General features: G+C 38.7%; 1 protein-coding gene across 1 annotated transcript; it reads left to right on the top strand.

The window, feature by feature from the left end:
- Nucleotides 1-24,343: 24,343 nt before the first annotated feature.
- On the top strand, nucleotides 24,344-26,542 carry LOC128869498 (uncharacterized). The gene has a single exon (XM_054112067.1). The coding sequence runs from the start codon at nucleotides 24,697-24,699 to the stop codon at nucleotides 26,002-26,004; it is 1,308 nt and encodes a 435-aa protein (XP_053968042.1). The 5' UTR covers nucleotides 24,344-24,696; the 3' UTR covers nucleotides 26,005-26,542.
- The last annotated feature ends 117,637 nt before the right edge of the window (nucleotides 26,543-144,179 follow it).

Raw genomic sequence — 144,179 nt, 5'->3', positions numbered from 1 at the left:
CGGTTGTCGAGCATTTAGAACGACATATTTATATACATATATGGGTGCAAACAAATGTACGAGCCGCGACCATTCGACATGACAAAAATTCAAGATTTACCAATATTGATGATTGCTGCAGGGCGTATGCACATACAGTGAATGCCACTCAAAATGGCCCACATGTAAAAAGTTTACAAAACGTGGTATAATTCCAAAAACTTAGATTTTCTTCTTCAATTTTTTATTTTTCGTAAATTATAGATAATAGCCAACAAAAATACGTAAACATATTTCATTAATAAAATTAAGTTTTCAAAATTTACGAGAAAGGAACAAAACACATGAAAAATGCCGCGCCACTCAAAATAACCCTGTTATTTAAATTTAGTTATACACATACAAAAATCATAAATTTCCTTAAAACTAGTATTTTGTCGGATAACCCCTGTGATCTATTACCGATTTCAACCTATTAGGATGGATCCCACCAATTTTTTTGCAAAGTCTGGATATATTTTCTCCCACTCCTCCATTAGGGCCGCCTTGAGGTCGTTCATATTTGATATTGCTTGCTTCCGAATTTCAACTTCCAATTTTTCCCATAAATTCTCTATTATATTTAAATCGGGAGGCTGTCGAGGTATTTTCAAGACTTTAGGGCAATTATACAATAACCATTTTTTGACGATGGAGGCAGAATACTTTGGGTCGTTATCTTGATACAAGTGTAATGTATTCTCTGTTCCCAGCTTTTGTGCATTTTGTTTTAGATTTTCTCGCAAAATTTGAAATATTGTAATTCATCCATATTCCCCTGCACGAAGCACAAAATTTACCAGAGACCAACCGCCAGCTGGCCCAGTAGCGGTGGATACGTGCGTGGGATGCTGCGAAACGTGTCGAAAAAAATGTTTAACAGCTTATTTAATACCGGCTGATATTTTTTGTGTTTTGTTGACATTTAATATAGTAGAATAAAAAAAAATAGTCAGCTGCGCCTTAGAGGGGGCAAAATACGTCAGCTGAACAGGCGAACTTGTAAATTAAACGGTGTAAACGCTGACGGTCTTCACACCGCTATAAACGTACCTGACTATCATTATTATATTTTCACATGTGTCCAAAATTATAATGGTAATTGTGTACTGGGATAAGCTTTCATATGCGCCTTAATTTACCTGTAAATTTTAGGTACCGTTATCCACGCTTTGCTTTGTCTTTGATGCCAGCGAAATTTATGTCACAAAAGTTGGTATACAGCAAACGATTGTTCAGTTAGCATAGCATTTATTTTTACGCATTGATTAAAAAAGTTAAAGCTATTAAGAGGAAATAATTAAAATGAGCATAAAAGTTTATGGAAGTACGTTTGGTATTAATTTTTCCGACATTTTTAGTAATGGCACCAAGAGGAAAAGAGCTTTCTGATGATTTAAAAAAAACTGATTATAAAACATCACAAGGAACATAAATCATTGCGAGAAATCGGTCGTTTGATAGATAGGAGTTTTGCTACAGTTCAAAAGATTGTGAATAAATATAAAAGTGCGGGAAGCACCACTAATAAAGAGCGTTGTGGGCGTCCGCCGCTCTTAAGTCCCAGAGAAAAAAGCTTAGTCGTACGGAAAATCAGAACGAACCCCAAAATGAGTGCCCCCAAATTGAAATCTGAAGTTGAAAATGAGCCTGGGGTTTTGCATAGTGCTAGTTATCATGGGAGCAATGTTAGGAAAAAACCCTTCGTGAGTAGTGTTAATCGGTGTATACGGATTTCATTCGCCAAAGATCATGAAAAATATGACCAAACGTTTTGGAACCAAGTCATATTTTCTGATGAGTGTAAGTTAAGTATCTGTGGATCTGATGGCCGTGAAAAAGTTAACGCGGAATTGGAGCCAAACAATGTGACCGGCACTGTGAAGCATGTAAGAGCCCCCTGCGATAGATTGGGGATGTATGGCTGCAAACAGGGTTGGAAACTTGGTATTTATCGAAAATATTATGGGCCAACATGGTTATTTAAATACTTTGAAAAATAATTTAAAATGAAAGTGCTACGAAATTAGGCCTCGGAGGAACGTTTATCTTCCAGCAGGATAATGACCCGAAGCGCACATCCAACATTGTACGAGAGTAGCTGTTATACAATGTGCGAAAACAGCTGAAAACACCGCCACAGTCCCCGGCCACCAACCCAATCGAACTTACATGGGAACATTTAAAGCGGCAAATGCGTAAACATCCGATTAGAAATAAGGAACAACTGAAAAACGTCCTTCAAGAGGAATGGAATAAAATACCACCAGCTGTAAGTGAAAACTTGGTAAAATCAATGCCATCACGACTTAAAGCGATTGTAAAGTCTAATAGTTAACCTACCAAATACTAGGATTTGATTTTAATTATGATTTTGATTTAACAAATTAGTAATATGATGAGCTGTATACTTACTACTTTTGAGACAAACATTTTTATAAAGTTTAATATAAAAAGCTATAATTTTGTTGCTTTTTTAAATTTTGCCATTATTTGGATTAAATATGATTTTTGTATTTCATCCATGTAAATAAAACACAATTTTGAAAATTTTGTTTGAAGGAATCGATTGGGGGAAAATTAAAAACCTGTCCGGTGTATACTTACTCCTGTTACTAACTGTATGTACGCATTTCCACATGTACGTAAAATGTCTTCTAAATAGCGCGACAGAATGGCGATAGTCGTAGCGAATGGTGATTGTTTAGCTGCTGTGTGTCAAGTGCGCGCAGAATCATACACTAATGATGTAAAATAGCCGTCGTTAGCTTAAAACAAGTTTCTGTCTTCGACATTTCGTATTATAGAAAATTTCAAATGCATTCCTTTTTGTTCTCTATAGATAGATAAATACTTCATTAAGATATACATATGTATTTCGCATATGGAACTATCCAATTAGCAAAAACTGTACGAAATAAGTAATGTAGCCGTGAAGTTTACTTTGAATTGAGATTGCTGCTTTTTTCCCTGTAGTGTTTCTATGTTTACATTTATCTACATTTTGCCTGCTATTGCTTCCACGACATGCTCATTTTTGACACACGTACTTGCTTCGTGACGCACACACTTGTTGTCGGCCTTTGCATGATGAAAATAAAAATTTGTAGATATTAGCGTCATGCACCCGACACGCACACGTATAAGCTGCTGGACAGCAAATGCATGGGCGTGTTGCGGAAGCATATCGGCTGAGTCGCACAGTGTCTTTTCAGCGGGCATAAATACAATAAAAAATTTTGTTGTCCGAAATATAGACGTATTTTGATTGTTTGTTGTTGATTTAAATAAAAAAAGCATATTAACTCTCATTTTATACTTAATTTCATCGAAAATATAAAAGCTATGAAAAACCAAAAAAACAAAAGCGTGGTCTAGCCCACTAAAGGACAATTTTTTGTCAAAAATGCCCACTTTTTATATTGAGCGTTTACTCCTTGTGGTTACGAGCAAAGCTTTATTACTCGACACAATGATTTGCTTATGTTTATGTAAAGGAGTGGAAAAGTGACACCCCCCATACAAAATAATTTTTGTTCGAGATTGTGACTCTCCTTAACCATAACCAGTTGCATGGTGTTGCGTTGTGTTACGTTGTGTTGCATTGTGGTATACTTGTTGTTATGTTATGTGATAGTATATGTAAAGGTTCTGCTAAGCCACGCCCTGTTCGGCGCCTCGACCAAAAGTCCACCATAACTGCCTGCCCGGCGAAAATTTCGTCAGTGGAGGATGGCGAGCTGTACTTTCGTCCGAGCACATCCAAGGGTGTGGCCAAGAGATCCTATAGCGAGTAGGCTGCTGGCCCACGACCTAAGGCTGTGATCACTAAACTGGGTCTTGAACATCAACTGACGCATGCAGAAAGAAAATACTGCAAAAGTCGGCTGATGAGCCAGGTTGTTGCCTCCGGTCCTGAAGGCAACCCGAAGGGTTATGAGACAAAGGACGGCACCATAAGGGTGGCGTGTGCGTCTCTGTTCAACTCCGAGTGGATCAGGATCGCGGTCAATAACGTGCCACCCATGGGGACCACTCACTTCGCGGTCTACAGTGAAGAGAGCGCTCCCCACAGGAAGCCCGTCTACTGGATTCCGGATGTCCTGTCCTGCCTACGTGCCCAGAATCCGGGCATCAGTGCAAGGCGTTGGCAAGTCCTTTCGCACACCTAGCTACCGGGAAGGAAAGGAAGAGTTTGCTCTTGTGGTGTAAGTAGATGAAGCCAGTGCTGATATAATGGGCTCACTGTACAGGAACTGTCTGAGTCTCTTTTTTAGGACTGTTAGTTTCCACGTCTTGCCCATATAATTTGCTACGACAGTTCCTGTAGCTACCGTCACTTGACGGTGCCACAGGTTAACTTGCAGCATTCTAAACCCGCTATCGCCCATCTAAGTAGAGGGCTTACCCAGCTGCACACATTACCCCATATAACAACAGTGGAAGAGCCCTGGGTCTTTAGATGCCGCCTCTGTGGCTTTAGGGCGTTGAAAGGAGTCACGTTATTATATGACAGGAATTCAAGTAGATCTAGGACCGGTCTTATAATTTCAATCCATCTAACTGTGACGGGTCTTGAGCAATTCAGTTGCCAAGACCTGGTGGCGGCTGAGGTGTGTTGTAGGGGTAGATGCGGGTGGTTGAGGTTTGTGATTGCATCTGCTTATTTTCCGGACAATAATCTGGAAAAACCACCACCTGGGAAGGCCACAGTTCCGTGAGGTTCCATGAGCGGCACAATTTGAGCCTTGTTCCCTATTCCGATGCTAATGCCCAGCATACAATCTGGGGTAGCAACAAACGTTACTTGTTTGGTAACAGGCCCTTCGTTTATGAACATCTGTTGAAAAGTGCAGGAAACTCTGGATATGATTTAGACTTAGTACTGTGCGAATGGACAGCCTTCTGGCAGTGCAAGTGTCTTTAGAAAAACGTGGGGTCTTTCTCCGTAGTCTGGATGAGTAGACTCTCTCTCATGGGAGTCACGAGGACCTTATCGAGACTACAACGCACTGTGGCCATCTGTTGCACCGGAGCTTTTCCGACTACTTTGGTCATTAGATGCTCTGACTGGCTTACCACCACTTGATGCTTTCATCCAAGGAGCGGCCTTGAAGAACATCTGCAGGATAAAATACATTATTCAAGAAGCGATGAACTTTGTTGTTTAAAACAGATGGAGAGGCAGATCTATATGTGTCTGCAGCGACAGAAAAGCTGCGCTCATGGCCTGAGACAGCCATTCAACCATATCAAGAGTAGTTGAGTACTGTAAACCCTGGTTGAACTATGTCGGCAGACATAATATTCTGATGCTAAACTGAGTCCCGGGACACGTGGGTATCGCGGCTAACGATATCTCTGACTCTTTAGCTAGAATGGGCTCTGAGGCCAACCTTCTTGGCCCGAGCCCGTTCTGCCTCTCGCTTCTGCAGCTATCGAAGGCACGGTTAGCAAACGGGTTACTCTAATCCACAAACGAGCTTGGCAGGCTGAGAGACGCTGCAAATGGCCAAAACTGATGTTACCTGTCATGTCCGACTGACATACAAATCCTCCTGCCATTAAGCAGAAGGGACTGTAGGCAGCTGATTGGACTGACGACCGGCCACTTTCTATGGGCAAAGCACGTGGAAAAGGTAGGCATCTCAGACAGTGCACTCTGGTTATGGCAGCTACCTATGGTTATGGCACCAATAATCGATGACATAATATCGTTATGGTTAATACTATAGTTAAGGATGTGGCATTATTGTATGGCACCTCTACTTTGAGCTTTAGATTACCAAACGAAATGATCGAAAGAACGCGCAGGCTTTTAATAGGCAAAGGCAATACTGTTATAAAATATATTATCAAATTCAAATTTAGAAGTGGAAAAGAGACACTGCCAAATTAGGAGAAGCTTTAAATTCAATCTTTACAAGTAGAAGGTATTGCCATATAGAAATATATACATACATATGATAATAATTTACAATATAGCTTTAGAATATAAGTAGCTACAATTTATAATGTACTAAATAGTTTAATTATAATGAGTCAAAGAAAATGTAACATTTCTTATACTTTACAGAAAAAGAATATTAGATAATACTAACAATTTAGTTCAACAATTCATAAATCAAATTAAATTCGATAAAAGTTCTAGAAATAGGAGCATTGGAAGAATTATTAGTTCTAATAGTGCGCACACTGACCAACGTATCGTAGTCCCTTACCGCAGGCCGTGGAGAACGCTTAATTGAGCAAAACTTATCCGGTAGAAAACAAGTGCGTTCTTTCAGTTATATAGTTACACAACACATCGGTTTGTGTGGGTTTTTGTATGGTTGTATCGACACAATGTTGCCATTGATATTTTTGCTTACATAAGTACATTTTCACACACCGCGTTATCAGTTACAATTTTTCATTGTTTAATAAACCAAAGCCAAAAACCAACAAATGCAAATAGTTCATTTATCTATAATTAACATTATTCAACAGTATTTTTAAGCTATTTTAACAAAAATTATCATTTTTCTAAGTTTATTTTGTAAATAATTTCGAAATGTAATGCTTGGCAACACTGTGTGGTGAGAGAGCAATCAGCTGAGTCCGCATTACGGGATTTTTTTAACAATCGTGAAATAAAATCTATGGTATTACGATACGGAAGGAAGGACTTTTTCATTTACATGGGGATCTCATTAGTTTGATCGGAAGAGCTGAGTCGGGATTGCGTTTACGGTAATCACTGTTTTCAGCATAAGCCTATCTACTTCATTATCACTCATAACGCAATTCTGACATAGCAATACGACTATTTTCTTGATATGTCTCTCTCTGGTCATCAGTGCGGTTAGCACGTGAGGTAGCTCTTCGCACATTTGATTGACTGCGACGACCTAAGTCAGGTCGGCATCGTAAATTGGAAGTAATCAAAGTGAAGAAATGTTTCGCTCGCTTAGCAGTAAAGTGTCGCAATCACAAAATATCTATGAATATAAATAAAGTTCAAATTGACTCTAAATTTCTCACCTTTTAAACCTTCCCTAGATCTCCACGGACATTTCAAGACCAAGATAAGATAAATCCGTTCAGCCGCTCTCGAGCTTAAGCGATACTAACGAACAGCAATTGGTTTTGATACAGGGTGGGCCATGTAAAATTTGCTTTTTGAATCGGCTATAAAAAAAAACTAATCAATATTTTTTCAAACTTTTTTTTTAACTTTGAAGATTGAACATTACCATTTATGAATGAAAAATAATATCGGTCAAATGATTGCCACGACTGGCTTTACAGTAGGCCATTCAATCAACCCAATTTTTAAGCACGTTTTCCATTGTTTGGGCTCCAATTTCATGAATAGCAACTTCGATTTCGTGTTTTAAAGCATCAATCGTCTCTGGATGGTTCGCATAGCACTTGTCCTTAACGCCTCCCCGCAAAAAATAGTCCAACGGGCTTAAATCACAGCTCTGAGGCGGCAAATTGATATCGGAATTTCGGCTGATTAGTCGGTTTTCAAAAGCGGTAGCCAAAAGTTCGAGTGTAACTTTGGCAGTGTCAGAAGTTGCACCGTCCGGTTGAAACCAAATGTCGTCCATGTCATCCTCTTCATTTTTTGAAAACAACTCGTTGAGCATGTCACAGTAACGCTCGCCATTTACTGTAACCGCGGCTCTTCGCTCATTTTCGAAAAAAATGGCCCGATGATGCCGCCAGACCAAAATCCGCACCAAACAGTGACTCGTTGTGGATGCATTTGCTTCTCTACAGTAACGTGTGGATTTTCTGAGTCCCAAATCCGACAATTTTGCTTACTGACGTAGCCACCGATGTTAAAATCAGAAAAGAAGAAGAAGACTCACCACTTTGGAAATAGGTTTCCAATATTTCCCAATTTTGTTCAAACTTATAGCGTCCCATTTCGTAAATATCAGACCTTTAAGTAAATTATGAACACATTTGACATGTCATGTGTGTTACCATTCTCAAAAAAATAGGTGGTTCAAAAAGCAAGCGTTATATGGCCCACCCTGTATATTTATATAGATTTGAAAGTTTTATACTATCTAGAAAATGCATACATACATATATTAATCCCTGTACTAAAATGTAAATTGAATAAAATTTCGTTTGTTACAGTGAAAATAAAATAAATGCATATTTAACCCTTTCGCTCCGACTTTTGCAGGGGATTTGCTCAAACTTTATTTTTGAATTTTTGGATACCCATTGGTACTTTATGGGCATAGAAACTAGATGAAGCTTGTAACTTATGTAAATAACGGTATTTTGAGGTGGGACATATGTAATAACATATGATTTGTACTTTTATTTATTTTATGAATGTGATGAAGCGAAACATTGTATACAGAATGGCAAATTACAAGCCCGGCAAATAATTTTTATTTTTTTCTGAACTTTTCGATTGGCGCATGCTACGCACCGACGTCTTTTAGACTGCTCTATGAGTAAATGATCCCCCACATTTGTCATTGATTTATACCTATTCGATGATCTTCCAGACCGACGGGATCGTTTATATACGGTAGATTCCTTTCCTTTTTCAATTAGCGACTCAGCAATCTCGCCCAGCACTGGTAAGAAGGCAGGTTTCTTCCTATTCAGCTCCGAATATATAACCCAAGTGTTTACAGCAGCCATCATCATGCCACGATAAAATACTTTTTTCCACCATTTATCTGATTTTCTGTTTATATCATACAATCCCGACATTTGATCTGCCAAGTCCACACCGCCCATTATTGCGCGTCTTTACGATGTCAGGGCATGGAAACTCTGCCTCAGTTCCATCTTTCATTTTGCGTCTAACAGTGCTCATTTCAGAGTGTGGTAGTTACTGAGCAGCATTACCTCTTTGACGTCCTGCCACTTTACCGCTATGGTACCTGCAATCAAGAAAGTTACTTAAAAAATTAATTAAAGGGTTTTAGTTTGACTTCGTACCCGCCGAATTAACTTTGAAAATAGCTTCGCCTCGCTGCAATTTTTCTGGTATTTTCGGAACATTCTTCCGGTTGGACATGAATGTTCCTAAAGCTGGATATTGTATGTTGTTAATAAGATTAACAGTGGTGAAAAAACGATCAAAGCAAAGTGTCACGTCAGGGTTAGAAATCGTTGCTGCAAGATCATTCACAACTCGTTCGCCGAGTATCCTTTCAAGGACAGATTCCTCTTTTCCACAATAGATACTCGTGTCATAGGTGTCTCCAGTCAAAGAATCGCAGCGAAGCCACATTTTGATGCCCCGTTTCACTCGCTTGAGTGGCATATATTGCTTGGGCAATGTACAAAGATATGCTTCTTGGAAACAATTTGCGAAAAATTTCGTAGGGGGTTGAGTGGCGCCCACTATTTACTGCAATTTTGCATTCGCGGTGGTTACTAACCGATTTTCTTGAAACAAATGACTCATTCGGTGTGCTCCAAATAACCGTGCCTGAGGCTTCCTCACCTCGTGCAGGTTGATCGTCTATGCCACCATTCTCGTCACTCAATCCGGTCTCCTCTGAATCGCTGGAAGAATCGTCATTGCCAGTGGTTTTATCTAACTCAGGACTATAAATATCATCACTTTCGTCCCTAAAATCAGTTCCTGATTCCATGGATTCATCATCATCTTCTTAAAGTAATGCACTAATTTGATCGCGATTTAATTTCGACATTTTTGCTGTCTACGAAGTTGCAAAAATAAAAAAATTAGCTGTGTGATACATTATGTACAACGTACTGCTGAGACATATATGCCCCTATATAAAGCCCTGCTGGGACACATGCATCCCAAAATTAATTTTCGCTGAATATTTTTCACAAAACTCTTATTAAAATATATATTTGTACTTACCAGTAAAAGGGCAATGTTTTTCTTTAGAAAAATTAACACTTCTTATAAAAATACGTATTATTTCACCAAAATTACGCGTAAATTTGATGCAATATTAGCGACTGCTCACAAACAACTGATCAAAACTAAACACGATTGAAACAGTGTGGAATGCGGATAACGATAAATTGTAAGTATTGTTCGCAGCTACTGATTAGGACATTTTGGTTCAGTTTCCTATGAAATTTGCAAGTTTCAGGGTGAAGTGAAAATGCTGTGGGATATCAGTGTCCCAGCAGTAGCGAATGCCGTCGGCAATTTAATTTCATACCGAATATGTACTTATACAGAATTCACTGTAATCACCTCTGTTAAGAACTTCCCCGCTGTTGAGTTGAATGAGGTGAAAAAGTCTTCGCGGTTAGACTTCATTTTTGACAATTCACACGATTCGTAGCTCGGCAGATTTCTCTATATCATTAATCGTTCTCTGCGATGTCTTTGTTCGCATACACAAAACGGAAAGGGCACGAAAGATAGAGAACGTCAATAGAAAAGGCTCAATGACAGGAACGCATGGAATTTTGAATGGTATTCGTTTTGCGCACATGGTTCACCACAGACATATTTTTCAACAAAAATTATACTAAAAATTGAGACTAAAGTATGTAAATTTAACAGCAGTCGAGTAGAGTTCGTTTGTAATTAGAAACAAAGAATATTTATATGTATTTAAGTTTTTTCTAAAACAAGTTTGCTAAATTCAACTATATAAGTATGTATGTATATACAAAGTGAAGTCCAAAATAAACAAAACTGGCGTCATAAAATTTTTTTGATGGCACCATCTTTTTAAGGAGTAGTGCGTTGAAAGTTACATCTCTAGCTGACTTCCAGTGAAAGACACTCGGTTCAGTGGAAGCGAAGTTATTGCGTCTAAAGCAGTGTTTCCCAACGTGGGGCCCACGCCCCACAGGGGGGCAGTTTTAAAATGGACTCGACACGACTTTAACCCTTTCGCTTTGGGTTATTTAAATGCAATGCTAAATATCGGTGACAAATTTAACAAAAAAGGCAAATTCTTAAAAAAATGCTGTAAATAATTATTAGGTATAATTTCGTTTGACGTTACCAAAATATCAACTGGGTAATTAGAGTCGTCAAGTAAACTTCGTTGGGGATTCACCGTGGAGTGCGCCACCTGTCGCGGGGAACCCCGGACGTTTTAAAACTCGCTAAACAACGGCGTTGTTCGCACCTAATTGGCCCAACTCAACTTCTGCAGTGTTTCACATCATTCAGTTGGTATTAATTTGAAATAAGTATCCGTCAAGTAATCGTTGATTTAACAAATATATTTAGATATATTGTAGCAGTTACGCTTATGTCGTATTACTCACATGCATACATAACTCATGACTGCGCAATGCGCATCATAACACGATCAGTAATATAGTCGACATCGTTCGCTCAAGATACACAACCAGTTTTCAATATATAAAAGCATTTAAGTTGTTATATTCTAAATAAATTTATATAATTATTATTTACTTATTGTTATTTTAACACCCACCAACAACAATATTGTATAGATATAATTGGTAAGTATTTGATTTTATTTATATTTATTTTAATTTTAGAAGCACTTAACTTTCCAGAAATTTTTGTCAAGTGAAAAAAATATCGGTAATCGTATTATATATTGTACATTTAAATAAATATGTTTCTTTGCGTCATACGTTTACTCTGTCATATTGAATTAATTTTAACACATATTTTATTATATTGTTTTTTAATTGATTTTTTTTAGCCCATAATAAAATGAGTGGAACAAACAAGAAAAAAACTCGTCAATATTCGGAGGAATATTTAAAATTTGGGTTCATACCCGCTGTTCACGATGAGCGGATGCCGTTTTGTCTTTTATGCCAGCAATGCTTGACCAACGAATCAATGAAACGAGGTCGTCTTGAGGCGCATTTGAAGGCGAAACATAGTGCTCATATAAATTCAGATTTGAGTTACTTTAAAACTTTAAAAGAAAAGTTTGAAAAAATAACAACATTACAGTCTCTATTTACTGCTCGTTCTTTAACAAATAATCGTCTTTCTGAGGCTAGTTATCAAATTTCTTTATTAATCGCTAAAACTGGAAAAAATCACACTATAGGAGAGAATTTGATAAAACCGTCAATATCAGCATTTCTTAAAACGGTTCTGGAAAAAGATGACAAAGATGTAAAAGCTATGCCACTCAGTAACAATACTGTTAGCAGAAGAATAAACGAAATGAGTGAAGATATTGAAAAACAACTTGTTGAAAAGCTGAAAACAAGAAATTTCTCAGTACAAATGGATGAATCAACTTTGAGAGACAGTGAGGCAGTATTGATAACCTATGTAAGATATATTGATGAAGGGCATTTTACTGAAGAAATGTTGTTCTGTAAAAGATTAGAAAGCACCACTACCTCCAAAGATATATATAATAAGTTAAAAAACTACTTAGATGTCAAAGATATACCAATGAAAAATATAACATCTTGTGCTGCAGATGGCGCCCCTAATATGATGGGCAAGAAAAATGGCTGCTTAAAATTGATGAAAGATGCGAATCCAGAAATGATTATTGTACATTGTGTTATTCATAAGGAAAACTTGGTAGCTAAAAATATCTCGCCTGTTCTAAATGAAGTACTACATACAGTAATAAAGTGTGTTAATGCTATTAAAGCTAGTGCCAAATGTGAACGTCTTTTCAAGTTATTTTGTGAACAACAAAATGAAGACCATGTTAGACTTTTACTTCATACTGAAGTAAGATGGCTATCCAAAAGCAACTGCTTGAAAAGATTTATGCAACTGACACTCTTAATGATTTTTTAAGCGACAAACCTGAAATGAAGTATCTGTTAACAATCGATGGTAAAGCATTTGTAAGTTATTTAGCCGATATCTTTGAAAAACTAAGTATATTAAATAAGCAACTTCAAGGACCAAATAAAACACTTGTCGATGCAAAAACAAAGATATTTGGTTTCATTACCAATATAGAGTTATATCAGAAACACAATAACAACAAAAACTTTGAACAATTTCATTGGCTCCAAAAATGTGAAGTAACTGATACCGCATTACTTGTTATTGTCAATCATTTGAATATTCTATCCGCTGATTTAAAAGAAAGATTTTCTGATTTAAAACAAATTGATTTCCCAACATGGATGATGCAGCCAATATTAGTGGATTTGTCTGATATATCAAATATGCAGTATCAAGAAGAACTCGCAGAATTGCAAAATGATGAATCCGTAAAAACTTTATGTAATATAAAAGGAGCGATGGCATGGCTTTGTGAAGAAACTGAAACTAAATACCCAAATTCAACCAAATGTGCAAGAAAACTTTTACTACCGTTTCCATCTTCATATTTAGCTGAATGTGGATTTAGTGCTGTAAATGATTTACTGATAAAAAAAAGAAATCGACTTGATATAACACAACGTGGAGACTTGAGATTAAAGCTAAGTAAATTGGAACCTAATATAAAATTTCTGTGCAGCAAGCATCAAGCGCAAGGATCGCACTAAATGAATACAAAAAAATCAATATTAAAATTATTTTGAATTTCAGTTTTTCATTATATGTTTTGAAATTTTACTTACGATGTTTTGATAACAATTTCATAGTGATTCCTTCCTAAAACTTATCATTTATATTTTTTAAGGGAACAAAACAATTTTTAAAGGTTAAAAATTATGTATGGGGGCATACAAATTTTAGAAATGTTAAGGTGGAGCATGGCCTAAAAAAGGTTGGGAAACACTGGTCTAAAGTGTCCGTATGTTTGGGTAAGCGGTACAAAAATGAGTTTCAAACGAAGAGCTAATGCAATTTTCGATCTTGGCGTTTTGAAGAGTTTGGTGCATCGCATTCGTCGAATTCGACCTGAATACTGCGAAGGCGGAAGCTGGCGCTTATTGTACGATAATGCACCATCCTATCGATCCACTCTTGTTACTCGTTTTTTGACTAAAAATCACATTTTAAACCTGAATCACTTAACTTATTCGCCAGATATAGCTTGCTGGGACGTTTACCTATTCAGAAAATTGCATTTGGCCATGAAAGCAAAAAGTTTGGCGTCCGTAGAGGTCATTCAAAATGCTGAAGAACATTCCTGAACATCCTGAAGAACATTCCGGTCAATGACCTGAAACACTCTTTCGAAAAGCTCTTAGATCGAATTTGATTATTTTCAATAAATAAGCTCAAAGTTATCAGAACAAAGCTCCAAGTTCTATTTTAGCTCAGTCTTGTTTGTTTCTGACTTCACTTTGTATACATATTTCTGTTAAATTTCCTTCAAACAAATCAACAATCCAAGATCGCTTCATTACCAGGCACACAGGAAGATGGCATATGCAAATTCAAATATGAGTTTTGGCATAGGAACTAAATTAAATTTTTGGACTTGAATAGCAAACAATAGCACTCTTTATTTATCCTTGTCTTCATTTTTGACCTGCTTCATATTTCTTCACAGCGTTTAAAGGAAATTAATAAAAAAAACTTCAAATGCTTTGAAAAAACAACAAAAGCAAAAACAAACAACTAACACTGGCAGGAAAAATTTTGCTTTTTCAATTTCTTTATAATGTGTTGTGCAATTAACTTCGATTTACCGTTATCTTTGCTTGCGATGATCACTCTGATGCTTTCGTTTAACAATTCAGTGAAAATTTGTTTACTTTATTCGTACTTAAAATTTAAATATTGTGTCTCTAAAATGCCTGGCAAAAGCATACCTTTTGATATTACGCAATTATTTATTTATAATTATCACATGAGGAAAAGTGGAAAGTTCAATTCCTCAATGTTTTCGGTAACACGTCATTTGTTTATAGCGTTATAAATCGAGTGGAAAAAGACGGTAGATTCGAGCAAAAGCGTGCAGGCCTAAACCGAAAACTACTGGACGTGCAGAACGTTTGATGATCCGAAAATTTGATCAAATCCCGAGAATTTCCTTCAAAACAGTTGCAAAGGAGCTTTACGAGGAGTGTTGTACTGTTGTCTCTCATAAAGCGTCAAGCCATACTGCACCACAAATAATCATCGAGATCACGCAAGAAACCATTGCTATCTGCATAAAATGTAGGAAATCGCCTGTCTTTTGCTTTGCATCACATTTCCGAACCAGGAGATTTTTGGGACGACGTTATATTTTGCGCCGAGACAGATGCAATGTTGTATTACAACGATGGACCGACTAGAGTATGGCGTAAGCCCTTGACAACTTTACAAATTCGAAATATGTAATTGCCACGGTTAAACATGGAAAAAATTCCGTTATGGTTGGAGTGGTGCATTTCAAGTAAAGGAATAGGAGACTTGGTGTTTATTGATGGCAAAATGAACGCCAAACTATACTTAAATACATTGAAAACAAAAAAAACTTTGTCGGCAGTGCTGAACAATTTGGGATTATCAGTGAGATTAAACCAAATTTTAAGTTTTACCAAGATAACGATCCAAAGCATAAGGAGCATAATGTGCTGATGTGGCTTCTTATAAATACATCAGCCCAGAGTCCCGACATAAACGTGATTGAAAATTTGTGGGTCTTTTTTAAGAAAAGAGTCGCTGAAAGGCATCCAAGGAATGCAGCAGCATTAAAAACTGTAAAAAAAAAATGCTGAATGGCAGAATATACCGAAGGTGAACGACGTAAACAGATGTTACTGAAGCTAACAGTTATCATACCAAATATTAAATTAATCAAAAAATTACGCATTCACATTATGTACATATGTAAATATATAAAATAAAAAAGCCTGTATTAAAGTTTGTAAAACCAGTTTCAAACATACTATATTGGTTTTTGTTGCTTTAGTTGTTCTTTTTCCAAAGAACTTGAATTTTTTTATTAATTAATTAATTTTAATTCCCTTTAAATACTGAGAATTAATATGAATCCGTACAAAAAATAATTCAAAGATAAATAAAGAGTGTTATAATTTTCTATTGAAATCGAAAAATTGAATTTATTTTCAAAACTCATATTCTTAAAACTCTTATATTTCAAAACTCATTCTTGATATACTGTATTTGGATGCGCGCACTTCCCACAGCACAAATATTACCATTAAGAATTATGCTTAAACAATTTTTAGGTCTTTATTATGAAGTGGTACAGAAATAAAAAGCGCATTTTGACTGAAAAAGTTTAGTTTAACGTTTTGCGGCTTCGGTCCCTGTTGTTATGAAAACCAGAGAACGTAAATTCATAGAGAAGGCGCAGTCCCGGCCCGTTCCTCATTTTGGGTTTCATTTTGAAAATTGCGCGTAATTGTATGTATGCATGTTTATATATTATACATATATTAGCAAAGGACATATGTATATTAGGTTTACATATATTACATATATGAAAATTGCGCCAAATATTGGAAAAAATGTATGATTGCATTAGATTTGATTTTGATATGCATGCATGAAATAGAAAGCAGAGAAGGGATTTATTTATTTAGAATGCGCACTTTCTCATTATTTTATTTACATATTTATAAAAGACTTTTGAATTTAAAAGATCGGTTTTAGGATAATGCCGTATGGGCAATTTCAGGCCAAGTATAATGATTTATTTAATGAAACTTGGTTGAGATGTTAGGGAGTGGCTCATGAACAACTTTTATAACTTTCAATATTTACACGGATTATAATACAATACACTTATTAATTGGCACAATATAATACATACATATGTATATGTTATTTGTTCTAAATTTCACTTCAATTCATAAAATATATGGTCACAAACGTATTTTTACTGGTTTTTATACTTGTATTCAAAACAATATTTAACAATAAATTACTTGAAAACTATAAATCCCCGGAGGGTGCGGGTTCTAGTTTTATATATGTATATGATTATACTGAATAAAATAAAACTGTAAAAATAAAAATAAAAATTTTAATTAGGCTATGATGATGTTCCACCGAACCAGTGGACCGAAAAAAAGAAAAAAAGGAGCTGCTGTATCGATAGCTGCGTGCCTAAGGATAAAGCTATACTTTTTGCGTTTCCTAGGGACGAAGAGACCCGTAAGAATTGGGCCTTGGCTTGCAACGTGCAAGTGTCAAGCACTGACAGGATTTTTATTTGCCAACGCCATTTTGAACCCACATTGGTTACATAATATAAATTCTTGAAAGGGGCTTTTCCTTGCTTCAATTTAGAGCCAGTAAATAGAAGTCGCTCGCCTAGTGCTGGCTCTGATTGGGTTTGCCCGTCCGTCACTGCAACTTATAGTAGGGTAGTTAAGCAAGTAGAAGAAGACTTAACTCTGGAAGAGTTTGAGAAATATTCGATATTAGAGGAAAACAGGCAGGCTAGTTATAGTAATCAGATCTGCGTGGACTTAGAAACCACAACCACTCTCGAACGGTTCGCTCAGTCTGCTCGCTATTATCAGAGCAATGCGGTCAAATTAAATAAACGTATTGAGGAGCTTGAAAAAGAAAATAATGACCTAAAAAATAAATATTCAGCTTTTTGCAAAATATGCTCACGTAGGTAATATTCGCAATGTAATGTTGCCAGTTATAAAACAAAAAACCCGAAGAAGTATTTCCCCATTGGCTCGCAATATCTGGCGAATGTCAAGATCATCGCATCAAGCTACTCGATTTTTTGATATATGTATGTACTTCTATTCAAAAATGCGAAATAGCTTTTACGGCAAGAAAATACCCAAGTTAGGTGTCAGAAGCACAACGATAAACTAAAAAAGTTGTCGTACGTTGTAGGTCAGGGTTCAACAAGGTGAGTTGCGCAGGTCCTGAGGGTAATTAAAACCAGCGTTTATTTATTGTTTACTCTAATATGTAAGTTAACACCACAGTTAACTCGCTCACCTGCAGCAGAAGCACACCCGTGTATTGAAATATGCTGACAGTGCGTCTGCTTAATGCAACGTGATCCACACGCGCATCCGGCAGACAGCAACTTCACCCGAAATACACAACATCGTGGGAACCGCTGTGTCAGCAGAGTTAGGGTAGGAATAAGGCTAGTTTTAGTATAAAAGGTTCTGAGTGTGCCGCCGCGCGGGCAGTCTTGAACCAGTGGGCTTTAAACGGTAATCTTCAACCAGCTAATAATCAGGAATACAATAAAGTAAACTGTAAAACGCATAGAACGGACAATTAATTCCAGGATCCCGAAAGTAAGTATAACTTAACGGGCCAAGTTGTTGGCCCGCAACTTTAATTTTTTAAACGATGTCCTGCGGGACACGTTAACTGGCGCCCGAGCAGGGACCCCTCTTTTTTTTCAAAGATGGGGTACCTAATAAGGATCTCCGCAAGGGAGTCCTTATGGTGTAGTGGAAAGGAAAAAAAAGTGAAAATAAAAAAAAAAAAAAATTAATTGTAAAATGAATATGAATCTCGAAGTAAATTGCTCAGCGATTCACCACCTACGGGGGGACCCTCCTGGCAATTTACTCACGAGGATGAAAGGAAATTTGTGAACTAAATAAACTGCACTACTGCAATAAATAAATATAAAACTCGGAGTATATTGCTCAGCGATTCACTACCTACGGGGGGACCCTCCTGGCAATTTACTCACGAGGATGAAAAAATTTTCTAAAATTTGTAAATTAAATAAAACATTACTTATAACTGCACTACTGCGATAAATAAATATAAAACTCGGAGGATATTGCTCAGCGATTCACTACCTACGGGGGGACCCTCCTGGCAATTTACTCACGAGGATAAAAGAAGATGTATTAAAATCCCTGACAAATTGGTGGGCACTGTGAAACATTCATAGTGCAAGGTTCGACTCCTCGTCAGAAGGAAAGAATATAAAAAGAATAAAAAAGAATACAAAAAGATGCTTGAGAAAAATTACATATTTTAAATCTGTGGCGAATTGGTGGGTGCCATTGGCACAAGGTTCGACTCCTTGCCCGGATTCGCAAATATCAAAAAAAAAAAAAAAAAAAAAAAAAAAAAAGAGGAAAAATGTTAATTGGCTAGTGTAATTACAGCCATGTTTATAAGTAAATTGGGTAACGTCAACGATCTCGGCATGATAAAGCAGCTGCAGCCAGTGGACTGGATACGCCCTATCTGGGTGCACGTTGTCGTTCACATGGGAACACGCCAACTATTTCTGGCCTCTGGCAGCTAAATTAAAAGTTGTTTAGGCTTCCGAGAATCGTGTGAAGGAAGCGTCCTAAGTAGGTTGCCTACAATCTGATTGTAGGACGACTAAAAAGGGTTCCCGCGTCCCTTCCGTGACCTTAACCAATAAAATAAATAAAAAATAAAAAAATATTTTACAAAATACTAATACTTTCGCATTTCTAGCTCAACATTTTGGATATCTCGATGCAATCAATCAGCCTGTGAGTTGAATTAAGCAAAACAACAAGTGTGATAAAAATAAGCAGAAGAGAATAAAGTGACAGAAGCAGCGAAGGAAGAGGAAAAGGTTTGAAAAGGAGTAGAAATAAAAGTCGGTGAGTCAATTTACTTAATTATGGATTCCTTAACCCAATCTGTTACTGAATTAAATGGCTCTGTGGGCGCGCTCATGGCTGAGCTGAAAAAAGCCGAATATCGCATTCGCCAGCTTGAGGCAGCGTCCGTGGGGGGACCCGTGGCAGCACCAATTGAAATTCCTCTACAGGGGCCGGTGAATGAGGACGACTTAAGGGAGATTGGTAGATTACCGGATTCAGTTAGGGATCTTCAGGTGTTCGAGGGAAACCCTTCCCAATACGTGTCCTGGGTGACATCAGTGGAGGGAATCCTTGATGATTATAAAATCATCAAGGCAAGACCTCTATATAGGGCCATCCTTAAAAGTATTAGGGGGAAAGTTAGGGGAAATGCTGACTCCGCTCTAATTTCACACAATATTTCCGAGGTCGACTGGCCAGGGATTAAAAACTGCCTGTCGCTACATTATGCAGATAAAAGGGACATACGCACCTTGGAGCACCAGTTGGGCCAGTTGACGCAAGGTGGTCTCAGGTTAGACGAATTTTATGCACGCGTAAACCATCAGTTTTCTCTAATAATTAACAAATTAAAAACCGAGAATTACTCTGCCGAAACTGTGGGTGCTTTAATGGAAACGTACCGGAATCGAGCGCTGGATGTCTTCATAAGAGGGTTAAATGGCGACCTTTCTCGTATGATAATAGTCCAAAAACCGCGATCGCTGCCTGAAGCGTACACGGCTTGTTTGGACATACAAAATTTGAATTTCAGGAATCAACCTGTGCTTGGAGCGGTAATTAGAAATACGGTGACTGTTCCCATGAATACCATGAGTGGGAATTCTAAGCCTCACCCATCTGTTTCGAAGTTTAGCGGTAACTTTCGACCCACAGGAAATAGTAATAAGTTCGGATTTAGGCCGCAGAGTGGTTCCTTCCAGAACCGCACATTTACCCGAAAACCGGAAATATATCGACCAGTGGAAAAAATGGAAGTGGATCCTTCTGCACAAACTCGTCGGAGTTTCCCGAATAAACCTCAGCAAGAATTCTCGTTAAAAAGGAAATTCGGCTCAGATAATTACCCCCAGAAACAGCAGAGGATGTTCCATATGGAGGCAATTGATGAAGAGTATGCTCAAGTAGCAGAGGATAATGTGGAAGACCAGGTGAATTTTATGACAGGAGCCTATCCAGCTTACCTTACATAGAGTATGTGAGTAACGACGGTACTCCCTTGAAATTTCTTGTAGACACTGGCGCAAATAAAAATTTCATTAATTCAACCCTTTCCCTAAACAGTAAGACACTTAGGAAGCCTTTTTTCGTATGTTCAGCCGGAGGGCGCATAAAAATCACTGAGGAAGTTAGTGGCAGATTTTTCCAACGCTCGGGAAACGATACCTTTATAACATTTTACGTACTGCCGGGTCTCGTTTCCTTTGATGGTATTATTGGCGATGATACCCTAAAGGAACTGGAGGCTATAATAGACCGCAAGGAAAATGTGCTAATTTTGAAACCTAATATTAGAATTCCACTTTTAGAAAAACCTTCCGGGCAAATTAACCAAATTTCCGATAACAACATTTCAACTTGGGCGCAGGAAAAACTGCAACAGATCATTAAAAATCACGAAAAACTTTTTGATCCAATAAGTGACAGGGAAATTGTGGATACTACAGTGAGGGCGGAGATTAGAACGACAACGGCAGAGGCAATTTACACCAAGAGTTACCCATATCCTGCCTGCATGAGAGAGGAGGTTGAAAGGCAGGTCGAGGAATTGCTTGAGGAAGGGATTATTCGTCCTTCGAAAAGTCCATACAATTCCCCAATCTGGATTGTCCCCAAAAAACCAAAACCTTCGGGAGAAAGGCAATATAGAATGGTGGTTGACTTCAAGCGCCTAAACGCCGTAACAATTGCCGACACATACCCCATACCGGATATAAATGCAACTCTTGCCAGCTTAGGTGCTGCAAAATACTTTACAACGATTGATCTAACTTCCGGGTTCCACCAGGTTCCGATGAAAGAGTGTGACGTACCAAAAACTGCGTTCTCAACGATGAATGGAAAATTTGAATTTCTTAGGCTTCCATTCGGACTAAAGAACGCCCCTGCCATTTTTTAACGCATGATAGACGATGTTCTCAAAGAATATATTGGGAAGATCTGCTACGTGTATATTGACGACATCATAGTTTTTGGAAAAAGTGAAGAAGAGCACCTAGAAAATGTTAGCACGATCTTTGCAAGGCTGCTGAGTGCAAACCTAAAAGTTAATCTGGAAAAAACCCATTTCATGAAGACTAGCGTAGAATTCCTTGGTTATGTCTTCACTCCTGACGGGATTAAGCCCGATGCAAAAAAAGTAAGAGCCATTCAGGAATTGGATCCTCCCGAAACGCTTAAGGATCTAAAGCGTTTCCTAGGAATGACGTCGTACTACCGAAAATTCATTCGGGACTATGCAAAGGTGGCTAAGCCATTGACAAGTCTAACCCGAGGAGAAAACGCCCAAATAAAGGCTAACCAGTCGAGAAAGGTAAAAATCAAGCTCGAATCCGCTGCGTTGAAGGCGTTTGCTGATCTAAAGGAGCTACTCGTTTCGGCTGATATTTTGGTTTTCCCGGACTTTCAGAAACCTTTTAATTTGACTACGGATGCTTCTAACTTTGCAATAGGCGCTGTCTTGTCCCAAGGTGAGGTTGGAAAGGACAGGCCAATCGCGTACATCTCTCGCTCGCTAAGCAAGACAGAAGAAAACTATGCTACAAATGAGAAGGAAATGCTGGCCATTGTATGGGCATTGGACAACCTGCGTTCCTACTTATATGGCGCAAAAAACATTAAAATTTATACCGATCATCAGCCGCTGACCTTCGCTCTAGGAAACCGAAACCATAACGCGAAGTTAAAAAGATGGAAGGCCCGGGTAGAGGAATACAACCACGAGTTAATTTACACACCCGGTAAATCAAACTATGTGGCAGATGCCCTATCCAGGATCAAAGGTCGGAAACAGGACACAACAGGACTTCACGTGTTGGCTAGTGGCTCCGATACAGAAACGGCTAGTGAAGGAGCAACAGATACATCCAGAACAATGACCGCCGCTAGGGGCTCTACCACCGCAACCGCAAGTGAAATAGAAACTGTCCACAGCGCTGAACAAGACGCCTCCGATCTAATAATTCACGTCGAGGCACCCTTGAATGTTTTTAAGAATCAGCTCGTGATAAGAGAGGGACGGGAACTCCTTAGTGTTGAGAACCCACACGAGGGTTACACTCGCCATTATGTGACTCTAGCCGATATTAATCGGGACACTTTAGTAAGGATATTGAAAGAAAGGCTACGTCCAAATATAATCAACGGTGTCAAAATTCCCGAGAACCGGCTACAGCTTCTCCAAGATGTGTACCTCGAACACTTCCTTTATTACAAGATTAGGGTAACGCAAAGATTGGTAGAAGATGTGGCGAATGAAGAAAGAATTTGTAAAATAATAGAGGAAGAGCACAGGCGGGCTCATAGAAACCCGGTGGAAAATAAAGGACAAATTCTGGAAAGGTACTACTTCCCCAAAATGGCGAGCCTGATAAGAAACTTCACTAAAGCTTGCGAAATATGCCGGGTAAATAAATATGACAGACATCCTTTCGTCCCAAAATTAAAAGATACACCCATACCCAAACATCCGTGCGATATCCTGCACATTGATATTTTCGAAATTAGCGGGGAGAAATTTTTAAGTTGTCTAGATAAATTCTCCAAATTTGCGAAGTTTTTCCACATTAAGGACAGGTCGGCCGTACTTTTGCGAAAAAAATTTGCAAAAGTAATTCACTATTTTACGGTCCCGCGGATGATAGTTACAGACAACGAACGAGGATTCGTCACCCCTCTAGTATCCAATTATGTAAGAAGTTTGGGAATCAGGCTCTACCAGACCCCCATTCAAAAAAGTGAAGTAAATGGGCAGGTCGAGAGGCTTCATTCCACTATTATTGAAATATACCGCTGTTTGCAAAAGGAACTACCCAACACCAGCCCCAAGGAGTTACTATACATAGCCGCTGATCGGTACAACAATTCAATTCATTCCATTACAAAGCATAAACCGAGCGACATATTTTTTAACAGGGTACAAAGAATAAACTACCAGGGGATAAGAAATTTTCAGGAAAAGGTTTTCAATGAGGTAAGGGGTCAAATAAAGAAAAATCAGGAATCAAGAAATTCGCGAATTAATAGAAAAAGGGACCACCCTAGGGAATATTCGCAGGGCGACGTGGTGTACGTAAGGAATAAGCAAATAAAAGCAAAACAACGGCCACTGTACAAAAAGGAAGTCGTAGGAAAAGATAATAGGGTCACGGTAACAACGAACAATGGGAAAAGGATCCATAAGACTCAGGTAAAAAATATATGAAACCGATCTTTCCTTTCCTTTTTTGACGGATTTTTTCCTTCGCTGGCTCGTACAAAAATGGGGTGATAATTAAAACCCTTTAAAAAAAAAAAAAAGAAGAAAAACAAATATTTTTATATGAAACAATTTTTTATATTTAAGAAAAAAGAGAGAAAGAAACTGTTAATCAAAAAAAGGAAAAAAATACGCCAAATATATTCAAATAATCTAAGGCGTTGTAAATTGTACAAAAAACAAAAATATTTTTTTGCCAATATTCAAATAATGTAAGGCATTGTAAATTGTAAAAAAAACAAAAAAAAAAAAAAAAAATATTTTTTTGCCAATATTCAAATAATGTAAGGCATTGTAAATTGTAAAAAACAAAAAAAAAAAAACAAAAAAAAAATATTTTTTTGCCAATATTCAAATAATGTAAAGCGTTGTAAATTGTAAAAAAAAAAAAAAAAAATATTTGTTTGCCATATATGTAACGCTCCTCTTTTCCTAAAAGCCACTTGTTTTAATATAAACGATGAAATGCTTTTTCTCCCTTTTCCTTTCAAAGGATATTCTGATTAGGAACAGGTTGCTTTCAAGAAAAGAACACGCAATATTAGCTTAAGGCTGAAACAAGAAGTTACCGATTTTTGTTATGTTATTTTATTGCCACACTAAGAAAATTTGTAAATTTTTATTGAAAATTTTATCAAGCTAGATTACTCGTAATCCCCTGCGTTTGCGGATTCAACATCTTCGGCTACGATGCCCCATTGGTAGCGATAAATCAAGGTCAAGGCTGGATAGTAAATGGCCATTTTAAATTGATACATAAGATTGATTTGAATCTCTTCAGTGAAGCATTGGAGAAATTCGAAACGGCTGCAAAGGGCATGAGGAATGATGTCGCAAAATCCTTTGCGGCATACAACTTGAACCACATTAGCCAACGCCTCGCCGAACTTCGGGCCACTAAACCCCGTAAAATCCGGTCAATCAATTGGCTTGGATCGGCCTGGAAATGGGTTGCCGGCTCGCCTGACGCAACAGACTGGGACACAATCCTCAGAAGTCAGAATGATGTAATCGCAAACAGCAACCACCAATTTAAAATAAATGAGGAACTCTTCAATGCCACTCGGGAATCTATGAACCAGATCAATCAGATGACACGTTACGTGAACACCATTGGGAAAGAGGTTGGCACTACGGCTGCTGAAACCGTACTGCTTAACCGCATACAGATCCTCAAGGAAGAAATAAGTGAGGTAGTACGCGCATGTCAAATGGCAAAGTCGGGCATAGTCAACACCAACCTCTTAAACCCGGTTGAGTTACATCAGCTAATTTCTGAAGAAGAGGCTTTACCCTACCAAAATGCCATTGAGGCAATTGAATATGCGAAGCCCTCCTTATTTTCAAACGGCTCTCTGCTGCTTTATGTACTCGCAATCCCTAAGGTCAGAACAGATGAATTCCGCTTTCTGATGACAAGAGCTGCGGTTCATGCAGGTATGAGGGTAGTGGCAAACTACACGAAAATGTTGGTCAGCAAGGAAGAAACGTACGGCATAATAAGTGAATGTCCTTCGATCAAAAATTCAACGATCTGCGAGATGAGCCATCTGCAAAGATTACCCGAAGATGGATGCCTGGCACGTCTAATTAAGGGGGGTGATGCTGAATGCCACTTCGAACCTGAAAATGGAGAAACTATCGAATTAATTAGTGAAGGTACATTATTTCTAACCAACTTTCAGGGGACTGTTCGTAATGATAATCGCAAGAGCGTCCTTAACGGCACGTTCCTCATCCAGTTTAGCAATGAGACAATTTGGGTGAAGAACGAAACCTTTTCTAACAGAGCATCGCAGAGCTCGCAGGTATTGCCAGCAGCGGTTACCAACGTGAAAAGCCAAGGATTTAAACCAAGTCTAGAATACGTTCACGAGTTGAGCATGACGAATATCAACCATCTGGGCAAACTGGGCCAGAGATTCCATGTCTCTTTGGCTGTTGACGCTTTTTTTATTTGCATATTGGCCGTGGTCTCCTACTGGATTTGGAGAAAGATAACAGCAAGCCTTGACCTCCCTCCGATACGCCAACCTACCATTCCGATGCCTGTTGCTACCTACGCAAAGGAGACACCCGACGATTCCCGGAATACGCATGTCAATCTGCGGGACGCAGATATTTAGAGGGGGGGCAGTTAACACCACAGTTAACTCGCTCACCTGCAGCAGAAGCACACCCGTGTATTGAAATATGCTGACAGTGCGTCTGCTTAATGCAACGTGATCCACACGCGCATCCGGCAGACAGCAACTTCACCCGAAATACACAACATCGTGGGAACCGCTGTGTCAGCAGAGTTAGGGTAGGAATAAGGCTAGTTTTAGTATAAAAGGTTCTGAGTGTGCCGCCGCGCGGGCAGTCTTGAACCAGTGGGCTTTAAACGGTAATCTTCAACCAGCTAATAATCAGGAATACAATAAAGTAAACTGTAAAACGCATAGAACGGACAATTAATTCCAGGATCCCGAAAGTAAGTATAACTTAACGGGCCAAGTTGTTGGCCCGCAACTTTAATTTTTTAAACGATGTCCTGCGGGACACGTTAACTTGTATTTATTTATATTTATTTTTCCTATTTTCCAGATTTTTTATTTTTAGGGTTTTCTCCATCTTTCAGATTTTTCTCTATCTTTCAGGTTTTCCTTTTATCTTCTTTTTCAGGTAGCACCTGAGCCTAGATTTTTAAACCAGTACCATTTTCACTTAATCACGATGGATTGAGATTAGTGTTTTAAAAATCAGGTAAATCGCAATGACTTAATCGATGTCAATATCGAAGTCGTGTGAGAAATTGTTAAAGTATGAGAACAATTTCGTAATTCGTGCTTTCACAATTTTATATATTTATTTTTTTTCATTTCAGGAAATGTAAATACCTATTATTTATAGATTGTAATATACATATATACATATACATATAAGAGTACTTAAATTACTTGTGAATAAAAATAAAAAATTAAAATTAAAAAAACTAGTATTTCATTTTCTTAAGGATAATAATATTTATTTGGTAAGAAGAACTTAAATGAACATATACCAATAATTTAATTCGACAGGATTTCCTTACAAAATCAATATATTCAGCTAAATCAAATGAATATCTGCATATGAAAAATCGTTCATATGGAAAAAGCAAACACGCATACACATAAATACATGCCTACAAACTTCCATAGACATACATACATATGAGGCTGCGAGCACTTGCGACAGAAAAAATATTTCGATTTGCTATTGCTGCCGAGAATTGAGAACACATATTTACATACATATATTGATGCATACATATGCACGGAGCCGCGGCCACTCGACTTGACAAAAATTCAAGATTTACCAAATATTGGCAAATAATTCAACGCGAAAGCAATATTGACTATTTTCGAATGGCTCGTTTTATGAATGAAAGTACTTTGCCGGGTAAATAATCATGGCCGCAACAGCTACGCCTAGGAATGCATTTTGTTCTTGTAGTCGCTAGGCTTAGAATTTTAGTTTTGGAAGCATACACGTGTAGAGGCATAAAGTAAGTATGTGCGGTTATATGTATATACGAATATTCATTGTTTTGCTTAGAATAGAAACATTTACGTACATATGTATGTACATTGTCCCAACATATGTATTCATATATGCATATATACATACATATGGATATGTACGCGAATACCGTTTAGATGAGTTTTTTTGCATATGTTAGGAATATGTTTGCATACTAGGGGTGGGACTATTCGAATAAAAATTATTCGAATAATAAAATCTTTTATTCGAGAGGTATTCGTAATTCGAATAATATTTATTCGAATTTTTTATTCGTTTATTCGAATAATGCTATTCAAATACCTCACTATTCGAATACCTCACTATTCGAATACCTTACTATTCGAATACCTTACTATTCGAATACCTTACTATTCGAATACCTTACTATTCGAATACCACCTCACTATTCAAATACCTTACTATTTGAATACTTCACTATTCGAATATTTTTGGTAAATATTTACTTAGATTAGCGGACTACTAATCGGATTCTGTACAAGTGCATGTACCTATGTATGCAAATTCAAAAACCACGCAAAGGCTTATATTAACACGTTCGCTGTCGCAATACAAAAATGCAAAATTTACCGACAAGTCCAACAGGGGTTTTTGAATAATTTGTTTTTTTGTAGTCATAGGATAGCTTTAGTAATAATAATAATTTAAAAAAAAAAACGGAATTAGGGTATTTCTACCTGAAACACATATGGTACATGAGCGTAGAGGGACATTTTTCCTTCTGCACGTTCATGAAACACATGTGGTTCATATACCCCCTGACGCACATATGGCTCAGGAACGTATTAGTGCTTATCAGGCGCACGTTTACTGAACCATATGTGGCTCAGCGGACAGGGAACGTGTTAAATGACAATACTACCTACTTTTTATTGTGTCGGCGCTTTGTTTTTGTTTCATAGTTTGGTAAATATTTACTTAGATTAGCGGACTACTCTTGCTTGAGGCATGAAATTATTTTCTTTTAGGTTTTTTTGCTTTTCGCAGAACTATTATATGCACATACATATACTCTACCTGCTACTGACTGACCTTAGCCCGATAAACGAGTGCAGACAGTCCTACGACCATGCATACGCTTAGGTAACTGGCGATGAGAATTATATAGATGGACATTTGAGGCAAACTTTTCTTTGGGTTGAGTTAGATCACTCATTAAAATCAAGAACCTCAAGCAAGAACGTTCAGCCAATCTAATCATCAATCAAGACAAATAAAAATAATAGTAATAATGCCCAGAAGCAAAGTTTGGCAACATTTTACAATCGTGGAAAATACCGGTGAGGCCTCCTGCAATTATTGTGGTGATATGCTGAAACGTATGGGATCCACCACTTGTTTATGGAACCATTATAACTTTAAGCATAAACTCAGTTATGGAGTTGATAATCAACCGGAACCTTCGAGCAGCCGTGCTACAGGTGATTCAGAAGAAATTTTGCCTCCAAACCGGAAGCGGCAGTCACGGCTTAGTACTTCAACCAGCATTTCCACAAGTATTACCCAAGACCGCCAAGAACTAATTACCCAGGCGTTAACGAAAATGTTAACAATGGATATGCTGCCGACATCCTTTGTTGAAAATGAAGGATTTAGATCGTTAATGAGTGTTTTCTACATGTACATAAATAAGTATATAGTAATTCCATCCTATTATTGGCCTTGAATAACTTCTAAATCTGTAGATTAAGCAAAAGAAGATTTTAAGGCTCCATATTTATCGTTTGAGAGAAAACCATTATTTCGATCCGTTACCGAGAATGTTAAAACCGATGCGGACATAGAAAATGTGAAATCATATTTCTCCATACAATTTATATGGGAAATTGAAAAGTGCGGTGCGGGCCACCCTAATATTAATATTAAGGCGTCTAAACACAAGAATTGTTACGAGGGAAAACCAAATATTTTTTTAGAAACGCTCTGATGTTTTTATGCACATTTAGTTATGCACATACATATAAGTATGTATACCTGTCGATGTTTTATCAAGAACAATACCAAAGAAATCTTATCATATTAGCTAATTGAAACATGAAGCGGTCAAATCAAAAAATTACAATGTTCAAAAACCGAGAAAAACTGATTAGTACCATGAGAAGGGCCAATGTAATTTTTATATTTTTAAAAGCATTTTCTCCCGGATATAAATGAATATATAGTGAGGTATTCGAATAGTAAGGTATTCGAATAGTGAGGTATTCGAATAGTAAGGTATTTGAATAGTAAAGTATTCGAATAGTGCGGTATTCGAATAGTAAGGTATTCGAATAGTGAGGTATTCGAATAGTACGGTATTCGAATAATGAACTATTCGAATTATTTGAAACGAATAGTATTATTCGTTTTATTCGAATAATGTTTATTCGAATATTATTCGAAAATAGTCCCACTCCTATTGCATACGTTTGTCTATTTGCTTTTGAATTTTTTATATGTAGATACATATGAGCTGTGTTTTGAGGCAGGTCAAGATTTTTTTCTGCCCACATGAATATGGATGGTAGATGTTATATCTATTTAGTATATGAATATACATACATATGGATATAAAAATTTAAAAAGGACACATATTGTTGAATAATAACCGTTGATGCAAATGAATGGTTTACAAAGCCAATTTTTTATGTGAATATTTTGAAATTATTTTGATAATGCACTTAATATCAATACAATTTAGTTAATTAGATACTTAAAATTTCACATTCATGCATGCATATACTTAGAATTCATTTATTCATCTCACAAGAAATAATCCATTTGCGCATGCAAAATGCCTACGGGAAATAAGCATGAAAGAGAAATGTGATTTTTGCATACATACATACATATGTATATTTGAAATATGTTTGCATACGTTTGTCTATTTACTTTGAATTCTTTATATGTAGATGTGTATGAGAGGTGTATGAGCTGGGTTTTGAGGCAAGTCATGTTTTTTTCTGCCCACATGAATATGGATGGTAGATGTTATATTAATTCAACACTTTGCTGAGTAATAAACCTTGATGTAAATGAATGGTTTACAAAGTTATTTTTTGTGTTATGATATTTGAATAATTATGATAATAGACCTAAATTCAATACAATTTAGTCAATTAGATACTTAAAATTTCATATTCATGCATGCGTATACCTAGAATTATAATTATTATTATTTATTAGAGAAATATGAAATATAACACTAATTGATAGAGCACACTAGCTACTTAGGCCTACGGTGCTATTGCGTTACTTAGAATTAATTTATTAATCTCACAAGAAATAATCCATTTGCGCATGCAAAATGCCGACGGCAAATAAGCATGAAAGAAAAATGTACAAGTCTTCTGTTATTTTCTTTTCCCTTACACCAAATCATGGCATTTTACATTTCAATGCAAACGCTATATTTATTTCTGTTGACTACGCTCCGCTATGTTAACTCTCTTCTGTTAACTTCCTACCCTCGTTTTGATGTGTTTTGACATTTAACCTGCCCATTCGTTCCTGAACCTTCTCTATGAATTTACGTTCTCTGATGAAAACCGCTGCACAGCTCACAGAAGCTTTAATATTAAATATATTTTGCACTTTGGCTTCACCCGAAGGCTGATTGTATATACAGTAACCTCCAAGTAAGCCGCACCCTAATTTCAGAATAAGTTTTTAACTTTGCAAGTATACTTACATATGTTTTTGTGCACTTTTTATCAATTGGAGAACATAATACGCTAATGAATATATTAATTTAACTATTAACTACTATCACAGAACATAAAATAATTGCTTTGAAATTTTATTCTAGTATCGAAATGTCGGGAGCAAAACTTTTTTATAAGCTACTTCTTGCTATTTTCTGCATCTTACTGTATGCTCCTGGGCGCACTAGACGCATAGCAACTGTGGGTGTCGAGCATTAAAAAGACATATTTACATACATATGTGGGTGCAAGCATATATTCGGAGCCGCGATAATTCGACATGACAAAAATTCATGATTCACCAAATATATATTTATAAATATTTCTGTGAGAAATATATCAGTATTGACTATTTTGATTTGATTTCTGTAATCTTATATGTAAAAAAATAAGATCGATAGGCTTATGCTGAAAACACTCACCGACGTATCGTAGTCCCTTACCGCAGCCCCTAGAGAGCACCAAATTGAATAAAACTCATCCCGTAGAGAACAACAGTGATTTTTTAGTTACATATTTTCACAATACATCGGTTGTGTGCATATGTGGTTGGTTGTATCTGCATAATGTTGTTGATCGTAACAGCTGACAGGGGACTGCGTTTACGTCGGTGACTGTTTTCAGCATCATGCTGCAAACAGTGACCGACGTATCGTAGTCCCTTACTGCAGCCCCTAGAGAACACAAAATTGAGCAAAACACATCCCGTAGAGAACAACTGCGTTCTCTTAGTTACATATTTACACAATACATCGGCTTGTATGTGTATGTGTTTGGTTGTATCTACACGATGTTGCCATTGATATTTTTGCTTTCACGCTTTTTCAAACATCCGCGCTATCAGTTACAATTTTTCATTGTTTAATAAACCAAAGCCAAAAACCAACAAATGCAAATGTTCATTTATCTATAATTAACATTATTCAACATTGTTTTTAAGTTATTTTAACAAAAATTAAAAAGTTTCCAAATTAATATTGTAAATAATTTCGAAATGTACTGTTTGGTAACACTGTGTATGAGAGAGCAATCAGCTGACACGGTTCTACAGGACTTTTCAAAAATCCTGCGATAAAATCTACGATACGGAAGGGAAGTAATGTTTCATTTACTGGGGACGTAAACGCATTTAGAGGAATAAAGTGAGTGGCCTGTGTGTGCGGTTATAAAGGGTGTTTTTTTTAGAGGTTAGGTTTTCAAGTTGGCACTACTTTCTTCGTAGATGGTCTTTTTGACAGCTGTCACTTGATTTATGCTCAGTTTGGTTTGCCATTTCATAATGAATAGACTAACACCTGAACAACGTTTGCAAATCGTGCAAATTTATTACGAAAATAATGGTTCGGTTCGCGCGACGCATCGCGCGCTGCGTCCAATATTCGGTCGACATAATCGTCCATCAGAGTCACTAATTCGATTAACCATGGATCGGTTTCGCACCACGTTTGCTCTAGTGGATAATACGCATCCTCAGAGACGTCGTATAGTGCGCACCGAAGACGCTATTGCTGCTGTGGAGCAGAGTATCGAAGAAGACCCGAATGAGTCCATCCGCCATCGTGCGCAGCAATTGGAGATGTGCCCATCCACTTTATGGAAGATTTTGCGGAAGGATCTTGGTTTGCGGGCTTACAAAATCCAACTCGTGCAAGAATTGAAGCCGAACGACCATCAAGCGCGTCGCACGTTCGGTGAATGGGCCCAAAACGAGATGGCCACCGATCCCGATTTTCACAAGAAAATTTTGTTCAGCGATGAAGCTCACTTTTGGTTGAATGGGTATATCAATAAGCAAAATTGTCGCATTTGGAGTGAACATAATCCACAAGCCATTGCTGGGACGCCGTTACATCCTCAAAAAGTCACTGTTTGGTGTGCTCTATGGGCAGAGGGAATCATTGGTCCATATTTCTTTAAAAATGAAGCCGGCCATAATGTTACAGTCAATGGAGAGCGCTATAGAGCCATGATTAATGACTTTTTCGTGCCTGAATTAGACGATGTTGATGTGGACGACCTTTGGTTCCAACAAGACGACGCTACATGCCATACAGCCAACGCAACAATCGATTTATTGAAGGAAACTTTTGGTGAGCGCATTATCTCGCGCCGTGGGCCTGTGGCGTGGCCTCCAAGATCGTGCGATATAACACCGCTGGACTATTTCTTGTGGGGCTATGTGAAGTCGCTTGTCTACGCAGATAAGCCCGAGACGATTGACGTCTTGGAAGAGAATATTCGGCGCGTTATTGCTGACATACGGCCCCAATTGCTGCAAAAAGTGGTCGAAAATTGGGCCTCTCGGCTGGAATTTATTCGAGCCAGCCGCGGCGGCCACTTGCCCGAAATCATTTTTAAAACATAATGGCAAACCCTTACCTTTATAATAAAGCTAAATTCTTGGCCATAACACTAAATTATATACGTTTTATTTCATCTTGAAAACCTAACCTCTAAAAAGAACACCCTTTATATATCAGATCAGTCCATAAGTTCGTGCGTATTTTACCCATAATTTGACTTTTGTACGATTTTTGCATACAAAAAATTACTCGCATAACGGAACTATTTGTATTTTCTTTGATATATTGTATATTTGTATTTCTTTTATAAAAGTGGTTAAACTGCAACAACTGCTGCTGCAGAAATAAACACTGTTCACGGAGAGGATACCGTGAGTGTAAGGACTGCACAAAAGTGGTTTTCAAAATTCTGAAGTGGTGACTGCGGCGTGGAGGATGCCCTGCGCGCTGGCTGTCCTGAAGTCTTTAGCTCCGACGCCTTGCTCGAACTCGCGGAAGCGGAGCCAAATTTGACAGTTGATATGATAGCTCAGAGGTTAAATTCATCGCATGGAACAGGTCACAGGCACCTGGTTCAGCTGGGAAAGGTTTCAAAGCTGGGAAAATGGGTTCCACATAGATTTTCCGTCACCAACCTTCAGCAGAGAGCGAATGCGTGCTCTCAGCTGCTGCAATGGATTGAAAATGAAAGTTTTTTGAACCGTATCGCTACTGGTGATGAAAAATGGGTCCCTTACAATAATCCTGTTCGCAAACGCCAATGGTTAGGTAAAGATGAAACACCAGAACCGACCCTTAGAGATGGCCTTCACCCCAAGAAGATTCTCCTGTCTATTTGGTGGGATATGACCGGTATTGTTTATTATGAACTTCTGGAACCAAGCCAGACGATAATTGCTGATTATTATTCCCATCAGCTATCAAACCTGAATGAGGCACTTAACAAAAATCGACCGTCTTTAGTGAATAGACGCAAAGTTTTGTTTCACCACGACAACGCAAGACCTCATACCGCAAGGCAAGCTGAACGAGCTCGGATGGGCGCTAATGCCGCATCCACCATACTCTCCGGATATTGCACCTCTTCCGTGGACTTCAATCCCATATGAGTACCAAGAACTACTCCTCAAAATAAGCTATAAACAGGGTTATCGAAGTGTATTTTGGCTCCAAGGACAAACAATTTTTTGAGCAGGGAATTAAAAAGGTGCCTAAACGTTGGGAAGACATTGTAAATAATGAAGGAAAATATATTATTGATTAATAAATACTTGTTTACGAACATATTTTTTATTAATTTCAAAACCGCCTTTAAAAAACGCACGAACTTATGAACTGACCTGATACATGCGTATGTGTATACTAATTAGCATTGGTTTGCTAGGAGTTCAGAACACAAAAGTGTACGTACATAGGCTAGGGCATGAAGTGTGCATACGCACATACAAATATGTACATGCATATGCAGAAATGGTATATTATTTAGTAGATGTTAGGCAGGAATTCGATCATTCGGGGTATTTACTGCCTAATTATTGCGTGTAGATATGATAAAGGGATGCCTCGAGGGCTAGGTCAAGGTTACTTAAGTACATACATACATATGTAAGTGTGTGACACTATACGAATTAAAGATGCAATTGAACTTCTGCTTAGTTTTCCTATAAAATTTTTTTTGATTCTATAAATAATAAATAACTGGCATATCTTTTTACTAAACTTTATAGATAAATACAATTATGTATGTCCATGTAGGTACATGTATGTGCATATACATATATAACGCTTGTTATCATAGTAGAGTCACACGCCGCAAGCCCTACATTTCAGATATTAACAGAAAGAGGAGATTGGAGTTTACCAAACGTTATACAGGGTGGGCCATAGAGCATTTGCTTTTTGAACCACCTATTTTTTTGAAAATGGTAACACAAATGACATGTCAAATGTGTTCATAATTTACTTAAAGGTTTGACAATTACGAAATGGGACGCTATACGCTTGAACAAAATTGGGAAATATTGAAAACCTATTTCCAAAGTGGGAAGTCTTCTTCTTCTTTTCTGATTATAACATCGGTGGCTACGTCAGTAAGCAAAATTGTCGGATTTGGGACTCAGAAAATCCACACGTTACTGTAGAGAACCAAATGCACCCACAACGAGTCACTGTTTGGTGCGTTTTTTGGTCTGGCGGCATCATCGGGCCATTTTTTTCGAAAATGAGCGAGGAGCCGCGGTTACAGTAAATGGCGAGCGTTACTGTGACATGTTCAACGAGTTGTTTTCAAAAAATGAAGAGGATGACATGGACGACATTTGGTTTCAACCGGACGGTGCAACTTCTGACACTGCCAAAGTTACACTCGAACTTTTGGCTACCGCTTTTGAAAACCGAATAATCAGCCGAAATTCCGATATCAATTGGCTGCCTCGGAGCTGTGATTTAAGCCCGTTGGACTATTTTTTGCGGGGAGGCGTTAAGGACAAGTGCTATGCGAACCATCCAGAGACGATTGATGCTTTAAAACACGAAATCGAAGTTGCCATTCATGAAATTGGAGCCTAAACAATCGAAAATGTGCTTTAAAATTTGGCTGATCGAATGGCCTACTGTAAAGCCAGTCGTGGCAGCCATTTTAACGATATTATTTTTCATTCATAAATGACAATGTTCAATCTTTAAAATAAAAATAAAAAGTTTGAAAAAGCAAATTTTACATGGCCCACCCTATATATGCTAAATGAGTCGGATTCTTTTAAGAACACGTCATATTCAGTGATGATTCGTTAAAGAAGTTTTGCTTAGTTGTCTTATATATGCATATAAATTTCTTTAAATTTTTATATTATGTATTTTAAATTTAAAAGTTTTATACAATCAAATGGATATATTATTCCCTGTAATAAAATGTAAATTGAATAAAATTTCGTTTGCCAAAGAAACACACAGAAATGCATTTTCAAATGCTTTGAAAAATGCCGTCGGCGCTGTGATTTTATACAGAAGAAAAAATACAATGCACTTACACAGAATTCACTGTAATCAGCACTCTTAAGAACTTCCCCGCTGTCGGGCTCGGCGAGGTGAAATATCTTCGCGGTTAGACTTTATTTTTTACTTTTGTCGAGAGACTTCCCGATATCATTAACGTTCTCTGACATCCTGTTCATCATGTCGACACCGTCCTTGCTGTTTATATAATAGATAATTAACATTTTTGAGCATAGTTGACAGAAGAACCACGGCTATATTTTTAGCAGTTACAGAAGAGATCACTGTAACTTTTTCACTAAATCCGAATTATGGTGAGCGGTCGTTACTGCTTAAATTCTTGGTTTTTTTACGTACACACAACATATACTTTCTAATTCCTCAAAATATATAATATAATTTCTACAATTTCATATCTTTTGAGTAACAGATAATAACAAGAAACTGATAAATTGTCATGAAACATAAGTTGGTCACCCGACTGAATATTGGAAACTTCGTACAGAAAAATCTGTGGTTATCCTAAGATTAAAAGGCCTAAGTTAAAAAAAATTGAAACCGAAAATTAATGCGTTGCGGTGCAGGCGAAATGGTTTTTGTACCCCTTGTTCCAAATAATATTATTTTTGAATTTAAAGGCAACGGTTTCCTGTATACGTTTCCTTTGCTACGACTATCAGTACAGTGCAGAATCAGTCGCTCAATGCAGTTGGGGTCGACGTAAGGACGGACTTAAATCTTTCAAATGACTACTGACCAAAGAGAAAGCATTTGGAAATCAACGAGAAATTCAAATTCAAAATTGGATGAAACCCAAGCGGTATTTATGAATTACCAAGAAACTTCGCACCAAGCGGTTGGAATTTACGAGGAAAGGAAGAAGGAAAAAGCTTTATGCTGAAAAATTCTTTAACTAGTAAAGTACAGCAGAATATGAGCTCCTTTCCATTGAAATTTCTACAAGCAATGGATTTTTAGTTTTTCTGATTGCACGTACGAAATGAGCACAAAAGCCAAACGCTGCGACTGTATTGAAAGTTACTGTAACTGTGTTGAAAGTTACTTTTGGACGTAATTGATATATATTTGTGTGTTATTTGAATTAATTTTTCCGTTTCTTAGGATGCTAGTTCGGTTGCAACATTTTACTCATCTAATAATACTACATACATATGTATGTACATATGTAAATACAGCTATCCCTTGTATAACGCGGTCTTATACAACGCGGTTTCGATATAACGCGATTTGGAAAAATTAGGTTTCAGTACAACGCGAAATTTAGGCTTATATACCGCGAAGGGGAAAATACCTAATTATAAAATCTGGTAACACTAATTTGCGTACTACATATATATAATATGTAGTGTATTTTTAATGTAAACCGGGAATTACCCTTTTTGCCTTCACAACATGTGTGCGTATACCAGAAAAGGAGCTTAAAAAAACCACCCACCAAAAACTGATAACAGATTTTGCAATTATAAAACCAGTAGAAGAACCACAAGGTCCCACAACTAGTTTCTTATCCAATAGCGGAAACTATGTTGAAGAAATATCTTCTGATGAAGCTATTGCTCCCCCAAAACGGCCACGTGCAAAGATTTTTGAAGACAGTGATTAGATTAATTACCATAAGAAGTTTGAAGAATAACAATAAAGTTTTTAATAAACCTTTAATTTGTTTTAGTTTGTTTTTAAATTTTTTAATGTGCACATAATTATTTAAATTTTGTTTTTTGAATTTTGAAATATGTATGTACATATGTATTATTATTCATATCTTGTGTTTTTAATTGTATAAGAAAGTCTGAACTTTAGTATTGAGTTGAAATATATGTGCATCTGTTATTTTGTATGTATTTTATTTAAAAAAAACCTATTGGAACATAACCCCCAAATTTATATGAAAACTATGTTTTAGATAACGCGGAATTATATAACGCGCAATTCTTCTGGAACGTAACTATCGCGTTATACGAGGGATACCTGTATATTGCGATCAACGAGAAAACGGCTAGGGTTAGATTGGTACAGCAATGTTGAACCGCGGGTAGATAAAAGTAATAAATTCGCATAAATTATAAACGCAATGAAGTAGAAATTAGATTCCAGACACAATGTCAACGACAGACAAGACTGGAGGTGGCTTCACTATTCTGCCCTTTGTGGCATTCATAAGTATGTGTGTTTTCATGTATGATTATGTACATATGTTTTTGTATGGCCATATCATCTATGTTGGACTGCAGATTCTGAATTGTCAATGCAATAAATTACTTTAATTAATGAAGGGCGAGTACATCATTCGGGTACACCATAATGATATCTGACGTTTGACGAAAGCTACCACTATACTATATTGGCAATAATTTGTAAGTGGTGAGGACCATACATATTTATATATAGTATATACATACATATATATACATATATATGTATATGCCTGCACACACATTTCTATAGGTATAACTGCAGCCCCAGTAAAATCCTTTGCGAAATTTAGATATTCACTTAAAAAAATACTACAACTTGTACTTTCATTGCTTAAATTACAATTTTGTTGATGTCATCTCTTTTGAACTCCCCTAACCATTGAGTTACTCCAAGTATCAGAAACAGTTTACTCTATGTCATACTTTGGCATCTCATTCCATTTTCGTTTGTCGGTCTTTTTTCAATAACAAAAGAAGTAGAAAAAATACAACATTTTTAACACAGATGATCAAATATGGGAAAAAATAAACAAACACACAATTACAAGCAGAAAACAAATAATGGGACAAATATTCGAAACTATCTACATTTAAAGGAATTAACAAGTAGTTAATTTGCTGACCATTTATTTTATGCTATAAAAGCCAATTGGGTAGTAAACAATGTCGATTCCTACAACTCTATTACTTTACGTTTTTGAAATTTAATCACGAAACTCCATGATTTATATTAAATTAATATAAAAACTCGCAAATAAAGGTAACTGGTTTTAATTTCACATAGTATTCACAGTTTTTATAAAATTTCATGATATTATATTCATTAGTTCGTGAGTTATTGTGCTAAGAGTGACGCTACTTTTGTTATTTTCAAAACAACAATGTTTATTACTGTTTTGAAATGTTGTACAAACATAATAATATATCTGTTGTTGACTTCCTTCCTATTAAAGTATATGATTGAGAATTATTTCTGCAATTAAATGGTTTGGGTGCGATTGGAGTCTTATATTGTGTGAAGCTTCTTTATTTCTTGAGATATTGTGGGAAATTTTAAATCACGATGTATTTGGAAATTTGTGATGCAATTTGGTGCGTTCTAAGTGTTTTCGATTGAAATCTATGGAGTATTTCGTTGTTAGTATCGGTATAGTGCTCCAGAGCTGTATGCCATAGGTCCATATCGGTTTTAATATGGATGTATTAGCAAACATATCTTTGTTTATAACTAGCTGTACCCGGCGCGTGTTGCTACCCCAACAACTAAAATAGCTTTAAGGAAAATAACTTTAAAGAGAAATCAGTACACAAATATTCAATTCATTCTAAACCCAATTTATTGATTCGGTTTATTTCGAAAAAATTGTGACATTACAAAGTTTAGTTTCAATTCGATGTTTATTGAAGTGCTGTGGGATACACAATATTTCTTGTTTTTCCATCTGGTGCCTAGACGAATAAATCAGAAGATTTTCCGACGCGTGAGCAAGCTACATAGAGCTGTCCATGTGAGAAGCATGGACTCTCCAAATTTATTCGTCTCCACCAAATTTATTATTCTCCACTTGTAACGATTATCCTTGCTTTGTTAATAGTTTTTGCGAAAGCGAGTCGCACCGGGAACTGTAAACGTTTGAATTCGAATGGCAAAGTTGTTAGAATCATTAAGATATGTGACAACAGTACGTTTTCACCTTTGAATTTTCCAGTCAAAATTGTTGCCTCGATAACATTATTCATCATCTCCTTGACTGAGAGTCTGGTTCTGTTGCAAAGTCATGGAGGATTTATATTTCGAAGAAAAATGATGGGTACGTAAATTTTCAATGTAAGAACGTGCGGTGGCATGACTGGCAAATCAAACGAACTCAAAAATTCAGTTGGATAGTTGACAACCTCGTATTGATTCTCCACAGTATCGATGGACTTATTTGTTGTCGTTTCACTGGGTATTCCATGCTGAATGGTCAAGTTGATGGTATTGACATCGATGTTTTTGGCTGCTAATATAGCACGCGTACTGAGCCGTTGATGGTTTTTGTAGTTTTGTGCAATGCTTGGGAAAACTTATTGCACCAATTCGTCGATGCTTTCTGTGATCTTACAAAAGTTTGCTGGCAGGGTGATACATTGGTAGATTCATCAATTTTTCCAGCCGATGCATCCCGTTGTAGTTGTACACGCTCGTTAGTTTTCAATTTCTGTAAATGACGCCATAGAACTGATGATTTAAGACATGCATTAAGTTCATCAGCGAGTGTTGAACATGGTATAATGGGCAGTGTTTGTCCAAAATCACCAGATAATAAAATGAGTGCGCGACCGAAGATCCGTCTGTTTCCTCTCAAATCTCGCAGTGTAGGATCAATGCAGACGCTTCCAATGCTTTCTTGTGAGACATTCTACATTCGTCCCATATGATAATTTGACACGTTTGGAGTACCTTTCCCATTCTGATGTTCCATGTTGGTGCCTCAGTGGTTTGTAAATTCAATGGCAGTTTCAGAGCTGAATGCGCTGTTCGGCCACCATCCAAAAGAGTTGCCGCAATTCCAGATGATGCAATAGCCAGTGCAATATTATTTTGTGATCGCATGGTTGCCAAAATTAGTGAAAGAAGAAAAGTCTTGGCTGTACCACCGGGCGCATCTATGAAAAACAGTCCCCCGCTTCGTCCTTGCACGCATAATTCTGTCAAACGCAATGCGTTGTTCTGGAATCAACTGCGGAAGATTTGTTCTAACGAATGTCCCCACTTCGTCAGAATCTTAGTGTGTTTCTCGTTGCAAATCACGATCGTTAGATTCCCAGTTGCACCAGTACCTTATTAGCGATTGTTATACATATGTCTTCAATCATCTATGATCATGTCATATTCCTTTTCTCTGTGTAAAAATACATGGTCATACTAATTTGTATGACAATCGGTTGAACGGGGCAGAAGTTGCTACTCTGCAGCGCCACCTGGTGGCGAGTGGCATCAATGAGCATATTCTACAAACCTTCTCCGTAGAAAAATACATGTACATACCAATTTTTATAATAATCGGTCTAGTAGTTTTTGAGTTCATCGATTAGATACAGATAAACATTCATTTTTATATATAAAGATATTGCATTTGAATAATTTCAATAATTTATACAATAATTCCTTTAAATATATAAAAACATAAACAAGTAATTATACAACTGTAAAAAAAAAGTACAATTGTAAAGGGTTTTCCAATAACAGATGTTAAAGATGAATGGATCGTATTGATCTGGACAACGTTTATTTACAACAAGACGGCGTTACGTGCCACACAAGCAACGAAACCATTAATCTTTTACGGGAAAAGTTTCCGAACCGTGTTATCTCTCGAAAAGGTGATCACGATTCGCCACCGAGATCTTATGATTTAACACCTTGACTTTTTTCCTTGAGGCCACGTGAAAGAGAAGGTTTACGCCAATAGCCCAGGGGCTATTCAAGACCTCAAAGATGGAATTCGTGAGACTATCGAGGACATAAGGCAGCCACTTTGCAATTTGGTTATGGAAATTTTCATGAAACGGATATTGTCCTCTAAGCGTTGTCGTGGTGGTCATTTGCTTGATGTTATTTTCCACTATTAACGGCATACCTTCCTCTTTATAATGAAATAAACATCCGATCATTTGTATTGAAAAAGAAATATTTTTCTTTGAATATCATTGGGGAAGTCAGGACTTTCGGCAAGAAACACCACACATACGAGCGGTGTGAAGCCTGCGGCTAAGCCAGGGCCTAGCTCTCACTCCGTCCCTTCAGGGATGGCCCCTACGGCAGCGAAGCCTATTCGTCTGGCAGGTGTTCTTCTTGTGGTTGTTCGGAATATAGATCTTCTTGACATTTGATATTGAAATAAATGAACTGAAATCAAATAAAATTTATGTTAACGTGATTTATGTAACGTGTGGGTGTTTCCAAATTATAATGTAAATTTGCAGGTATTACTTGTACGTTGTTGTAAATTTCTTTTGGAAACTGCATACGTTTTAAAATATTTAGAGTCACAAAAAATTTAGACACACTTTAAATTGAACTATGTCTTTTTCACTCGAGATCACTTTCGCAAATGAACGTACAGTAAAAGCCTGTTACATTTGCTAGTGCCGTCTGCCCCTTCCAGCTTTGCTTAGCGGATCGGTGGCGCCCGGCATTTCGGCGTTGTCGCTTAACGAACAACAACAATGCACACACACTTTGCAAATGCGGCGTCGGTATAAACTCGGTGTCGCCAGAATTCGTCGGCTCTGCTGCGCCGTTAGCGAGAACAGAGTGACAAAAACAATATGTATGTATATCCCAAATGTATGTACTTTGCAGTTTTGACGTTTTGCAGTATTTTAACGATTCCGTCGAATTGTTAAATTCAAAAACGATTATTTTTTTGTATTATTTTTTTTTCTCTTTTTTTTGTTGTATGCGGCGATTATCAACGTATGATTTCGCCCTACAACATTACTAAAATCATTTTGGTTTGCACTAAGATTGCCCTACAGTTATCAGCAATTGATTCGGTAGGCTGTACCAAAACCAATCTGTGTATGTATAGTATATGCATGCAAGTATGTTTATGTACACTTCTCACAAAAATTAAATTTCTTAGTGATTTTTGAAAAGTTGTATCTCGGTGAAAAATGGTCGCACGGAGTTCTGACAAAAAGCAATTTGAAGCTTTAAATTTCTAGTTTTAAGATCTTTCAGCAAAACTTTTTTTACTTAACGCTTATTTTGAAATCGTCAGTTAAAGGGCGACACAAAAATTTTCGAAATTTTTTTGCTTTTTGTTTTTGATTGCACGGGCTTGGCAAAATTTTTCCGACTAAAACTAGCCATACAGTCAACTAGCCTGATTATTTATCATCAATTTGCTTTTTCTGAATTCTCGCTACGATCATTTCTCTTTGAGATATCTGCATTTTACGAAAAAAAAACATCTTATCTTTGATCATTAATATCTCAGCAACTTATAACCCCACAATAAATGCGACAATGGTTTTGGAGAGTAGAATAAATTTCCTAGAAGATCCTAATTTACCCTTTTTCCCCTAACGTTGGTTCGAAGTTAACCCAAAGAAACGCCTTTTTAAGGGTTTTTCAGAAAATCTATCGCTCACCAACAAATATTAATGTGGGGACCCATGTTTTCAGGGATTTTTACAATTTAATATTCCACTAATAACTCTGTACATTTTTCAATCGATCCATCAAGCCGTTTTTCCGGACCGATTGATAAAAATTTTGCAAAAGAATTAAAGGAACAAGTGCATTGGTTTTAAAGATTGGCTAAACATTATTACGTAGAATTGAAAAAACGTTTTTTTTGCAACTTTTTTCGCATTTTCGCATTAGTATCTTATGAAATTAAAAAAATTAAATTTGAAATTATTTTTATTTTTTTTTTTTTTTTTTTTAATTTACAAAAGAATTTTGTTCAGTAACAATACTGAGCACTGATTGAAGCAATTATGATTTTTTATAGTCAACCGCCGGCATTAGCGTTATGGAGGTTGCACGGCCGGATTTCATTTATCGAAAGAATTGAGACCCCGCGTTTCGTCAATTCCGCAGTATTTAAAGACTCCAAGCTCATTCTTTGAAGTGGGCGTGTTTTTTTTCATGGGTGTTGTGGTAGCGCGCTACCCTCAAGTGGCCCTTTGAAACCAGGACAAGCCTGTTGTTTCGTCGAAACTTCGCACCCCACGGGAAAACCGCCAAGTATTACATTGTGGGGGGAAGGGCGAATTAGGCGTCGGTCCTTCGCCGTAGTCTTTCGAGGGTCCTTAGTTTTTTCATGGTCTCTGCTATGACATCGCATGCTGCCATCCATTTTTCCCTGCATTGTAGCATGGATTGCACGAATGTATCTGGGTCGTAGTTTCCTCCAAATATGCGCTGAAGCTTCGATCTAGAGCCATAAAAACGCTTACATTCGAAGAATACGTGGTGAACGTCTTCTATCGCTTTTACCCCACAGTAATCGCAAGTGGGATCCGATTCATGTCTGATCCGATGGAGGTATGCTTTGAATCATCCATGCCCGGTTAAAAATTGCGTTAGATAAAAATCCGCTTCTCCGTGGTTTCTTTCAATCCAGCTTCGCACGTCTGGAATGCAGCGATGCGTCCAGCGACCCTTCGTTGTATTGTCCCATTTTTGCTGAGAAGTTTGGGTACTAGTTTCCCATGCTACGATGCGTTGCGTTTCACTGTCAACCAATACTGCAGCTTCGTTTGCCAGTATCTCTAATGGATACATTTCAGCGATAACCAGCGTTGCTTCTTCTGAAACCGTTTTAAAGGCGGAACAGACTCGAAGCGCACATAAGCGATACGCTGCCTTTATACCGCGGAAGTAGATAGGATGTTGCGTAGCCATGTGCCAAGCAGGAGCACCATATAATAGTTGGTTCTTCACCTGCTAGAAGTTGGCGTCGCCGTTGTTTTGGGCCGCTGGCGGTTAGCATTATTCGCGATAAGGCTGCTACAGTTACTGATGCTTTTTTCGTCTCATACTCAAGGTGATTTTTATCTACAATCTCGTGTCTATCACTATTCCCAGATATTTAACTTCCGGTACTGTCGTGATGCTGTGATTGCCAACTTGTATAGTTACCACTTCTACTTTTTTCCGGCTCGATATGAGAACGGACTCCGTTTTTTGCTCGGCGAGTTGAAGACCGTTTCGCACCAGCCATGAATTAATGGACGCTATTGTCCGATTTGCTTTTTCGCAGATGTCGCGCACTCTCTTCGCCGCAATAACTACTGCGATATATTCCGCAAATCCGATAATGTGGGCACCATTGTGTATATTGAGGCGCAAAACACCATCGTACATGATGTTCCAGAGCAGTGGTCCAAGGACTGAACCTTGAGGGACCCCGCCTTATAGCTCTTTCTGGCTACTGCTGTGTCGTAATACAGTACGCGGTCTTCGAAGTAGCTTCGTATCATTGCTCACAAGTAGGGGGATACTCCGATCTCGTCCAGTGAGTCCAGTATTTTGGCCCAGTTTGCGGTGTTGAAAGCATTTCTTACATCCACGGTTACTATTAAGCAGTACTCTTTGTCACCTTCGACCCATCGGGTACCACTTATTGCCTGTTGAGCAATTTTTTTGGCGGTATTCACAGCGTCAATGGTGGACCTTCCTTTTCTGAAACCAAACTGGTTGTCCGATGTTCCTCTGGCAGAATCGATTTCGTTCTCGAGGCAGTTGTAGATTATTCTCTCCAGTACTTTACCTGCCGAGTCGAGCAGGCAAATCGGTCTGAAGGAAGACGGTTCCATGGGAGGTTTGCCGGGTTTGGGCAGTAGAACCAGGCTTTGTCGCTTCCATATCGATGGGAACGTTCCCTCCGCGAGGCATGTATTGAATAGGCGTACGAAATTCGATGTTGCCTGGGCAAAGGCCAGTTTTAGTACTTGGTTAGGCACCCCGTCTGGGACAGGAGACTTATTATTTTCGATCCTATTCACTGCTTGAAGAACCTCGTCGGCTGAGATTCTTGGAAACTGATGTGCGATTGGCTTCGAGTTTTAAGAAACTAACTTCCTTTGTTTGGGAAAAAGTGTGTTTACCACTTCATTCAGGAAAGTCGGGCATGTTGGTATGGATTCCTTAGCAGACTTCAGCTTGTTGCTCACCACCTTGTATGCTGTCCCCTAAGAATTATTTTCAGCATCATCGCAGAGCTCAAGGAAGCTTTTTCGGTTGCTTTCCTTTATTGCTGTCTTGAGTTCACGTCGCGCAGCTTTATACGTTTCTCTGGCTTCTAGAAAGTTAGGACTACCTCTGGCCCGTTGGAAGCTTCTTCTAGCCTTAATGCATTCTTTCCTGAAAGAACGAATACTCTCGTTCAACCAGTAGACAGGAACGTGTTTATTTGCTGTCGTCTTGCGAGACATTGACGATCCGCAGGCTCTACGAATATCACCTATAATTTTGGATGCCATGTCGTTCGCGCATCCCGTATATTCGCTTGCTGGCAACATCTCTTTAAATATACCAGAATCTAAGGTGCCGGTTTTCCATCCTGGATACTTCAAACTTAATGCTGTTTTTGAAGTTTGCATTCGTTTAAGTCAATGTCAGATATTATTGCTGAGTGATCACTTTGAGCATAGCACTCACTAAGCTTCCATTTAGACCCTCTGTAGATGTTAGCGTTGACGAACGTGATGCCTATTATTGAACCAAAGCCATTTCTGAAGAAGGTATGTTCCCCGCCGGTGTTCACTAAAACAATATCCAGGCATGCAAATGCTTCAAGAAGTGCTCTGCCCTTTGGTGTAGTCAGCTGTGAGCCCCACTCCATAGCCCATGCATTGAAATCGCTTGCAAAAATATATCGCTGTCTTAACATTGTCTTACTGGCCACTATTCCAACCCTGTCTCAAGATATTTCAGCGAACCCCCCTCCTCTCAATTAAACTCTCGGGAAGCAAGGGCTGCCCTATTAAAAGACAAACTGAGCTTGCTGTCTCCGGCACTCCAGGTGACACGGGAGTTCCGGAAACTACCTAACGCTGTCGGCGGCAACATGACAGTCTAAGGTTCTTGGTGTTGGCACTTCTAACACAATCACTGCTGCGGGTAGTACCCACATCCGGAATCATATTAGTGCTTCAGAAAAGTACTATCGTACTTAGTGATCAGCCTTCAGAATCCTGGAGAGACTGAACGCCATTAAATAAGGGGATCTGACGCAGGAACAGTCAGACTCCATAAAATGGATTCTGTGCAATGAAAGCGCAAAAGATGGATCGAAAGAAAATCGGCAGAAGCCAAAAGAACGAAGGTGTCCGCCACTCCGACGAAATCAACGGTTTCTAAGCACTGACACTCCATGTCTACAAACAGGATGTAGCTAGTAAGAGTACCTCCGCACAAAATACGACCTTGCCTGCCGAGGAGACCACGGTTAGAGAACCCCCTGGACGACGAAGTGGCATCCAAATCTGGTGTGGTAGGCGAACTCTTTCGAAGAGTTAGCTTAGTGGACACGGTGGAGGAATGCTCCGAGTTGGGAATGAGAAGTATATCCCCTTAATTCCAACTAGACGAACGCTGACCAAACCGTGGTTGGCTGTCTTCCAACAACGTATACCAGCGATGGTAGGGGTTGTACAGATTAATCTCCACCACAGTCAGCCGGACTCATTCTCCGTCCCGCTGAAAGAGAAGATGATATCGCGCTCATTCAAGAATCACAGTTCATAAAAATCGATTCGCGGGTTAAGCAACAAGGAATACAAAACTGGTCTATGTCACCAACAAAGGTAAGCCCAGGTCATGCATACTAGTGAAAATATATATTAATGTGTACTTATTGACACAATTTGGCGATGTGGATAACTTCGACATATCAGGAGAGTCCTGTGGAAGGACAATATGGTTTTCCTCGTCCTACACATCCCATGTCGCGGAGTAACCACCTCGGTTTTTACTCATAACAGGTGCAGTCGAGGAAGTCTCGAGACATGGTATTCCATTTGGGCTGTGAGCAGATGCTATTCCAAACCTGCCTTAACGAAGGCACTTTTCCAAAAAGGTGGCAGAAGCAAACACTTGTGCTTTAACCCAAAGGGCAACAAAAAGCCTGGCGAGCCTCAGTCTCACCGACCAATATGTTTACTAGATACAACGGAAAAAATTCTCGAAAGAATTATCAGTGACAGGTTGTCATCTTTCGCTGAAGATAAAGGTATTCTATCCACATACTAGTTAGGATTCAGGAAATCCCACTCAGCAAGTGGATGCTATAAAATGCGTGGTAGATTTAGCTATAGAAGCCAATGAAGGCAAAAGATGCCGCTGCGGAAAAAAAAAATACTGCGCTGTGGTAAATCTGGACGTTGGAAATGCTTTTAACACAACTAGCTGGCAGCGTATACCAGAAACCTTCACAAAAAATAAATATTATGAAAATAGTTCAGAGCTATTTCACGGACCGTAAGCTGAGGTTTAGAAGCGACAAAGGTGTTGAGGAGTATATCGTGACAGCAGGGGTTCCTCAAGGATCAGTTCTGGGTCCACTGCAATGGAACTTATTGTACGACGATGTTCCAAAACTGGATATGCCCCCTAACTAAAGTCATTGCATTCGCGGATGACATCGTGGTGGTAATGGTGGCAAAACATATTCACGAAATTGAGAGGATCGTCAGCGATCCAAGGCTTGACCAAGGTCTGTGAAGTTGAAATTAGCTGAGCATAATGCCGATGTAGTCCTAATAAGCAGCAGAAAGATAGTTGCAACTATGAATGTAAATGTTGGGACTATAACTATTAGTGCAAAACCTGCTATTAAATACCTAGGAGTAATGATTGCCAGTCGTTTAAATTTTGAAACGCACCTGGAGTATGCTGTTAGGCCTCTATCGGCTAAGCGCCTTGCGGACTATTTGCTTCCGTACAATTTCGGTCGATGCTTCCTTCGTTAGTTCCCGTGGACATTTTGGCGAAAGAAATGCAGAGAGTGTATATAAGGCTATCCGAACACGATCGAAGAGCAAGGATAAACGGAGAAAATATTATAGATTTTATGCTACAATAGGTTGATAAGTGGAAGCGAATCTGTGCGCATGCAAAACATATCCATGATGATTTAAGACGCGCGGAAATTCGTAGGAGAAATAACTAGCAGCTTATGAGCTAAACATAGCCTTGAGGCACTTTTGGCAGTTCCGCGTAGAGAGTGGCAGATTATTTAGTACGTAGGTGTAGCTGTGAGGCTACAAGTCGCGCACATTGCGATGCCGGTATAGCAGTTTCCACTTCACGGGCGTCATCCCGAGAAGCAAAAAAAAAACCATCATATCTGGGGCATTTCAGACACAAACGAGCCCAGTGAGTATATCTTTGGATTCATAATGTGTGATAATCGCAAAATTAGAAATATAGGTGACAACCTCTGTAACAACTACTAGGAGGGAAGTTCTAGACATTACGTGTGGCAATGAACTTGGAGCACAAATTCTCTAAAATTGGAGAATGTCTGAAGATAACTTATTCTCAGACCATAGGTCCTTAATGTACAATATTGTAATACCACCTAAACTGTTAAGGCCGATTGTAAATCGCAGACGCACCAACTGGGGAACGTTTGAAATATATCAGGAAGCTATCTTTCTGGCATGGCATACCCAATTAACTCCGAGCTACAATGCGGCTCTACTGTTGAGGAACTGATTTCAACATTTCAACTGGCTGCGAAAGTAGCATGTCCTCCGAGGACAAAAAAGAGAAAAACCGAAACCTCCATGGTGGTCCCCTGACACAGCAAACATAAGAAGGGAATGCAGAACTAAGTATAATGAAGCGAGGAGAACTAACTTTTAGGATGGATACAAAGACTACCAACGTAGATTTAAGTATGCCATAAGGGCAGCAAAAACTTCGTCTTGGCTTAACTTCTGTCCAAAGATAGAAAGTGTTTCGGGGATCAGTAGACTCTAAAAAGCTGTATACACGATTGGACAACTAGCAGTGAAGAAACACCAGAACTACTAATATAGACACACTTTCCATCTGCAACGAAGACAGTAGAACTCACCCTATAGTTCACAACGGGAGTCCCCCAATAGATTTAATGACGGAGGAAAACATAACATTTGTTGTTAGTCGCTTCAAATCGCTGGGGCCAGCTGGAGTCATCCCTGCTGTTCTGCAACATATAATAAACATGATCGCACTTAGACTAGCCTCAATTTTCGAGGCGTAAATTATATCCCCTAAAATGGGCTGAAGTAAAAGTTGTCTTCATTCCCAAATGAGAGAAAACCACACATACGAAACCGAAGGACTACAGGGCGATTAGCCTATCATCCTTTCTGTTAAACTCCTTAGAGCGGTTGCTAGGCGTTAATATCAAAGGAAAGATTAGCAACAAGCTATTAGAGACAGCGCTCCACTCGCTAGTCGCTACAATTGAGAATACACCCTCGCTTTTTTTCTGCACATAGAGGCCACCTTAATAACATATAACTGGAAGCAATTACCACTTCACTAACGGAAATGGGAGTTACCAGTGCGCTTACCAACGCTTGTCACGTTCATAGAACGAATGCTCATCGGGCGGCCGATAAGCGCAGATTAAGACATTTCCGGTTATACAGGGTGCGGTAATCTCTCGACTACTGTGGAACCTGACCGTTAATAATCTTCTTCAGGAACTTGAAACGAGATGCCTGAGTCATTTCATCTAAAGGTAACATGGGTTCCTGATCATTGTGACATTGAGATTTCTGCAGAGCCGATGAACTAATGAAACTTTGCACTAAATTGCCCGATGAGTAAATAGACAACGATATAGACATACCCTCACAATTATGTAAGCTGCTTATCTAGGTAGACAATTCTTTAATGACGTGGAAGATCTTAGTTCTGTGGAAATCAGGGATCTTCTAAAATTTTCGAAAAGTACACACCGGTTTTAGGAGAGATAAGGACAAGTTCCATACGCGAGATCACAATGGGTTATGAGGCCGAATGTGACCCATAGTGGGCAACCGCTTGAACCTAAATCTATATATATACAGGGTGGGCCATATAGCGTTTGCTTTTTGAACCACTTATTTTTTTGAGAATGGTAACACACATGACATGTCAAATGTGTTCATAATTTACTTAAAGGTTTGATATTTACGAAATGGGACGCTATACGCTTGAACAAAATTGGGAAATATTGGAAACCTATTTCCAAAGTGCTGAGTCTTCTTCTTCTTTTCTGATTTTAACATCGGTGGCTACGTCAATAAGCAAAATTGTCGGATTTGGGGCTCAGAAAACGTTACTGTAGAGAAGCAAATGCATCCACAACGAGTCACTGTTTGGTGCGGTTTTAGGTCTGGCGGCATCATCGGGCCATTTTTTTTCGAAAATTAGCGAGGAGCCGCGGTTACAGTAAATGGCGAGCGTTACCGTGACATGCTCAACGAGTTGTTTCCAAAAATTGAAGAGGATGACATGGACGACATTTGGTTTCAACCGGACGGTGCAACTTGTCACACTGCCAAAGTTACACTCGAACTTTTGGCTACCGTTTTTGAAAACCGACTAATCAGCCGAGAGTCCGATATCAATTGGCCGCCTCGGAGCTGTGAGTTGCCATTCATGAAATCGGAAATTGTTTTTCTTAATTTTGGTGTTTCACCGAGATTCGAACCGACGTTCTCTCTGTGAATTCCGAATGGTAGTCGCGCACCAACCCATTCGGCTGAGACGGCCGCATCTACTTCATCAAATAATGCATAACCTCAAACTTAAGCGGCGTAAGTTTGTGTAGCTCAGTACACAACTTGGAATAGCTTCTATAAGATAAATGCCTTTTATAAGAAATCGCTACATATGCAATTAATAATAGCTTTTGCTTAAGTATTTCTGGCTTCTAAGTGCTTACCGAACTCCAGTTTGGGTGTGAGAATGACACCAAGATATTTATATTCTGTCTATACTTTAATTTCTTTACGTTGATACCACCATTTTCCTGCTTGGGAAAATTGTCCATCCCGTCTAAGGATCATCTCCGATTTATTTGAGTTTACTTCCATATTCCACTCCGCGCAGTATTTATCCAAGTTATTCCAGAATTAAATGATCTTAGATCTGCCAGTCATAAAGAATATCACCGGCATAAAGAAGAAGACGTATATTCAACCAATAATCCACCTTCCAAATCAAACAGGTATAAATTGAAGAGCAATGGCGACAACAGAGATCCTTGTTTCACACTTGTCTGATATTTTCTACCAGGTTTGATATTTATAAATCAACGGTCTTTTCGGCACTCTGTCTAACGCGGCTTTGAAGTGAAGAAAATATGCGTAGAGTTTTTGATTTTCATTAAATTTTAAATGTGCAATAGACCCAAGGTTTAAATGTTATCTATAGTTGAATAGTTTCTTTTAAGGCCGGCTTGGAATTCTGTGAGCACGTTGCTCCTTCTGTTAATCAGTCAGATGACCGCCTTTTCGATAGATTTCATAAAAGAATATTCACAGATAGTTACTGGCTTCATTTACATTTTTTTGTTTCAAAAATTGGGAAAACTATTGTTTTTTTAAACTCTTATCGATTCTTCCGGTCTCAAAATTTATATTGTGTGCCTTTGTTAAGAAAATCTGGCGAAAATAGCTTCAGCAGTTCATACGGTATTCACATCTTCTCCTGGCGCTTTGTTTGTTTTAGCATAATTGTTGGTTTTTGCGACTTCCATAAAAGTTATATCTTTATCAAATTCATCATCTTTACATAGCGGACCTACGTAATAAATATCTTTCGTTAATTGCGGTTGGAGAGTTTGAAAATAGTTTTTTAAATCCACCGCAGTAATATCTGTACCAACTTGAAATGAAGTTCCTCTTATATCCTTCGCTAAACTCCACCATTCTTTCCAATTTCCAGTTTTGTTGATTCGTTTTTGAATTTTTTCAAAATATTCTTTTTTTGCTTTTCGGCATGCGATTCTGTAAAGCTGATTTTCCTGTAGATATTTCATTCAGCTTCTTAGAGTCAAACCAATTTAAATTGAACCATGCATTTTTAATATTTTTGGGAGGTGACTCTGGCACTGACATTTTAATTACGTTGGCAAACTTTCCCCCATTATTTCCCCTCGCTTTTTAAACTTACTCAGTTATTGGTTTACGTTTAGTTGATCCTTAATACTTCGGCAATTTTTCAATTCGTTTAGCGCGATATTTATTTTTAATATCAATTTAATTGTCATATGATCAGACCATTCTTATTATTCAACTTGGAACCTTTCAATGTATTTATTTTAAACCTTCCTGGGAACTATACATAAATCGTTTAAGGAGTTACCAAGCTGCTCCTCTTATATACAATGAGACAAATGTTGTTATGTCATCTTTTACGCGGAAACTTATCACGTCTCCTCCATTTTCAGCTCTTTGCATTTCTTTTTTGACTCCATACATGCAACCTCCAGACGCTCTTCCAAATTTGCTGCTGAGATTTGCTGGTTTCCAATAAGTGTCAAAATCTGAGAAATATTTATTTGTTAGGTGAGTTCCGAAGGAGAAATCGGATTCCGGCGAGCTTGGTACGACAGGGACTGTCATGCTGCGACAGAAAGGAACAATGCTGCTTATTTAGGCGATCGGGCGCAACGCCAGCCATGTGGGATCGCTACCGAGAACTAAGAAAGGAAGAGAGACGTATCATGCGAACGAAGAAACGAGAGGCCGAAATACGTGAGTGCGAGGAGCTTGAGATGGTGGCCAATAGGAACAACGCCCGAAAATTCTACCAGAAAGTTCGGCGGCTTACAGAAGGTTTCACGACCGGGGCGTTTTCCTGTAAGAATAAAGACGGCGAACTGGTGACTGACATCCAGAGCATACTTAAATTATGGAGAGAACACTTCTCGAACCTGCTAAACAGTAATAGCTGCGCATGTCATAGAGAAAGTGAAGATCCCAATACCCCAAACGTTGACGACGAAATTGTTGTTCCGCTACCCGACAATGTCAAGCTGAGAATAGCGATAACGCGGCTAAGGAACAACAAAGCCGCGGGCGCCGACGGACTGCCGGCTGAGCTATTCAAACATAGCGGCGAGGAGCTGGTAAGGTTCATGCATCAGCTTCTATGCAAAATATGGTCAGATGAAAGCATGCTTGCCGATTGGAATTTAACTGTGCTCTGCCCAATCCATAAGAAGGGCGATCCTGCATTCTGTGCTAATAAGATTCTAGCGAGCGTATTGTGTGAAAGGCTGAAGCCTACCATCAACCAACGGATTGGACCTTATCAGTGCGGCCTTAGACCTGGAAAGTCTACCATCGACCAAATATTCACAATACGCTAAATCTTGGAAAATACCCGTGAAAGGAGAATCGACACACACACACCTTTCGTCGATTTCAAAGCAGCATTCGACAGTATGAAAAGGAGTTACCTGTATGCGATGTCTGAATTTGGTATCCCCGAAAAACTAATACGGCTTTGCAAGATAACGTTGCCTGGCGGTCCATGAAATGACGTCTGGAAAAATATGACTTTTGAGTTACCTGAAAGTCAAAGCTAACTCGTTTACAACGTCTGAAGGCCTGGGATATATATATTTTTCTAATGGTCCTGATCTTTCTGATTTGAAAAAAGTGGACAACGTGACCCAAACTTCCGGAGCTGAACTTGTCTGTACTGCGCCAGAGTTTTCGAAATCGACCTAAGATAGGTGCCTCTCTAAATCCTAATCTTTAGAGGGGGATGAGTTAACACGCACCAGTCGGATTTGTTGTGACGCTCCCACGGTTGCGCGTTACACGTATAGTGCAATTTCATCGTATAGTGTAACGGGAGACATTTAATTTCATCACATAGCAGTTTGTAAGCAGATAATAAGAGAAATTCGCCACTGCCGGCGAACGAACGTGGCTAGCAAGCAACGACCACAACGATCATCCTGTCGAGTTCGGAACGGGTTGCTGGAAAGCAGAATTAGGTTTAAGACTAATATTGTAAATAAAGTTTAAGAGTTTTATGTTTTCTTTTGGGCGGTTGGCTCATTAATTTGTTCAAGTGTAGAGGTTCGGAAATCCTTAATCTATATATGCATATTCATAAAAGACTTACTACATATGTATATGCACTTATGACCAAAATTAGCGGTCGGAGGAAGAGGGAGGAGGAACCCCGAAGTCTAAAGAGGGCTGCTGAAGGAGCAGCAGTGGCATTCAAGAAGGTATCGCATAAGGTACCTCAAGGTAAATGGGTGGAAAGTGAAATATATGGGACCTTTAAGCCGATTGTCGCTGGCTTTAGCGGAGCTGTCATTGACATGGATGGGGTGACCAAGGTAGACGCGAAGAAGATACTGGATTACTCTTCGGAGCTTGAGAAGCTGGTGGTGACAATGGTTGCCGAGATTGCCCGTCTTCGCGGACAGTTGGTCGCTGTTTACAGGGTGAGGAATGAGACGCCTCCGAGGATGGCTAGGGCTGCGACGGCCCCTCCAACGTCGATGTCGGCACCTCAGCCGTCTGCGCCTGCATTCCCTGCATCGCCAGTGTCTAAGCCAGTCGAGACCTGGTCCGTTGTGACCCCCACCACGTCCAAGGAGGTAATCTCCAAAGTGGTGAAGGAGGTGGGCCCCTCTTGCGAGGGTCCGCGAGGTTAGGCCGTTGCGCGATAGGGCGATAACCAAATGACCTCTGTTGCCGAGAGGAAGAAGTTGGCAAAAAATTCCAAATTTTAGAAGTGCCAGGAGTGCAAGCTGTGGCAATGGCCCGCATTCAAAGGGTAAGCCATCTTATGATGTCAACTGTTCGCCCCATTTATAGCAACATTGTTGCCCGTGCGCTCGCCAGACATTAATGGTTGTTTATATCAACTGAACTGCCAGGGGTCTTATGCTGTGATGTGTGAATTGGGGGAGTGTAGATTGGACGGGGCTGCGGCATTGCCTTCCTCCAGGAACCATAATCTACCAATCGGATGGTGAGAGGTCTTCATGGGGACGTCAGGGTCTTTATCGATTTTAGAGTCAATCCCGCAATAGCTGTGTATGTGCCCAGCTACACCTCTAGAGCTCCATCTAAGATACATTGATGCGGTGCTACTACGTGAGAATAGCATTCACGTTATCGTGTCCCTCGATGCAAATGTCCGATATGACCGTCTGCTGGATATCAGAGCCACCATAGAGGTGAGGGTATGAGTGAACGGGTGGTGGCTAAAAGGCTCCACATTACGATTGGGCCGAGTGAATGGTATACGTTTGATAGGCCTAGAGAAGTGAGTAGCATTGACGTGATACTCCTGAATGTGGTAGCAGCTAGTAGCTTCCAATTTAGGTGGAGGTAAGGAGTTCGAATCTCGGTGAAAACTCAAAATTAAGACAAACATTTTTCTAATAGCGATCGCCCCTCGGCAGGCAATGGCAAACGTCCGAGTGTATTTCAGCCATGAAAAAGCTCCTCATAAAAAATATCTGCCGTGTGGAGTCGGCTTAAAACTGTAGGTCACTCCAATCGTTGAACAACTTCAAGACGCACCCCGCAAATAGGAGGAGGAGCTCGGCCAAGCACCCAAAACAGGGTGTACGCGCCAATTAAATATATGTATAGTATTGTATTTATAAGGGGCATTGGGTTATTAGTGATCATAATTTGATACAAGTTATGGTTTCTCATCATGTATGTGTCCACTGAGGCGATAGCGTACCCCGTGTACTGACTGGGCCGATGTGAACAGATTGTAAGAGAAGCGGTATCTGATATACCACTTAGTGTGTTTGAGGACTAGGGGGTTGAGGAGCAACGTTCTCGCCTTTATGATTGTGTTTGGGGGTTAATGATAAGATACTTAAAAAAGCTAGGGCGGTGAAAATGAAACGTGTAAAATGGTGGACGAGTGAGTTGAATTCAAGGAGGAGGTCTATTCGGCGGCTGAGGTGTGCCAGGGGGACCAATTCGGGGAACTTACCCCTGCTTATGTATCAATTTAGGTGTGGAATGAATGACTATAAGAAGATGCTTGTGAAAGTTAAGGATGAAGAGTGTAGGAGGTTTGCTTGGGATAATAGAGACGACCCTTGGGCACAGGTCTACAGGATCTATAGGGGTCGTCGAAATGAGATGGTTAGCTCTCTTCGCGTAGGTGACTCAGTTTTATCTACGTGGAGGGAGTGTGCCAATGTTGTGTTAGGGGAGTTATCTCCCAGGGCTGACGATCAGGTTCCTTCTGCACAAGAGGTGTCTGTTCTTCCACTAGATGTCGGTGAGTTTGACTATGCATTTGGCCTGGTCAGGTCAAAAAGTCTTCGGGTTATTATGGTTTGAACGGAGAGATGTGCAAATACTTGTGGAAGCTCGTGAGGGGAAAGTAGCTAGGGCCGTTGTTCTCTTGAAGTCACCCAAAAAGATCAGGAATTATCCTCGGTCTTATCGGGATATCAGCCTCCTTCTAGCAGTTCGAAAAGTACTCGGGGTGTTAGCTCGGATAGGCAGTATGGGCTTAGGAAAAGACGTAGTATAGAAAATGCGTGGATTTATGTTCAGAGTGTAGTTAGGGAGAACATCAATAAATATGTCCTTGGCATGTTCATTGACTTCAAGGGGGCATTTGATTATTTGCGTTGGGACCGAGTGTTAAAACGACTGGAAGAGCTTGGCGGTCCGAAAATTGCTCTGTGGCCGAGTTATTTTTCGGGCAGGAAAGCCTGCGTAGTTGGTATAGGTGGAAGCGTGAAGATTGGGGTAGCTCGAGTCTGTCCGCAGTGGTACATTTGTTGTCTATTTATTTGGACTTGATGATGGACTCCCTGCTTCAGCAGTTAGTGCCTCTATGCAAATGTTGTGCGTATGCGGAGGACCTTCTCATTTTGCTGGGCAGATTGTCACCAAGTCTTCCACCGATTGTCCGTTTGAATGAGGTTAGCATCAGGTATGTGACGCAAGTCAAATATCTGGTTTTGACCATGGGGGAAAAGATATGTTTCAGTCCACACTTTTTGCGATTGAAGGGGCGGCTGCAGGCAATTGTCGGGATTGGGTCCTTAGCCGACGTGCTGTTCGTACCATATATTGGGGCCTGTCCAACTTATGGGGCCGCTTTGTGGTACGAAACGGCTGTTGGTCGCCAGCATTTAATGGCGTGCCAGCGCATTATGCTGCTTGCCTCTATGCCGTACTGTGAGTACAGATTAGGGATACTGTGGGTGTGGGGGTTAGTTGGACGGATGGACGGCATGATGTGAGTGGTGTAATCTTAACGCGTCGGAATTACGAATTTATTATGTGCGTGAAGTATTTAGACGGCGAAGGAATTTTTAGACGTTCAGTTGATTAGCTTTTGTTTGTGTGTCCTGTTGTGGAATTTGAAGTATGGCCACCAGTCCGGAATTGTATATAAGCTCAACTGGTAGTAGTTTTGGTTACAAAGTCTGACCCTGGACTTAAATCTGGTACCACGGGAAGAAGGAGCCCCTGTAGCTTGCTCCGACCTGTTGTGGTGGTTGTGGTTTAACACCCAAGTGCGAGTAGGGCCTTTTTGGCTCGATGTGGAGTTACATTGCAATCGGGTGCCGGACCCATAGTACAGCAGAGGTTTAGATAGGCCTCAAACCCCTTCGAGGTGGTTAGTATGTCCATTCCGCACTGCCAATTGGTACCGTTAAAATGCTTTTGCATTCTTGGATAAGTATACATAAGTATACATCTTGCGGTTCGCTGGCACGCACTGACGGACTGGAGGTCAACATCGGCAAGACCAAGGCTATGAGAGTTAGCCACAACAACACAAGGCAGATAGCTTCCTCGGCTGCATCATCACGGCAGATGTTGTAGCAGATGAAGATGTCAACTGCAGATTAAACAAACTAAGGGCTCCATTACAGCGAATGCATATAGTATAAGGGAGTTCTCAAACCTCCAGGGGCACTAAACTACGAATATTCGGCTCATGTGTGAAGTCTGTATTGTCGTATGGAAGCGAAACATGGTTGGTCTCAAACACCATCACACAGAGGCTACAATCCTTCATCAACAACTGCCTCCGCATTATCTGCAGCGCCACCGCGACTAAAAGAATAATGTCCGCTACGGCTGCGCCTAGCATAAATTTGGTTCTTGCAGTCACAAGGCTTAGAATTTTAGCTTTGGACGACATACGCATGGATAGGTTAAAGTGAGTTCCCTGTGTGTGCGGCTATGTGTATACTAATAGCAAAGCATTGCTTTGCTGGGAGTTCAGATTACAAATATACTCGTATAAGTACAATTGGCTAGCCATTCACACTATTCGTAGCCCGTGAGATTTCATATATCATTAACGTTCTCTGCAAGGCTCGTTCATTCATAAAACGAGCCGACCACATCTTCCCTTACGTGTCTGAGCCGGCCACAATCTTATTTTTCTATTATGATATTGGATAATTAATAAAAAATAATTGTGCAAAATAAGTATAAATGAGTAAATTAGAAAATTCTCGCTGGGCGATGTTGCTATCTATTTTTAAATCTTTATTAACTTTTTTTACTTCATCTACGACCTTAGCCCAGAGCACGCTCTTTTTCCTCCTTCCCGATGTGAACTCGTTCTCCATGCTCAGTCGGACTCTGAGTAGTAATTTTATCTCCGATGTACTAAAGTAATCACTAAAACCAAGAAATGTATAATAAAATACAGTTTAAATATCGTATTTTCCAGCAATTTTTGTATTAAAAGCTAAAATAAATAATTAAATACCCACTTTTCATCAGACATTGTACTAGCGTATTTATTGGCAGTGTGAAAATTTTTGCTGCAAATAATGCACGACTTTTGATACAAAAATGACGTTTAAGAACGTGTTGCATTTGCAGTACTGCCATATTTGCATTTTTGAACGCATTGCTCACTCTGAAATGGTATGTTGCGCATTATAATGCATTGTTGAACATACCCTATGTCGGCGAAGCGTTTTCGTGCTTAACTCCCAGTCCATAATTAAAAATCCAGATTTCCCATACAAAGTTTCTCTCCTAAAATCTGAGATTATAAAATAATCCTAGATAATAACCTTGCTTTTCAACATACAACCCTGTGTTTTCTGTGTAATAGATCATTCTTTTTAGGCGTGTAAAGAAAAACGTCAAAGTAAAAACCAAATAAAATGGACATATGACAGAAAAAAACGTGTGTCCATAAACGTGTGTCCTCTTATTACTTATTATAAATTGTAATATCGAGTTTCAAATGCGTATTCCTGCCATAATATTTTGAAACCTCACTAAATGTCGTTTACGGATTTCCTCCAACTGTTTATTATTAGTAGCCAATTGCGCAATTAAATTAGCTATTCCTTCTCCTTGTATTTTTTACACATCGCTAGTAATAACAAACACCGAAATTATCTGTATGAAGAGAAACCTTTCACAACAGTATTGATTATCAATTTTGCAGGTAATCTGCCATATGTGAACGGGTAGATTAATTTTGTGGATTTATTGGTAATTAAGGCATATGTGAACGTACTTTTAAAATACACGTTTTGGTAAGGCTGTGCGTCTAATGCCAAACTCGCTAGCGCCGAATCTTACTCGATAACTTTGTTATTGCTTTCGCATGTACACTTTTCGTCAAGTTAATAAAGCCTAGAGATAGCGAGTGGCGAAATGGCGAATAGAAGAGGGCTTATAAAAAACAAGAATTAACGGCTGCGACCTCCTTCTCCTTGCCCCTCAGTGAGAGATTGGAAATATATGTATGTATATGTATTGAATATGCATAGAAATATAGGAGGATTCGTTGAAATTGCTCAAGGAATCCAGCGTGCTTTCAAAGGCAGAGCATTTAGCCGAGAACTATGAATCATAAAGCCTCAACAGAATTGTGTCATAATTTATTTAGACAACTTTTTCGATCTTTGCAGAAGTATACCATTGTACGAGAATGACTTTTATACAATGTGCGAAAACAGCTGAAAGCAACGCCCTAATGGATACAAATCCAATTGAAAATTTGTGAGAACATTCAAAGCGTCAATTTCGTAAATATTCCATATGAAATAATGAACAATTCAAAAATTGTCTTCAGGAATAGTGGTAAAAATAATGCCAGCGTAACTGAGAACTTCATAAAATCAATGCCATCTCGATTTAAATCAATTACTTAGTCCGATGAATTTGATTTGAATAATTTTTTTTACTTAAAACATTTACATATCAGTTATTGCATTGCATACTTACTTTTCCGATACGAATTTTTATAAATTTTTGTTTTTGCATCTTGCAAATATTCTGGATTGAAGATGATTTTTAATGCTCCTTTCATGTGAATGAAACACCATTTAATTTTAACTTGTCTGGTTTCAAAGAACAAAAAGCGGAATTATTGCAGATAAATATAACTAACTGCATATTTACCAGCATATTTGTATTTACCGATGAATGTTGAAAAAAATATATTTAACATCTTAATAAAAAAAAGGAATGCCTGTCGTCGAACAATTATTCTACATATATTTGCATATTTGATTGTCAATATGGTTTCAAATATGTATGTATGTTCGTATGCTCAATTGATGCCCTAACATATACATGCATACACATATGGATATAACGGGTGGTTTTTTAGCTATTATCTTTTTAAACAGTTGGTTTAAACAGCTGACGCACATTTCGTGTTTTGTTTCACTGTCAAACATCTTCAGTTTGGTCTATAATTTAACCATGAATCGTCTTTCAAACGAACAACGCTTGCAAATCATTGAATTGTATTATAAAAATGCGTGTTCTGTTAAGAAAGTTTATCGCGCGCTTCTTCCATTTTATGGCCAGTTTAATCGACCCACTGAAGTGGCTATTCGAGCTATTGTGACTAAATTTAGAACCAAATTTACATTATTGGACATCAAATCACCAACACGCTTACGTAGAGTGCGAACTGCAGAAAATATCGCAGCTGTATCGGCTAGTGTTAATGATGACCATCAATTATCGATTCGTCGCCGTTCGCAGCAATTGGGCCTCTGTTACTCAACAACGTAGAAAATTTTGCGAAAGGATTTAAGTGTGAAGCCTTTCAAAATACAGCTGGTGCAGGGACTGAAGCCGAACGACCTACCGCAACGCAGGTTTTTGGTGAATGGGCTCTTCGAAAGCTGGCCGAAGATCCACTTTTTTATCGAAAAATTGTGTTCAGCGACGAAGCTCATTTTTGGATTAATGGGTACGAAAATAAGTAGAATTGTCGATTTTGGAGTGAAGATCAGCCAGAAGAATTGCAAGAGCTACCAATGTATCCAGAAATGGTGCGGTTTATGGGCTGGAGGTATCATTGGACCGTACTCCTTCAAAGACGCTGCGAATCGTAACATAACTGTGAATGGTGAGCGCTACCGTTAAATGATATCCAACTTTCACAAAATGCAAGACGGTGCTACATGCCACAGAGCACGCGTAACAATGGACTTGTTGAGAGGCGAGTTCGGTGAACATTTTATTTCACGTACGGGACCTGTCAATTGGCCACCCAGATCGTGCGATATAGCACCTTAAATTATTTTTCATTAATCATGTCTATTCAGACAAGCCTGCTTCAATTAACGCACTGGAAGACAACATTAAAGCATTTATATGTGAGATACCTGCCAAAACATTGGAAAGAGTATGCCAAAATTGGACTAAGCGGATGGACCATTTGCATGAAATAATCTTCAAACATTAAATTATATGGACTGTACTATTGATTTAAATAAAAGTTTCATGCATTTTTCTGAACTTTACGTGTGTCTTTTTGAAAAACTTTCCTATAGCTCTTAAAAAATCACGATTTACGTTATATAATTGGCGCGTTCATCCTTTTTTGATTGTTTGGCCGAGTTCCTCCTCTTTTTGTGAGGTGCGTCTTGATGTTGTTCCACAAATGGAGGGACTAAACGTTTTAAGCCGACTCCGAACGGTAAATATTTCTTTTGAGGAGCTTTTTCATTGCAGAAATACACTTGGAGCTTTGCCTTGGCCTGCGGAGGAGGGACTGCTATTAGAAAAAACTTTTTCTTCATTTCGAACCTACTCTCTTCTCTCTATACTCTAACATATATATTTATGTATGTATGTATATATATACAAACTCTAAGTTTTGTGATACAAAAACAAAATACATTTATAGGCGCAGACCCAACGGCGCCATTCATTACACATTCGTCTCAAAGGGTCCGTTGCGGGTACGAATTTGACTGGCAGTGACGTGAAAAAGATTTCTACTTTGGTGGTATATTCGCGCGCCATTTGGTGTATTACGTTGTTTCTGGAGTATGATTTTTATTGTCATTTAGTTTAATAAACTTATGCTTAGTACTTAGCAACAGTAGCTTTAGATTTATCTTACTTGTATACGAGTATATAGTGAGTATGCATTTTTCTGACTTAAAATGGTTTGAGAAAAACAACTTCACTATACTAGTGAAAAAATTATTCAGTGTTATATATCTACCTTCATGAAGATATGGTTCGGCTAACTTTAAAATTACTAATTCGCCCAAAGGTGTTGAAATCTGCGTTTTATTCTTACTAAAGTAAGGAAACCCATTCATAGAGATTGAGCATATCCTGTCAATCAAAACTTTATGCCAAATTTGCGTTTATATGTAATTCAGCAGGCGTATATACAAATGAAAAGCACTAGGTCGCACTAGTCGAATACTAGATATTCCCATTTTCAATTGCGTGCAATTATTCCTTCGACCGCTATTTCTGTTTCATAGAATGAATTCTTATTTTTGGGCCAATTTACTTGTCTCATTCTCAGAACCAGAATCGGATAAAATACGCCCCCTTTTTCTGCGAACACCTAAATTATGTTGATTTTCTTTTCCCCTGTTTGCATACTTGCCTCAATAGAGAATTCTCACGAGCTACGAATAGTGTGAATTGTCAAAAATGAAGTCTAACCGCCGCCGGGGTGTGGTGAAACTTTTAACAGAGATGTTTTACAGCGATTTCTCCTTTAGCATATTGGCCCTGCACAGTTTTTGGCTTCTGTACGAAATCAAATTGACGAATGGCCGACGGCATTTTGCAAGTATTTGCTTGTGCATTTTTATGTTCCCTTGATAAACGAAAATTTATTCAATTTGTATTTTCAAACAAAGGTGATGAAGAAAAAAAATGATTGAATATTTATTATATGCGCCAACATTTCAAATCAAAGTAACTTTAATATTTTGAATTAATTAAAACAAATACATTATAACACGACCTCTCACATTTTGGTATGTGCGTTTTAGTAAATTTAAAACTAAATAAATTTGATGAAAATTTTTACTAATTTTTTGAGTCGAAATTAATTCATAGCATACAAGTGTTCTGGTATATCGACATACATATGTATATACATTTGAAAATGCATTTATTTGTTCCTTTGGCAAACCAAATTTTTTTCAATTTACATTTTATTACAGGGAATAATAATATACATACATTTGTATGTATGCGTTTTCTAGATAGTGTAAAACTTTAAAATAAATAAAGGAAAGCTTCAAAGAAACGTATTTGCATATATGGGGCAACTAAGTTCAATTGCATCTTTATTAAATATAGTGTTGCACGCATATGTGTGCACTGAAGCAACATGACCTGCCTCACAAATGCTAAAACAAATTTCTTTTGAATATTCATGTACATATTTGTTCTCTGCAAATATGTACACGCATCAGAGAACGTTAATGTATAGAGAAGTCTCAATGACAGGAACGTATGGAATTTTCAGGGGTACTCGTTTTGCGCGCGTGGTACACCACAGCCACATTTTTCACCAAAAGTTAACACTAAGGGGCTGAATTATGTAAATTTAGCTGCAGTCGATAAGAATTTGTTGGTGATTAGAAGCAAAGAATGTTAGGTAGCTTTTTAATGTGACCTATATATTATATTTGAATTTTCCAAATCATCCAAAATTATATACCTATGTTATGTCTGTCTGTCTGGCAGAGAACGTTAATGAATAGAGAAGTCTTAATGACTGGAAAGTGTTCATTTTCGAGGGGTACTCGTCTCGCGAAGACAATTTCACCACAGACACATTTTTCAACAAAAATTAACAGTAAGGGGCTGAATTATGTAAATTTAGCAGCAGTCGATAAGGATTTGTTGGTGATTAGAAGCAAAGAATGCTAGGTAGCTTTTTAATATGACCTATATATTTGAATTTCTCCAAATCATCCAAATTATGTACATATGTTATGTCTGTCTGTCTGGTGTCTGTAAAACTTTGTTGAATTCCCTTCAACTGAATCAAAATCCTCTATAGCAAACGCTTCATTACCAGGCGCACAGGAAGATGGCATATGCAAATGTAAATTTGTGAATTTATATACATTTGCGCATATGTATATGCTGTGTGTATGTGTGCTCACCAGCCACAGCTCAAGATAAAACGGTAAAACTTCGCAAGAAATCCAGCGCGCATTCAAAGGCGCAGCGCACATTCATAGGCACAGCATTGTATGTACAGTAACCTTGACATGTTTACAGGCACCTACAAATGCTCTGATTTCAGAGTAAGTTTCTAACTGCAGATATATGCATATGTTTTGTGCACTTTTTATCAATTGAAAAACTACATACGTAAAGTAATCTACTAATTAACTATTTGCTTACTATCAGTTAACATAAAATAATTGTTTCCAAATTTTATCTTAGTATTAAAATGTCCGAATCAGACCTTTTTTTTAAGCTACTTGTTTTCTTCTGCAACTTACTGTATGCTCATGCGCGCACTTGACGCACAGCAGCTGCGGCTGTCGAGCATTTAGAAAGACATATTTACATACATATATTTTTGCATACATATGTACGATGCCGCGGGCACTCGACTTGACAAAAATTCAAGATTTATCAAATATTGGCAAATAATTCTACGCGAAATATTCAAATATTGACTATTTTCGAATTGTCGAGAAAATTGGCATATGGGCGGCTCGTTTTATGAATGAAAGTTCTTGCTCTTAGAACTATGAGCTCGAATTTATCAATGAATTTTTTGAAGATGAGTTTTTGTTGCACAGTACAATAGTTGAAACTGTTCGGCGCCGCCGCGACTATTCAGCGCTATGGCAACTAGAATGATGGCCGCTACGCTTGCGTCTATGACTGCATTTTGTTCTTGTAGTCGCTAGGCATAGAATTTTAGCTTTGAACGACATACGCATTTTGAGGAATAAAGCGAATGCCCTGTGTGTGCGGTTGTATGTACATGCATATGTGTATATTAATAAGCATTGTTTTGCTTGAATTCAATATTTATATTTGCATATGCCATCTTCCTGTGTGCCTGGTAATGAAAATGTAATGAAGCGTTTTGTATACAGAATTTTTTGATTTGATCGATTGATTGATATATAGATATAGTTAGGGATCAGGTGTGCATATACATACGCACATGCACATGCGTCGATGCATATGCAGAAGAAGTTGTTTTAGCATTTGCAGGAATTCGATCATTCGAATATTTACATCCTAATTATTGCATGAAATATGATAAGGCGATGCTCGTGAGGTAGGTCATGTTGCTTCAGTGCATACATATGCGTGCAACACTATATTAAAGATGCAATAGAACTTAGTTGTCCCATATATGTATGCAAATACGTTTCTTTGAAGTTTTCTTTTATTTATTTTAAATTTTAAAGTTTTGTACTATCTATAAAATGCATACATATATGAATTATTCCCTGTAATATACATAGGTAAATTTAAAAAATTTTCGTTTGGCACAGGACCAAAAAATGCATATTCAAATTCACATAAATATGATAAGGCAATGCGTCGTGAGGTAGGTCATTGTTGCTGCAGTGCATGTGCACATACATACATTTCTAACACTATAAGAATTGAAGATGCAATTGAACTTTTGCACAAATATAACTAACAAAATATATGTATGTATATATACATATATTGATATACATACATATATTCAATGCTCTTTGAATTTTTGTCTAAAATTAATTTCGACTCGAAAAATTAGTAAAAATTTTCATCAAATTTACTAAAACGCACACAACAAAATGTGTGCATTAAAGTTACTTTGATTTTAAATCTTGGATTTTAAATCTTTATTTAGTTGTATTTGTTTGAAAATACAAATTGAATAAATTTTCGTTTACCAAGGGAACATAAAAATGCACAAGCAAATGCCTTGCAAAATGCCGTCGGCATTTGTCAATTTGATTTCATACAGAAACCAAAAACTGAGCAGAGCCAATGTACTTGTACATAATTCACTGTAATCAGGTCTGTTAAGAACTTCCCCGCCTTCGAGTTGAGCGAGGTGAAATAGTGTTCGCGGTTTCACTTCATTTTTGACAATTCACACTATTCGTAGCTCGTGAGAATTCTCTATATTTAACGTTCTCTGTGTCTGGTGTCTGTAAAACTTTGTCCCTTCAACTGAATCAAAGTCCTCTATAGAAAACGCTTCATTACCAGGCGCACAGGAAGACGGCATATGCAAATGTAAATTTGGGAATTTATATACATTTTCGCATATGGATATGCTGTGTGTATGTATGCCCACCAGCCACAGCTCAAAATAAAACGGTAAAACTTCTCAAGAAATCCAGCGCGCATTCAAAGGCGCAGCACACATTCATAGGCACAGCATTGTATGTACAGTAACCTTGACATGTTTACAGGCACCTTCAAATGCTCTGATTTCAGAGTAAGTTTCTAACTTTACAGATATATGTATAGGTTTTGTGAGGTTTTTATCAATTCAAGAACTACATACGTAAAGTAATCTACTAATTAACTATTTGCCTACTATCAGTTAACATAAAATAATTGTTTCCAAATTTTCTCTTAGTATTAAAATGTTCAAATCAGACCTTTTTTTTAAGCTACTTGTTTTCTTCTGCAACTTACTGTATGCTCATGCGCGCACTTGACGCACAGCAGCTGCGGCTGTCGAGCATTTAGAAAGACATATTTATATACATATATTGATGCATACATATGTACGATGCCGCGGGCACTCGACTTGACGAAAATTCAAGATTTATCAAATATTGGCAAATAATTCTACGCGAAATATTCCAATATTGACTATTTTCGAATTGTCGAGAAAATTGACATATGGGCGGCTCGTTTTATGAATGAAAGTACTTGCTTTTAGAAGTATGAGCTCGCATTTATCAATGAATTTTTTGATGATGAGTTTTTGTTGTACAGTACAATAGTTGAAACTGTTCGGCGCCGCCGCGACTATTCAGCGCTATGGCAACTAGAATGATGGTCGCTACGCCTGCGCCTATGACTGCATTTTGTTCTTGTAGTCGCTAGGCATAGAATTTTAGCTTTGAGCGACATATGTACGCATTTTGAGGAATAAAGTGAGTGCCCTGTGTGTGCGGTTGTAGGCAAATTAAAGTTCTAACGCGGGTGAGCGTTAAAAAAATAAAACGCTTGCTTCCAAAGTCAAACTTGAAGTGAGTCTTTTATTCTTACGTTATTTCTTTTATACCAAATTTTTGCTTACTCTATACTTAACAAATAATTGTTTGTGTTTACAATAAATCTTTCACTACTGGATGAGCTTATTTCATCATCCTCTAATTTGTGCTTATGCTAGCTTTAAAAGTACTTGACAAATAATTTTTTATGTTTATAAATTTGTGCTTATGCTAGCTTTAAAAATACTTGACAAATAATTGTTTATGTTTATAAATTTGTGCTTATGCTAGCTTGAAAAAGTACTTGACAAATAATTGTTTATGTTTATAAATTTGTGCTTATTGTAATTATATCCTTAACAAATAATTGTTTATATTTACAGTGAATATTTCAATATAGATGAGCTTATTTCATCATCCAATTAGTGCTTATGCTAGCTTTAAGAAGTATTGCTTACTCTAACTTTTTGTATATATTTGCCGTTATGCGGCTTACCAGAGTAGGGTATTAACTCCCCCTTCTCTAAATCGAAACGTCCCGTCTTCGAATATATATCGGTGATATTCTGAATCGTTAAATCAATATCACTCATTAACATTTCTTTTATATTTTTACTTCTTAATGCTTTTTTGACATATATTTTCTTTATTAATTTATAAACTGTATAAAAAGACAATGTCACTATCAATACTGTGGTAAGTGACCACCAAATCGGTTTTTCTTGAATTTCCTGTTTTATTTTATTTAATACATTCGAATTTTCAAATTTTAAGTATTCACTTGTAGATTCAACATACTCAGTTATTTCAAAGTTATTAATATAATTAATTTTGACATAATTCCAAATTTTTTCATCAATATTTTCATATGTAACATTATCAATTATAGTATAATTCTTAAAAACTATTAAATAAACTCCATCTAATGTGCGTTCATCAATTACATGCGTAACAGAAACTAATATGGCCCCCTGTTTTATATCTTCTATTTCTTTATTTTTCCCTTTTAATTTTTTGCATTTGGTTCTTGCTTTATTCAAAATTTTCGACAAACAAGATTTCCTTTCTTCAATTTTACAGTATGTATTTTTTATTTCTTCTTTACATTCTTTTTCATTTACGTAATCATTTCCACACTTCGCTATTTTATCCTCAATTATCAATTTACCATCTCTCTGCGCTATAGCCCGAACTTCATAAAATTTACAATCATACAATACCTTTGGATATTTTATATATATTACAATTAATTCTTTATTTTGAATTACTTTAAACTGTGAATCATCTATTAAATCTGTAATCGTTATTCGTCCGTGTTCATGTCGTGTTATATTTCTTATCTCATCAATGTGCAGAATAGCTGGATTCAAAATTCCTACCTTTGCCAAAGTTATAGTTTGTATTAAATTCTGTAATTCATTAATGATATAACTATTTCTACGCTTACTCATCATTCTGTAAATATTAAGATTTAATATTATCCTTGTGAATTATTCTGTCACGTTTCTGAATTATTATTTTATTTCCCCTATCTTCTTTTACTTTTTGTCTCCTATATTTCGGTTTTAATTTATTCCTTTCACCTATAACTTTCTCATATACTGTCTGACATGGAGTATAATTTTTTTCTTTTCGTCTTTTATTATGTACCTTCAACATAACTTCCTGTGCCGATTTTAATTTATCTTTTATATTTTCATGTGGTTTTTTATTGTAAAGCACCTCATACGGTTTTTCTTTAATTGTCGAATGAATAGTTTTATTGTATTGCTGAGCTGCTCTAATAATGGATTCTAAATCACTTATTAAATTCAATTCCTCCTTTAAACATCTTCCTATTTCAATGAGAGTAGAATGCACTCTTTCTACCTGACCATTAGTTACTGAATGTCTTGGATCGCAATAATATATTTCAATATTACATCTATTAGCAAATGATCTAAATTGAGCCGATGCAAAACTTGGTTCATTGTCCACTGTAATTCTCTTTACTTCCGGAAATACCTGTAAAGCTTCCAAAACCTTTTCGATTAAATTTGTCTTATCTTCAATATGCTTAACTATCAAGAACTTAGAATAAGAGTCAATCAAAGTTAAAAATTTCAGTTTTTGAGCGTAAAAAATGTCAATATGAACTTGTTCACCTTCTTTCTCTGGAATTGGTGCCCTTCCAATTGGTACCTTTTTGGGTTGTCTATCGTATTTATTCTTATTACATACCTGACAATTTCTAACATATTGCTTGAATTGCTTCACCATTTGGGGCCAATAGTATTGATCCCTGATCTGTGCCAAATTTTCCCTATAATTTCTATGTGCTCTACCATGTGTTTTCTCTATAATATTACCCTGGTCCTCTCTATTCGTGACATCAATTGGAAAACACTTCACACGTAAAAATTTCGTTACCGGAAAAGTATCCATCAATACGGTTTCATATGCCACTTCCGGAGTACAAAATATTCCTGTAACCAATTTTGGATTTAATTGTTCAGAAAGAACAGGTATTATATTTTCTGGTTTATCATATTCTATTAAAAATCTAGTGTTACCGAAGATTAAAACTCTTTCTTGGGTAGTAATTTTTGCACCTTGATTTATTAATATTTGCTGTTTAAAATGATTCAATGGCTTGTTAGTTTCCCTAATTGAAATTTCATCACTACTCTCGGCTGAATGCTGTGTATTCGCAAATGAATCCTCCGATTCTGAAATTTCATTATTCGATTCTGTTAAATTATTTAACTGCTGTCTCGATAGTGCATCTGCTACAACATTTGTTGCTCCGGGCTTATATATTATTCTTGGCTAAAATTCTTCAATAAATGCCCTCCATCTTTTCATTTTAACATTAGGGTTTCTTTCAGATATCGCAAACGATAGCGGTTGGTGGTCCGTATAAATTTCTAAATCTTTTACAGCATAAAGGTAATGTCGCAATGTTTTCAATGCCCAAACAATAGCATAAAGCTCCTTTTCGTTAGTTGCATAATTCTGTTCGGTTGAATTCAAAGTCTTTGAAATAAATGTTATGGGTTTTCCTCGTTGTGATAATACAGCTCCCACAGCTACATTTGAAGCGTCGGTATTTAAAATTAATTTTTCATTAAAATCAGGTTGCGTTAATTCAATGCATTGGCATAATACATCCTTTAACCTTTCACAAGCGGCTATACCTTGTATATCTTGACCAAGAGATCAATCCTTGTCTTTTTTGATACATGCTGCGATACTCCTCCATTTTTTCCTTTTAAGTGCTTTGTCAGTGGCTTAGCTATTGTAGCGTAATCTTGAATAAATTTTCTGTAATATCCTGCTAATCCCAAAAAACCCCTTAATTGTCGTAAAGTTTTAGGTATAGGATAATTTTTTATCGCTTCCACTTTTTTTGGGTCTGTTTTAATAACCTTATGAGATACTACGTATCCCAGAAATTCAACTTCTGTTTCTATAAACCTTGATTTTTCAAGAGATATTTTCATATGAGCTTCCCTTAATCTTTCAACTATTTGTTTTAACTGCTGAATATGTTCTGTCAATGTCTTCGAAAATATTATAATATCATCAATATACACTTGGCAAAATTTACCGATATATTCACGTAAAATATCATTCATTGCTCTCTGAAATATAATATACTAGGGGCATTCCTTAGCCCAAATGGCATCCGTAAGTACTCATATTTCCCGTTATTAACTGAGAAAGCCGTTTTTTCAATATCACCTTCCTGCATTAAAATCTGATGAAATCCTGACTCTAAATCAATTGTTGAAAAATATTTGGATTCCCCCAAATTCGAAAGTATCTCCTCAGAATTAGGCATGGGGTATCTATCTGATATTGTTTTTTCATTTAATTTTTTAAAATCTATGACCAACCTTAGTTTAGGACTTCCATCCTCGTTCATTCCCTTTTTCGGAACAACCCAAACAGGAGAATTATAAGGACTTTTGCTATTCCTTATTATACCCTTTCTTAGTAAATTTCCAATTTCCTCATTAACAAAATTATTTACAGACACAGGATATGGATACTGCTTCGACCATATGGGTTTGTCATCCTCAGTTCTAATTTCCGCTTTTATGTCTGTCCTGAAAGGCAAATCCATGTCAATGTTCTTATGTGTTTCCTTTATAATTCTAATAATATCCTCTCTCAATAGAGGAATATTAAAACCTTCACTTTCACCAATATTTTTTTTATATTTCTTTGAAAATTTATTCCTCATTTCCAAATTTTCAACTTGAAAATTATTTAACATATTGCTGGAATGATCTTCAGCGGGCGCTTTAGAGGTTTCTTCCTCCAAAGTTAATTCTTTATTTGTTTTATGCTGGTATGACTCATCAGCTGGCGTCATAAGACAATTTTGTCCCATGATAACTTTTGTATTTCCAAAGCATTCCTTCTTTGAATTTTCATTTTTTTCTTTTATATTGCCGGTATTACCTTCGGCGGGCGCTTGAGGACTTCCGTGTCCCAAAGATTTTACTTTTGTATTTCCAAAGCATTCCTTCTTTGAATTTTCATTTTTTTCTTTTATATTGCCGGTATTACCTTCGGCGGGCGCTTTAGGACTTCTGTGTCCCAAAGATTTTACTTTTGTTCCTGATTTTCCTATACAACTATCCTCATTGTTACTTAAAAACCGTAATTTTTCTGAATATTCGTTCCCATAATTAATTAACTCCTTTTCCATATCAATTTTAGCTCTAATCTTCTTCAAGAAATTAACTCCTATCAAGAAATCACTTTCTAAATTATCTATTTCATAAAATCTTTCCATACATCCCAATAGATGTACGTTATGAAACAAATCAATGACGGTCGAACCATGAATAGTCCTTACCCTCTTCTTAATTGCTAATTCCTGTCCATTGTCATACACTCCCTTTCTAATATAACAACTAGTAGCACCGGTATCTATTAGTATCCTCATTACTTTTCCGGTTTGCAGATCTGTCCGGAATATATAGGGCAGGTGGAAGTTTGACCTAAAAAATGATTTTCACTAATATTATTGATTCTCTGAGCCTTTGCAGGTGGTTGACCACTAAAGTTTGTATTATCATTTCTTTTTATCGGTGGATTAAACCTATTTCCAGAGAAAGCATTACCCTGTTGTGATCTTGCAAACATCCCTCGTTGCACCACAGGAGCATTACAAGATGAAGTATCCATGGGTTCTGGCTTTGGGAAATTTACATTTGTATTCTATCTTACTTGTGGATATCTCAAATTATTTTGGAACACCATTTTTTGATCACCTCTAAAATTATTTTGATAATTTCCATTAACATTATTTCCCTGGTTTCGAGCTCTAGAAAAGTGCAATGCAAATTCTGATCGCATTTGATTTGATTGAAGCTCCTGAGCTTTAGCCAAAGCGTTTGGTAAATCGACTGGAGCCAATGTGAAAAGTATCTGGTTAAGTGGAGGACGTAAACCGGTAATAAATGTCCTCAAAGCAGTTTCACGATTCTTAATATTAAGTTGGTTTGTTATTTCTGAATTAGTACCATGCGTCATTATGGCCTTATTAATTAGTAAAGTTAATTTACGGTTTACTTCATTATAATAATCTATTAGGGATTTTGATCCTTGTCTTAAAATACTCATCTCTTGATCAATTACATGAATTGGTCGTCTGTCAGCATATGCAAAGTCCAATCTAGCAAATATGGCCTCTAAATTCAATACAGCCCCATGATTAGTCAAAATATCGTTCGCATCTCCTACAATTTTATTTCTTAATATAGTTAGTGCGCCAAAGTATCTTCTGCTACCTTCAATATACAAACTCATAGAATTTTTTGCAGCCTCTCTCCAACTAACATATGATTTACCTGAAAACACGGGCAAAGATCGAATTATATCCAAGCTTTCATTACACATTAATGCATCGTCAATAGTCTGAGTCCGATACTCAGTTATCTGAGAAGCTGTGGTCAGAGCCCTAATTTGGTTATTCAATTGACCTATTTCAATACGTAAGTTTGCGGTGTGAGTAGCTATTAATCTAGCTATATCTTCCGCAGATAAATTATTCACTGCCATTCTTGCAAATCTAACTATTATATCGTCCAGTGTATAAAAAAAATTTTTCAAGGTCCTTTCCTCACCTTTTGCACTTATTCTCTCGATAAATCTTTCACTCAATTACACTTTTTCACTATCTTCTTATTTAAATGTGGGCACTTAGACTCTTTGTGATTATTGCCACAGTAACTGCAATAATACAGACGCACGTATTTAGGGGTACTTGAACTATTTCCCATTTACCTTTTTTCTACGGGTTTTTTTCTTATTATTATGATAAATTAACTTACATTAATATACTCCTGATTCTGGTGTCGTCCTTTGCTGGTACTTAGATTCTTTGATTGTTGCTTTCTGTTTCTTTCACAGCTATTTCACTGCCGTTTCCTTTTTTACTGCTTTGTAGTCCTGTGAGAATTTTCTACTGCTTTGTGGTCCTGTGAGATTTTTCTACTGCTTTGCGGTCCTGCGAGAATTTTCTTCTTCTTTGTGGTCCTGCGAGATTTTTCTACTGCTGTGTGGTCCTGCGAGAATTTTCTTCTGCTTTGTGGTCCTGCGAGAATTTTCTTCTGCTTTGTGGTCCAGCGAGAATTTTTCTACTGCTTCAACTTTGTTTTTAAAAAAAATTTCTCGAAAATTTTTATTTTTTTTCGCCCAATTCATGGGGTACTTTTTTTTCAAAATATATTGTGTTATTTGTTTTTTCGCCCGATTCGTGGGGTACTTATTTTATTATCACCGACCGTATGCCCTCTCGCACGAGGTATTTGCTTACGGTTGATGCTCCTGGCAGGATCGCCAATTAAAGTTCTAACGCGGGTGAGCGTTAAAAAAATAAAACGCTTGCTTCCAAAGTCAAACTTGAAGTGAGTCTTTTATTCTTACGTTATTTCTTTTATACCAAATTTTTGCTTACTCTATACTTAATAAATAATTGTTTGTGTTTACAATAAATCTTTCACTACTGGATGAGCTTATTTCATCATCCTCTAATTTGTGCTTATGCTAGCTTTAAAAGTACTTGACAAATAATTTTTTATGTTTATAAATTTGTGCTTATGCTAGCTTTAAAAATACTTGACAAATAATTGTTTATGTTTATAAATTTGTGCTTATGCTAGCTTTAAAAAGTACTTGACAAATAATTGTTTATGTTTATAAATTTGTGCTTATTTGTAATTCTATCCTTAACAAATAATTGTTTATATTTACAGTAAATATTTCACTATTGGATGAGCTTATTTCATCATCCAATTAGTGCTTATGCTAGCTTTAAGAAGTATTGCTTACTCTAACTTTTTGTATATATTTGCCGTTATGCGGCTTACCAGAGTAGGGTATTAACTTGCACATGCATATGTGTATATTAATAAGCATTGTTTCGCTTGAATTCAATTCACATATTTATATTTGCATAGGCCATCTTCCTGTGTGCCTGGTAATGAAGCGTTTTGTATACAGAATTTTTTGATTTGTTATAAGGGATAGGGCACCAAGTGTACATACGCACATACAAATATGTACATGAATATTCAAAAGAAATTTGTTGTAGCATTTGTGAGGCAGGAATTTGATCATTAGGTTATTTACATGAAATATAAGGCGATGCTCGTGAGGTAGGTCATGTTGCTTCAGTGCACACATATGCGTGCAACACTATATTTAATAAAGATGCAATTGAACTTAGTTGTCCCATATATGCAAATACGTTTCTTTGAAGCTTTCCTTTATTTATTTTAAAGTTTTACACTATCTAGAAAACGCATACATACAAATGTATGTATATTATTATTCCCTGTAATAAAATGTAAATTGAAAAAAATTTGGTTTGCCAAAGGAACAAATAAATGCATATTCAAATGTATATACATATGTATGTCGATATACCAAAACACTTGTATGCTATGAATTAATTTCGACTCAAAAAATTAGTAAAAATTTTCATCAAATTTGTTTAGTTTTAAATTTACTAAAACGCACATACCAAAATGTGAGAGGTCGTGTTATAATGTATTTGTTTTAATTAAATCAAAATATTAAAGTTACTTTGATTTGAAATGTTGGCGCATATAATAAATATTCAATCGTTTTTTTTCTTCATCACCTTTGTTTGAAAATACAAATTGAATAAATTTTCGTTTATCAAGGGAACATAAAAATGCACAAGCAAATACTTTGCAAAATGCCGTCGGCTATTCGTCAATTTGATTTCGTACAGAAGCCAAAAACTGTGCAGGGCCAATATACTAAAGGAGAAATCGCTGTAAAACATCTCTGTTAAAAGTTTCACCACACCCCGGCGGCGGTTAGACTTCATTTTTGACAATTCACACTATTCGTAGCTCGTGAGAATTCTCTATATTTAAGGTTCTCTGTATAATGTGCTTCAAATTGGCACACTTTCGTAAAAAGTGCTATACCTCAAAGAATATTCCAATATTTCAAAACTTTTAATTAACATGCGTCAAATAGACACATCATGTAAGCAAAGTGTTACATACACTGAAATTCTTACGGTGCTTGGGCGAAATTAGTCTTTCGTCTTTTTTAATCAACTCCATAGAGAGGAACACTCCGATGAGCCTATAAAGGATTTTTGAATGGTTTGCGTCTCTTGGTTGCCAATTCTAACGGTACTTATTTTCGGTAACGCGTGGTAAGGCGGGTGTCAAAAGTGTACGTTCATTATTTTCGGATTCGCAAATTTATTATTTTTATTTAAAAAGTTTTACTTATCGATGGTCAATAGAATTATGTGTGGAAATAAGAATATGTAGGTAGTAATAAGGAATAAGTTTCAAAAACATCCAGATTACATTTTAGTTACATGGTGTTGCATATTATGTATATGCATTAGAGCTTCAACCGCTAGATAAGTCTTAAGAAAAGCCGGCTATCATAGCAGAGTTGTTAATAAATAGGCAAAAACCTCCCGAAATTTAGGAAAAGTTTACTTTTTTGGATGAAACGAAGTTTAGAATTTTAGGTACCAAAGGAAGAAAAATTATGCGGAGGAGTACTAGTACAGCACTGAATAAATAAAATTTATTACCAACAGTTAAGCATGGGAAAATTGCCATCCAAGCCATTGCCAACACCTCCACAACCGTCCGATTTAAACCCTAATGAACACTTAAGGGCACTTCTGAAAATAAATATATATAAGGAAATGCCGAATTACAAGCAAAGAGGTTGAAAAGATGTGGGAAAGATGAAGATTGCTGTCAAATAGACCGTATTCTTTTGGAGTATATCATTTTTGAGTTTCAAATAAAATCTATCATTTATTTCTTAAATAATATAATCTAAAATTAATAATGCATTTAAGTTTACCTGCTATTCCTCCGTCAGCCAGATCAACGCGGTTGTATAGTTTAAAATAAAAGCTGACAAAATTTAAAAAACTTAAAATTTCTTTTCGTATTTCTTTTTCAACTACCCACAAAAGAGTGTAGAACATATGTACGTATGCATATTAATTTATTTATGAGGGTTTTCGTTTTTTGTTTGTTTTTCTTCCTATACGAATGTTCTTCGGATGCTATTACGAATAATAATTTAATGATAAAATAATGTTCGTGTAAGAAATTTTCTTATCAAATTGAGAACTAGTTATGGATTGAAACACATTTTTTTTATTTTATTGACCAGATAATAAATGCGGGTATATATATTTTTAATATTTTCTTAAATATATATCTGCGTGTTTAGTAAATATGTCACATAAATACATATTAAAAAAATTATGGCTATAAAAAAATATAAAACACTGTAAAATATTTTATATAAAAATGCTACAAAAAAAAAATAACCATATCAAAATATTGCCAAACCATGAGACATGCCGAAGAGCAGCATACACATATGTACGAACCGACTGGATTGTACGCAGTGTATGGCAGGAAAAGGCCCAAAAGAGAGAACTCGTGGAAGATTACAGCAGTGCAACGCGGGTTCACCGTTTCCAGAACTGGGTGACTAGGCTTGGAGTACCTATTGATTTACATCTAGACCAAGGAAGAAACTTCGATTCCGCAGTATTTAAAGAGATGTGTTGCATGATGGGCATTAAGAAAACACGTACAAAACCCTTGCACCCGCAAAAACACTCTGGATTAACACTTGCGAAAGGTAATTGGAAAGTGTCAACGAAATTGAGACAAAGATATCCAAATGTTCCTGTTGGTCTATCGGTCAGCTGTACATGAAACTATTTGCTAATCGCATGCACGCACCATCTTTGGAACCGAGTTAAGACTTTCGAGCCATTTAGCGCTTCAAAGAGGTGCAACTTCTGCCACGGACCAGGGTAGTCATTGGGAAACACTGCAGGATGAGGGAGCGATTTGACTGTGCAGTGAAGTCCGAAGGGCTTAGCGAAAGTAACTTGGTACTTTTTTATAATCCGTAAGAAAAGAAAATGGTTTATCCATCCCATATCGTATACAGCAATGCAAAACTAGATAGGAAAAAGTCAAAGTAGTTCATCTGGAAAAACTTGCTCCATTTGAATGGAAGAATTTGATGTCTAATCTGGACGATCAGACTTAATCGGAGAGCAGTGTATCAAAACGTGAAAGTTTGCAAATCGACTGACAATTGAGACAACTGAACGAATGAGATACTGAAAGAAAACCATGAATTCGCCAGATGATAAGATGGAACATGGCTACATCTAGAAATTACATTACTTAATAAGCACATGTACATAAGCAGAGCCTGCTATTGCCGAATAGGTTAGTGCGTGACTACCATTCGGAATCTCCGTGCACGAAACATCAAAATTATAGAAAAAGTTTTCTCTAAAAGCGGCTGCCCCTCGCCGAGTGTATCTCTACCATGATAGAGCTCCTCATAAAAAATATCTGTCGTTCGGAGTCAGCTTCGTTCGCACGCCACAAATAGGAGGAGGAGCTCGGCCAAACAACCAAAGAAAGTGTAAGCACCTATTATGTATAAGCAGAGGTGCAAGCGCACAGGGCAATCATTGTTAAATTAAGCGACTGAACCGGATTATTGTGCTAGGTTTTATTAAAAACAACGCAACAAATTCGTAACAGTATATCACATTTGTGCGTACATAAAAGTGTATGAATAGTTATATTTATATAAGTATGTACGTTTACCGTACGCTTGCTTAGTGCTTTGGCGAGAAAAAATTCACGCGACACTTGTTTCGTGCCGATTTATTGTTCTTTGTTCGAGCAAAGACGTCGTTGCTCACCTCCGCAACTCGTCGCGGTGATCTATTTGCATTTTTTTGTATTATCCCCCAACCACCCGCATCTATATTATCGTTTGCCAAAAATTGAGCGATTGTGACTGTATGCTATTACTTACTCAAGGTGCCTGTGACATCTGCTAGCAGTGTTTCCCCTCATATTGCTGTGGCTAATGTTGTTGCTACGGCAATTTCTGGCGCTTCGATTACTGTGCTACTGCTGCTGCCCAGCTGCCTCGCAGGTACAATGGACAACTATTCAAAATAAAAGGAACAAAAATGAAAAGGAGGCCCATACAGTGATTATTTGGTTAAATGCCAGTAATGAGTTGGATGTAATTGCCACAAAGATATGGATTTACATTTATTCGTTTAAGCCTACATTGTTTTTTAGCTTTAGTTCTATTGGGTCCGAGTACACTGCGACCACATAAGATATGACCTATTGTGCTTGACCACGGACCACAGACTGCCATATTTGAAACCTTCTAGTGAATTTGAGCAGTTCCTTTATCCAGGTTTAATAACCTGCTTAACTCTGTTCTATAAGGGAGGATAAATTGTTTTGCTTGCCCCTGTCCTGGACTTTCAATCCAGTGTCGTATGAATTTCGTGTTCTCCAAGTGGTCGATAATTTCCTTTCGTAATTTTGATGTAGCGCCTAATCTCGATAGGCAGTCCGCCTATTCTTCGCCGCCATGACCTTCATGTCCTTGTCCCCAGCCCAGCAAGACGGTGTTTCTTGCTCCCTGGGTGCTGAGGGCAGTTAAACATTCCTCAATGTGTTTAGATCTTATTGTGTGAGACTGCAGTGCACATAAGACTCCATGAGTTTCTGACAGATGCGCTTCGATATCTTTAGCGCAGGAGGCATAACATCACGCAATTTCACTATAGGATTGCTTATGAATTTTGTTGTAATTTCTATATGTCCTGTAAATTTTCAATCCTTTGGAAATAGTGCTAAATCTTAATGCTCCTAGGGTAGCCTTCTTCCCTATCATGATAGAGAGGTATTCGAATAAGTGCACTGAGTGTATCCGTTAGCATCGCCATTGTTATGCTGATGCTCACCAATCGAAGCAATTTACTTAATTTTGCCTTGCAGTTATTTGCCTAGTTCTGGGCCAACATGCTAAGGGAGTATTAATAGTTTTAACTTTTAGTATATGACCAGTAAGTCATTTTGGGGACAGACCCACGTTTTACGCCTAAATGAAATGGCAGGCACTGTAACGAGAAAGGAAGAAGTAGTGGAAAAAATGCAACCGGTTGAAGGGATCATGCTCCAGCTTCTTCTGACCCAACCCAGCCGAAGCCAACAAATGAGTGGGCTGGTAGAAAAAGCCTAAAACAGTTCAAGAAAGTTATTAATAAAAGCGGTACAGAAGGAGTAAGACCCGAAGCTATAATAATTGAAAAAAAAAAACACTGGTAAGAGTTCTTACGCTGACATACTAAACATGTGAAAAGCGACGACAAATTCAAGAATTTCACCGAATCAGTATCGAAAATAACGAGAACTCAAAAAGGAGATCTCATTATTGAACTGACAAATTGTGTCAAAAATCGACTGATTTTAAAACTATAGTGAGTGCCACCTTACAGTGAAGGCACTTACTCATCGTATTGCGATAGAATGCAAACGATGAACTTAGTAGGCCTATGACATCTTAAGTATCGGAATGGGATAGTCGGCGTGCAAATAAAAGAGGACCAATGCTTCTTGATGCATTCGCTCCACTCCACATTAATATTGTAAGTATCGGTCAAAAACATTACCCTGGAAAATGATTCTCTTGGTAAAGACATCAAATGGAAAGTGAGTGACAGCTACGGCCACAGCGATCATTAAGCTATCATAATGGACTTTACTGAAAGGAGGCCCAAAGTCGCACCCTAGCGAGTAATATGTAAACACATATGTATCTCCGTGCTAGTGGTGAAATGATAACATCAAGCTAGTATGATCAAATTGTCTCCGCGCAAACCGAAAGATGCAACACAGTAGAGGGAGACCCGATTTTGCTGACAATGTTCATAATTTCAGATCAGCAAAGCAGTCATTAAAAGCAGCTATTAAATCTATCAAACAAGAAAGTTTTAAGAAACCACTAGGGCACTGCCTGACGGGTTGTATTATCCAGAACAAAAAGTGCACAAACACTTGTCCAGTAAGGTTTGCGCAAAATTGTTACGACACTTCTTCTCAAAGGACTGAAAACATATTGGCCCACTGCATTCAACACGAAGTAGGTGACATCCCTTGTGTTAATAAAATTCAGTCCTAGAAAGTTCCAGGCCCGAATAATATACCAAATAGGACCCTGAAAATCGCTATTGCTCAAACTCCAGAAATATTTTTAGCGGCATTCCCGGCACTCCCTACTGGATACAATGAGAAAAATTCTTGAGAGAATTATCTTTCGTAGAAAGTTAAAGTATTTTATCCAAATACCAGTTCGGCTTCAGGGAATTCCGCTCAACAGTGGATGCTATCAAATATTATCAATATATCTTAATCTTACATTCTGTCAAATAAATATTGGAAATTGTTCATTTAAAAAGCGCGCATATATCTAAATGTTTTCCCTGGAATGTTGGTACAACTGTCCTCTATAGTGTCGCAGAATTTGAGCGTGATCTGTCAATTAGCTTGCTTTTGGCATTTAATTATATCAGTCAACCGAAGGTGTGCTTTGCGATTTTTACTATATTATGAATAAAAGTATCGAGCAAAGAATTTGTTTGAAATGTTGTGTTTTGAACGAGATTTCGTGTGTCGAATCGTAGAAAATGTTGCAGAAAGCTTATGTGAGTGTACTTTATCAAAAACATGGGTCTACGAGTGCTATAAGGCTTTTGCAGAGCGTCGAAAAGTCGTGGAAGATTTGCCCCGATCTGGTCGCCCATCAACGTCTTCAACGGATGAAAACGTCGATAAAGTCAAGGAAATGAGTCTGGAAAACCATCATTTAAGTTTGAGGGAGATAGCTCATGACCTTAGCGTGTCTCGCGAATCAATTCGCAACATTTTACACCATCAATTGGGCATGAGAAGCATGGCTGCTCACCTCGTTCTAAGAGAGTTGAATTTCCTTAAAACATGCTTGGGCAAGTGAATTCGGACCCAACGTTTATCCAGCGCATCAACAGGTGATGAGACCTGGACATATGAGTTTGAAATGCAAACCAGTCAATAAGCGGCTCAATGGCGCTATCCACATGAGCCGAGACCCAAAAAAATACGTCAAAGTCGGTCGAAAGTGAAAGTCATGCTACTCGTTTTCTTTTGTTACACGAGCGACAATTTTCAGGTCATCGGCTCGGGCCGAAACCAAACTAATTGCAAATGAAAGTGCTCATGTAGAATAGTAAAACTCCAACTCAGTTTTGGTCTATCGGGTCACAATTTTTTTACAGTGTATTAAAGCTTCGCAATGTTGATCAAATGCCATATTAAATAACATGGTAAATCCAGTACAAATATTGGTTTTCTCCAATTTGGTCATAGAAGACTTTAAGTAAAATTCAATTATAAACTTGGAAAATGTCTCTTGGAGTTGTCAAAAACATTGAACACCTATGGGTTAAACGTACTTGAAAAAAATTTAACAAAAACGAGCGTATGTATTTCATGTATTCCATATTAAATAAAACTCTGAGATGTTTTTGGTGGAAAAAAAGCTGGGCTCTGAAAAACCACCCGCTTAATTCATTTAGCTAGTGATGCTGAATTTAAGCTTAGCGGTAGGGTTGGGTTCGCTGTTTTTTCGGAGGACATATTTCCGAATAGCTATCGCTGTCTAACTCTGCACCTTCGAATACAGCTTTTGACCACCAACAAATTTTAGCCAACCGGGACTTTTTTCCCTCTTGTATTTAGTAAAAAGAATACAAAAGAATTCAATAAGAAAAGAGTTGCTGTAAAATTGTATCGTTTTTTAAAGTCAGCTTTTTTCTAATGGTAAAGAAGCCTGATGATATCGTTCTCCATGCTCGTCGGATTCGGTGGCGAGTTGTGTACTATATTTATTCAAGTGAAAATATATTACATGAAATTAATTTTAAGAGAAATGTTGACTTGAAGTTTTTTTGAGTGTATCCAACATACTTTGCACCTCAGACTTGTCGGTTTCTGATCTATTTTTACCTAGAAAGCCTTCAATAACCATTTTGATTGCATGCCAAGCAATCAACTCAGTGTCTATAAAAACAGCGTCAAATTACTCATCATTCATTAGCTTCTTTATATGTATCTGGGACATTCAGAGCACCTATATATGTAAGAAACAGGAATATGAAAACAATGTTAATATATAATATTTTACCACTGACTAGTTTATATGTTTATATATACAATATATATATGTATTTGACGCGTACACCCTTCTCGGGTATTTGGCCGAGCTCCTCGTCCTATTTGTGGTGTGCGTCTTGATGTTGTTCCACAAATGGAGGGACCTACAGTTTCAAGCCGACTCCGAACGGCAAATATTTTTATGAGGAGCTTTTTCGTAGCAGAAATACACTCGGAGGTTTGCCATTGCATGCCGAGGGGCAACCGCTATTAAAAATTGTTTTTCTTAATTTTGGTGTTTCACCGAGATTCGAACCTGCATTCTCTCTGTGAATTCCAAATGGTAGTCCCTCACCAACTCATTCGGCTACGGCGACCGACTAGTTTAGCTGGGCTTAATCGAGAAAATATTTTTCCCACACTATTGAATATTTCGACACGTTTAGCTACTTGCTTAATGAAGCTTTTGACAATACCACGTGACGCAGCGGTGGTAACAAAGTACTCTCTTCACGAACTACATTCCTGAAGCCGACATTTTCTAGTTTTCTCAAACTCCAATCTTTCATTTGATACTGGTTTGCTTTGTACGTATCGTACCATATCGTACCGTACTCGTATCTTGTGCACCATTTACGCAGGAAACACATATTCTTCGTGTATCGGCTTTGCATGCTACTAAGCATGGCTACCACTTTCACAGCATAGTTTCCATGGAAACATTGCGTAATTAACCGTATCCAAAATTAATTTCAAAATATAATAAGTCTCTTCTGTATGGCGTCCCTGTTTCATAGATAACCATAGGACTTACGGAAACTACATGCAGGCGTGGATATAGCGGTTGTGAGTTTCTGCCCACATAGAATGGACAAAAATGAACAATTTAAACAAAAACACGAAATAAAAAACAACGGACACATGAATTCCGAAGCTGAAGAAGCCTTTAAGCGGAGCACCGTTATAAGAAGGTCCCCTCCACAGGCAACAGAAACAACCGAACAAAAAACGGAGCACAACGCGTCGACGCTTGTAGCGAGCTAACGCCGTACAAGCAGATTGACAGCGCAATCAAACAATGTGACAAGCGACATTACCACCTGGACAGCGATGTGGTCCGACAGGTACAGCAGAAAGCAACACCAAAAGGCACTCCGCCCCCTCCTGCACCGACTCCGACGACCGGTGCATTATGTGAACTGGTAGAGCGTCTAAGAAAGGAAATCAACGGATTACCGTCATATGTCGAACCGTGGAAAAATATCCACGATGACATCAGAAAAATGTGTAGCATAATAAAACGCACACATACTAAAGTAATCACACAGCTCGAAGCCGAAGAGCGAAGGGCCAGGCTAATATTGACACCGGTGCAGATGACCCAAGCCGCACTACAAAAAATGTGAAACTATCCGCTAAAAGAGCGAGCGATAGGGGTAGCCTTAAAACTGTCGCAGTGCAGACAGCAACAAAGTCTCCATCTGCTAAAAAAAGGAAAAACGACAGCTACCCGCATGCACTGATGCCTCCCGGGACCAAGGAAGAATGGACGAAACTCCAAAGAAAAAAGAAACCTAAGAGAGATAGAAAAGGTGGCAGATATATTAGACCCAGGTCTGATGCGATCATCATCGAAAAAAAGGCAGATAGTATAACATACGCGGACATGCTGCGATTGGTGAAAAATAGCGTAGAGCTCAAAGACCTCAACGAATAGGTAAAAATCATGCGACCTACACAAAAAGGTGGGCATGCGATCGAACTAAAGAGGAGCAAGGATTTAGAAGCACCAAGCTGTCCTGACGCACAATATTACAATTCAGCGCAGAGGACTTATTCCGAATCTGAGCATAGATTATGAATATCTCAGCACAATAGTAGAGCAAGCGCAAGTGAAAAGCGTTGATAAAAACTCGATAAAAAGCAGGCGTAACACACACGGAGGCACAGAATCTGTGTACATTTTGCTCCTCGCGGGTGACGCCAAAAAGGTCCTGGAGCTTGGACACATTAAGGTTGGATGGCTTCGATGTCGCGTATCGGAAGTAATCTCCCCTAAAAGGTGCAACAAATGCTGGGCGTTCGACCACGTTTCGAATGCGTGCAAAGGAAAAGACCGTACGAAGCTTTGCTGACGGTGTGGAATGGAAGTACACCTTGCAGCAACGTGTAAAAACGCTGAAAAATGCGTGCTCTGCGACGGAGCCAACCCAGCTGGAAGCGCCAAATGCCCCCGATATCAAGAGAGGCATGAAGATATTGCAGCTCAATACCAACCCCTGTCCAGAAGGCCAAGACCTACTATCGCTCGCTGAAAATAATGTGGATGTTGCTCTTCTTTCCGAGCCCTACGAAAACATCAACTCCCACAGTTAGATGTCGGACTCTGAAAGGCTAGCCTCGATATGGGTAGTGACTGACAAGTTACCCCAATGCAAGAACCCGATACCAGACTCCGGCTATACGTGAGCGAAATTAGATGGTGTGTATTGTGTAAGCTGCTATGCGCCGCCTCGTATGGTCGTTAGAAACCTTCGCACGCATGATGACGGCTCTCGAGCTGGAGCTAAGAGGGAAGCGTCCAATCCTCGTTACGGGGAACTTTAACGCTTGGTCGAGAACCTGGGGTAGCATGCACATAAGCCCAAGGGGACGATTGGTGGAGGAAATCGTCGCGGCAATGGACCTTGTAGTACTTAATACTCCCGGAACTTTCACTTTCTATTGCAGTAGAGGGCGGTCTATAATTGACCTGGCATTTGCATACCTCGTAACGCCAAATCGAGCGAAGTGGAGGATCGAAAAGTCCATCCACACGCATAGTGACCATCTGGCCATAATAATAGAAATACAGGAGGATGGGCGAAACTATGAAAAATGGACGACGCGACAAAAGTGGAAGAAACTGACTTCAATACCGATACATTTAGGTCGGCATGGGATGATGCTTACCTTCCCGCCACGAGTGTGGATGGCATGGCGGAACATATGGCCGCCCAGATAGAAATAGTAAATACGGTGGCAAACGTAAACCTGCCTACTGGTGGACTGGTGAAATAGCTGATATGAGAAAAGTCTGTATCAAGGCGCGAAGAAGAGCAACAAGAGCGCGTCAACGACCTGGCCCAGATGAGGTTCCTAACATTGCATTTAAAACCGCGATACGGGCTAAACCCCAGATGTTCGCAAGCCTATACAGTGCTTCCCTAGCCGAAGGAACCTTCCCGGAGCGATGGAAATTGCAAGGATTGGTGCGATACTGATAATGGGCCAAAAAGTACGAAGTTACTGGAACGTTATGTACGACGGCGTCTTAAAGCTGAAACTTCCCGATAAGGTGGAGATCGTAGGATATGCTGATGCTGGTAGCTGTAGACATGCGGTTAGATCAGCTGGAAACAAAATGTAACGATGTAGCAGCGAGAGAACAGCAATGGCTCGGTAATACGGGCTTGGAGCTGACTGCCCAGAAAACAGAAGCCGTGCTTATAAGCGCGCGGAAGCAAAAAAGGATTAAGAGGATCACGGTTGGCGGACACGAAATATTCTCACAGGAGATGATTAAGTACCTCGGAGTCCTGCTCGACACGAGGCTAAGCTTCAAGCATCATCTGGAAGCAGTTAATTGTAAAGCAGCGGCTGTCAATGAGGCACTCGCGAATATTCTGCCTAACATAGGTGGCCCGCAAGGAGAGGGGAAACGACTCATATCCTGTGATGGAGGCTATCGTATTATATGCCGCGCCGATATGGACAAAGGCTAAACATAGCCATATGCGTGAGGTAGTTCGCATGTGCTTGCGCTTATAGAACGATATCAGGCGACGCAACATGCGTTATTGCTAGAAAGATAGTGGATATTCATGCAATGGAGTAAAAGGAGTGAAACCGATGATAGAAGAAAAGGCGGTAGAAAGAACGCGATCGATGGTCGTATGGCAAATAAGATGGGATGAGTCAACCAAAGCCCGGTGGACTTACAAACTCATACCAAACCTTGAAGGGTGGATGAATAGGAAGCATGGCGATATTGACTACTTCCTAACTCAGATACTCACCGGACAAGGCTGCTTTCTTGAATATGTGTACCGTTTCCAGCTGGCCGACAGCCCTTTTTGCCCGAGCTGCTCGAATACAGTCGAGAGCGCAGAACATGGGACCTTTCACTGTAGACGTTTCCGTGAAGAACGAGCAATGCTGGCGAAGACATTCGAACACCCGCCATTCCACGCAAGATTTGTCGAGGATATGTGCTCGACCATCACTAAATGGGGCATAAACGTTCAGAGCTACAGTCGTGACGAGGCTCAACCGCATTGACTGGGAAAGGAAAGCGCCGAAATGACAGCAGCAGCTGCTACTGCAGCAACAACAGAGGCAGCAGCAGTAGAAGCAGAAAGATAGACTATAGATAACAACCTTATTGTACAGTAACCACGCCCCACACCCTTTATCTTTATGTGCATCTATGTACAATATTAAATCCACAAAAACCGGTTTAGTGTACATAGAGAAAAATATCACGCCACTTATTACAGCAATATGAGGCTGCATATGCTTTGAGGCTAGCGATATATTTCATTCCAAGTTCAACAGCATAAGTGCACAAAACAAATTTTTTCTTTGTCAATAAACTCGTCTCGCAGAAATTCCAACCGGTGTTTTTTTTCTTTTGTTTAGTACAGTTCGATTTAAAGGCAAAAGTTTCGATTCCGCAACACTTTATTAGAAAGTTTTTGGTACCTTTGTTAGCAAGTGAACAGTGGAGTTAAACTGTTTTAGACAAACCGACGACAGACACAAATGCTTGAGCCACACACTCACAACAGTACCAAACTGAAGGCAAGACAATAGTTTGTGAGTATCGGACTATTGCATATTCTCCGATGTTTCATTCCCCCCACAACCGCTTTCGAAGACAGTGGGAGGAGTGAGTTCTATTGATGGCGTAAAATTTCCATACGCCCACAGGAGCGGAACCTGTGCGCAGCAACCTGTTGTGCTAATAGACATAAGCGCGGCTCCACCTTGAAGAAATGCTAACGCGGTTCCAGGGTGGAAATCAGCCGAGGAGGATAAATGTTATAGTGTTAGTAGGAGCATGGCGCACATACATAGAGATTTTGATTAACACTTCCCGACTAAAAAAAAAAACTAAAATAAAAAATATGTAATAGTACTGCTTTTAAGCTAATTGAAGAACTGTCAATGAACAGTCTCCTCTCTTTCGGCTCGTATTCAATGCTCATAGCTACTATTAGCGTGTCTACATTAATGCAATGAGCGCCGGTTTTTGATTCATTTGTAACGAACGTTTTTTGCAATTCAGTTTGCCGTTTGTGATACCCACTGACATTTACACCAGCTGCTAACAAATTAGTTTATTTAAAAGTGAAGCAAGCTCCCCCGAATTTCGTTGTGACAGCTGTAATTTTCTACGATCGAATCCGTACTAACATGCGATATCAAAATTGGTTTACATTGAGGTAACGGGATTGGAAAGCAAATTTGTCATTGCATTTGGAGTCACATTTTGGCATAATGTTACTACTATGTATGCGACAGCGGAGTTTGTGCACTAGCAACGCTTTTATACACAAAATTCTTCATGTGTTTCTTCGTAAAGCCGCAAAAAGTATTGACACACAAATAACAATTTGACGGCTCGTGCACAATGGGATTAATACAGATAATTGGAACTCCGAAAGAGATACATTTGTGTTTTTTATGCAGCCATTCTAGTAAAGAGTTGTAGCACGTTTTACAAATGGGAGCCAACGAGACATTCGTAATAACACTTTGGTCAAAATATTTCTCATACGTCGTCTTTAACTCTTCACTAAAAAACCATTTTTGCGATAAGTGAATGTAAAATGGCCACAAATATAACACAACTTTTTAATCAAACAATTGTCACTTTAGATGATTGCTCTTACCAATCAAAATCGAATTATTGACATTTTTGTCCACTTTATAAGATGACCCACTAACAATAATATGCAACGGCATTTTATCACGTTCGCCGTCGCCAACGTGTAAAGGTCCAAAAATCTTACGCAGAATCTTTCTCTCAAACACTTAAAGCGGCACTTCATCGAATGTTGTCATCGTCCACGCTTCTGCGCATATGTTAGGACGGGCATGATGAGAGTCTTGTAGAGTGTAAGTTTTGTTCGTCGAGAGAGGACTTTACTACTTAATTGCCTACTTAGTCCAAAGTAGCACTTGTTGGCAAGAGAGATTCTACGTTGGAATTCAAGGCTGACATTGTTATCGGTATTAATGCTTGTTCCTAAGTATACGAAGTCCTTTACAACCTAGAGGAGGTACTTCGTTTTATCCTCGTTTACCACCAGACCCATTCGCTTTGCTTCTTTATCCAGTTTGGAGAAGGCAGAACTAACAGCGCGGTTGTTAAGGCCGATGATGTCAATATCGCCAACAAACGCTAGCAATTGTACGCTCTTATAAGATATTGTACCTGAGCGATTATGTTCAGCGGCTCGTACGATCTTTTCCTAGAAGTCACACGACAGCGAGTCCCATTGCCTGAAACATCGTTTGGTATCAAACGGCTCGAAGAGGTCCTTCCCAATTCTGACGGCGCTGCTGGTGTTGAGCAACGTTATCTTACATAGCCGTATTAGTTTTGTGGGGACACCAAATTCAGACATCGCGGCATACAGGAAGCTCTTTTTCGTACTGTCGAATGCAGCTTTGAAGATGAAGACGAAAAGATGGTGTGTGTCGATTCTCCTTTCATGGGTTTTTTCCAAGATTTGGCGTATTGTGAATATTTGATCGATGGCAGACTTTCCAGGTCTAAAGACACACTGGTAAGGTCCAATCAGTTGGTTCACAGTGGGATTCAGCCTTTCACACAGTACGCTCGCTAGAACCTTATATGCAATATTTAGAAGACTAATCCCGCGGTAATTGACCCTTCTCATGGATTGGGCAGAGCACAATTAAATTCCAATCAGCAGGCATGCTTTCAGTCGACCATATTTTCCATAGAAGCAGATGCATGCACCTTACCAGCTCCTCGCCGCCATGTTTGAATAGCTCAGCCGACAGTCCGTCGGAGCCCGCGGATTTGTTGTCCTTTAGACGCGTTATCGCTATTCTCACCTCGTCTTGGTCGGGTAGCGAAACGACAATTCCGTCGTCAACGATAGGGGTATTGGGATCTTCACATTCTCTGTGACATGCGCAGCTGTCACTATTTAATAGGTTCGATAAGTGTTCCCTCCATAATTTAAGTATGCTCTGGATGTCCGTCGCCAGATCGCCGTCTTTGTTCTTACAGGAAAACGCCCCGGTCTTGAAACTTTCTGTAAGCCGCCGAACTTTCTGGTATAATTTTCGGGCGTTGTTCCTGTTGGCCAGCATCTCAAGCTCCTCGCACTCACGTATTTCGGCCCCTCGTTTCTTCTGTCGGATAATACGTCTCTCTTCCTTTTTCAGCTCTCTGTAGCGATCCCCCATGGCTCGCGTTGCGCCCGATCGCAGCGTGGCTCTATAGGCGGCATCTTTTCTTTCTGCAGGAGCATGACATTCCTCGTCGTACCAACTGTTTTTTTTGGGCACGCAGTTTGAGAAACACAGTCCACAGAATTTCGACTCTTATCACTCTCTTAGACATGTTTTTGCATTTAGCTGTTGTTGTAAGATAAATTATGAGCTGTTATTGCAATATTACCATTTCTCAATATAGAGAACTGCACACGGAATTCAATTCGCGAAATCTAACAAATCCTCACTAAAAACAAATTGATTTTTACGAACCATTTTTTGGGGGGCTACAATAAAAATCAATTTTTGATATTTGCTTATTGTAAACTTTGAACATTTCGGCTTCTTAATTAAGTGGGAAAAGAAAACAAGGCATTTTAAATTTTTTTACTTCGTTGACGTTTGTTTAGAAGTACCCATTTGTAAATACATATGTATGTATATATATATACAATATAATACATAATATATATTTCAAAATTTACACAAATTGAAGAAATTGTACTGGATTTACCATATTATTAAATACAGTATTTGATCTATATTGCGAAATTGTAATACACTGTAAAGAAATTGTGACCCGATAGACCCAAAACCCGAAAATTGCTGTCGCACAGTGTTATCATGGTAATGTGCTCTCGAAATTCGTCCCAAATGGTTCTATGGTAAATTAAGAATATTATTTGGAAGTTATGCGACGTTCGAGAGAGATTATGCGTAGAAAGCGGCCCAATTTATGGAAAGAAAACTCATGGATCTTGCACCATGATAACGCACCATCTCACAAGGCTCATATTGTGAACATTTTATTGACAATACACTCGACAAATATCATCGAACAACCACCGTATTCACCGGATTTAGCCCCGGTGACTTTTTCCTTTTCCCAAAACTTAAATTGCCACTCCGCGAACGCCGCTTTGAGTCGAGAGATCTTTTCAAACGCATTTAAAAGGTGCTTTGATGAGTGGGCTAATCGTTGTCATATGTGTATTGCTTCGAATGAAGCCTATTTTGAAGGCGACAAAATTTTCATGATTAAACAATTATTTTGCGTTTTATTGAACGATTCCCGGTACTTTTTTGGTAGAATGTATATGGACAATTCATATTCTCTTACGCCTTCTAATATCAAAGCTTTCTCCGAAACATACTTGGTTGATAAATCTTTAAGCATTGGATTCTTCTTCTTCTTAATTGGCACGATAACCGCTTACGCGGTATTGGCAGAGTTTAACAAAGCGCGTAAAATTTAATTTTAGTATGCGTAATTCTGAGTCCTTAAATTGTGTGTTACTTGAGTTTTATTCGGATCGATGATTTGTAATTTGGACTTTACTCGTTGCTTTGAGATTTTCAAATCAAAACTTAATAGTCGGAGCTTGAAGTTATCAAAAAGACCGGTTCTTTATAATATTAATAAAATTAAGCTGACCGAATTTATGAAGGTTGATGAAGCCCTACACAATAGGTATATTTGAAATTTTGATCGCAATATTAAAAAGAGCCCGGAATACTTCTAGGCTTTTTTGAATCGAAAAAATCTACTTCGAATTTATCATCCTCTATAAGTATTTTATAGAGACCAATTTATATTTTATAGACACAAATCCGCGGAAGAAACGACAAATCTCTTTGCTGAATTTTTTTCGTGCTAGGTTTGTATGCCATTCGTATAACGATCCGAGCTATCGGAGTTTTCTTTGTCCTTTGGCGCATTACCCGTGACGAAAGATGAAAACTCATATAACTTCAATCATTAAAAGTGGGAATAAGAGTGACGTCACAAACTATAGACCTTTTATGAAATCGGCAACAAGGCAGTATTCTCCGCCCACTTCTCTTTATAATTTTTATTATAAGTATTGTATATAATTCTCCTTTTTGAAATTTCTACTCTCGGCTGATGACATTAGAAATTATTCCGCCATATCGAATGTTGAAGATTCAGTCTTGTTGCAATCTGACATAGACACAGTTTATTCTTGGTGCGAGAAAAATCGTTTATACCTATATGCCTGAATACAGACAAATGCTTTCAAAAATGTTTTTCTAGGAAAGTCAATACCTTATATTATACCAATCATATTATGGGTCTAACAGAAACCTGTAGACCAAATCAAAGTATTAGGGGTATTTTTCGGCTCTAAACGCAAAATATAGTAACTAGTATATAGATTACTTAACTCCGGATGTATAAGTTAGCCTTGCTTTTGTACTGATACTTTTGTATAAATCCTGGTCGCTTCGATAACATAGAACCGACTGTCGAGCGAACGTCAAAGATCGTATTTATAAGTGTAAAGCTTCTATGAGCGTAATGGTAACCCATAATTAATTTGTATAACCATACAAGCTATCGACGGTATGCCGTCAAATAAGACGTGTGTTGGATGAGCACAACTGAATTTACATGTTGTTCATATTATTCCCTTTCTCTTATGTATTAAAATTTTACATAATGCTTATTTCTAGGAAGAACTCATACAACATACTTAGCCTAATTTTTTTATGTTTATTTACTTGTAAACTTACGGTCTATGATATGAAATAAGTTGTATTATTTTATTATTATTATTATTTTTTATTTATTGCATCCCAAAGAAGGGTAATTAACATTAACAGCTCAGCTGCAAGCCAATAATATATAACAGGTCACATAAGTTATAACTAATATTGCACTTAGAAATATTAAATAAATAATTGATAAAGAATAAAGCGTTCACTGTAAAAAGTTTCGAACTAAATATGTATATGGCAAGAATTAAGTAGAGCTGCTTTCTGCATATCAAAAATCGGAGATTCCGGGAGCTAAAGAGTTTTGACGTTGGTTGCTAAATTTTCATACACTGAGATGACAATTGGCAGGATGTCACCTTCCTTAACTTCCATTGGCGTTTAACATCAATCCCTAAGCCAGAATATTTTGATAGTTTTTCTGCATGTTTTTGTTCAGAGGAACAGCAATATCAATTATATAACCAGTCGTTTGAGATTTATCGATCGAGAAAATGTCTGGCCTATTGTATGCTCTTGTTGCATTTGTTAGAATTGTTCGGTCATAATACAAAAGGTAGTTGGAGTCTTCTTGAAGAGGTTCTGGGATGTATCTGAAGTACAGTATTTTGCTTTGATGGAAGTTGTATAGGGTGGGCCATGTAAAATTTAATTTTTGAATCGGCTATAAAAAAAACTAATCAATATTTTTTCAAACTTTTTTTTTATTTTGAAAATTGAACATTGTCATTTATGAACGAATAATAATATCGTTCAAATGACTGCCACGACTGGCTTTACAGTAGGCCGTTCGATCAACCCAATTTTAAAGCACATTTTCGTTTGTTTGGGCTCCAATTTCATGAATGGCAACTTCGATTTCGTGTTTTAAAGCATCAATCGTCTTTGGATGGTTCGCATAGCATTTGTCCTTAACGACTCCCCACAAAAAATAGTCCAACGGGCTTAAATCACAGCTCCGAGGCGGATAATTGATATCGGAATTTCGGCTGATTATTCGGTTTTCAAAAACGGTAGCTGAAAGTGTGCAAAAGAGTGTAACTTTGGCAGTGTGACAAGTTGCACCGTTCGGTTGAAACTAAATGTCGTCCATGTCATCCTCTTCAATTTTTGGAAACAACTCGTTGAGCATGTCACGGGAACGCTCGCCATTTACTGTAACCGCGGCTCCTCGCTCATTTTCGAAAAAAATTGCCCGATAATGCCGCCAGACCAAAAACCGCACCAAACAGTGACTCGTTGTGGATGCATTTGGTTCTCTACAGTAACGTGTGGATTTTCTGAGTCCCAAATCCGACAATTTTGCTTATTGAGAAAAGATGATTTTTCGGTAAAAATGCTCATCTTCGGTCAAACGAACCGAAAACGCATTGGATGGTCATTAGGCTTCAGTTCTTGCACCAATTAATCCTTATAACCCTTCATACCGAGGACTTTATGCAAAATTCTCCTCAAAGGAGTGCGTGAAATGTTCAATTCTCGAGAACGATGACGAGTTGAGGTTGTTGGATGTTCACGCACATTTTCGGCTACAGCAGCAATATTTTCGGGTGTGCGCACTGTAACGACCCACTTTCACGAACACGATTAACAAATTGATCCACAAACTGTCTTGTTGGCAAATCTTTTTTTTTGAATTTTTTTTCAAATTTCTCACAGCTTGATTAGAAGGCTCACCACTTTGGACATAGGTTTTCAATATTTCCCAATTTTGTTCAAGCGTATAGCGTTGGTTCCATGTGTAGAAGTCCACGCAAGTGGGGAAAGTTACTGATAACTATTCACTTGGCAATGGCCAGGACGATTCTTCTGCATATGGTTCAAGCAGCGCACAACGGCCGGGATTAGCCCACGTATCCTCTGGGTAGCTTCCGAACACCCTTTCGCGAGTGAGCTAACGTGAGAAGGCGAAGCATTCCAGCATAGCTGGTTGTGCGCTGGGTTTGAGACCCGCCACTTAAAAAGCACGCCCCCTCCCCCCCAATGAAAACAGCAACAAAGCCTCGGATGATAACTTCCAACACTGATGACAACCCCTGCAGACGAAATAAGAAATACGATTTGAGGGCATGCACCTGGAATGTCCGGTCCCTTAATGGGGAAGGTGCCTCTGCCCGGCTGGTTGATGGCCTCGTGAGAGCTGACATCACTGCCATCCAAGAGATGCGATGGACGGGGCAAGGCAAAAAAACCATAGGACCTTGCAACGTCTACTACAGCTGTCATGTAAAGGAGCGCAAATTCGGTGTCGGATTTGTTGTGGGAGAGAGACTTCGTCGCCAAGTAATGTCGTTCACTCCGGTGGACGAGCGTCTCGCCCTAATCCGCATCAAAGCCCGTTTTTTTAACATTTCGCTAATTTGTGCCCACGCCCCGATGGAAGAGAAGGACGATGCGACCAAAGATTCCTTCTATGAGCGCTTGGAACGTTTGTATGAGCACTGCCCCCGCCACGACATAAAAATCGTGCTTGGCGACTTCAACGCCAGGGTGGGCAAGGAGGGAGTTTTTGGTCCCACGGTCGAAAAAATCAGCCTGCTCAACGAAACATCCGGTAACGGACAGAGGCTGATCGACTTCGCCGGGGCCCGAAACAAGGTAGTCTGCAGCACCAGATTCCAGCATAAAAAAATCCACCAAGCTACCTGGTTGTCCCCTGATCGAAAAACGCGAAACCAGATCGATCATGTTGTGAAAGATGGAAGACACGCTTCCAGTGTATTAGATGTACTTACGATCCCAGGACCCAACATTGACTCGGATCATTACCTTGTTGCAGCCAAACTGCGCACACGCCTCTGTGCAGCAAAAAACGTACATCTACCAATGTTCGACATCGAAAAGCTGCAATCACAACAGACAGCCAGAAGATTCGCTACTCTACTCTCACTCCTGCTCTCAGTGACCACTGCCCAACAAACCGGCAAACACGAGCAATGGAGCAACATTTCTCGTTCTCTACGTACCGCCGCCGAAGAAGAAATCGGATTCCGGCGAACCCGAAAAAACAATTGGTACGACGAGGCATGCCATGCTGCCGCTGAAAGAAAGGATGCCGCCTAAAGAGCCACGCTGCGATCGGGCGCAACGCGAGCCATGTGGGATCGCTACAGAGACCTTAAAAAGGAAGAGAGACGTATTATCCGAAAGATGAAACGAGAGGCCGAAATACGTGAGTGCGAGGAGCTTGAGATGCTGGCCAATAGGAACAACGCCCGAAAATTCTATCAGAAAGTTCGGCGGCTTACAGAAGGTTTTACAGAAGGGAAGACTTCTCGAACCTGTTAAACAGTGACAGCTGCGCATGTCACAGAGAATGTGAAGATCCAGATACCCCAATCGACGACGACGGAATTGACGTTCCGTTACCCAACCATGACGAGGTGAGAAAGAACAACAAAGCCGCGGGCGCCGGCTGAGCTATTCAAACATGGCGGCGAGGAGCTGGTAAGGTGCACGCATCAGCTTCTATGGAAAATATGGTCGGATGAAAGCATGCCTGCCGATCGGAATTTAATTGTGCTCTGCCCAATCCATAAGAAGGGGGATCCTGCAATCTGTGCCAGTTACCTCGGGAATAGTCTTCTAAATATCGCCTATAAGGTTCTAGCGAGCGTATTGTGTGAAAGGCTGAAGCCCACCGTCAACCAACTGATTGGCTCTTATCAGTGTGACTTTAGACCTGGAAAGTCAACCATCGACCAAATATTTAAAATACGCCAAATCTTGGAAAAGACCCACGAAAGGAGAATCGACACACACCATCTTTTCGTCGATTTCAAAGCTGCATTCGACAGTACGAAAAGGAATTATCTGTATGCCGCTCTGTCAGAATTTGGTATCCCCACAAAACTAATACGGCTTTGCAAGATGACGTTGCTCAATACCAGCAGCGCCGTTAGAATTGGGAAGGACCTCTCCGAGCCGTTTGATACCAAACGAGGTTTCAGACAGGGTGACTCGCTGACGTCTGACTTCTTTAACCCGATGTTGGAGAGCATCGTACGAGCCGCAGAACTTAATCGCTCAGGCACAATTTTTTATAAGAGCATACAATTGCTGGCGTATGCCGATGATATTGACATCATCGGCCTTAACAATCGCGCTGTTAGTTCTGCCTTCTCAAACTGGATAAAGAGGTAAAGCGAATGGGTCTGGTGGTGAACAAAACGAAGTACCTCCTCTCTTCAAACAAACAGTCGGCGCACTCGCGTATCGGCACCCACGTCACTGTTGACAGCTATAATTTCAAGGTTGTAAAAGACTTCGCTTATTTAGGAACCAGCATTAACACCGATAACAATGTCAGCTTTGAAATCCAACGTAGAATCTCTCTTGCCAACAAGTGCTACTTTGGCCTAAGTAGGCAATTGAGTAGTAAAGTCCTCTCTCGACGAACAAAATTAACACTCACACTGACGACATAGACATAGCGCAGCCAATAAAGATCCAGCAGCTACGTTGGCTGGTTCATGTCGTCCGAATGGATACAAACGCTCCGGCTTTGAAAGTATTCGATGCGGTACCAGCTGGTGGTAGCAGAGGAAGAGGAAGACCTCCTCTGCTTTGGAAAGATCAGGTGGAGAAGGACTTGGCTTCACTTGGTGTGTCCAATTGGCGCCGGTTAGCACGAGAAAGAAACGACTGGCGCGCTTTGTTAAACTCGACCAAAATCGCCTAACCGGTTATCGCGCCAATTAAGAAGAGAAGAAGTATAGCGTCCCATTTCGTAAATGTCAAACCTAAGTAAATTATGAACACATTTGACATGTCATTTGTGTTACCATTCTCAAAAAAATAGGTGGTTCAAAAAGCAAACGCTATATGGCTCACCCTGTGCATATGCGTCATTTTTAGATGAATTCTTTCTGCGATGTCATTGTGCCGCTTCAGGTACATAGAGTTTGCCAGTGTGGTGCATCCAGCACGTGGTCTAAATTCTCACTCCGACTATTGCATCTTGGAAATCTGTCTGCAGCGGTATTTGGATCTCGCATTAAATATTTAATGTAATTTCTTCTTGGAATCACATATGGCGGGGTACCATTTTCGCCGTTTCGGCGAATATCAACCTTATTATTATTATTATTGTATTATTTTTAAATATAGACTTCGGCAACTATTTCAGACGAACAAGCTTTATATTTTGTACCGACGATTTCCGTTTTAGCGCTTACGAACATGATTAAGCGACACAATTTATTTTAGTGTTTTCTTATTCTTCGGTTGTGCGTGGGCCGTATTGTTTCATATGCAATTTCATATGTTTTATGTGTTGCAGTGTGACTGCGTCAAATGAAGAGAAAACACTAATATGCTTGTTGTTGTTTTGTTGTTTTAACAGCATAGTTAGCCCTGTCAGTGTAAGTATATCATCGGTCGTCTTCGTCTAGCTCATCTAAGGGTAGGCCCAGGAAACATGCTGTTTCGACAGGTTAGGTCCAGAGGGAGAGGGGGGTTAGATGAGTCGGTTTGAGGGGGCATGTGAAGAGGTGGTTAGTGTCGTGCGGGGTACCTTCGCATGCCGGACATGTGTTTGGTATGTCGGGGTCAATTCTGGATAAGTAGGAGTTTAACCTGCTACAATATCCAGAACGTAATTGTGCCAATGTTACACGAGTCTCACTGGGAAGCTGGAGCTCTTCATCTGCGATAGGTGGTGGTTGGACTCCGATTACGGCATTCACAGGACGGGAGTTCATGAAGGTGGTAACGGTCTCCCGGTGAATGTCGTTTATTGACTGTCTAAATACTGTCCGGTCCAGTAGGTTTCGGTCAGTTTTGTCCTGGAGTTCGTCAGCGTAGTCAAGGAGGTGTCTCCTGACGTGCCTGGGAGGCGGCTCAGGCTCAAGCAGGTGTCTGCAGGGGTGAAACCTGCGGTAACACCCCAGCAGGAACTGCTTGCTGAGCAATTTGTTGTGCTCCGCAACTGGGAGCATTTGTGCCTCGTTGTGTAGATGTTGGATGGGTGATATCAGGAGGCACCCGGTCGCTGTCCGAATGGCGGTATTTTGACTTGTCTGAAGCTTTGTCCACTGCGAATCACTAGTTCCAGGCGACCAGACAGGCGCAGCATAGTTTAGAACCGGCCGGCCAATTGCCTTAAATGTCGAAAGCAACAGTTCTTTGTCTTTGCCCCAAGTGCTGCCGGCCAGCGATTTGAGGACCTTGTTACGATTTTGGACTTAAGTGGCAATTGCGGTTGTATGCGCAGAGAAGGAGAGCAAGCTGTCAAAGGTTACACCCAAAATTTTGGGGTTATTTACAGTCGGAATTGGTGTGTCGTCGACTTTTACCATAAGGGACAGCTTGACCTCCTTTGTCCAGGTGGTGAAAAGGGTCGCCGTGGACTTGGTGGAGGAAAGTTGGAGATTCCTCGCAGTGAAAAAGCGAGAAAGGTCGGTGAGGTAGTTGTTCACTTTGGAACACAGGCCATCGATGTCATTGCCCGACGCCATTATCGTGCAATCGTCAGCGTATGAGATCAAGGAAACTCCCGCTGGTGGTTGGGGGAGTTTCGAGATGTAGAAGTTAAAAAGCAAGGGTGAAAGGACACCACCCTGCGGTACGCCTTGCTTAGTCTTCCTCTGCTTTGATATTTGATCTCGAAAGATCACTGACGAGTGCCGACCGCTCAGGTAGTTCGCGGACTACCTCTTCAGCCCTGGTGGGAGTGTCGACTGATAAATATCATCTAGTAGCGTGGAATGGCTGACTGTATCGAAAGCCTTCTTTAGGTCCAACGCTACTAGGACAGTCCTCTCGCAGGGGCGGTTTTGGTTAAGCCCGCGATTTATCTGGGCGTTTATGGCGGTGACTGCAGTGGTGGTGCTGTGCACTCGTCGGAATCCGTGCTGATGTGGGGCTGGGGCCAGGTGTGTCGTGTAGAGAGGGAGTAGGAGGGCTTCAAGTGTCTTCACTACTGGGGAAAGGAGAGTTATCGGCCGATAAGACTCCCGTTGGTTGGCGGGTTTCCCAGGTTTCAGTAGTGGGACCACTCTCCCTGCTTTCCACTTGTCAGGGATGATGAGAGTGGCCAGGGACAAATTGAAGACCCTTGTGAGGTATTCTACTCCCAGGGGTCCCAGATGCTTCAGCATCAGCGCGTTTAATCCGTCAGGGCCAATGGCTTTTGATGATTTCGACTTGTTGATGGCCCCCTGAACCTCATCACCGGAGAAAGTAAGTGGCGCACTGTCGTTCGTCAGTTTGTGCAGCCTTCTGGTAACACGACGTTTGGTTCTGTCGCCCGAAGGATGCAGTATGAACAGCCGGCCAAAATAGCTCGCTCATCTCTTCGGGTCCGACGAAGTACAACCGTTGAAGGTGATAGCCACCTTGTCGTTGTGTTTCGTCGGGTTCGACAGGGACCTAACAGTGGACCAGAGCTTACTCACACGAGGGGAGGTTACAAGTCTTCAGGTGCTCAACCCATTTAGTCCGCTTATGTTGATTTACCTGTTGCCGCATCTCCAAATTGAGATCCCTTATGCGGGGATCCCCGGGATCGGCCTGGCGTAGGTGGTCACGCTCGTTCGCTAAACTGGCTGCTTCTGCTGTGAAATGAGGACGGATGTCCTTATAACTTCCAGCTGGGATGAAGCGAGCCGCAGCAGCTGTGAGCACCCTGCGGAAATCGCGTTCGCCCACGCGCACATCAGTGGGGATGGGAAGAGCGGCGAAGGTGTCCTCGGTGAATTCCGTGAAGCCGGCCCAATTAGCTTTTTTAAAGTTAAAATAGGACTGGTGGTTCGCGGAAACGAGGTCGGCAGGTCTCTCAATCGAGACGATAATGGGCAAGTGGTCTGATGCAAGCGATAGCATAGGTCGCCACGTTATGCTATTTATCAGACCCGCGCTAGCTATTGTTAGGTCAGGCGAGCTGCTACAATTGCCCACTACCCTGGTGGGGGCGTCGTCGTTCATAGTGCTGAATGTCGAGTCGTCTATCTGCTCTGCCAATTGCTGTCCCCTACGATCATTTGGCAGGCTTGAATGCCAAAGATCGTGATGCGCATTAAAGCCACCTACAACCAATCGGTTTTCACCTCTGATGAGCGCACCTATATCAGGGTGATATCCTGCCGGGCAGCAGGTGACAGGGGGTATATTGCGAGCTCGGAATCGCCTGACCGGACAGCTATGCCTTGACATTCTAAGGTGCTGTCCCTGCGGTCGATTCCTTCATCGATGAGACGATACTGCACTGTGTGGTGGACTATAAACGCTAGGCCACCACCATTGTCTCGCTCGCGATCGCGTCTGTGCACGTTGTAGCCATCCCTGGTGATCAGAGATGACCTGGCGTGCAACTTTGTTTCTTGGACCGCAGCTATTTTAATACTGTGCCGGCTCATAAAGTCAACTATCTCGTCGACCTTACTCGTAAGTCCGTTACAGTTAAACTGGAGAAGCTTGAAGCTTCTCGGTGAGGTCTGTGTAATCCGGGGGGTGAGGGACGCGTGGGGTTGTCTACGTTGGACCTGCAGCGCAATCCACTGTGGTTGTTGCGGCCTGATGGTGGTGGGCGGCCGCGCCTCCGGGGGCGGTAGTGGGTGCAGAGCTCTGCAGCAGGGGGCAACGTAGGCAGTTGTCCACTCACGGGTGGTGCGCAGGCCGGAACATCTCCGAAAATGGCACCAGCCACTGCAGGAATTGCATTGGACTGATACCAGATTCCGAGGTATTACGGTCTGACACACGGAACAGACGGTACGGGGGACCAGGAGCTGCTGGTTTGTTCCCGCACTGGGGTTGGAGCAGGAAGGGATGGGAGGGGTTGAAGGGGAGTTGTGTTGCTCCGATAGGCTCCTCACCGTGGAGGTATGGGTTGTGGTGGCGGTTGGTAGTGCCGGCCTATCAGGGGGTGTAGTAGCCGTGGAGGCATCAGACGCCTGTTGGCGGGAGCAACACGTGACCACATACCGTGTGGACCACTCCTTGTGCGACTTAAGGCCTGAACAGGTCTTAAGGTGGCTCCACCCGTTGCACTTATTGCACCTAACCGAAGTGGAGTTCGGGTGAAGCCGTTTATGGCAGACGCAGCAGTAGAATACTTCTGCAGTAGAATTTTTCTTTTTGGGCTTGAGAAGTGTACACAAAGCTTGGTGCAAGTTTTATTGCGTTTTATATAAAGTTGTTCTGTAGTATTGGTGGTAAAACTTAGTAAGAACAAGATTGCCAATTTTTCTACCTTACTTTGTCTACGGTTATTGTTTCATCAAAGTAGTCTAGGATAGTTGTTCCAATGCATCTGAAGGATTAGGTATTGTATGCAACGTTTCCCATAAAGTTTGAAAAAAAAGTGTTCTTTATTTTCGAATTGGTAATCGTGCTTTCTTCCAATGAGAATTTGTGTAATGCAATGGGTTGTCTTTTGGTTTAGAAGTGGATTTATTTTACAGATTGTATTGTAGTTTCATCTATTGTTATGCATTTCTCAAGAATGCTGTATTTTTCTTCAGAGGATATAAGAAAGATTTGTAAATTCTATATAAACTCTCTTATAATTTCTAACTGTTGAATGACAGAGAAGTGAATCTCAGTCTGTGAGAGACCATATATGTTTTATTTAAAAGTTTTGAATGAACAATTCCTTATTTGGCCAACTGAGTTGCCATTTCAGTCTTCGCAATTTCATCTTTTATTATTCCTAATTTATTAAATAACGTCTGCTGAAATAGCACCGTATTGTCTCTGTCCAATGCATCCACTTTTCTGTTGGAATCTTCGTAAGTGTTTGAAAGATGCGTCAGGGCTTCGTGTCAACTATTTCCTATCAGATGCTATCCAGTTAATTTTATTCCTTTTGCATTGTAGCATTTTTTTCGTAATTGGTACGTAAATTATCAATTTCCAAAAGTTTTTGCTCTAATTATTGAGATGAGATTCTTTTTTTTGCTGATTTTGTAGTGTACAATTGGTCTTATGTCGTTAAAGATTTTCTACTCGTCCAAGTCGATCGCATATTTAATTATGTACGATCCTTTGCCATTTTTCCCAGTTCTTGGTTGGTAGTAACTAGTGGGCTGTTCTATTTGCAACGTATATACTCGTAGTATGTATATTCATAAAAGTAACACAAAAAAAAATATTTGATATCAGCATTTTATTGTATTGAGATTATTGAACTCCAAGCTTTCCTGAGAAGCTTATAACATAAAATCTCATTGATAAAAAGATAAATAAATCGCATGTTTAGCGACATAATCAATGATGCTCTCCGCCTTAACGGAGGGTAAAATCGAAGAGATATGCAACCATTTGGGAAGAAGAACAATTCCAAGGTCAGTACTGTGGTAGTACCAGAGAATGTTAATGGAATGAGAAGGAGCAAATGTTAAATAACTTTTTTTCGAGTACTAATTTGTAGGTTCATACTAAGGGATTTTCAAACTTACCTCACTAGTGGGGGATTGCAGATATTTACCACGCTAGTGGAGCGTTTCTATATTTACTTACCACGCAAGGACAAGAATTCAGATTTTTTCTGCGTTTACCACACTACTAAGGGATTTCATAAGATTTTTCGCCACACTACTAAGGGATTCGACTTATTTCATGCCCACAGCGAAGCGAATAAATTTGCGATTAAGAAGGCCGCGCGGCAGTTAATTTGTGGAGCAGAAGCTTAAGCTGGCGGAATTATTCGTTTTGTTTTTTGGCACGTATTTAATTCAGGTTCAAGTCCTGAAGTCATATTTTTTTCCTTGCACATTTTTTTTATAATTCAAACCAGGAAAGTTTGGTAAAATTTTTGAGTTAATTTTAATTAAAATTTCTTTAAAATACTGTTTTCTTTGTATATCATAAATGGAAGTTTCTTTCCGGTATAAAATAGTTCATACTGGATATGACCTGATATAAATCAATCAAAACAGAAAATATGTACATATGTTTTTAATCTCTTTTATCAAATCCAAATTATATTGATGAGAAAATATCATTCTAATATCCGTCCAGAAAGCCAAACGCGCATATACACATACATATGCATATAATTATACGATCAAACGAACTTACCTGAGTGAAGTTCGATCGTAATTATGCTAGCTGTCTCGTCCGAAGAGATCAATTATAACTTGTAGTAACGCCAGTTGCCAGAACTAGTCACAACATTTCACAATAAAAAATAAAATTTTTACCAGGTAGTAACCCTTTACTTACGCTCCATTTTCCCGCTTTCCTCATTAATTTTACAATTTTCGATAAATCGAACCCGGGCCATAATGAAAAAAGGAATACTTCTTCATCTTACCCTTCCTGTGGTGGGTGGGTTTGATCTCTTCGGACGAGACAGCTAGCATAATTACGATCGAACTTCACTCAGGTAAGTTCGTTTGATCGTATAATTATACTACGCTGTCTCGTCCTCGAGATCAATTATAACTTGTAGTTATTTACAAAAGCATGAGACTTGTGTTTCGCTTTAAGATCTTTAAAAGACCTACATCTTATTTAAGTATTTTTATTCGTCTCAATTCTAATAACAGACTTTGCAAAACCCGTTTCATTAGTTATTGGTCGATTATAAAATCAAGCGAATGTTTCCGACTTCTTTGCCCATCCTGCCGTTTTGCGAATAGTTTCCACATCGATGCCCTTCTTAAACGCCGCCGATGTTGATGCATGACGCGTGCTGTGCGCTGAAAACTGCCTTATATCTAGACCACTTTCATCATTGCTTGCTTCAGACACCTACTAATCGTTTGGGACGTAGCTACCCTGTAAGGCTTCTTAAATGTTGTAAAAAGACTTTCGTTTGTGTGACTTCTCAACTCTCTTGTCTTATTCAAGTAAACTTGAAGAGTTTTAACTGGGCATATTTTGTTATTTTCAATAAACGCCGGAATTGTTAAATTAGGTTGTGTGTTACCCACCGCCGTAGTTTTAATTCTATCAGGTATCTTTATAACTGCTAAATTATCTTGGAAAGTTATATTAGCCGTTTTTATTTTCGACAAGGTCTGAACTCTTGGGGCAGTCACCAACAATAAGAGCAACGTGAGTTTTTTAGACAAGTCATCCAATTTTAATTCGCTGCTCTCTACCCGACTTGAGTAAAGTTCTAAAACTATACTTGGATCCCATGTCTGATCGTATTTGGGGCGTTGTGGTTTTATTACGGACACTCCCCTGCAAAATCTTCTGATGGTTGGATCTCTCCCAATATCCCACGTTGACAATAACGATATCGCCGACCTATAGGTGTTAAGAGTCCCATACTGACTTTTTCCCGATGCCAATGGTAATAAAACTCTAATACTGCCGCCACCGTAGGTTCAAAGGGTGAGATGTGCCTTGTCTTACAAAAGGAGTACCAAGAAATAATCGGCTTATTGTACTGCTTTTGTGTATTTTCGGATAACGATGCTAAAATGAATTGCAACGATTCATTTGGTGCTCTTTTCTTAATAAATGCTTCCCTGATAATTTGCCTGCAATCAAGGTAAGTGATTTCCATGCTGGGTGAAATTCTCTGAAAGGAGAGTGCAGAAGAAGAATATCCCGATTTAAGTATATTGGTTGACTTATAAGCAATTCGTTAAACAGTGGAAACCAAGGCCGAGATGGCCAATTTGGCACAACTAAAACCCCTTCGGCTTGATCATTGATTATGTTCCTGATTACTTTTAGTATAAGCGCAAAGGGAGGAAAAGCATAGAACTTCAGACAGGACCAATCTACTGTAAATGCAAGCTGATGCCTCTGGGTCCGGAAACCAAGAATACAAAATTTGACACTTTTTATTAATGTTTGTGTCCATAAATCCATAAATTCCGCTTTGACACCACTGCCAGATTTCTCTACTGAGCTTTGTTAGTTTTTGGTACCGAATGCTACCCATTTTGTTAATATAGCTAATCGCTGTAGAGTTGTCTATTCTAAGCAAAATTTCTGCAGATTTTAACGCGAATGCAAAACCGTTTAACCCATAAAAGGCAGCTTTGAGTTCAAGCAGGTTGAAGTGATCTGCTTCTCTTCAACACTCCACCATCCATGGGAGTAATTACCCCCACATGAAATTCCCCAGCCAGAAAGCGAAGCATCAGAAAAAAAACACCAGTCTAACGGTTAGACGCGATAGAAGTGAAACCTTCCGTAAAACAAACTGAGAGAGAATAAGACGAAAGCAGCATTAGGAGCAAGATAATTATAGGTTCATTATAATATTGCTATAAAGTTCATATTTTATTTTCTTCATTTTATTATTATTCATCTTCAATGTTTTCAATTTCAACAAATGATACGAGTGGCTTATGATAGCTAAAATATGATACAAATGCTTTGGTTTCGATGTTGTCAACATGTCTTTGAAATACCGCGTCAATGGTTGTTTTTGATCGTGTTGTCGATTCAGTGCGATTGTTACACATTTTTAAATTCAATGTTGTATTGAGAACGTCAATTAAAGGAACCGCTGTGTCCAATGCAAAATTTACGTTAAAATCGCCACTTAAAATCATTGGAACTTTATTGTAATCTTTTCTAAGTATCCGCGATACTTCTGGTGTATACTTTATTAAATTTTCGTGAATGAATTCCGTGATGCTATTTATTGATTTTTTTTTCTGTCGATATTCACGACACTTTTCTGCATTATTTTTCGGCATAATTGCGGTAAATATTTAAAAATGAAAATATTTACGAATATAAAAATACACACGCGGTAGCTATTATGAGCGTCCCCAGCAAAACCTGCGTGACCGAAACTCTAACACAATTACATTTTTTTGAATGTTACAAACACATATGCACGCAGGTTTTGCTGGGGCGTGACCGAAACTCTAACACAATTACACATATGCACTCGTATTTGTTTGAAAATCGACTTTTTTTTATGGTTCTCCGTCACCTTTGGAAAATGTGTAAACAGTAAGCAAACTTTATTCATATATTTTTCCTAATTTTTGCATTAGTAAAATTAAACAAACGCCGTAGCCGAATGGGTTGGTGCGTGACTACTATTCAGAATTCACAGAGAGAACGTCAGTTCGAATCTCGGTGAAAACACCAAAATTAAGGAAAACTATTTTTCTAATAGCGCTCACCCCTCAGCAGGCAGTGGCAAAACACCGAGTGTATTTCTGCCATGAAAAAAAGCTCCTCATAAACATATCATAAAATAAAAAAATATAATAACTGTATAAAAAAAATTTTTTTCTTGTGATTCGAACCAAGGATTTTGGATCGGAAGCTCACATTGCTAGCCGCTCGGCTATCGCGCCATGCTGTCGGCGCTGGCCTAAAAGTTATTTAGTTCGTCGCTACGTGTATATGTAATATTCGTGGCCAAGAGTGTCGCTTTTTTCGTTTCACTTTTTCTCAAATCACTCCCAACGATTCTAAAGAAGTTTTCACTTCAAAAGCTCCTCATAAACATATCATGAAAAAAATAAAAAAATAAAATAACTGTATAAAAAAAATTTTTTTCTTGTGATTCGAACCAAGGATTTTGGATCGGAAGCTCACATTGCTAGCCGCTCGGCTATCGCGCCATGCTGTCGGCGCTGGCCTAAAAGTTATTTAGTTCGTCGGTACGTGTATATGTAATATTCGTAGCCAAGAGTGTCGCTTTTTTCGTTTCACTTTTTCTCAAATCACTCCCAACGATTCTAAAGAAGTTTTCACTTCAAAAATTTCTAAAATATACTTAAAGGATTGTTTGCTCGATCGATATTATTAATCCACCAATCAAGATCTTCATGAATGCACACATCAATATGAACCTTCTGCTCATAGTTTGCGTTATGCTTTCTAAGAGCTAAAACCTTTTGCCTCTCTAACTGCTTCGTGTAAACCATATTGCAAAGCAGGGCAAGCTGCCACAAGATACCCTATGAATTGCGCTAAAACTGCAATCTTTACCATAGGTTTTGTTTTCAAGCTTTTCGCTGATGATTTAATTTTGTCCCGCTTTTCCTCCGGAAGCCTCATACAAAAACATTGCGTATCGATTATAAATCCTAAAACTTTACATACGCGAGAAGGCTCTAACTGAGATTTTTTCACGTTAATATTAAAACCCAAGCTTTGCAAAAGAGACGTAGTCTCCGCAATGTTACCTTTGCAAATTGAAACCGAGTCTCCTATCAATAGTATATCATCAAGATATATAACCGATTGCCACCCTCGCGATCTTAGTTCTTTGATGACTGGTTTCATTACTCTAGTAAATATGTACGGAGCTACCGATAACCCAAACGGTAAGCAATTGAATTCATACAACTGTTCTCTGAATGAAAATCTCAGAAATTTCTTGAAATTCCTGTGAATCGGTATCAAAAAATATGCATCCTCAAGATCAACTGAGGCCAAAAACGCATTTTTTGAAACTATCTGAGTTACTATGAAATCATTCAGTTTTTTCAAATTCAAAATAAACCTCTTTCCACCATTTGGTTTGTCAATCAAAAAATATGAAGGTATAAATTGGCCCTCACTTTGATTACAAGCGCTAACACTGTGGAACAAATTCAGGTTAGCAAAAATTAGGTCCATTCTGAGAGTGGCGGGTGAAAATAGAGGCGAAATTAGAAGACCCGTATCGCGCCGTTTTTTTATGTTAGTTCGAATTTTTTTTTAATCGGCCTTCGAAGTTTGCAGTCAAATGCCGATTTTCAGTATATTGTTTCATAAGTACCACAAACATTTTCGAAATCAATTTTTTCAAAAATTGTAATTATTGCACAGGTCTCTAGCAATAATTTGGCTTTTACAGATTGAAAAAATATCAATCAAAAATATCAAATCGACGAGTTATAGCCAAAAAACCATATAAACAATTTTGCTCCGATTTCGAACTTCGAAGGCCGATTAAAAAAAAATTCGAACTAACATAAAAAAACGGCGCGATACGGGTCTTCTAATTTCGCCTCTATTTTCACCCGCCACTCTCAGAATGGACCTAATTTTTGCTAACCTGAATTTGTTGCACAGTGTAATTGCACCTTTATCACGCAGGTGTTTAATTTCTGTCTCATAATCAGGCAAAATCGCATTATTTAAACCAGGCTCGCTAGGTGGCTGACTTTGATATACTCGGTAGCAAAAAGGAATTTTATAACCTGAAATCGCTAGCAACACTGTTTCATCTGAAGTAAGTTTCAGCCATTGAGCCCTAAATATTTTTAATCGACCTGCAATTACCCTATCTACCGCCGATGATTGCTGGACTTCCTGCTGTCCTGATGATGGCTTGACTTGCTCCGAGAAACTTTGCCCCCTGTCTGGTAACTCGATTTCTGATTGTACTTCCTGACAGGGGGTTTCGAGTTTAAATACTGCTTTTGCTTATAGCTGGACACTGGTTTTAAAACCACCGTTGAGGTGACTGACGGGTTTTTAAGCATGTCCTTGCCTGTTTTTTTTAAGGTTGAAGCTGTTTTTACACGTTCAGTGAAAGATTCACCAAACAGAAGGGTGTCGACTGGACCCTCTGTTGCCACATTCCTGGATAACAACGACAAACCCGGTAATATAAATGAACGCCTAGCTGTAGATAGTTTGTAATGCAAATCAGTTAATATTCCGCCTGCATCGCCCAGAGCTGCATTAACAGCTTTATTGACTTCGTTGTCTGGATTAAATCTTAACGTCTTTGAAAATGCTTGCCCTAATGCACTTAACGCCGCACCAAGTTGATTCTGAAGGTCTAACTGAAAACCATCTCTTTTCAAAGCATGTGCCGCCAATGTTAATTTTAGTTCTGGGTTTAAGGCTGGACCGCCCAACCCCGGACAGTTTTCAGGTATCGGGTATTTCTCCAGCAGTTGTTTTCTGGATTCCTTTGATAATCCAGATTTGGTCAAAGCCAATCAGTTTTCAGCAATTGGCTGTAAGATTTTCAACTCCTTGGTTTGGGATATAATATCAGAACCAATATATGCCAACAAGGAATCTGCTAATATTTCTTGACCATTTGTTGATTCCGGCGACCTTATTTGATCATTTGTGGCTTCAGCAAAATTATTACTAGATAGCAATAAATTAGAGCGATCTTGAATGTCAGGTGAGTTGCCTGACTCCTGTGTCGTGCCTCGCAGGTCACGCTCGCCAGGTGATCCTTTTGCTCTTGCTTGATGTGGTTCTCGTCTTGCGACTCGCATTCCATCTTTCAGTCCAGATATCTGACTTGCATTCGCGTAGCTTATTCTTTTAGAATATTCACCACTTCTCGAGCGTGAATTATGGGTAGTACCCGAGCTACTTCACGAAGTTCAATCTCGCCTAGGCCTGTAGTCGTAACCGGTACGCTGCCTCTTTCGAAATAGGCGATGAGAAAAGCTGCAGCTGCTTGAATAACTCCCGCGTCGTTTGCTCTTCCTAGAATTACGCGTATTTTATGCAAAAAACTTTTATAATACGCCTTTTCCTTTATTTAATAAAAACACGTGCAACTAGATCTGCACAACAAAACGTAATGAGGAAAGCGGGAAAATGGAGCGTAAGTAAAGGGTTACCACCTGGTAAAAAATTTATTTTTTATTGTGAAATGTTGTGACTAGATCTGGCAACTGGCGTTACTACAAGTTATAATTGATCTCGAGGACGAGACAGCGTAGTATAATTACGCATACAAACTTTCAACTAACGCAGAATATGTGCATATAAAACTGCGAATCGAATAAATGAGTGATTTAGAAGGGTTTATTAGCAATTATAGTTTAGCGCAATCGTAAAAGACATGTCGTGTACGCTGTACATCGTCCCATATTTGACTCAGGTTCAAGTCCCTTAGGTATTTTTCTTTGTTCGATATTTTAATTTAATTTTTTGTATTTGGTTTAATTAATATAGAATTGATTTAAAATAGTGTATTCAGGTTTTTCTAATACCTGTTATTCATAAATTTATTTTCTATATAAAATTATTCATACTTCTTTTGAATTGATTTATATGTAAAACAGCCATAAAGGCAATCATATGAATATGCATTCCTATATTTAATCTCTTTAGTCAAATCTGAACTACTTACATACACATATTGATGAGAAAATGTCCTAATATCCATGGATGCATCCAGAAAGCCAAACGCGCATACACGCATATGTATATAAATATATATAAATATATACATACAAGCCTTCAACGAACGCAAAATGTATGCATATAAAAAACAACAACTGAGACCGCCTTCTTGTCCGTCAGTGAAAAGATGGGATATGTATACCCTATGAGCAAAAAGAACCGGGAAGGTGATGTTGACTGTTTTCTTCGATTGCCAAGTCATAGTCCACCATGAGTACCTTCCATCGGGCCAGACAGTCAATAAAGAATATTATTTATCCGTTTTGAAGCCTTTAAGAGATGCTGTATGTTGCAAACGGCCGGAAATGTGAGCAAACAATTCTTGGATTTTGCGTGATGAAAACGCGCCATCGCACCGATCGAAGAGATCAAAGAGAATACGACGAAGGAGCTAAAGGTGTTTGGAGGATTGGGTTAAACGTTGGCACATGTGTGTTGCTTCAGACGGGTCATATTTTGAAGGAGATAATATAAATTTGCCTCAACTTTAACTCTGTTTTGTTTAATTTAATTTAATTGTTCAAGGAATCTAAGTCGTATTAACTCGCGACTGTCGAACAGTTAGAAGACATATTTACATACATATAAGGGTGCATACATACATACGGAGCCGCGGCCACTCGACATGACAAAAATTCAAGATTTATCAAATATTGGCAAATAATTCCACGCGAAATATTCCAATATTAGTGGAGTGCCCGGGGGTTTTCACCTCGGATCTCTGAGGGACTGAATGAATTGCGATGTAACCATCAGGATTTTCTTTTGTATGCTCTAAATTGTAACTTCTACCAATATTATATTGTGCAATTAATTTTTCCATTGTTTAAACAAAAAAATATGAAAAATTAATATATTGGAGCATAATATAATATTTAGTTGGAAATAATTTTTTTTAGTTCTACGTTAAATTTTACTTAAATAGATAAAGAAAAACATCTTCCCAACGTTATATATTATTGGTTATATTATGGCTGGATGTGGGATAAAAGAAGTTCTTTCTACCATTTATGCAGAAAATACGATTGATCACATAACGTCAGGACGTGCCTATGCTAGAACAGTACGTGCTCATACCTTATTGCAGCAGGCTTTATCACAATTAATTCTTGAAGATCTTAAGGAAAATAATGCGGATTTTTTAAATGTATTGAATGACGAATAAATATCGATGATTTTTGAAATGTTCAATTACAATGAAATGACAGAAAATCAAGGATTTCAAATGCTGAGTAGAATTTTTGAAGATAAGTTAGTTGAGCTTGAAAATAAAGATAAAACATCAAAGCTATGGATTACGTATTTTCGAATGGTAACAATATTGAAAGACTTCATTGCTGCCGACCTTATGGGGGATTGGAATTTACATCTACATAGTACTGAGCTGATGATTCCACTATTCGACGCATCAGGACATTTTCCCTATGCGAAGGCTGCACAAATTTATCTGCAAGATATGAAGGAATTACAGTGTAAAATGGATCCAGCAGAGTTCGAAAAATATACAACAGGATATTTCACATCTAGGCGATCAGATATTTTTTTTCTGGTATTGCAAGTGATCAGACTTTAATGAAAGGAATAAGCGTCGAAGGGGGTCCTTTTGAACGAGGTGCCACTGAAAGTGTAGTTTATAAATGGATCAGAGGAGTTATTTATAGAAAAGATATTATTGAAAGCATAGAAAATTTTTGTGACATATCTTTCAATAAAAGTCATCAACGCAGTGATTCTACAGATGCTAGAATTGAAAGGGATGGTATCGATGTAAAAAGATTGGTAGACTTTTTCAAAGAACACAGTCCTTTTCCTGATACAGATGCAATTATGTCAATTGCCACTGGAAGTTATGAAGAAAATCGAAGGGAAAAATGTACGCGAATTGAAGTTATTAAGGAAAGATAAAATAAATAATGTATTGGCTAAAAATAATAAAATAAAAATTCATGACAATGTTATTCCCGTTGATCCATTGTTGCTGTTTCAACGTATTTGTGTGTTGAAAAAAACAGATTATGAACTAAAAACTTATCTGAATTATGAACTGGCACCATATCCACTTGCTCTGTTTGAAGATGGCCAACTGCGAAAAACAAAAAAAATCAACTTTCTACGAATTATTCCCAGAAATTCAGATTAATTTGAAAAGCTTAGAAAATGTTCATTATGTTATTGATGGAGGCATGTTGTTATATCGTTGCAAATGGCAATTAAATGAAACATTCAAAATGATATGCGAACATTACGTAAGATATTTGAGGAATAATTATAATAACGCATACGTGGTATTTGATGGATATAAGAAGCACGGTATTAAATCTGCTGAAAGGAATCGTCGCGCACTAAAAAATATAAGTACAGATATTGAATTTGGTGAAAATATGCCGTTAAAAATCGCTCAAGATAAATTTCTAACGAATAAAAAACATAAATCTCTCCTAATCGAAATGTTAAGTATAAAATTAGCTGATAACAATATTTTTACATGCCAAGCGGAAAGCGATGCAGATAAAATAAATGTTGATACAGCAATTAGTTTAGAATCTCAAAATATTGTTGTAATTTCTGAAGACATTGACGTCTTTGTTGTGTTAACGTCATTGGCGCCTACTGATCGTGAAATATATTTTTTAAAACCATCCCGAGGCAAAGTTAACCAACAAATATTTTCATTGAAAAGTTTAGAAAAATCTCTACCAGCATCTAAAGAACATGTTCTATTTTTACATGCTTTCACGGGCTGTGATACTACTTCTGCGTTTTACAATAAAGGAAAAATTAAGTTTATCAACAATTTTGAGAAGCGGAATGATCTACATGACTCAGCAGCAGTATTTAAAAATGTACATGAAGATGCAAATAATATATTTCAAGCTGGTATTACATGTATTTTGGGACTGTATGGTGCTTCGGCAAAAATTACAGATTTGAATATATTCAGGTCCAATTCTTTCATCAAAGCAACTGCCAAAGACACAAATGTTCTTTTATCTTCGTTACCTCCCACATCTGATGCAGCATTTGAACACTTTAAACGGGTTTACCTACAAATCCAGATGTGGTTAGGGAATGATTTAATCATCGAAAATTGGGGATGGAACTATTCCAATAATACCTATCATCCAATATTTACGAATCAATTACCGGCTCCGGAAAATTTTTTAAAAATGTTATTTTGCAATTGCAAAAAAGGATGTGGAGCTGCATGCGGATGCCGAAAAAGTGGATTATACTGCAGTGTAGCATGCCTACAGTGCAACGACGACAGCTGTCTAAATGTAGCGCCTATGATTAACATCAGTGAAATTGAAGATGATATTTGAAAAAATGTTAATTTTTCAATAGACAAATTTTTTTGTTAATTCATTTTTTTCTTTTAAATAGTCATAATTTTTTTTTTTTAATAATTAATTCGATTTTACTTTTATGCTATAATAACAGAAAACAATTTTTAATTTTTTTTTTGTATGCTAATTATTTAAATAAACGAATAGTTTACATACTATTTTTTTTTTTAACATTTAATTATCCATAATCTATTTATTTTTTCATTTGCTTCCACTTCTGTTACAAAAACAATAAATTCTACAACGTTATTTGCATTATAGCACATAAGTTATTGCAATCATAAATTTTTGCTATTTAAAAATCAAATGCACAACTTTTAAATAGGTAGAGATTATTATTTATGTTATTCACAACACATTTTCGCAAAGATAATTTAATTTCATCTAGTCCCTGAGACATCCTAGGTTTTAACGTTTTTAACGCTCCAGACACTCCACTATATGGACTATTTTCGAATGGTCGCGAAAATTGGCATATGGGCTGCTCGTTTTATGAATGAAATTGAAATATGAGCTCCAACTTATGAATGAACTTTTTGTTTTTGTTCTAAATTGTTCAGCGCCGTCGCTGATAGAATCATGGCCACTGCGACTGCGTCTACGAATGTATTTTGTTTTTGTAGTCGCTAGGCTTAGATTTTAGCTTTGGGCGACATGCGCATGTGAGGTATGTGTTTTTGTTGTGCTTTAGAACATTTTAGAATGTGTGGTGGCAAAGCGGCCATCGCGTTGCGCTTGCTGTAGCTTTTGCGTCTATCAAAGTATTGTGTTTTTGTAAGTACAATATTAGGAATATCGACTGGTGGAAGACAAAAGTACACGGAAGCAAGAAGGGAGAGTTGGGCTCGCGCATATATGCATGAATGTATGAACGTGCATGGATGTAGTAACATATGAATACAATTATTTTGTAGGAAGGCAAGTAGGTATATATGTATGTATATATGCTAGGACATAAAGTGGGTATATATACATACATAGAGCATAATTGTTTTTGCACTTGTTAGGAAGAAACTCGTTCACTAGTGCGTATGTGTATTTGATTTCTTGTAAGAATGCGTTGTGCTGTGACATGTGTACATACATAAGTCAAGGTTATTCGGCATACATGCATATGTACATATGTATGAAAGGAAGATGATGTTCTTGCATTATTGTTTTTCATATACAAATGTACATACGTATGTACATATGTATGTAAATGCTGTCGAATACATAAACTATAAATTGACATACAATACAGAGAACGTTAAATATAGAGAATTCTCACGAGCTACGAATAGTGTGAATTGTCAAAAATGAAGTCTAACCGCCGCCGGGGTGTGGTGAACAGAGATGTTTACAGCGATTTCTCTTTTAGTATATTGGCCCTGCACAGTTTTTGGCTTCTGTACGAAATCAAATTGACGAATAGCCGACGGCATTTTGCAAAGTATTTGCTTGTGCATTTTTATGTTCCCTTGATAAACGAAAATTTATTCAATTTGTATTTTCAGACAAAGGTGATGAAGAAAAAATGATTGAATATTTATTATATGCGCCAACATTTCAAATCAAAGTAACTTTAATATTTTGATTTAATTAAAAAAAATACATTATATATTAAAACGACCTCACATTTTGGTATGTGCGTTTTAGTAAATTTAAAACTAAACAAATTTGATGAAAATTTTTACTAATTTTTTGAGTCGAAATTAATTCATAGCATACAAGTGTTTTGGTATATCGACATACATATGTATTTACATTTGAATATGCATTTATTTGTTCCTTTGGTAAACCAATTTTTTTCAATTTACATTTTATTACAGGGAATAATATTATTGTAATATACATACATTTGTATGTATGCATTTTCTAGATAGTATAAAACTTTAAAATAAATAAAGGAAAGCTTCAAAGAAACGTATTTGCATATATGGGACAACTAAGTTCAATTGCATCTTTATTAAATATAGTGTTGCACGCATATGTGTGCACTGAAGCAACATTACCTACCTCACGAGCATCGCCTTATATTTCATGTAAATAACCTAATGATCAAATTCCTGCCTCACAAATGCTAAAACAAATTTCTTTTGAATATTCATGTACATATTTGTATGTGCGTATGTACACTTGGTGCCCTATCCCTTATAACAAATCAAAAAATTCTGTATACAAAACGCTTCATTACCAGGCACACAGGAAGATGGCATATGCAAATATAAATATGTGAATTGAATTCAAGCAAAACAATGCTTATTAATATACACATATGCATGTGCATACAACCGCACACACAGGGCACTCACTTTATTCCTCAAAATGCGTATGTCGTTCAAAGCTAAAATTCTATGCCTAGCGACTACAAGAACAAAATGAAGTCAGAGACGCAGGCGTAGCGGCCATCATTCTAGTTGCCATAGCGCATAATAGTCGCGGCGGCGCCGAACAGTTTCAACTATTGTACTGTACAACAAAAACTCATCATCAAAAAATTCATTGATAAATTCGAGCTCATACTTCTAAGAGCAAGAACTTTCATTCATAAAACGAGCCGCCCATATGTCAATTTTCTCGACAATTCGAAAATAGTCAATATTGGAATATTTCGCGTAGAATTATTTGCCAATATTTGATAAATCTTGAATTTTTGTCCAGTCGAATGCCCGCGGCATCGTACATATGGATGCATCAATATATGTATATAAATATGTCTTTCTAAATGCTCGACAGCCGCAGCTGCTGTGCGTCAAGTGCGCGCATGAGCATACAGTAAGTTGCAGAAGAAAACAAGTAGCTTAAAAAAAGGTCTGATTTGAACATTTTAATACTAAGAGAAAATTTGGAAACAATTATTTTATGTTAACTGATAGTAGGCAAATAGTTAATTAGTAGATTACTTTACGTATGTAGTTCTTGAATTGATAAAAACCTCACAAAACCTATGCAGATATCTGCAAAGTTAGAAACTTACTCTGAAATCAGAGCATTTGAAGGTGCCTGTAAACATGTCAAGGTTACTGTACATACAATGTTGTGCCTATGAATGTGTGCTGCGCCTTTGAATGCGCGCTGGATTTCTTGAGAAGTTTTACCGTTTTATTTTGAGCTGTGGCTGGTGGGCATACATACACACAGCATATCCATATGCGAAAATGTATATAAATTCCCAAATTTACATTTGCATATGCCATCTTCCTGTGCGCCTGGTAATGAAGCGTTTTCTATAGAGGATTTGTATTCAGTTGAAGGGACAAAGTTTTACAGACACCAGACAGACAGACATAAACATATGTATATAATTTTGGATGATTTGGAAAATTCAAATATAATAATATATATAGGTCACATTAAAAAGCTACCTAACATTCTTTGCTTCTAATCACCAACAAATTCTTATCGACTGCGGCTAAATTTACATAATTCAGCCCCTTACTGTTAATTTTTGGTGAAAAATGTGGCTGTGGTGTACCACGCGCGCAAAACGAGTACCCCTCGAAATTCCATACGTTCCTGTCATTGAGACTTCTCTATACATTAACGTTCTCTGTACAATATAAAATAAGTGTTGATTTATCTTAAACCGTTTTTTTTTCAGAATGCAAATACCTCCTATTGACATGCACATACATACATATTATGTGCTTATATTGTCATATACCATCATTTATGTAGATGTAAAGTACCTATACGTTCATTTATGTATGCATGTAATGAAAAACTTCATGAATTACTTTCAGAACTTTTTTAAAAATAATTCGCGTCGCGCGCAGGCACAAAACCTTGATTCACAACGTAGGCGCAGAAATAAACGCCCTGCATTGTTATCCTCCTCATATGACTCGGCATCAATTCTCGGCGCCAATTTTTTTTTTCTTTTTTAAATGTGTTTTGTTTTAATGTAATCGTAAAAAAATTTGTAATAAATTTTATGTATCCGCTTATCATTTAAAAAAAAAAAAAAAATGGTAAAAAAATAAGCAGTCGAAGAAATAAACGCACCGCCTATTTTTCCTCGCCACATGTTAGACTCGATATCAATTCCCGGCGCCAACTTTTTTTTTTTAATTTTTTTTTTTAATTAGATTTTTTTTTATGTAATTCAAAAAAAAATTTGTGTAATAAATTCTACGTATTCGCTTATTATTCAAAAATACGAAAATAGTAAAAATTTAATTGGTCGAATGTCGAGATGAGAGATGTGTTGTGTGTTGAGGTGAAAGAGGTGTGGTGTTTTCAATTTTTGTGTGGGCAAAACTCAGTATGGTGTCTATAAAGTCGATGTTCTAAAATCCCTTACTACAAATCTTTCAAATCTCAATTGTACTAAAAAAAGTTAACAGTAACATTTGCACCTTCTCATTCCATTAACATTCTCTGGTAGTACACAGCAACTTTGTGTTTTGCGATTTTATGCACAACAGACCGCTGTGCTTATTTTGTTCGCTTTATATCATTAATCGCCAAGCAGCAGCCAGAGAACGTTATTAATATAGAGAAATCTCACGGGCTACGATTAGTGTGAATTGTCAAAAATGAAGACTTTTTCACCTCGCCCGGCTCGACATTGGGGAAGTTCTTAACAGAGTTAACTACAGAGAATTGGCTCTGTAAAGTGTCTGGCATCTGTATAAAATCAAATTGCCAACAGCATTTACCAAGGCTTTGAATGTCCATTTCTATGTTCCTTTGACAAACGAAATTTTATTCAATTTACATTTTATTATACGGAATAATAAATGCAGTTTCTAGATTGTATAAAGACAGCTAAAAAAAGTCCATACATACATATGTACTGAATCAAGTATGGCTTACCTCACGAGACACTGCCTTATCATTTTTACAATACAATAATTAGGGAGTAAATACTTGAACGATCAAATTCCTGCCTAACAAATGCTAAAACAGTTATCCTTTGCATAGAAGGGGGTTTCCAATAACAGGTGTTATTTTGAATAGCCCGCTATTTCGGTAGATGTCACTTTTGAAGCCGTCATTTTCTGATATTTGACAAGTAGAAGCTGCGCCATTAATAAAAATAGAACGATACACGCTTAAGCAACGCACTGAAATTATTAAAATTCACTATAAAAATGGGGAAAATTTTCCGGAGACGGTTCGTAAAAATCGAGCATTTTTGGGTCATCGAAATTAGTGAAAAAATCGAGCTGTTGGGGCAAGTTAGTGATGTGAGGAATAAAACCCGCCCACATCGCTCACGAACAGCCGAAAATATTGCTTTTGTAGCCAAAAGTGTTGAAGAAAACCCAGGTTTGTCCATTCCTCGTCGTTCTTTAGAATTAGGTATTCCACAAAGGTCATTACACCGTATTTTGCATAAAGATTTGGGTCTTAAGGTTTATAAAGTCAACGTCGTGTCTTTGCTGATTGGGTCGTTGAAATGCATGAAAATGATTCCATTGAAAAATCATCTTGAGTGATGAGGCCGATTTTCACCACGGTGGCTTCGTCAACAAGCAAAATTGCCGGATCTGGGGCTCAGAAAATCTAAGAGTTATTGTTGAAAAACCTCTCTATTCTCAACGAGTGGCTGTTTGGGGCGGCTTATGTTCCGGTGGAGCCATTAGACTTTACTTTTTCGAAAATCAGGCTGGAGCAAGAGTTACGGTGAATGGATTGCGCTATCGAGAGATGATTAACGATTTTTTATGACCGGAATTGGATTATATTGATCTGGACAACAAGACGGCGGTGCGTGCCCCACAAGAACGAATTCATTGATCTTTTATCAAAATAACACCTCTTATTGGAAAGCCCTTTAAAAGTACATATTTGTATGTGCGTATTCACACTTGATTATGGAGGTAAGTTTTCTCGAACCTGTTAAATAGACGGAATTGTCATTCCGCTACCCGACCATGACGAGGTGAGAATAGCGATAACGCGGCTAGAGAACAACAAAGCCGCGGGCGCCGACGGACTGCCGGCTGAGCTATTCAGACAAGACGGCGAGGAGCTGGTAAGGTGCATGCATCAGCTTAGTTAGCAGGAGTTATCTGTATGCCGCGATGTCTGAATTTGGTATTCTGACAAAACTAATACGGCTTTGCAAGATGACTTTGTTCAACACCAGCAGCGCCGTCAGAATTGGGAAAGACCTCTCAGAGCCGTTCGATCCCAAACGAGGTTTCAGACAAGGTGTGACTTCTTTAACCTGATGCTGGAGAGCATTTTTTTTATTCTACTAAATGTCAACAATACACAAAAATGGCTGGGTCATGTCGTCCGAATGGATACAAACGCTCCGGCTCTGAAAGTATTCGATGCGGTACCAGTTGGTGGTAGCAGAGGAAGAGGAAGACCTCCTCTACGTTGGAAAAATCAGGTGGAGAAGGACTTGGCTTCATATGGTGTGTCCAATTAGCGCCGGTTAGCACTAGAAATAACCGACTGGCGCGCTTTGTTAAACTCGACCAAAATCGTGTGAGCGGTTATCGCGCCAATTAAGAAGAAGAACAGATTCACACTGGATGCCCTAGCCTATGTACATACGTACATATTTGTATCCTGAACTTCCATCAAAATAATGCTTATTAATATAGTATACACATCAGTTCTCGACAGGTGTTTACTCAGAGTAGACGTGTTTCACTCATTCTAAGTTTCTCTGTGTTGACTATTTCTCAGTTTATTTGCTTAACGTTCACGTGCTTGCTTTCAAAGTTTTAATTTACCATTTTATTAATTACCTCTTCTTTATAAGTGCTTAAAAACAAGTGTGCTTTTGGAAAATTTACCAACTATGGCCCCCGGGCCACCAAATCTCGGGGACAACAGGTTTGCATTGCTTGCTCCTGGCCCACAAACGAAACGGAAAAACCTTCTTATTCACCATTGAATTTTCCAGCTTTGCCGGTTCAAAAAAAAGATAAACCCAAATTCATTACTATCAGTGCAATCGATACCAACAAACCTCTATCAAAGTACTCATGTTTTGCGGTGCATAAAGCATTAGAGTCTATTAGTAAAGAAATAATTTCAATTACAGAACTTCGAACAGGTAACCTCTTGCTATTAGTGAAGAATCCGCAAATCGCGCAAAAATTTATATCCGCTAAGCAACTAAACGGTGTATGTGAAATTGAAGCCAAACTCAACGACAACTTAAACAGTGTTAAAGGTACAATTTATGCCCCCTGCCTCATTGATGTTGACGAAAAAGAAATCATAGAGAATATGAGTAAACAAGGTGTTATAGCTGTACACAAGTTTAGTAGAATGGTTGACAGTGTTTCACACCATACTGGTGTTATTTTGCTCACTTTTGACGTTTATGAATTACCTGAAAAAGTAGAAGTATCGTGGAGAAGTGCTAAAGTCAAACCATACTATCCTAACCCCATGAGGTGTAAGACGTGTCAAAAGTTGGGTCACACCACTAAGCGATGCAATGGTACTCCGGCATGTGTTACTTGTAGTCTTCCTCCTCACACTTCCTCCTGCACACGCACGTTTTGCACGAATTGCTCAGGCAACCACGCCTCATCAGCCAACACATGTCCCAAATACTTGCAATCGAAAGAATTACTTAAAATAAAATGCAAAAACAAATGCTCAATGCGTGAGGCAATTAAACTTTACCAAGCACAAACAATACCAACACTCGATACATCTTTCGCCACGAAAGTAAGAGAAACTCAAACACAAAAAAATAATAATAAAGAAAAACCAACATCAAGCACTATTATTTCACCTCGCTCTATTCTACAAAATAAATCAAAAAATGACTCTCCATCCAACATTCCATTAAATAATTCTTCCAACATCGACCAACAAAATATACCTCAAACCAACATCTCAAATAACAACAACACCCAACAAATTATCCATACACACGAATCACAATCCACAAATACGTTAACTAATGAGCTCATTATATCACCACCACTTCACTCCTTTTTACAATCCTCTTTCAACCTTGAATCTACTCTCGCAAGTATCATAGGACAAACGAATATAGACCAAAACCAACAAATTACTCAATTACTCACAACAACTTCAACTGACTCTCATGCTATCAATGACGGTCTAACGCATAATTTAACACAGTACAATACTGAAGATCAGTACATGACAGTTGACGATTGTCAATAGACATGCATGTAACATATCCCCTCTCATTACGTTTTGCGATAATTCTATACAAATAAAATGTTTAAGATAATACAATGGAACATGCACGGTTTTTTCAATAACTTCACTGAGCTGGAGACCTTGATAAAAGAACAATCGCCTGACGTTATATCTATTCAAGAAACCCATCTAGCTGCTGGAAAGGCAGCTGCGGTACCTACTCAATACAAAGGTTTTTTCTTTAACCTACCACAAAACAATTCGAACAAACAAGGCATCGCGGTTTTAGTAAAGAAGTCCATTCCCCACAGAGAACTACACATTCAGTCCAACATCGCAACAATTGCAATAGAAATTGCACTAAGTTTCAAATTCACTATTGTCTCTATATACATACCACCACTACAAAATATATCATGCAATGAACTCAGGCAATACATAAGCTCAGTCTCAACCCCGGTTATAATCGCTGGAGATTTTAATGCTTGGAGCCCTCTTTGGGGATCCGAAAACACAAACACCAGAGGCGCTATTATAGAGGATCTAATTCTCTCAGAGAATCTTACCATACTAAACGACAATAGCCCAACACACTTTTCTACACATACAAGTTTCACAACCGTTGACTTAACAATCTATTCATCCAACATTGCACCAAAACTTACAACCATCACCCTAGCTCATCTGCATGGCAGCGATCACTATCCCATCGTCACTGAGCTCCGCACTCAATCGGCATACAAAGTACCTCCCAAACCTAAGTTTCTAACAAACAAAACTGACTGGGAAATGTTTCAACAAGTGACATCTAATCTTTGCTCTTACTACCCATATTCTGACAACATAAATAAAGAAGCTGCGGTGATAACTAAAATAATTCGGACGTCTGCACATTTTTCCATACCACAATCTACGAACAAAATCTTTTCAAAATCGGTACCCTACTGGTCAACCGAACTATCTCAGCTGAGAAAAGAGAAACAACTTTACTGGTCTGAATATAAACGTTTTAGAACAAACATCAATTTGATTCGCTATAAGAAAGCAAATGCAATTTTTCGCAAAAAGTGCAAACAAGCTAAAAGAGACTGTCTGAAAAAATTCTCGGAGTCCATTAATCATAAAACTAATCCGAAGAAAGCCTCTTTCGATATTAAAAGACTATCTGGCTCTTACACCCAAACTCCGGCAATCTCTCTAAGCAACTCAAATGGTCCCATAACTGACCCAAAAGAAATAGCCAACCACTTTGCTTCATTTTGGTCCGATAGTTCTCATGACTCTAATTTTCACGAAACATTTGTAACTACCAAAAACCAATACTTAAGTAGCAACGATAACACCGGTTGCACCTTTTCCCAATACCTAGACTCCAAGATAGAACATATAGAATTAGAATCCACCCTCTCTTCTATGTCGGGCAAGACCCCTGGAGCCGATCGTATATCATATCCCATGTTACATCATCTTCCTCTCTGTCTGAAGATCAGACTTTTAAGACTCTATAATAATATCTTAAACCAGGGAATTTACCCCCAGGCGTGGAAAAATGCAGTAATTATCCCCATCCCTAAACCAAATGCTACTTCAACAGAGGTCAGTGGGTTCAGACCGATATCGCTACTTAGCTGTCTGGGAAAACTCCTTGAAAAGATTATATCAATGCGTATCTCCTGGCATGCCACAAAATTTAACTTAATAAGTCCACGACAAGTAGGCTTTAAGGCAGGGCAGGGCACAATCGATGCTCTTCTCTTTTTTGAAAACAACGCATCTACTACTCTTTCCAACAGAAATCACCTGTCAGCCCTTAGTATCGACTTCGAAAGAGCCTTCGACCGCGTTGGAGTTCACGTTGTGCTTCGTCAGTTTCAAAATTGGAATCTAGACGTTAAGTTACTTAACCTGATTAAAGATTTTCTCACCAACCGCAAACTTGTTGCAAACGTTAACAACGCCTACTCTAATTACCATCCTTTGTATAATGGTATAGCTCAAGGGTCTCCACTGTCTGTTATCCTGTTCATGGCAGCCTTCAATGAAGTCAGTACTGTAATTAACAAGTACAAAAATGTTTCTCACATTTGCTACGCAGATGATTTATTATTGTTTTCTAAAGTTAATGACTTAAATGCTGTAAAGAAAGACTTCTCAGATATATATTACTCTCAGACATAGCTCGTTGGGGCGAAGTCTCAGGTGCTAAAATCTCCATTAAGAAATGTAAAAATTTCCATATTTGTCGCAAACATAAATGTAATTATTTTAATTTAGTTCATAACGATATACCAATTGTCAATACAACTAGTCTTAAGTTTTTGGGTATAATTTTTAACAAAAAGCTAACATTTAAAGAACATTGTTTAGACTTACGAAAGCAACTGGCTGTCAGACTAAGTATAGTTAAATATTTATCATCAAAACATTGTTTAATTAACCAATCTACTCTTATAAATGTAACCAAAGCTCTTTTACTGTCCAAAATTGATTTTGGTCTCCCGATATATGGCAATTGTGCGAGAAGCAACATTAAGCTTCTGTATTCCCTATATCATACGGCCGTTAGCAGGAGCATACGCGCGTTTCCAAAATCTCCGATAAAATTCGTATTAGTTGAAGCTGGATTACCGTCAATAGAAGAAAGATTTGATGCATGTCTCATGAAACTCATTCCAAAGTTATTTCTGTGCAACAGCAACACTTTATATGAAACAGTGTTAACCGAACTTCAGCGGAAAAAAACGCCAAAACGGAAATCAACAATTGGACTTATCATCGACTTGGCTAAAGAACTTGGCATACACTCACCAGTGATCTCAGAAAAAGAAGACTTCCCGCCCTGGCACATAAACAAATCTTTTTTCATCTTGGAACTAGAAAAATTCAATAAAAGTGGCACTAGCCCAATAACCTATCAACGCTTATTCTCAGAGCTCACTAACCCTCTACTTGGCGAATGGAACATGATATTTTCTGATGGATCAAAACTGAGACAAGTACATCCTTCGCAGTCGTGGATTCTTCGGGGAACACTGTCTCAGCAGGCATCCTTCCCCATTTTGCCTCTGTTTACACAGCTGAAGCCACAGCAATCCTGAATGGGCTAATTTCTGTTGAAAACTCAAATCGTAAAACAATTATATGCACGGACAGCAGATCAACAATAGCGTCAATACTGAATATAAGAAATAAAACGTATGTTATTTCCCAAATTCGCAACAAACTGATCGGCAATAACAACAACATAAAATTAATGTGGGTACCAGGCCACGCAGGCATTAAAGGGAACGAAACAGCGGACGAACGAGCTAAATTGGCCACCATGGAACCGCTCAAAACATTTAACAAGTTTTCGAAAAAAGACTTCAATAAATATGTAGTCAATCACCTGTATCAAAAACAATTGGTTACATGGGGATCTATACAGCACCAATACACTACATTTAATCCAAACAGGCTAAAACCCGAGTATCCATCTTACTGCCGTTGCAATGATGTCAAAATGTTTGTTCGGCTACGGCTTGGGCACACGATTGCAAGCCACTCCTATATATTCAACAGAACTAACCGGCCAAACTGCCAGCACTGCCCTACATCACCACTAACATCAAATCATCTTCTCGACAACTGCACACAATTTTCCACAGTAAGGAGCAATATTTTTGGGGACCAAATCCCATCATCACTATTAAAAAATATATGCTACGAAAATATTATAAAAATGTCAGATTACTTAGCACAAACCGATTTAAAGAAACTTATTTAACTAATTTACCATGACTTTACCTAGCTTGCCTGTAATTAATTCATAATTCTTTTTACAATATAACAAATCAGAGAGCCGAAGGTCCTGGCAGCCAGTGCTCCTATTCTCGTGTTAAAATAATTATATTATTATACCACGTTTGTAAATAAATAAATAAATAAATAGTATACACATATGCATGTACATACAACCGCACACACAGGCCACTCAATATTTCACTAAATGCGTACATACTTACATCTTCCAAAGCTGAAACTCTATGCCTTGCCACTACAAGAACAAAATATATTTTCATGTGATAAAATTCAAAGTCTAGCGACTGCAGCAACAAAATACATTCATAGCGGCAGCCATAGCTGCCATGATTAGTTTAGTCTCGGTGGCGTCGAACATTTTCAAATATTGTAAAGCACAACAAATAACAAATACATTGATAAGTTCGAGCTCATATTTCTAGGAGTAAAATTCTTTCATTCACTAAACGAGCCGCCCATATGTCAGTTTTTCTCAACCATGACAAAAATTTACTTCTACGATTAAAGAAAGCAAATCAAAATAGTCAATACTGGAATATTTTCTTACAGAAATGTTTGCCAATATTTGGTGAACCGTGAATCTTTGTCATGTCGAGTGGTCGCGGCTCCCTATAGGTATGTAAATATGTCTTCTAAATGCTGAACAGCCGCAATTGCTGTGCGTTAAATGCGCGCAGGAGCGTACAGTAAGATGACGAGCACCAGTAGCATATCTGTCTAGTTCTGTCACGGACATTTCGATACTGGGGAAAATTTCGAAGTAATTTTTTTGTTCTCTCGTATTAAATATATAAATATTAAATTCATATACGAGGTGTGTTCAAAAAGCATCGCGAATTTTGAAATTTCGCAGGTTACGTATAATCGAATTTCGAATTTTTTGTGGCAATATGTTGGTACTCATGTCTCTCACTCATGCCGGTCATTTTGAATGTTCAGTTAATTGTTGACAGCTGCTTTGCCTGCACTTGCTTCGGCTCGTCTTCGATTTTTACCTATTCAAAAAGAGGGATCAAAGAACCTGTATCAAATTTTGTGTGAAAAACGAAATTAAGTGCGCGGATGCATTCCGAATGTTCACTGTGTCATACGGAGAAGCTACCTCGGACCAAAGCAACGTTTGTCGGTGGTACAAAATGTTCTCAGAAGGTCGAGAAGATACGAACGACGAAAAGCGTGCCGGACGCAGGCGAAAAAATTGATGAAGTGAAGAAAATGGTATTGGCCAATCGTCGAATCACCGTTAGCGGAATTGCTGAGGACCTAGACATATCGATTGGCTCGTACAATTCGATTTTTTCAATGATTTGGGCATGAGTTGGGTCGCCGCAAAATTCGTACCAAAACTCCTCAATTTGAACTAAAAGCAGCATCGCATGAACATTGCTAATGCGATGTTAGACTCTGTCCGCGACGACCCAAATTTGCTCCACAGGGTCATAACTGGTGACGAATCGTGGGTTTATGGTTATGACGTGGAAACCAAAATTAAATCATCTCAAGGGAAGCTGTCGCATGAACCAAGACCGAAAGACCCAACTCTTAGTGAGGCTGTCAAGCGCGCCAAGTACGGTCGAATGTAAAAGGTTTGCTTACCGTTTTCTTCGATTGCAGAGGCGTTGTGCATCATAAGTTCTTGCCACTGTATAAAACGGTCAATAGGGAATATTACCTGCAAGTTATGCGCAATTTGCGCAAAGCAATCCGCCAGAAACGCCAGGATTTGTGGAAGAACAAAAATTGGCTCCTGCATCACGATAACGCCCCTGCTCACACATCGTTGCTTGTGCGCGACTTTTTGGCCAAAAACAACACACTAATGATGCCACAGCCACTGTATTCCCCAGATCTGCCCCCTGTGAATTTCTCTTGTTCCCGAAACTGAAGAGGCCCTTGAAAGGACGACGCTACGCTACGATTGACGAGATAAAGACGGCATCGAAGGAGGAGCTGAACAAGATAAAAAAAATAATTTTTTGAAGTGCTTCGAAGATTGGGATCTCACGGGGATTACTTTGAAGGGGCCAAAATAGATATTATTTAATAAATAAATAATTTTTGAAAAAAAAAAACAACTTTTTGAGCACACCTCGTATTATTTTACGCATATGGTTCTTCAATTCATAAAGTCTGCACAAAAACATGTGCATATAGACGCAAAGTTTGTAACTTACTCTGAAACGGGAGTGCGACTTATTTGGATGTTAATGAGTCACTAAATAAAGCCCAAAGTGCCAAACATTTAATATTGAAGAAATAACTGAAGCTTCTGTGAGTTGAATTAACGTACAGTACCAAAGACGCACATTTTGAAACTATTTATTATTTTTATTTCAAAGCTTTAATTCATAGGTTTCTTCTTTAATATAACAATTTATATATAAAATATAATATAATATTTCATAATAAAGACCGGAAAAATGGTCTAAATAAATTATGTAACGACTTAAAACTGAGCTTGACAACTGAAATTCGGCCAGGTCACGTTGCACCTGCATGTGCTGGGAAAATTCCTTAATCTGATTAATGCGTCGTCATCACTTTATTGTAGCGCGTGTGATGTTATTTCATTGATATTTCATATTTCTCAACGTATTCAATCTTAATGGAATTACGTCTAAGAAGAATAAATGATATGACTATTACATGGTTTGCATTTCGGTGAGTGTTGTTGATGTGTAGTTCTTGCAAAATTTCTAATGAAAGTAGCTTTATACTAATGCTTGTTTTCGGCTGGAGTAAGCTACAAGACTGAGGGAATTGCTTCAAATGGCTCCGACGCAAAATTTCTATATAATTAATTGGTTATTAATTTTTATTGATGAATTGTAGAATTTAATAGCGTGTGTTCCATTCATTTGCTGAATAGCGTCATTAATTTCTATTTGTCTACTAAAGTTGTTTTGCAATATTATGCCTGTTTGAATTTCTTCTATTGCATAGAAGTTGTAACCTGACATCGTTGAACAGCTAAAGTTTAGACTACTTAATAATCTAAGTATGGATTGATCTTCGCTTAAATCTAATAAATTATTCCTATTACATATTGGTATTTCATGATATTTTTTGCTGAGCTTTCGGATGTCATATATTACAACACACGGCTAAACGTGTCCGTCTCTTCAAGCAGAACTACTACGAGAAGAAGGCGGCCAATAGGGTCTTATTTGGACTAGGAGAGGTAGCAATATACCAGATAACCGAAGACCAGGCTAAATCGCTGGAGTGGGCAAAGGATTACTTCCTTCCGACTTGAGAAAACCGGCGGATGCTACTCCTAAAAGGCAACGGTCTGCAGAGGAGATAATAGAAAGGTTCGCCAAAAGACAAAAGGTAGGTGGGCATAAGCATCGAACATTTAGTGAGGTTGTCAAGGGCGGCGGTGAGATACTGGGCCATCATCGACAAGAGAGAAGAGGAAAGAAAAATGGAGGTGTATTCAGGAGCCTATCGCAGAAGTGTACCTCCCGGACCTCCTCCACTTTGTCATGACGCAGGCTGGTATCAGGGTAGAGCTACACTCATCGTGTCCGAAGACACTAGGTCGGTCACGCTCTACAGGTTGGCCGTAAGTAAGGTAGGCGAGGTTTGGCCGGGAGCCAAACTCGAAGCGGTCAGTAAGGATGAAGTTCCAAACAGGCCTCGTTTTGGATTACGGCCAAGCCGGCAGAGCCAAATAAAATTCAGGAGATTTTCAAATCCTGCAATAGAGACTTGCCAACCCATAATTGGAAGGTAGTTAGAATAGGAGAGCCAGTAGAAGGTAGGCGACAGGTGATGCTCATCCTCAATGGTGAATCGCTCGCCCCATTGGCAACAATTCCAACTATCGTAGCGACGAGCCAGCTTTGGACTCAGGTGAGGAGAGCGACAAGGCCAGCTTGCGCAGCGATACTGCAGAAGGGACGTCGAGGTCACGATGGTGGAGATGAAACGGGCAGATGCACATGAAGCTGATCCAAATTAATCTCCACCACTCCAAACTTGCGTCCGCGCACCTTTCCGTCCGCGTGGCTGACGATGGACTTGACATAGCCCTCATCCAAGAGCCATGGATATACGGCAATAAAATCTGCGGTATCGGAGTTAAGGGCTTTAAACTGATTGCTGTACGACACACAGGTGAGATTCGTAGCTGCATCCTTGAAAAAATAATATAAACATTTTCTGGTTTCCACAGCTTAATAGCGGCGACAAGGGTGGCGCAAGCATCGAGCTCGGGAAAACCAGATTTTGGCTAGCCTCCGCCTATACGATCTACGATAGGGATGCCACGCCGGCTGAAATTCGTACGGTGGGGAAAGAAGCAGCCCGGGAAAACAAAGATTTGGTTGTCTCCTGCGACGCAAATGCTCACAACATGCTGTGGGGGAACAGCGACACTAACGATAGAGGAGAGACTTTATTCTAGAAAATAAAACTAGTGTTTTGAATTTAGGCTCAGAGCTCACTTTTGTTACTATAAACAGGGAGGAAGTTCTGAATATTACCCTGGCTTCCGACATGTTTTCTAACCACATTAAGAGATGGCGAGTTTCAAACGAAAATTCGTTTTCAGACCATCGGTATATCGAATGCGAAATCGACACTAGGTCTCCCCAAGTTAGTCAGTTCAGAAATATACGGAAAACTGACGGGGAGTTTACAATAAAAAAATTAAGAGCTTTACTGTTAAAGAGAGCCCCCAAAGGCTACATGTTGGGAGCTGGATAAACTGGTTAATCAGGTAACTAAAGCTCCTTAATAGCTAGCTGTCCGGTTGTTAGGCTCAGAGGGAAGTCTAAGCCACCATGGTGGACCAGGCAACTAGCTACGCTACAAAAATACCAAAGAACGTTATTTAATCTGGCCAAGGCGACGAGAAGGTCAGAGGACTGGCAACTGAATATATAACTACTACTACTACAACTATAAAACTGAAATGAAAAATTATAAAGCAGTCAAAACCGCGCAGGTGAATCTTGGTAAAATTTCTGTACAGAAATTGGAGAAACTTCAGAAGCGGCCAGGTTAAGAAAAATTTTCTCAAAGACGCCATGCAACCTATGCTATCTACAAAGTCAAGAGAATACATGGACTACATCAAGTGAGGAATCATTAGGTACTTTCCTAGACACACACCTCCCAGGAAACAAGCCGGTGGAACAAAACGATTCCCCCAATAATGAAAGGCAATCCGACCAAGGAAGTCTCTTAGCTACAAACGTAAAGATCAAATGGGCTACTAACACTTTTGGTCCTTATAAATCGCCAGGACTGGACGGTATCTACCCAGCTGAACTGCAGCAATCATGGGTCATAATCTCACCGTTTATCAAAATTTTGATTAGAAGTTGTCTTAACATGGGCCACATTCCTCTAGGCTGGAGGCAGACAAAAGTCTCCTTCAAACCCAAGGTAGGTAGGTCCTCACACACTAACCCCAAAGACTTCAGAACCACTAGTCTAACGACTTTTCTGCTCAAGATCCTGGAGATAATAATGGACGAATATATACGGGGCGTTGCGCCTTTAAATAGGCTCTCTTCGGCACAACATGCCTATAGTAAAGGGAAGCCTACAGAAACCGCCTAACACTCACTAGTCGGGATGGTGGAAAAAAGTATATTAGATAAAGAGTTTGCATTGGTTGCTTTCGTAGATATAGAAGGCGCCTTCAACAATATAAATGCAAACGCTATAGTAGATTCTTTAGAAGAGTTTGGAGTTGACCCACACGTTGTTGCCCTGATAGAAGCTATACTCGTCAAAAGAAAGATAACGGCTAAATTAGGCAGCACTACTCTAAGCAGACATGTCTGCAGAGGCACACCGCAAGGCGGAGCCCTCTCCCCTCTTCTTTGGATTTGGCGGTAAGCTCCCTATTGCTGACCCTGTAAAGAGGGGGTTGCCACGTCACTGCTTACGCAGATGACTTAGCAATTGCCGTTAAAGGCAAATATCCTAACACCTTTATGGATATTCTGCGCTCTAATATGGCCACACTTAGAAGCTGGACTGAGAGCAGACTTGGTATAAACCCTGCAAAAACTGAAATAATTCTCTTTACCAAGACACATAAGCTCCCTATAAACAGCTTATAAAAAAGCGGTCAGTACTAAATGGGGACTAACACCAAGTCTCGGTTATAACCACCACATCATACTCACAACATGAACTAAGCAATCGTACTTCATCTGACTTACTTCATAGTCCGGACGCATTTTCATAATAAATTTTTAATCGATTATTAGGCCTGGCACAGGCAACTAATTCTGCGGCGGTTGAATTATTTGCTTGGTAAGGTACAGTTCCTAAGTAGTCACTTCTTTGTTTACTCGCTCTTGAAAAAACTTGAAGGGGCGTACTTTTACGCCAGCTGGCCAGAGCTCTGAATTTAGTAGGCTGTCATAATGATTTGAGAAGACCCCTAGTTTAAAGTTAACTCGCTTTAGAGAATCAACAGCCACATCCTTCTTTACAAGGCTATAGCAAGATATCATTTCGGAACTAATAGATGAATGCTTAGATACGTAGGCGATAATATTACTTGTTGTTACAGATGGCTTAAATGAAGACAAGTGTAACCATTTCAATCTATGAGCAACATTTAGTTCATCATTTGAGCTCGACCCAACAACGATTTTACGAGTAAGCGCTTTCACTTTTGGCTTATTCGAAGTACCAATAGAATGAGCGGACGCAGAGTTAGAAGCAGAAGCAGAGGCATCCGCAGCAGAGGCATTTTGTTCAGGATGTGAAGATAATTTAGCTACGTCGGCGTGGGATGCAGTCACAGCCGCAGCAGAATCCACCACCTTTGCTGAACACGATACTTTGTTGGTATTGCGTTGCTCAATTGGCTGAGCCGTTTGTTGATTAGATTTATTTCCCTCTTCTACAGCTGGGAGAGGATTTATGTGAAGAGAAAGCGAAGAAGCAGTAGATGGCACATTAACGACTTAGGAGACAATTGTTTTGATGCACTTTTCACATTTTTATTAGCACACTTGCAAGAGCATGCAATGCGTCGGAGTCAAAGGACCTCTTTTGTGAGCATGGAAATAGCTGATACCACATCTTCGGCGTGTGATTTGCGCATAGCTTTAATCTCGGAATGCATATGTTCCGTTTTTTCAACTAAGAGCTGCTTTTCTGTTTGTAAAATATTTAGCATTGTCACCGCGCTCTTGTATTCTATTTTTAGAGCAGAAATTTCATTTAGCACGGTTAACAAAGAGACTTGCTGGTTATTGTCGTTTATATTTTGATTTGACTGTTTAGTCGGCAACGGTTGTTGTTTTTCGATATTCACATCTTGAGAATGTGTATTAGATAAACACGCACTTTTCGTTTTATTTATTATGCACTCACTTGGGGAAGGGCATAGGGGAGGGGAGCGAATAGACGCCCGACGAGTAGCCTGACAGTCCTTGCACAAATATTTGTTGTTAGTGCTAAGTAAAAATTCTAAATCGCTTTGTAAAATCCCAACACAACCTAAATGAAAAAATTCGCCGCACTTAGCGCATTGAACTTTGGCATTAACTTTGTTGCGATCAACTCTCTGCCCACAAACTCACGGCATTTTACAGCTAATATGCAAATTATGCTTTGTATATCAATAAAGGAGTCACTGTCTCAATAGCATTTGTTATTTATTTAGATTATGAATTTTTTAAACAAAGTATATTAGATAATAAAAAGTAAAAAGCACGGAGCTCGATGAAAACACGTCTATACCGAATGACGCGCAAGTCGATTATATATATATATAATTGGCGCGTACACCCTTTTTGGGTGTTTGGCCGAGCTCCTCCTCCTATTTGCTTCTATTTTGCACTCTCTGAATAGTCGCAAACAAGAAATGGACTAGTCTATTCCAAGACTCACCTTCGAAAGGTTCTTCAAGACGAGTATACCGTTTGGCTATGGGGTTTTCTCCAAAGAATTAGGACCGGAACTATCCGTTCGACTACCAGACTACTTCAGCGTCTTTCAGTCAGAGGTTCTTGCTATAAAAGAAGTGGCTACATATCTTAATACGCACGCTGTAACAAAAACGACAATACATATAGCCAAGCGGCCATTAAATCAATCAATGCGGCTATATTAAGATCGAAGGTTGCGCAGGAATGCCGGCCAGCCCTGAATGATATTAGTGTCGTATTCAAGGTCAGCATTATTTAGGTTCCGGGGCACAAAGATATTGAGGGAAACTGTAAAGCTAATGACCTTGCGAGAAAAGGTACTGCTCTTCAACTGCGGAGTGATACAAGTACCATTGGAATACCTTTGGCTACGAGTAAACCAATAATAAAAAACAACAGTATCCAAGAGCCCAATAGGTCATGTAGAGATGAAGATACGTGCGTAAATGCTGGGCTACTATGGCCGCAAATAAACAAGAAAAGGACAAAGGAATTACATAGCCTCTCAAGAGATGATATAATATCTCGAAGGTCGTGGCTTGTGTCACCAGTAATTGGATATTTGGCCGGCATTCATCGAGACTAGGAGTTTTCTCCCATGAATATTACAGAAATTCCAGAGATGACTAAGAGGAAGAAACAGTCGAGCACTTCCTTTGCAACCGTCCAGCCCTAGCTAAAATCAGAGCAGGTTGTCTGGGTAAATACTTTTTCAGTTCTCTTACAGGGTTTTCTGGCGTGGGGTTGGCATCAATACTACGCTTCATAAGATCCACAAAATGGTTCCACGAAGGAAAGTAAATGGGGTTTCCGTGCAGCACAGTGGTATCACAACGGACCTTTCAGGTCTACCATAAGTGAGTTGGTCGTGCCATTGGAAATTTCGGATTGCTTCAGTTTAGAAGGATTTGTCTTTATACCGTTTGGTGAAATGACGAAGCCTAGAAATTAAACTTTTTTCGCAAAAGTCATATTTGCGTTTTCGAGAGTGCGGAAGACTTTTTCAATATTTGGACGTGAGTTTCTTCATTTTCGCCGAAGACTATTATGTCGTCAATACAACGTAACACATTTTCCCAATGTGTTCCCTTAGAATATCATCTAAGGCTAGTTGGAAAATGGAGGGCGTATTTTTCAGTCCGAATGGGAGTCGTGAAAACTCGAATTTGCCATTATTGACAGCAAAGGCTGTTTTTTCTATATCGGATTCCATAAAGGAAATTTTATGGAATCCGCTTTTTATGTCATGAACATTAATGGTATTATGGAGCTCCTTGTAGCTTTCGCTGTCGATAATACTTTTAAACCGGGTAAAATGAAAAAAGTTTAAGTTTGTTTAAGTTTCTTTCCCGAACATCTTAATTATCGTATGGTGAATGATCTCGATTTGGCCTGCTACTGAGTTAGCGAAAAATGGTTTTTTGTTAGGGATATGATTTGCTACGAAATTTACCGTTCTTCATTTTGAATTCAATATAAGGCAACGAAAAACGCTTCATCCTAAAAAAATTACACCGATATAGTCTTCTCGATATTCAGGATATTCCTAAGGCTGTTGGTCATATGATGTATGCGTCATGTCATACTGGTATTCGTCCAAGTTGGGAGTCCATTCCGTCTCATACTCTCGGTGATCTTGTGCACATTTTGGTTCCTCTACACCTGCTTCGATATGGAAGTTTCTTTGTTGTTTTGATGGCATTTGGTGAGAAAGGTTTGACGCTCTCTTCTCAGGTGGTTTGCTAAAGGTAGGTTTATTTAAGAATCATAGTTAACGTTCCTACTGTGAATAAAACGGTCGATATCCATTGGCTCTGGACGGGGTTGTGGCTTCGGAGTAAATGACCTAGGTGGCTGCCCTTGGCGGTTGTTTTGCCAAAAGTTGCTGGAAATTTTGGTTTCGTTGGAGAGCCTGTTTACAGTATCTGGGTGGTTGCTGGTAGGACTGGGGTGGTTGTTGAGAGCATTGAGCTGGTTTTTGGTATTTGGACTGTGCACGCGGTCATGGAATGTAGGCGAGTTGTGGAAAGAACGGCAGGGGTTTCCAAAGGGGTCTCCTTGGTGGGGGTGGTGGGTTTACATTTGGTCTTCGATTGGCGCTGTGTTGGGTGAATGCGTGGCTGCTGCGGGGAAGTGTAGTGCCTGAGGAAGATTTTCGGGCTCTTAAATTGCTAGAAGTCTAGAAAAGTCGTTATTAAGGTGTCGTACGAAAGTGTTTAAGGCTTTATGCTTATAAATCTGCGTTAGCAGTGTCAAGGATTTCTGACTCATTTTAAGGCTACTTAGTCCCATTTCCTTGAATTAGTCCCATTTCCTTGCATTAGGACCACCAGTTGAAATTCGAGAGTTGTAAAATTGCGTTTGTCGGCATAGTATAGGGAAATGCATCTAGATATAGTCTACCAATCTAGAGGAGTGCTGAACGACTCCAATGCGATGTCAGCATTACCAACAACTTTATTTCGGACAACCGATATATATTTTTAGAACTCTGTCTTCACTTTTTTTCCAGGAACTGAATTTTCCTGGATTCCCACTAAATTTTCGCAGGCTGCAGACTATATCTGGTATTTTATCTAAATCTGAAAGTTGTCCTCGATGTTCTGGTCTTATCGTTTCGTCCGTCGCGTTTGTCAAGACGGAATTGGGATTTAATATCTGCTGTAGGTGTTGTCGTCTTTCTTCCCTATTTACCCTTGTCACAATGGTAGCTCTAACTGCTCTAGTTCGGGGTTGTTGTTCACAACTAGTCTGTCTGGATTCGGAGCAGATGGTGAGGGTGTTTGAGAAGGTGGGTTTGAAAGGATACTTTTATTTTGTTTTATTTAGATAATTAAATAAATACAGACAATTGTATTTACAGTTAACTATAAGCCAATATATTGGCCTTAAGCTAATATACTGGATTTGTATATACGAGTATGTGTCTGTAGAGTTTTATTTAAATTTCATTTAGGATATTACAAATTTTAAATAGCTTATAAGTTGAATAATGTTGTCTGCAGAGTCGTTTAAGAGAAGATCTGTAGGTATGTATAAAATGTGTACAGTTGTCAAGGGTGTTTTGTTGGAGCTGAGGTATTGCAGTATTTGCAATTCGATATTCGTGTGTTAGTCTTGTGTGTCCGAGCCGCAGTGTAATTATTTTTGTTATATCCCTTCTAGTTATGCTAGATTAGGCGTAAATGTGTGTTCACTGATTGATTGTTTCATTGAATTAACATATTTGTACCAGCTAGTTGTGTGTTCGAATGTGGAGTGTTGTTTATTTTCGAATATTTTTGTTATGTGACTTTTAATATCTGTGTGTAGGAGGTTTAAAGATATAGTTAGAGGCGGTTTTGTGATTCTTTTGCTGCTAAATCTGCTAGTTCGTTGCCCTTGATTTTCGCGTGTATTGGTATCCATATTTTAATGAGCAGTTTCTTATGTGGTCTGTATAATAATTGTTATTGTTTATATTTTTTCACATTTCTAATGAGGCTCCTTAGAAACAAATTGCAACTTTTCCAGGTGTTTGGCTAGCATATTGTACTGCTTCAATTCGTTTCTGCAGCAAAATTCGGGCTGTAATAAGGTAATACTTTGGTAATTAATATTTATCATCGTATATAACGCTGAAACTTGTTTGAATTTTTTTTATACGATTGTTGGTTAATTATGAGAAGAGTTTTTGAAATATTGTTGAAAGGATTTTGTATTTTTTTCCAATGTTGGAGTGATGTATCTAAGGACTTCAAAGTTAGTTGCCATTCAGGGAATCGGGTGATGGTCTTCGATTGAGTGTTGATTGAATTTTGTGTTTTCATTTAGAAATTATTATTTTGTGTGTAAGTTTGGAAAATTCAAAATATCATTGTGAATACCGTTGAGATTTATGCTTGTAATTCCATGTTTATACATTTTTTTTTTATGAGAGTGAAATCGTCTGCGTAGGCAAGAAATTCTGCTTCTTTGCGGAATGTGAAGTGAGAACCTTTTCTTATTTTAATTTTTCCGTTTGTCATAGAATCTTTGATGTGGTTTAATATTTTAGGATGTATTTTAGTAAAGTCGAGTGAGATGTTTGATAAGTGCTTTTTTGTAACTGGCAGGACGTGATCTGATGGTCTAGATATAATCGATAATCAGACACTGAATTACCCTTTCTAAAACGATTTGCTGGCTATATAAGAGTTTGTTGTAGGAAACAAACCACCATAGCCGATTAGCTACTACTTTGTCTAATAATTTTGCGCAGACCGGATTTCAAGATATTTGGTGGTATGATTTGTCTTGGTTTGGTTTATGTATAGGGAGGACGAGACTGTTTATAATATTTTTATATATCTTGTCATGGGATAAGAAATTCTATCGATACCTGAGCTGTGACCCTTTAGTTTGGAAAGCAGTTTTGCTTGGGGTTAAGTTGTTGATTGCTGTTCAGGAGGTGCAGGGTTGCACCAGGGTACGCAGGGAGCAAGGGGTACATTTTTTCGTATTTCAGCTTTATTTGTAATGCATGTTTTTGATTAGCGTGCTTAGGCGCTTCTTAATTTGTATTATTGCTGTGTGGTTTAAATTGACATAGTATATTCGCTTGGGTGTTAAATTTTTCCCAATTAGGTGGTTGTGAAAGATGGTTGTGATAATTGGGAAGTGATCGCTGCTGAAAAGGCAGGATTCTACTTGCCTGTTGCTTTGTAGAGCTGTGGGAGGTGAGGCCATGGTTAATTCTACATAAGCAAATGTATGGTGTGTTGTAAAGTGGGTTGGTAAGCTAACGTTCAAAAGAATTAGTCCTGCTTAACTAACGATTGGGGGTGAAGTGCATTGGGGGAATGCACACAGAGGCGTATGGCAGCTGTGCCAGTAGCCTAAAGACCGACCATTGTGGTAGAATGCCACTCCTGCACGAGGTGCCCCTGCTTTTAACCAAAAATGGCGGATCTAGAGAGGCTAAACTCGAAGAAACCCGTAATCCTAGGTGTAATTCGAACCGTGCCTATAGGATGAAAGGCACTACGTAAGTGTGTCTTATAACGGTGACCTCCAGATATCGGGCGCCATCTGGTTGTAATTAGCCTTACCCCGACACCGGGGCACTGTCGTGGCTCGACCTTTTCTTCCCCTTCACTCGTGGGACTACATGGCAGAGTCAAACAATAAATTATTAATAGGTCTATTTATAAGTTCGTGCGGTTTTACAACAGATGGCGTAACTTGATTATTATTCCATCGATCCACATTTCCAAACATTCATTGGAGAGCTACTGTCGTAAGGCACAAACGTCAGTATAAGTTTTTTATTTGAAGCGTAAACAACAATATTTTTACCACACTTGAAAATGTCGAATTTCGTGCCAAATAATGTGTTTTTGCGGGGAATTCTTCTTCATTATTTTAATATGAAGAAAAAAGCAGCCGAAAGTCATCGTATCTTGGTGGAAGTTTATGGTGAGCATGCTCTATCTGAGCGAACGTGCCAGAAGTGGTTTGCACGCTTTAAAAGTGGTGATTTTGGCTTGGAAGACGAAGAACGCGAGGGTGCGCCGCCAAAGTTCATGGATACCGAATTGGAGGAATTGCTCGATCAAGATCCGGCTCAAACGCAAGAAGAGGTTGCAAAAACTTTGGGAGTTGATCAATCAACCATTTCCAAACGTTTAAAAGCCATGGGAATGATCCGAAAGGTAGGCCATTGGGTGCCGTATGAATTGAAGCCAAGAGACGTTGAACGCCGTTTTATGGCATGCGAACAACTGCTTCAACGGCACAAAAGAAAGGGTTTTTTGCATCGAATTGTGACTGGCGATGAAAAGTGGGTCCATTACGACAATCCAAAACGTCGGGCAACGTATGGATACCCTGGCCATGCTTCAACATCGACGTCGGCGCAGAATATTCATGGCCTGAAGGTTATGCTGTGTATCTGGTGGGACCAGCTGGGTGTTGTGTATTATGAGCTACTGAAACCGAATGAAACGATTACGGGGGATGTCTACCGACGACAATTGATGCGTTTGAGCCGAGCACTGCGAGAAAAACGGCCGCAATACGCCGATAGACACGACAAAGTTATTTTGCAACATGACAATGCTCGGCCACATGTTGCACAAGTGGTCAAAACATACTTAGAAACGCTCAAATGGGATGTCCTACCCCACCCGCCGTATAGTCCAGACCTTGCGCCATCCGATTACTATCTCTTCCGATCGATGCAACATGGCCTGGCTGACCAGCACTTCCGTAATTACGATGAAGTCAAAAAATGGATCGATTCGTGGATTGCGGCAAAACCGACCGAATTTTTCACAAAGGGAATCCGTGAATTGCCAGAAAGATGGGAAAAAGTAGTAGTAAGCGATGGACAATATTTTGAATATTAAATTTGTAACCATTTTACGTCAATAAAGTTTCAAATTTCGAAAAAAAACCGCACGAACTTATTCATAGTCCTATAGTTAAAAAGGGCAGGAGTGCCTAATATAAACCAGGTCGATAACGACCTTTCGGTAAACAGTGCCGAACTATTGTACTAACAACATCGCAGGCAGCTAAGGGCAACCAATGTCCATCAACTGCCAGCGAAATCAAGGATATGGAAGTTGACGACATGGCCCTGGGGCCAGATGGGAAAGCTTCTGCAATATCACCAGAGGAAGAGGAGAAACTACTATCTTCTCCCACTCGTGACTCAGGACGAAAGGATGAATACAAGGTGCGGCTGTGTGGTAACGCCAGAAAGCGTCTAAAGTACTTCCTGAGAAAAGGTCACAGCATTGACGAGGCAAGAGAGCTGGCTCAAAAACCAGCTGATCTGAAGCGACAACGCTCCAGCAGCACCACGCCAAGGCAGAGCTTCCCTAAGCGTGCCAATTTACAGGGGAGCTCTAGTGTTGGAAGAAAGGCAGACGAGACTACCGAAACGGAAGGACCAAACAGCAGTGCCTAATCCAGAAGTCAAGGTAGACTCAACAAAAATGTCTTACAAAGATGCGGCGTGTAGCACGAAGTTGGGAATAATACCTCCTGACTATCCAACTACAATATGGTCGACGGAAAAAGCAGACTAGTGCTGCAAAGCCCAAATTTAATAGCTGCACCTTTCGCCCAGAATACATAGTTATCTCATGCGGCTGCGATGATACGGCTAATTGGCTAAAGGAAGCAGTTCCTAAGCTGAGGCCGTGGAAAGATGCACAGCTGAAGATTGTACAGGAGGCAGATATACCGCGCCCACAAATCTTCGTTGGCCACTTTCCAGAATTGGACAGCACCTCAACTGAGGATATTATTAGCCTCCTTGACGGCCAAAACGAGGGCCTCAACACGAATGACTGGCAGAGTGCGTAAGGGCACTGTGGTAGAAATCACTGTTGCTATCGACCCAATCTCCGCTGAGGTCATAAAAACATCTAATAATTGGCTGAACTACGGGTTCGGTAAAACCCAACTTCGGCCAAAATCTAAAGGTCCGATTGATCCGCCCCAGGTTACCGAAAAGGACTCTGAACCTTCGGTGAAACAAAGCTCGGAGGAAGCGGGAATTTTGACTCTAACGGTTACAATAGCCCAGGACGATAAAGCCAGCTGCTCCAGACACGAGGCAGAAAAGCCAACAACAACCGGCACATGGCGCCATAACGTGGCCGAGGGAATTCGCATGCGACCCCCGCTGCAGGTTGATAAAAAAGCGCACAGCCACAACAAGGCTCGAAGAGGGGATCAGATGTCCGCTGAGGAAGCAGTCCTGCTGAAAAGCAACCGAGGTAAGAAAAAGACAGCTATTGCCAAACGAAGGATCACTAGATGACTTGGCCAAAGCAAAAACCTCATAACAGCAGAAGGCAACTCGGATGCCTTCAAATAAATCTCCATCACGCAAAAGCAGCCTCGGACGTGCTTACGAGGAGATTTAATCAAGAACTCTTGGATGTAGCTTTCATTCAAGAACTATGGGTAAAGGAGTCGTTCTGGGACTCCAGAGCGTAATCGGTAAGTTGATATATGCTGCAAATGCGCACCACACAGCGTGGGTAGCACAAACATAAATCCAAGAGGTGAGTACCTTCTTGAATTTCTACTTAGATGTAATATATCTATCCTAAATCGAGGCAATCAACCGACATTTATTAATGCAATCAGGGGAGAAGTCCTTGACATCACTCTCTCTAGCCATAATGCTTTGTCCGAAGTCTCAAATTGACATGTGACAGAGGAAACATCTATGTCGGATCACAGACATATTAGATTTGATACAGGTGCGACCAAACCCCAAATGACAATTTGCAGAAACCCCAGAAAAACTAATTGGGACTACTTTCACTTTTGTTTAGAATAAAATGTTAACTGCTCTAGGCGTCACATTCAGCTTATATCTGAGGTTGAGTTCGAATCGAATGCACTACATTCAAACATAACATCTGCGTTTCGCGAAAGGGGTCCAGTAAAAGTGAAAAAGCCACAAAGAAATGTTCCTTGGTGGAATAGTACACTTTCCAACCTGCGTAAAGAAGCAAGAACCTTATGGAATAGAGTTAAAGCAACGGGGGACTTGTCCTCCTACTCAACAGCCGTAACCAACTACAATAAAGAATTGAGGAAATCTAAAAGGGCTACTTGGAGGAATCATCGTGAAAAGATTTGTAGTCTTCCGAATGCTATTCGTATCCAAAAAGCCCTACTATAAGATCACTCAAACGTCATTAGTACCTTGAAAAATCCAGATGGAAGCTACACAAGGAATCCAGAGGAAACCAGTCAACTTCTGCTGGACACTCACTTCCCTGGATCACTTGTGCTAGACGAGATCTCTGTGCCGGCAGAAACTACTACATCTGCGAATGCTGAGATCTAAAACTAGCAAACAAGCT

Source organism: Anastrepha ludens, chromosome X (genome assembly GCF_028408465.1).
Source record: "Anastrepha ludens isolate Willacy chromosome X, idAnaLude1.1, whole genome shotgun sequence".
Taxonomy (NCBI): domain Eukaryota; kingdom Metazoa; phylum Arthropoda; class Insecta; order Diptera; family Tephritidae; genus Anastrepha; species Anastrepha ludens.
Note: the sequence above shows the minus strand (reverse complement) of the source record. Positions and strands in the feature narration are given on the sequence as shown.

Coding starts and splice junctions, on each gene's coding strand:
- LOC128869498 (XM_054112067.1), top strand. CDS start 24,697: ATGAGGAATGATGTCGCAAAATCCTTTGCGGCATACAACTTGAACCAC.